This window comes from Diuraphis noxia, unplaced genomic scaffold (genome assembly GCF_037042655.1).
Source record: "Diuraphis noxia isolate RWA-SAM2 unplaced genomic scaffold, SU_Dnox_SAM2 contig0002, whole genome shotgun sequence".
Classification (NCBI taxonomy): Eukaryota; Metazoa; Arthropoda; class Insecta; order Hemiptera; family Aphididae; genus Diuraphis; species Diuraphis noxia.
In genome coordinates, this window is record NW_028301712.1 from 9187437 (window position 1) to 9331615 (window position 144179).

At 31.7% G+C, this 144179-nt stretch overlaps 13 protein-coding genes and 2 pseudogenes across 16 annotated transcripts; 12 read left to right on the forward strand and 3 right to left on the reverse strand.

The window, feature by feature from the left end:
- The first annotated feature begins 3528 nt into the window (after positions 1–3528).
- LOC107169848 (uncharacterized) lies at positions 3529–7842 on the forward strand. The gene has a single exon (XM_015519773.2). The coding sequence runs from the start codon at positions 3529–3531 to the stop codon at positions 7840–7842; it is 4314 nt and encodes a 1437-aa protein (XP_015375259.2).
- An 18602-nt stretch (positions 7843–26444) lies between these two features.
- On the reverse strand, positions 26445–37030 carry LOC149058059 (uncharacterized). Of its 2 annotated transcripts, none has more exons than XM_089220085.1 (2): positions 35807–37030; positions 26445–28836 (listed from the first exon to the last, which is right to left on the reverse strand). In XM_089220085.1, the coding sequence occupies exons 1-2, from the start codon at positions 35815–35817 to the stop codon at positions 27003–27005; spliced, it is 1845 nt and encodes a 614-aa protein (XP_089076211.1). In that variant the 5' UTR covers positions 35818–37030; the 3' UTR covers positions 26445–27002. The 2 variants fall into 2 exon arrangements, with proteins under 2 accessions (XP_089076211.1, XP_089076210.1); XM_089220084.1 differs by having other exon boundaries at positions 26445–29785.
- A 5093-nt stretch (positions 37031–42123) lies between these two features.
- LOC149058060 (uncharacterized) lies at positions 42124–46232 on the reverse strand. 2 transcript variants are annotated; one of them, XM_089219756.1, is made up of 2 exons: positions 43025–46232; positions 42124–42931 (listed from the first exon to the last, which is right to left on the reverse strand). In XM_089219756.1, the coding sequence occupies exon 2, from the start codon at positions 42826–42828 to the stop codon at positions 42397–42399; it is 432 nt and encodes a 143-aa protein (XP_089075882.1). In that variant the 5' UTR covers positions 42829–42931; positions 43025–46232; the 3' UTR covers positions 42124–42396. Both variants share the same exon structure in this region, with proteins under 2 accessions (XP_089075882.1, XP_089075883.1).
- Positions 46233–47909: 1677 nt separating this feature from the next.
- Positions 47910–49901, forward strand: LOC149058061 (uncharacterized). Its single transcript, XM_089218297.1, has 2 exons — positions 47910–48138; positions 48211–49901. The coding sequence occupies exons 1-2, from the start codon at positions 47910–47912 to the stop codon at positions 49899–49901; spliced, it is 1920 nt and encodes a 639-aa protein (XP_089074423.1).
- A 5895-nt stretch (positions 49902–55796) lies between these two features.
- LOC149058062 (uncharacterized) lies at positions 55797–56323 on the forward strand. The gene is made up of 2 exons (XM_089218298.1): positions 55797–55826; positions 56009–56323. The coding sequence occupies exons 1-2, from the start codon at positions 55797–55799 to the stop codon at positions 56321–56323; spliced, it is 345 nt and encodes a 114-aa protein (XP_089074424.1).
- A 430-nt stretch (positions 56324–56753) lies between these two features.
- On the forward strand, positions 56754–57390 carry LOC149058063 (uncharacterized). The gene is made up of 2 exons (XM_089218299.1): positions 56754–56796; positions 56844–57390. Exons 1-2 carry the CDS (start codon positions 56754–56756, stop codon positions 57203–57205), a joined length of 405 nt encoding a protein of 134 aa, XP_089074425.1. The 3' UTR covers positions 57206–57390.
- A 1901-nt stretch (positions 57391–59291) lies between these two features.
- LOC149058064 (uncharacterized) lies at positions 59292–60062 on the forward strand. The gene has a single exon (XM_089220204.1). It carries the CDS (start codon positions 59506–59508, stop codon positions 59875–59877), a length of 372 nt encoding a protein of 123 aa, XP_089076330.1. The 5' UTR covers positions 59292–59505; the 3' UTR covers positions 59878–60062.
- Positions 60063–61964: 1902 nt separating this feature from the next.
- Positions 61965–62735, forward strand: LOC149058065 (uncharacterized). Its single transcript, XM_089220206.1, has one exon. It carries the CDS (start codon positions 62179–62181, stop codon positions 62548–62550), a length of 372 nt encoding a protein of 123 aa, XP_089076332.1. The 5' UTR covers positions 61965–62178; the 3' UTR covers positions 62551–62735.
- A 1902-nt stretch (positions 62736–64637) lies between these two features.
- On the forward strand, positions 64638–65408 carry LOC149058066 (uncharacterized). The gene has a single exon (XM_089220457.1). The coding sequence runs from the start codon at positions 64852–64854 to the stop codon at positions 65221–65223; it is 372 nt and encodes a 123-aa protein (XP_089076583.1). The 5' UTR covers positions 64638–64851; the 3' UTR covers positions 65224–65408.
- A 6663-nt stretch (positions 65409–72071) lies between these two features.
- LOC107169853 (uncharacterized) lies at positions 72072–72899 on the forward strand. The gene is made up of 3 exons (XM_015519777.2): positions 72072–72204; positions 72262–72458; positions 72749–72899. Exons 1-3 carry the CDS (start codon positions 72148–72150, stop codon positions 72897–72899), a joined length of 405 nt encoding a protein of 134 aa, XP_015375263.2. The 5' UTR covers positions 72072–72147.
- Positions 72900–74935: 2036 nt separating this feature from the next.
- Positions 74936–78271, forward strand: LOC149058067 (uncharacterized). 2 transcript variants are annotated; one of them, XM_089221071.1, is made up of 4 exons: positions 74936–75181; positions 75427–75626; positions 75821–76000; positions 76064–78271. In XM_089221071.1, exons 2-4 carry the CDS (start codon positions 75428–75430, stop codon positions 77566–77568), a joined length of 1884 nt encoding a protein of 627 aa, XP_089077197.1. In that variant the 5' UTR covers positions 74936–75181; position 75427; the 3' UTR covers positions 77569–78271. The 2 variants fall into 2 exon arrangements, with proteins under 2 accessions (XP_089077197.1, XP_089077196.1); XM_089221070.1 differs by having other exon boundaries at positions 74936–75626.
- Positions 78272–103317: 25046 nt separating this feature from the next.
- Positions 103318–135700, forward strand: LOC149058068 (zinc finger MYM-type protein 1-like; annotated as a pseudogene).
- Positions 107867–109439, forward strand: LOC149058069 (uncharacterized; annotated as a pseudogene).
- On the reverse strand, positions 109638–111179 carry LOC107170929 (uncharacterized). Its single transcript, XM_089220513.1, has 2 exons — positions 110848–111179; positions 109638–110598 (listed from the first exon to the last, which is right to left on the reverse strand). The coding sequence occupies exons 1-2, from the start codon at positions 111177–111179 to the stop codon at positions 109704–109706; spliced, it is 1227 nt and encodes a 408-aa protein (XP_089076639.1). The 3' UTR covers positions 109638–109703.
- Positions 135701–137686: 1986 nt separating the features above from the next.
- LOC149058070 (E3 SUMO-protein ligase ZBED1-like) lies at positions 137687–138954 on the forward strand. The gene is made up of 3 exons (XM_089220654.1): positions 137687–138161; positions 138232–138486; positions 138593–138954. Exons 1-3 carry the CDS (start codon positions 137687–137689, stop codon positions 138952–138954), a joined length of 1092 nt encoding a protein of 363 aa, XP_089076780.1.
- The last annotated feature ends 5225 nt before the right edge of the window (positions 138955–144179 follow it).

The window sequence follows — 144179 nt, forward strand, 5'->3', positions numbered from 1 at the left end:
TTGTTTAAATTTGAATTATCATAGTGGATCTCAAAATGATGATGATATTAATGTAAAAAAATCGAGACAAGGGAGAAGAAACGATAAGCAACTCATGTTCATGGTGGACTATATGGTACAACACCCCCAAGTTGCAACTGGTAAATTTTGTACCCTAAATGCTAGAGACAACTTAGCTGGGTCATGGGATGATTTGGTATCACCATTGAATGATCTACGTAACCCGGGTGTAAAAGAAAAAAATGTAAAATCATGGAAAGAGGTAAATAGACATACATTTTTTTAAATTATACAAAAATATTATTTATTTACCAACTAAAAGTTTGTACAAATGAGATATCATGCATTATTCAGGTGTGAGTAGGGGTCATATATGACATAATAACTAAATTATTACATACCTACATAGTACATATAGTTAAAACTTAATCAACAATGTAACGATTAATATTATACCTGAATATTGGCAGATATTATAGTTATAGATATTTTAGTTGGTGTTTTAGGTTTAGAGTATTTAAAATGTTTATGTATGGAAAAAGCAATATATTTAAGGGACATGTTTAAATACTTCATTGCTAATTTTATTTGTTTAGTCTTGGAGAGATTTAAAGACAAAAGTCTCTAAAAAGTCATCCAATCTCAGACATGCCAAAAGACAAACAGGAAATAAAACCATCGAGCTTCAAGAATTAAATGAGTTAGATAAGAAAGTCATGGGAATAGTTGGTCATGAGTACATTGAGGGGACAGCATGTCCAGAATCGTTTCCAGATGAAGTGGTTTGTCACTTGATATGTTGTTTTTGAGTGTTTTTCAATCATCTATTATTTCAAAATTATTACATTTTTTTTTCAGCCCGATTCTATTGAAGAGTTGGCTAGAGGTAATACTAGTGTTTTAAGTGGAGTACCTACTCCAATTGTTACAGAAGCATATGGTTAGTAATTGTATACTATATTTATGTACATTCAGTGGCGCAAGTTGGGCAAATTTTAGAGGTTGCAAAAGTTCTCAAAATATCAGATGTTCGCGCAAGTTATGAGTTATGATAAGCGATAACGGGCACCCCCTTGGTTGAGGAATCAAGCGCCGCCGTTCAGCTGGAACGTGCGGCAGTTGCCAAGCCTGCGACGCCGCGAGCTCACCGCTGCGTTATTCGCCACCTTCTTCTCCGTGTATTGTCATTACCGCATTTTTTACTCACGAGTCACGACATCTGTTTTCGGTTTTTGTCTTGGAAATTAAAAACCCGGAAAACCACGTGAGAATACTTTTTTGCCGTTCCTGCAAAGTGCATTTCGTCTGTTGGAAGAGGCGAGGTTCTGTGTTGTCGATAAACCATTGTTGTTGACTTGACATTCGCCAGCTCCGGCTTGATTAGCTCCGATCGCCTGGGATACGACCAGTTCCGGTTCGTTGAACATCCATATTGCCAGCTCCGGTCAACATCCATATTGCCAGCTCCGGTCAATCAGGAAAAAGAAATTTAGTGAGTTCCTAATTCCGCTCCTTAAAGGTACCATTCTTTTTAGTAATATTATTTACAATTATAATTTATAAAGGACAGATGGTTTGTTAGTTATATTGTTAGATACTCGTACGAGTTACTTGTCTTTTTATGAACACGACATATTTTTGTATATTATTATTGAATTGTTGCGTTATTTATTTATATATATACTATTTGTATTCCTCCCCCTTTCCCTATCAGAGCACGAGTCATCGCCGTTCACGAGCCAACTAAGGTAAGTCCGGTGTTGGCGAAACATTTGGTAGCAGAGCGTGGTTTGTATATATTTTTTGTTTTTTTTTGTGTGTTCTATGGGGACTGTGGGTAAGCTGTACCGTGGGTAGCCATTATATTAAGCTGTTATCTTCAGTTTGGTGGGTTATATATTATTTAGGTATTATCAATTGTTATCTTAGTTATTGGTTAGGTTAACATTATTTGATTAGACGCGCAGTTAGCTCCGGTATATAATGCACATGTACAATAATAACCATTTTGTTCGTATGAATTTACGCGTTACACTACGTTGCGCGTAATTATAATTGTGCGCTCAGTACGGTAATACGCATTAGTTCGTACATTGCATTATTTATTATTTTCGTAATTCAACGAAAAGCGCGTATTTTATTTTATTATTTTATTTGATCTATTGTAAATATTTTATATATATATAAGCACAGTAAGTTTATTATATCATTCACATACAAATAGTTAGTTTTATTAATTATACTATGCGCACACACGTAGAGTTGCACTCGTTATTTTATTAGTATTATTATTTGTGTGTCCCGCGACTGGTGGTGCGGTCATTACACGGGTCTAACGTGATATTGTTGACTGCGCCGTTCGTACCTTGTGCTGGTCGTTGCTTATTTCCGGTTATTTTTATTCAACGGTTATTTGTACATATTAATGATCGGCTTATACGTTCGTGATTATTAATAATCTTATTTCGTTCCTTTTGTTGCAAATTATTTAAGGCTGTCGTTTTACTGTAGTTCGGTTGTTTAATTATTTATCATCGTCATTTATACACATTCCGGAGTTTAAGAATTCTGTATTGTATTCTCGGTTGGGTGTTATAATATTCTATTCTTGTTTCTATTTATCTTATTCCTTGTATGATGGATAAAGACCGTGCTACTCGAGCTAAGAAACGGGCGTTAGCTAGACGCGCAGCCGCCGTCGAGCGTATTAAATCCGTCCATGATTTAGGATTGTCCGGTGAATCAGATCCGATCGCCCGACAAAAATTCTTGATTTCGGTCAATGACCTCACAGATTTGTGGGGAAAGTTCGTCATCGAAAATGATGCGGTTTTAGATGCATTAATCGATTTAAACGAAGAGCATGATTTCTCACATGCAGTAGAGGTAGAGACAAACGAAGTTGTCGTTTCGGCTAAAGCTTTAGCAAATCGGTTTTCGTCAGTATTAGATATACCATTAATGACACCCGAGAATCCTAAGGTTAGGATTGAGTCTGATGCGGGTTGTAGTTCAGATGGAATCTCCGGTTCGGATAAAGCTCAATTAGATGTAGCGTCAATAGTTCAGTCGTCGCACTCTATTCGATTACCCAAAGTTCCTCTTCCTCAGTTTTCCGGTGATTTAGCAGATTGGCCAGTCTTTCGAGACCGTTTCGTAGCTTTAGTAGATAGTCGCTCTAATATCTCTAATGTTGAAAAGTTTTATTACCTTTTAAGTTGTCTTGAGTTAGAAGCCTCTGAAACGATAAAGGGTATAACGGTTTCCAATGATACGTATTCGCTCGCTTGGGCAGCTCTTGTGGATCGGTTCGACAAACCACGCAGATTGGCGTCGTTTCTTTAAGACACAATATTATCCGCTCCGATAAGCCAGCAAGAATCCATATCGTCCTTGAACAAGTTTTTAAATACATTCGACGAAAGCATTGGTATTCTTGAGTCTATGAATATTCCAAACTTTGGTGATTTCCTATTATTCTCGATCGCGTTTCGATCTTTACCGGTGTCATCGCGGCGTCTTTTTGAAATGTCCAACTCGGAAGAATATCCGAAGGCACAAGAACTGTTCAAATTCGTCAAGGGTCGTATTCAGGTTCTAGAATTGGCAGGAGGGTCTACATCTGTGTCAAGTGCAAAGGACATACAGCCGAGGCCAGTAAAGTCGAAAGGGAATTGGTCACCGAATCGGAAAAAATCCATTTCATTAACAGCAGCCGATCAGTCCCGTGTTCCGTCGTCCGATAGTGATCAGTGTCCTAGTTGTAACGGCTCTCATCAGTTACGTAATTGCCCAGTATTCAAAGGGCTCACGGTGGATGGCCGATATGATGTGGTATCCAAGCATAGACTTTGCATGGCTTGTTTTAGCAGACATCACTGGTCAAATAAATGTAAGGAAAACTGTTCCATATGCAAGCGTCGTCACCACATGCTCCTTCATCGAGATGTCCAATCAAATCAGGTTCCTGAAGCTCAGCGGCCGCCTGCCGTCATGCTCAGTTCTCAATCGTCTCCATCTGTATTGCTTGGTACAGCGGTAGCACTAGCTCAAGATTTTGGTGGAGATGTTCAACCCGTCAGAGTTCTTATTGATTCGGGATCGCAGATCAGCGTCATCACGAAAGAATGCTCAGATCGGCTGGGTCTTAGGCGGTCAAGATGGACTGCCTCATTGACAGGGCTGTCTGGTCAATGTGTTCCTAAGGTTCTAGGGACAGTACAGTTGAAGGTGAAACCCCGTTGTGATTCAGCCGCGGTCATAACCATCAAGGCATGGGTTCTACCCACCATTACCGTAGACATGCCATGTCAACAGTTATCCGTCGGCGTTAGAGAAAGCTGTTCTCATCTGAAACTTGCAGACCCCTACTTCGATACGCCAGCTCCGGTTGAATTGTTGTTAGGGGCCGACGTCTTCCCACAGGTGTGGATTGGCGAGCAACGTTCACTTGGTCAAGGACTACCCTCCGCGTACAGTTCTGTATTTGGTTGGGTGCTAATAGGTCCAGTCCTGCAAAACGTTAGCTCCAACGCACATTGTATGTTAGCAGCTGTCAATCCATCGATAGAATCGTTGATGGAAAAATTCTGGGGCGTAGAAGAGCCTGAAGAGGCACCTCTACAATTTACTGATGAGGGATGCTGTGAAGCTAAGTTCAAAGCTGAGACCATTATTGATGAATGCGGTCGTTATAGTGTCCCATTGCCCTTTAGACAGGATCAGCTTCATCCCACATTTGAAGGCATGCTTAAGATTGCGACCAAGCGTTTCGAACACCTGGAACGGAAATTGAGACAGGATGAAGAGCTTGGAATAGCATATCGCAAATTCATGGCCGAATACGAGACTCTGGGTCACATGTCCATCGCTCAAAATCCAGGACTGTATATAATCCCGCATCATGCTGTATGGAAGCAAGGAAATGGTCAAAACAAGTTACGTGTTGTGTTCGATGCGTCCGCTTGCAGTGCTTCAGGTCATTCGTTGAACGACGCCTTATATGTAGGCCCGAAACTCCAACGAGACATAGTTGATGTCTTGTTAGGATTTCGATTGTATCGTTTCGCGTTCTCATCCGACATCTGTAAGATGTACAGACAGATCCAGGTTAATCCAGAATACCGTCATTACCAACACATTCTCTGGAGGGCTTCTCCGGTCGAGGCGTTAAAAGAATATACGCTAAATACGGTAACATATGGTGTCAGCAGTGCACCGTTCTTGGCTCTGAGAGTGTTGCACGATATTGCTGATCGTTGCTGTGAACAGTCAACTTCAGTTCAGAAGGCTATCCGACTCCAAACTTATATGGATGATATTTGCACAGGAGCAGAGACACTTGATGAAGCGTATAAGCTACAGCAGAGCCTCATCAAGTCGTTAGCAAACTATGGGTTTGAACTTAAAAAATGGTCTAGTAACTCAAAGGAACTATTAAAGAGAATACCAAAGGAAGATCGAGCATCAGGATCACTTTCGTTCGAGGATGAAAGGTCGATAGTCCAGGTTCTTGGACTAAATTGGGAATCAAAAGAAGACACGTTTAGATATGATTTCAGCTCAATTAAGTTTGTGTTTACGAAACGCGGTGTCCTTTCAGTAATTGCTAGGATTTTCGATCCTTTGGGCTTCCTGTCTCCGGTGGTGTTGTTTGCCAAGCATTTAATGCAGTCGGTTTGGACGTCAGGGATCGCTTGGGATGACAAGTTACCACCTGACATCGCAGACGAATGGTCCCAGTTTGTGACGGAGCTGCCGTCGTTGTCCTTGATCCAAATCCCTCGTTTTGTTGGAACACAGAGTGGATCCACTTATACGCTGTGCGGATTTTGCGATGCTTCAGTCCGTGGATATGCAGCTCTCGTCTATCTGCGCATTGTCCTTCCCAATAATCAGACTTCCATTCGGATCTTGGGTGGCAAGACTAAACTGGCACCACTTCACTCCATGACGGTTCCAAGATTAGAACTATGCGGTGCAGGACTTTTGGCACGCTGGCTAGCACGGATCCAGGAAACGTTATCAGCTCAATTAAAGATTTCCAATGTATATGCGTGGACCGATTCGTCCATTGTTCTTTCGTGGCTTACCACCCCTCACGTTTCGTACAAGATCTTTGTATCCAACAGAATTAGCAAAATTAATCAGTTATTACCAGATTGTAAGTGGTTGCATGTGTCGTCCGAGGAAAATCCAGCAGACTGCGCGTCTCGCGGTTTAAAACCATCAGAATTGGGTCGCCATGCTTTATATTGGAATGGACCTAGTTTCTTGCTGGACTCCCCAGATGAGTGGTCATCAGAGATACCACGGCTTCCTGTAGAAGAAATCCCAGAAGTCAAGTCAGCGTCACTATTGATCAGTTCCGATCAAATCGATTCAGAATGGTTTGATAGATATTCCTCCTATCAACACATGCTACGGGTGCTGGCCTGGGTAAGGCGTTTTGTGTCGAGATGCAGAGGGCAGCCCTCACATTCTGATTCGTTGTCGCGGTGTGAGTTAGATGAGGCTCTAACCGTGGTGGTCAAATGTTCCCAGGGTATTTATTTTCGTTCTCTTTTGCAAGAACTAGCGCGAAATTCTAGAGTCTCCAGCAAGCAGTTGGCACGGTTGTCACCGTATATAGACTCTAAGGGTATAGTTCGGGTAGGAGGTCGTTTAGGTAACTCTCAACTGACAGATCGTCAGAAACATCCGGTGCTATTAGCTAAAGCTTCGCACTTGTCGAAATTGATAGTTCACCATTGGCATATTTTCTCGTGTCATTCTGGCACTCGTTTAATGATTTCTCTCATTTCGAAAAAATTCTGGATTCTATCGATTAGAAGAGTGATAGGAATCGAGATCAAGAGCTGTGTGACTTGTGTTCGGTTATCAGCTGTAAATCCACAGCCAGTCATGGCGGACCTACCACCGTCTCGTGTTGTTCAGTGTCGTCCCTTTTCAAAAGTTGGCATTGACTTTGCTGGCCCTCTTCGAATGAAAGAGCTCAAACTTCGAAAGGCTAGGGAGTACAAGGTATATATTTCCGTTTTTGTGTGCATGACAGTGAAGGCTGTTCACCTTGAAATAGTAACGGATCTCTCTACTCCCGCCTTCTTGGCTGCGTTTGATAGATTCGTTGCTCGGCGTGGCTTACCAACGGATATCTATTCAGACTGTGGCACGAATTTTGTAGGTGCGTCAAAGCAGCTCCGCCAATTCTTTTTAGATTCGACAGTTCAATCCCAAGTTAGTTCACATCTTCCATGCAGCTGGCATTTTAACCCTCCTAGCGCTCCGCATTTTGGAGGTCTTTGGGAAGCAGCAGTGAAATCGATGAGAAAGTTGTTGGTTCGGACAGTAGGAGTCCATACTTTAACCTTCGAGGAACTTGCAACTGTTGCTTGTCGTATTGAATCTGTCTTAAACTCCAGACCAGTGACACCGTTGTCCTCTGAACCCGGAGATTTAGAAAGTCTGACACCTGGTCATTTTCTGACTGGCCAGCCACTCTTGTGTGTTCCGGAATCAGACGCATCGGATGCTCCCAGTCGTTTGGTTTCGAGGTGGAAGCTTCTTCACCAATGCCACCAAGTGTTCTGGAAACGATGGTCCTCTGAGTATCTGAACAATTTGCAAGTACGCTCGAAATGGACATCCAATGATATTTCGCTCAAAGTAGGTGATCTTGTGTGCATCAAGGACAACCTGTCTACGCCGTTATGTTGGCGATTAGGTAGAATAACCGAGTTATTACCCGGTCAGGATGGAGTTGTTCGCGTAGTCAAGCTCTTGACAGGACAAGGTACGCTTGTTAGACCTGTGGTGAAGCTGGTCCGCTTACCCACCGAATAATTAATTTATACATCTAACTACATTTAACGGGTTCCCTTAATGACTTGTAGTTATGAGGGCATCTATGTACAGTTTACACCTTTTGTTCATCCACACCTTAAGTCAGCTCCGACGCGCTCTGTTACCGGTGTATGGGCGCCGGTGATTCGGTCTGGTAAGATGAGGGGATGTTGTATTTATTACTATATTGTAGTTATCTATTATTATCATGTTATCAATTTGTTATATAATATTAGTTGTTTTGTATCTGATATGCCTGTTCTATCGTATTCTCTATTATTTGATATGTTTTTTCATTATATTTAAAAAAAAAAAAATGTAACTAGGGAATCCTTTTTTTATCCATTTCCTTTTCTGGACGCCACCATACCAGCCATCTACACCACAACGAAGAATTACCGGTTGCAGTTTTGTGAGACCACGTCTCCCAAGGGGGGAGTATGTTCGCGCAAGTTATGAGTTATGATAAGCGATAACGGGCACCCCCTTGGTTGAGGAATCAAGCGCCGCCGTTCAGCTGGAACGTGCGGCAGTTGCCAAGCCTGTGACGCCGCGAGCTCACCGCTGCGTTATTCGCCACCTTCTTCTCCGTGTATTGTCATTACCGCATTTTTTACTCACGAGTCACGACATCTGTTTTCGGTTTTTGTCTTGGAAATTAAAAACCCGGAAAACCACGTGAGAATACTTTTTTGCCGTTCCTGCAAAGTGCATTTCGTCTGTTGGAAGAGGCGAGGTTCTGTGTTGTCGATAAACCATTGTTGTTGACTTGACATTCGCCAGCTCCGGCTTGATTAGCTCCGATCGCCTGGGATACGACCAGTTCCGGTTCGTTGAACATCCATATTGCCAGCTCCGGTCAACATCCATATTGCCAGCTCCGGTCAATCAGGAAAAAGAAATTTAGTGAGTTCCTAATTCCGCTCCTTAAAGGTACCATTCTTTTTAGTAATATTATTTACAATTATAATTTATAAAGGACAGATGGTTTGTTAGTTATATTGTTAGATACTCGTACGAGTTACTTGTCTTTTTATGAACACGACATATTTTTGTATATTATTATTGAATTGTTGCGTTATTTATTTATATATATACTATTTGTATTCCTCCCCCTTTCCCTATCAGAGCACGAGTCATCGCCGTTCACGAGCCAACTAAGGTAAGTCCGGTGTTGGCGAAACATCAGATCCATGTCCCCCCAATACCACCAACCCTTTTTTACTGATTTTCATACTATATGTGTACCTACCTATGCAACTATATATTTTAAAATAGCATGTCCTTCGGTAAAAAAAAATATAAATTGTATAGTACCAATATGGCAATATAGTATAATAAATATTAACATTCCAAGATTTGAACGACTATCTCTATTTTAATTACATTGAACTACATTTTTTTTTTTGTTTCGCGTTACACAACTTGTAAGAAAGTTATTCAAAATTTTGATTACGATTTCTAGAGAACACGTTAATAAAACAAATATTTTTTACTGAGGTCAACCATCTCCGTAGTACTTTATAATAGAAACAGTTATTACATTTTCCAAAAATTGAAAATTGAAGATTTTTGTTTTTCGAAAATGTTTAAAAAAAATACTATATTCCCAAACATTGAATTTTGATTTTTTTTTAAATTAAAAATAGACTATGGATGTATTATGATACATAATTTAGTTTCCGATGTCTGTAGCCCTATTTACATATTACCTAACTAAGGGTTACTCAAATGTTGACTATGCAATTTGTATTACTTATAGAATATTGTCAAGATGATGATGAAATATATGACAATATTGAAGTATTAGAAGCTTCCATCATGGACAATTCCAACGGCTTATTACAAATTACACCTATACCAACTGAGGTAGCCTTATGTAGTCAGTCTGAAAACCTTATAGGTATACCTATTACAAATGTAAAAAAAAAAAAAAGTAAGTCATTGAGAATTACTCATATACAATTATTTGTTTAATATTGTATTAATTTAATTTGTTATATTAATAAAGATGTTAAACTTAACAATCAATTCAGTGCAGCACGTGAAGTATTCACAAATTTGGCAACCACGAACAGTCAACAAACAGAGGTTAATATTAAGTATAATAATTTTACTAGATAAACTAATTAATTAATTACCCTGAAATGTTTTAGTTGATAACAAGTACCTTGAGTACCATAGCTGAAAGTAATAAAAGAATGGCAGATGCTATGATCAGAATGGCAGAGAATGATGACAGACGAACCCAAATGGAGGAAAAATTATTAGATTTGTTGTCTATCATTTCTTCCAAATTACATTAACCTATACCTAATTATTTACACCTTATACATTTTATTGTTTTACATGAAGTTATCTATTTTATTTTTTGTTTTATATTTGTAAGGAAATAAAATTACCTATTTGTTATAAGTACTATAGTAATATTTTTAGGGGAAAAAAGTGATCATATTACACCTTATACATTTTATTGTTTTACATGAAGTTATCTATTTTATTTTTTGTTTTATATTTGTAAGGAAATACAATTACCTATTTGTTATAAGTACTATAGTAATATTTTTAGGGGAAAAAAGTGATCATATTACACCTTATACATTTTATTGTTTTACATGAAGTTATCTATTTTATTTTTTGTTTTATATTTGTAAGGAAATACAATTACCTATTTGTTATAAGTACCTAACTATTTGTAACATTCTTTACCAAAAATAAGTGATAATACACACATATTAATAATTTTGTTTTTGTTTTAATAAGCAACATAGTTTATTGTTTGTTTTTTTTTTAACATATTTTGTATAAATAGTTTATATAAGTAAAATATTTGTTTAATTGTCACCATCAATATACCCGGGAAACCAATCTTGCATTAATTGTTTTTGAATACGCATTGCTACAGCTCTAGGGCCTCCTCTCATGGCAACATCATTTTGTGGCAAATTTCTTTCATTATAATTGTTGATATTCCTGTTGTCAATATTTTCTTCTTCTATTGGTATACGGTAATGGATACGCATATTGTGGAGAACTGCACAAGCATTTACAATTTTTCCTGCCATAACGGGTGCATACATTAACACCCGTTGATAGGACAGGCATCTCCATACACTTTTAAACACCCCAAAAAATCGTTCGACAACATTCCTTGCCTTACAATGTTTCAAAGTATATTGTAATTGTCGAGTGCCTTCTCTGTAATGTGGAATTGGAGTCATTAGCCATGGCTCCAATGGATAGCCAGAATCACCTATAGTAAAATAATATAACATAAATTAAGTTACTTTATCAATATTCAATAATTTAGTCTACTTAAAAATGAGAACATTTTTTTGTAAAATTATTACCAATGAGCCAAGTATGGCGTTCACCCTGATTGTAATGATATTCCATTGCACGACGAATGGGCGATGTGCTCCATACATATGAATCATTTCTAGCTCCTGGATATCTTGGATTGATATTTAAAATTTTCAGTTTTGGGCTAACTATCTAATAAATTAATTTGTATGAATCGTAAATTAATTAAAAAATGTCTATACATACTGCTTGAACATTCAACGAGTGATTTCCATGATGGTTCACATAAGCTTTTTCGTGATCTTTAGGTGCAAGGATATTAATGTAGGTACAATCTATGGCACCAATAGCACCTTCAAATGGTTGTGGTGCATTTTTAAATTCTTCACGTGCTTCATTTCTATCTGCATTTGTCATTGGAAAGGTTACCCATTGCCTTAAGAGCCTATCATTTATAACATTAGTCACACTATGGAGACATCTACTGACTGATGGCTGACTAATATTTAAATCAAAATGATCACCAGTAGCACGTTGGTAGCTACCTTTCGCATAAAAATAAACTGCCGCTAATACCTATAATCCAAACAAAATAAACATGAATTTGATTAGCCTTTGTATGTTATTTTATAAAAGGACGTACGAAGGGTACCTTTTTAAATTTTAAACTATCCAAATCTAATAGGTAAGAACTGTAAGAATATTATTAACCTAGGTTTAGTTTTTGTTAAATCAAGAATAATTTTGTAATACTTTAGTCTAGGCATAAAATTCTATTAGGTATTTAAATAAAAAAAAATTACCTGAATTTCTACAGGGATACCCGAGCTTCGCTCTCGTTGAAGGAAAAGTCGAAGAGTATTGGTTAAGTCCATGGATAATTCAGGACTTAGACGAAACACATTCATAAATTCTCTTCTTGGCAGTTCATAAGGATTTTGAGTGTCACGTAAAATCCGTCTTTCCATCCGCCTCTCAACTAGCCTAAGTCTTTCCTCTAATACCTCCAACTCATATCCCAAAAAATACAAAGCCATGTTTTGTTTTACGACTTTTAAATACTCAATGTTTAAAATAATAATTAAGAAGTCTTTCAGTGTATCACATATTAATCTAAATGTTAAACTAGTTGTCAATTGTCAATGTACAATGTAGGTATAACGTTTAACGATTACAATATAACATTCGATAAGGCTTAACAGCCCTCCTATAAGGTCCGATACGGTATCGAATATTTTCGATAATAATTTGACATTTAACGATTAATTTCGTTATCAATTATTTAGAGAATCGCTCATTTCTGCTATTGTCGATAACGCTCACTATCGATGGCTTAACAAACCGAAATTATTCGATAAGGCCTCTTATCGAGTTACAGAATCGAGCTACAGCGACGGTGTTATCGAGTTATCGTATATATTTATTTTTGTCGCGGGATGGCGAGACAATAATAATAATTATGCCGATAAGTCACTGACTGTGATCGAAAAGTCTAGAAGAACCCCACTCCCCCGCCACTGTAAACTAAAACCGGCTTTTCCCGGTCGGCCACCGCGAATATTACATAGGCCTACTAAACTACAGCCGCGGGACGTTTTGATCTATTAATATAATTAGTCGAGTCGAGTAATAGGTATAATATATATTATAATATTATATATTACAATCGTGGACTCCGTGGCGAATTAAGAAATCGGGATTTTCCGGGTAAGTCCTCGTTTGAATTCGATTGTTTGTCCTCTTGGCGTATTAATATATTATCATATTTTATCAGTAATATGTGTTTATTATTATTTTTATTTGTTGAAAGTGGTTTATCAAAATGTGTTTATTAGCTAATAGTGTATAATTTATGAAACATTTTGAATAATGGCAAATGATAAAGTGCGGAAAAACTGTTCACCTCAAAACTGCAAGGTAAGGATAAATTATTTTATATTTTTCACCTAAATAAACCGTTTTAACAATAAGGTACCTAATATGTATTATGATAAAAATAATAATTATTATTATACCGTAAAATTCATACGTTTGTATATCTTGATGACAATATATTATGGATAATATATATATATATATTTATATACAATATACTAATATATATAATATATACAATTACAATATATAATACAACCACAGACGTATACAGTATATATATAATTATAGTATTTTGGTAAATATGTCCTAATCTTGCGATTTGGCGCGCTTCGCGTTTGTCTACTATTGTGCTGGAGTGCGCGCCAGCAGTTTATACAATATTGTGTATTGTGAATACGGGCGACAGGCCACAGATAGAGAATATTAATTATTATGATCTATATCTGTGATTGTGCGTGGTTCGAAGTTGTCCCCACCACTATCGACAACTTTTTCTTTGTCACCAATCGCTGCGATCGGCGACCGTTGAGTATCTTATTTCATATTTGTCTTCTTTTCATTTTAACCGTCTCGCCGTCTCGGCGTCTTCTGGTCTTCACTCTTTTACCATACCTCCGTGTATACCGTTGCCCTTTGGTGGATTTGTTCACGTGTTCATGTTCGTTTATAATCATTAAATTATTAAATTATTTTTTTCATTAGTTAATGTTTTTATTGATACGGCTTTTTAAGCTTTTAACTTTTTTTTAAAAACTTTTTAACGTATCTGGCGTATCCATCGTCGGCCTGATTGGTTTGTCGTTCTATAGTGTACAATCGGGATCACGTGTCGCGCCGTTATATATTTTCGCCATTACTGTAAGTCTGACGTATTAATTTTGAAGCTTTCTGACCAACAGAAAACTACATCTATTTGATTTATTTTAGGTACCTACGTCTAGTTGTGTGATTTTGGAGATCGGTTATCTGCTTCGTGCATAACTCCCGTGGTGTGTGTCTCCAGTCACCAACATCGTCGTACCTATCGTTACACGTGTTTTCTAGAAACTTGACAGTATTGTTACTCGCCGTTACATATTTTCGCCATTACTGTAAGTCTGGCGTATTAATTTTGAAGCTTTCTGACCAACAGAAAACTACATCTATTTGATTTATTTTAGGTACCTACGTCTAGTTGTGTGATTTTGGAGATCGGTAATCTGCTTCGTGCATAACTCCCGTGGTGTGTGTCTCCAGTCACCAACATCGTCGTATCCTATCACTTAGTTTTAGTCTCATCAGTGCGTTATATCCAGCCAACAGATATCTACATCTATTCTAAAGGTATGTGTCCAGGTGTGTGACTTTGGGGATTTGTAGACTGCCTTGTGCATACCTTCCGTGGTGCGTCCCATGTCACTGCCATCATCTTGTTTTCGAGGAGCATTACTCCATCATTTTCAGTATTGTCTACCTATTGCGCTGTTCAACTTACTAGTACGACGGTAATATCAGCCATCAGGCTCCATTTATTTTTTAATTTAAGATTAAAATCTAAGTATTATTTAAGTTAATGATATTAAAAATAAAACGTATTATATTAGGTATTATGTTATAATAGTTTCATAACTACTTTTATATAATATCTACATTTATAATAATATTAATATATTAAGCAGGTATAGGCTAAACATTATATTACTTAAACCACATAAAATGATTTCGAGTGAGCGTACAAAAAAAAGAAAAATTAAAAATGAAATTGATTATACCCTTAATGCAATTTATGGTAACTCCAATGATATTTTCCATGAAGTTTCTCCATCAGTTAATTTGTGTGAAAATAATTATGAATCATTAATTACAGTACCTAATGTATTTTCTCCAAAAGTTTCTTCTTCAATTGTTAAAATCCCAGATACAATATTATCTACTACTTGTACTTCCAATGATTTTCCAGAAGAATTATCTGATAATCTCCGTGATGATGTTGAAGAAAGTTCAATTATTCAATAAGATTTTTCATTAAAAGATTTCTTAGCATCATGTTCTCTTAATTTTAACATTTCTCATATAGCTCTGAACGGATTACTAAAGGGATTAAAAAATCACGAGTGTTTCAAAGATTTACCGGTTGATAGTAGGACTCTTTTATCGACTCCAAAAAATATTTGTCAGAGTATACAAACTGTTATGCCAGGAATATATCGTCGGCTTCGTGGCAAAACCTCCTAAGTCGAAAAAATTGATTTTTTTTTTTTTGTTGGATGCACTGTATTTTTGTGCTCATTTTGATACCGCGAAAACTAATATTTATGATAAATATTTCATATGATAACATACAAAATGTAATGTCTTTGGAAATAGTTATTTCTTCCAGGATATGTTAAATAATAAAGAGTCATTCGTTGTTTTGCATTCATGCGTTCAAGTTGTGTGCTTAATGCTTCTATACAGACATAACAATGGCGACGAGGTAAATTGAAAAAACCACGTGTCGAAATGAAATTTGATTTTAATGTAATTTGTTTTAAGCGCGTAATATTAATTTAAAACGCTTAGTGTTTTAAAATAAAAAGTGTTATGAGTCGTTCAAACAATCAAAGTGCAACTACGCAGGCTTCTAGTGGTAGCGGTAGTGGTAATGGTAACATTAGCAAAGGGCAAATTAATGGCACCATTTCCGAATTTAATTTGAAAGTCGACGACTTCAGTTCGTAGATTGAGCGTTTTGAATTGTATGTATTATTAAATGAAATTAATTCACACAAAAAGAAATTAATGTTCTTAACACTTTTGGGCAATGACGGTTATGTATTAGTCAGAGATCTTTGTACTCCATATAAGCCAGTAGATAAAAGTTACGACACACTAAAAGAAATGCTATCTAATTATATTAATCCTAAACCTAATGTTCTAACTGAACGTTACAAGTTTAAGGAGAGGAAACAAGGTTCAGAAGAAACAATAAGTCAATTTGTGACCGCATTAAAAAAGTGTTCACAGTATTGCGAATTTGGTACTAATTTAGATGATTCATTGAGAGATCAAGTTGTTTACGGTATCAGGGATAACAACATTAAAAAACGTTTAATGTCTGAACCTGAGTTAACGTTTAAAAAAAGTGTTACACTGGTTCGCTGCTTCCATTGACAAACAAAGTGTAACACTTTTTTTAAACGTTAACTCAGGTTCAGACATTAAACGTTTTTTAATGTTGTTATAAGGTATCTAATTAGGTATTTATAATGTTATAAATTAAATACATAGGGTTAGAAACTGAAATTAGTGACAATAACCCTCACCCTGTCAAGGCAAAAAGAAAATTACATTTTCAAACTGGTGATGAATTAGACTGGATGAAAAACAAGAACAAACTTTTAAGAATTAAAGGAAAAGATAATAAGGGATTGAAGAAAAATAAAGATAATAAATTTGTATGTTATATAACAAAAGTATCCAGTGAAAAACGTTTTAGTATTTCACAACGCATTGCTTCAGATAAGCATGTACGTGGTGTTCAACGTTTCAAAAGAAAGGAAGGAAACAAAAAAATACAGCTGCTCGTACCTTCCATATCGAAAAAGAGTGAATATAACTTAGATTTATGTAAAGCGATGCTAGCTGCCAATATCCCTCTTAACAAATTATCCAATCCACAATTTAGAAGTTTTCTTGAAAAGTATACTATGAAGGATACCCCCGTAGAATCAACATTACGATTAGGATATGTTGACAAATGTTACATCGATACGGTTAACGAGATTAAAGAAAAAGTTAACGGTAAAAAAATATGGATATCGATGGATGAGACCACAGATGTTGAGGGCAGGTATATAGTGAGCACAATAATTGGAACACTCTTGCATGATTCTCCTGGTGAAATATTTTTATTAAATATTGATCAACTGGAAAAAGCAAATCATAGTACTATATGTAAAGCATTAGATAAATCACTGTTGTTACTATGGCCCGACGGAATACAGTACGATAATGTCCTGTTATTTGTGACTGACGCCGCACCATATATGACAAAGGCCACTCGTACTTTACAATCTTTTTACACGAAAATGATTCATCTCACTTGTATGGCACATGGTCTACATCGTGTGGCCGAAGAAATTCGTTCACAGTTTGGAAATGTAGACGATTTAGTGGCCAACGTTAAGCAAGTATTTCGAAAATGTCCATATAGAATACAATACTTTAGAAATGAAGCACCTGACTTACCATTACCCCCATCACCTGTTATCACTCGCTGGGGTACATGGTTAACTGCTGCGTCGTACTACTGCACACATTTTGAAACTATAAAACGTATAGTTGAATCATTTGACGAAAGTGATGCTGTGGCTATAAAAAAATCGAAAAATGTTTTCAAACTCCAACAACTACAGGCTAACTTGATTTATATCAAATCAAACTTTGATTGCCTACCAATAGCGATCACGCGTCTACAAGAACAAAGCATTCTATTAAGTGAAGGACTTAAAATAGTCGAAGAAATCCAAGACACATTTACAAAATTAGAAGGACATCACGGAATTGAAATTAAAAAAAAACTAAAATATGTTTTGGACAAAAATATCGGGTACAACATAATTCGTAAAATTTCCAAAGTTTTGAGTGGCGAAGAAGACAATATTGCAAATTTAGATCTACCTGATGATATGACGGCAAACGATTTATTGTACTTCAAATATGCACCCCTTACTTCAGCAGACGTAGAAAGATCTTTTTCTATGCTCAAAAACTTATTGGTAGATAATCGCCGATCTTTTAAGTTGGAAAACATCAAAAAAACGCTAATAATACAGTGTAATTTCTTAAGTAAGTATAATTTTTGTAAATATTATACTAATATATCTCAAAATGAAATACCTAATATTAAATTCCAAATATTTTCATTGTAGGTGCAGAATAATGGTGTTCAAAAATTAGATAACAAAGCCATATTATGAACTTCACAAGTATTCATTTTTTTTTATTTTACTAATTTTGGTTAATAAATGTATAAAAATTAAAATTAATAAAACACTTTTAAATTAATGGATATATTCTTATTATTTTAAAATTTGCCCATGGTTTTTTTACATAATGCATATTTTTAGTGCATAATTTAAAAATTTTAGGGCTTATAAATGCATATTTTCAAACTTTTTAGTGCATATTTTAATGCATATTTTGCTAATTTTTAAGGCATGAATGCATGCTTATTTATGCATTTTTTAGTGCATGAACTTACGAGCCCTGCACGTGCATGCACTTACTTTTGTATGTAAATTCGTTAAATTTGATGGTGTATCCATATTATCTTCAGCTATTTAGTTAAAACTGCAATTGACCTACACTTACAAATATTTTTGGTACCAAAATTATAGTATAAAGATATAAAGATATATATATATATATGAGTACCTACTCGTATATGACGAACAATTAAAATATTAATAATAAAGAGTTGCTAGGCCAGTTAAATAAAATAAATTTGTAATTAATTGTTCATCAATTCATCATATTATTTTGTAAGCAAAGAATATTATAAACTATAATTCACGCCTCACGAATTTTATTAAGATGTGATTAAAATTTAAAACACCATTAGTCAACTACAATAACTACATGTGAATACATTCTGATACCTAGTTGATAAGCTAATCGAAAGGAGAAAAATGGCGGTTTGGTATACCCACCTTTTACAGTGCCTTAGTTTCACGTTTTGCTGTATAAATTTTGGACACTGGTATAACATATGGGTTGATTTACACATCACACATTTTAGTGATTCAGTAGTCGATGAAGTAGCTAGCGATACTTTTGGTTTAAGGTGGATTTTGTGTCCGATATTAGTGCTTGACGTTATATACGAATTTTTGTAACACTTGGCAACGAATCTGTACGAAATCTGCCAACATATCAAACGTAGGTACGTCCGCGGCGCGGTATTCAAATTCAAATGCTTGGCGAGTAACGGGATATAATATACGAGATGCAATATAAAACATAAAAAAACCTAGGAAATCGTCGACTTCGAGTGCTTTTAATGCTGATATATTTTCCTGGAATATATTTAAAAAATGTTTTTAACTCCACGAGGGATTCGGTTTTCATAGGAGAAATTCGAAATAGTGCGTCCATATGTGCACTTAAAAGGACACATTTATTGTCGAAGCGATCGTTCAAACTTTGCCATACAATTGGATAATTGGCGTCGGTTAACGGAACCGATTTAACGGTGGACGCATGTAAAAGCCCGGAAAATAATTGTACGGACCGTAGGATTCCGGAATGTAAATATTCGGACCGTAATATCACGGACCGTAAGAATCCGGAAAGTGGTAAACCGTATATTTCCGGACCGTAAAAATCCGGAAAATAAAAATGTACGGACTGTTTTATCACGGACCGTAAAAATCCGGAAAGTATAAATGTACGAACCGTTATATCACGGACCGTAAAGATCCGGAAAATATAAATACGCCATACGCGGAGTGTAATGCCCCGGACCGTAAGAATCCGGAAAATAAAAAAACGTTACTAGCGCTCTCAAGTGGAGTATAATAAATTGCCTTAACAATAAATAGTAAATATTTAAACTGTTAAAAGCGCGATTATTATTGATCTGTGATTATATTGTTCCGTGCTATAGACGCCGTGCAGGAGTACAGCTAGCGCTCCGGGTTGACTATTTATGAAGTACTTACAGGATATTACTACGCACGTTTCAATGGTATTAAGAAAAAATATTTGTTATTTGATATTCGTATTTGAAATTGTAACACAATTAATGTAATAAGTTCAATCAATATTTTGAAAACAATGCTTAAAGTTGTTATCAGCTATATTGCCTATACAGTATAGGTACTGACGTACTGCATGTCTGCACTCTGCTTCTGCATAATATACTAACTGAAAGTATCAAACAACTAATATTTTTAAATAGTTATTATTTGGTACTTATTAGTGAAAACTGAAATAAACAATGAGTGATTTAATATTACATTATGGTTTTCAAACTATTTTCTCTAATAAAAAATATAATAAAGATAAGTCATTAAATTTACTTAAAAGTGGACATGTCATAAATGTCCAAGAACTCAAAACTGTTATGGGTCCATGTTTTATAAGTGGTCAAGTTATAAGACAAGCTTCTGTTACTTCTCCACCTTACAGAGTAAAGATTGAAGTAAGTTCAACAATAATTGTTTTTTTATTAATAATGTTCTGCGTGTTACTTATGAAATAAGTACCTAATACTATATATTTAAAAAATGTTAGTATATAAATATATTATTAATTTTAAATTTTTTTTACTTTATAATAAACTCATAATATGAAAGATAAACAAAATAAACATACCTACCAATTTTAAATACATTAGTTAAAAATATTCAAAAACGATTTCATTACAATTATAATTAAGACAAATACCTAGGTTGATACTAAATACTAATACTTGTATTTTGAACTGTTGTCAATAAATGTTTACTTTGCCTATTTTATTAGCTTGATGGTTCAAGGGTAATCAAGTCTGCAAACTGTGAATGTGCTGGTGAAAAATGTAAACACATTGGTGCTGTTTACTACTATATTAACAATGAAGAATCGTCATCAAAAACTGATTTACCTCAAACATGGGGTAAGCCGTCTAAAGCTGGTGAAGAAAAATATAAAAAAGGCAAACAAATTGCAGAGTTATTTAATCCAAAAAAACCTCGTTTAGATGTAGCTCCTGTTGATAAAAATTATTTCATCGAAAATTCCAATCTGTTGTCATTGTCTTGTCCATTGAGTTATAATTTAAAAATTGAAACACAAACACAAGTAGAAAGAGTGTGTGAAGATATAATACAATTCATCATTAACCGCATTGAAGAATCAATTAATTTTGATTTTTATAATTCATACTTAAATTTTATCATATGCAAGCAAAAATTATTCCAAAATAATTGTTTTTTAAAACTTAAAGAGTGTAACTTTCCTTTAGACTTCAAATCATCAGAATTTTTTTTTAATTACATTCATGTTTCTGAAGAAGATATAAAATATATTTTTAATAAGACTAGACCAATCTGGTCATGTTTGGTTAGAAAATAGAAAATTTAGGGTTTCAGCAAGTAATAAAGCTCATAAAATCAAGACTTCAAAAACCTCAACAGATGAAAAAAAACTGGCTCTAGCAAAAAGTTTATATAATAACAAACAATTAACAGGAAAGGCTGCAGTAAATGTAACTACAAACTGAAGATATAGCTTTTGAAGTCTATTCCAAGATGGTTAATTTATGTTAATGTTCTTTTCCTATAATTTACTGTACATATCAGTGGACTAGTATGTGAATTATAATATATTGTAATATATTTTTAGTTGTGATGTAGTCCTTTAAGATAAGCCAGAGTCACATGGTACACATGAAACGCAGCGTTATCAAAGGGCTCTTGTTATAATTATTAGACGTAGCGCGGCGGCGGCTGTGTTGTTTTCCTATTTTTGGGTAATACCCTAATTCTCCGTATGCTTGGTTTATAACAACCCGTATATCCATTTATAATATATATATATACAAATACATATATATATATATATTATATACATTATTATCGCGATCATATCATACACAATAATAATTGATCAACAAAATTAATAATGATATTGGTCTGCAATAATATAAATATTAAATAGTATAATATTCATTATGTTTTTATGTCCTGTACTGCTGACTCGACTGTTTGTCTATTGCTGGCTGCTGCTTACGACAATACGCGTTTTACGGCTCTTATGCGCAAAGTTTGAGTGTTCTAGTGTTCTGGTGTTTTAAACATATGCGTAGGGTGGTCAAATATATCTGGGGGGGGGGGGGGCTGCAAAAATAATAATACTTAATAAGAAAAAAAAAACACTAAACTAAATAAAAATAAGACATTTATTTGTTTTCAACTATAATTCCAAGCGTCTATTGGTTTTTGAATAGATATTTAATATATCATTAGAATCAATATTATTTGAAATATCTCTTTCAATATTTAGTATTGCCAGTGAGGAAAAACGGTCTTGAGTCATAGTTGACTTGGTATATATGTATTGATACGTCTCATTGTCGAAAATGACCTCTCACATGATGCTGAAGAAATTGGTAAGGTCAGAGCTAAATTTAAAAGTTTATATACATTAGGAAAAGTTGAAATAGTTATATTTTTTTTGAATAAATTTATTTGATTTTTTTGTTCAGGTCCCGGTTCAGGTTTATTATTATAGTTTTGAATACAGTTTTTGGCAACCATCATTTCAGCTTGAAGTGAATTCAAATCAACTTTCAGTAAATCCTATATTAATTAGAACACATTATTAATACAACTGTATGTTTTTCTTAATAATATTTTTCATATTTTATTTATTAAGTATATAAACGTTCACGTCCACGTTCTATTTGAAAAAAACGAATGACGTTCGCATATCGTTCACTAACTATAAACGTGAACGTGCGTTTATAAACGACGTTCTTTCCAAACACTGCCAAAATGTACCATATTTGTAGTTAGCATCAGCGCAATATTAGTTGTCTTTCTCACTCATGAGCGACTTGGATAAAACGTTCTCACTTACAACCGTTTTTCATGATTTTTGAGTAATTATAAAATAAAATCATCTACTTAAAAAAATGATAGTGGATGGCATTTTCGAGTGTTTCACATATCGGTTTTATATTTTGTTATATTATTTGACTTTGTACTCGACAGTTACCCGACGCGGCATTACATAGCGATTTTCGTAAACACACACTAATTTTCATTTACTACAGCTATAGATATAGCTCAAAAGTTTCTGTTACGTGAATTGCCTAAATATTACTCCTTAACTCTTAAGACATGATGATATTATGCTGGAGCCCCTTATTGTAAATTCAAAAAGTATTATCATCACATGTTGTTAATAAATCATGGAGTTCCGTCGATGATGACAATACAGCGAAATAAAGTTTAAGTAAAGGAAAGCCATTAATAATTGTTCATGCTGGAGGAGAAGAAGGTTTTGTTCCTAATGCTTTACTAACATGGGAAGCTCAAAGCTCTAGTGGTGATTACCACGATAATATGAATAAAGATAATTATTATAAATGGGTCACAGAAAAATTACTACCAAATTTAAGTAAAAATTCTGTTGTGGTATTGGATAATACGACTTATCATTGTCATCAATCTAACCGTGCTCCAAACTCAAATAGCTTAAAAAAAGACATGGTAAATTGGTTGACTGAAAATAATATAAGTTTTAATTCAACTATGTTTAAACCACAACTTCACGATATAATACGTAAACACAAACAAGTGTTTGTTAAATATTCTTTAGATGGTATATTAAGTAAAGAAGGCCATGATATTATTAGACTACCGCCGTCGTATCATCCGGTCACAAGTAAAACAGTACATTGCAAAACAAAATCATAACGGTAGCATAAAAAAATCGCAGAACTGTGTAAACAAAAAATGGAATCTATGTGTGATTCTGGGAGCAGTTTGTGCAAACGTGAAAAAATTAGAAGAAGAAATGTGGAAAAATGAAAGTTTTATGGACATCGAAATGGATAAATTAATAGTAACGTACTGAGAAGATACAACTGACGACAGTGATACAAGTACTGAAGATGAAGACGATGATTTAGGTGTAGCACCACTCAGGCGCGGCTCCAAGGAGGGGGCCACTGGGGCCATGGCCCCTCCCCAGACTTTCCAAACATTTTGATTTCTACATACTATTGCATATTTGTTTTTGTGAAATGCCTGCCTAACAATTATATTTTGTCTAAAAAAACCATATTATGATAATATGATATTAATATGAGGCGTGTATCATATAATATAGGAACGTAGTCAAACTGTACTAATTTGGGGAAACGACTATTATCAGTGAATACTCAATTACAGTCATAACATTTTAACATATTATTATTGTTGACGGACGGTTTATGTACCTATAACCTATATATATTTAAGATAATAGTCCTTAGATACATAATTATACAAAATAATTTATTAAATAAAACCATGTATAATGTGTAAATACAAGACATTATTTATTGACAATCTTACGTTCCAGGTTCGGGTACTCTCTAAGTCCCCTTTGCTATTTAGTGATAGCAAAAAAAAATGGCCCCTCCCCTTGTAAGTCTCTGAAGCCGCGCCTGGCACCACTACAGCCATAACAAACTATTGTTGTATAGTTATGTATGCTATGTATTATTATTATTATTATTATTATATTAATTATATTATTTTACAATTTCTACTTTTTGTATTTTATTTACTTTTTTATATTTGATTTTAAATTAATATCGTAAAATATTTTTTGTAACAATAGTTGGTTTATTGATGTATTTTCGGTAATAATATTGATCTATCTGGCATTTATCTGGCAACGACTGTACCTATCCTTAGTCAGTGACCAATATATATTTTTGTTCCACTTGATGGCGTTAGCGTCGTATGTTATACTTTTCCGGAATTTTACGTTCCGTGAGATTACGGTCCGTGTCATTTAGCTTTCCGTACAATTACAGTCCAGGAGATTAAGGTTTTTGATTTTCCGGGATATTACGGTCCGTGGTATTACGGTTCACTATTTTTTAATTCCGGATAAGTACAGTCCGGACAATTACGGTTCGTAGTAATTTTTTTTTCCGGATTTTTACGGTCCGCGATATTACGGAAAAATTCCGGATTTTTACAGTCCGCCTTATTATTTTCCGGGCATTTACGGCGCCCCTTAACCGCCGAACCAGATACGGCGGACAATAAATAGTGGAATTTTTGAATTGGTGATAATTGACTATTGTCGTGCACTAACGACGTAAATGTATCACGGAAAGATCGCCATTGTATAATTTTTCCATCAAATGACGGCAATTGTATTTTTGGTAGTTGAATATTATGTGTAATAGGGGTTAGAGTAATATTACGATTGTTTATACCAAGTTCAGCACTTATAGCCTTAATAGCGTAATAATGTTCCAACGCGATTTTCCCTATCGGATTGTGTACTGTCGGGAATTCACTATCACGATCGAGTTCGGTAAGCTGGTCTAAAATAGCATCTTGATATAGACGGACATCAGTAAGTTATTAAGATTTCAAGGTAGTCTATTCGCGGTTGTAGTATCGAGATTCCGGACTCGTCGGTTTTAGCACTATTCACAAGACCCATTAAAATTGAAATTTGTTCAACAGCTTGGTCGCGTTTAATAATATTCCGTTTTAGCACGCGTTCGAATCGCTATCGGTCGCCTGCACTCAAAGACATAATGAAAACTCAGTTTTGAATGATTTAATAAAATAAGCACTTGATAACATCTTTATTTGTAATTTTGCATAGATTTGCTAATAGATATTAAATATTAATACTATTTGTTTAGGTATATTATCTTATTTTATTTACGTCATATACCATAACACGAATCGCAAATTGGTTGTCGTAATTGAAGTCTGTGCGGAGATAACTTGCTACAAAATACGCGACTAATTAAATGAAGACCGGTAGCAGTCACAAATGATTAAATATACCTGGACACAGGTGCTAGATAACGGTTAATAGTTCAAAGTCCAATTGTTCGTACGGTGACAGTGGTGATAACCCCACAACGATATTTATATGGACGCGTAATTACATATGAAATATGAATATTTCTTAATTATATTATTGAACGTAATGATAAAATTATAGCATTCAAGAATCGTCGCACAATTGTACTTTACACCTGATGTGAGTGTAGACCCACTATTATTTACTAGACCAAAATATCGTAGCCAGTAAATATGGGGAATTGACCAGGATATACAGAGTGATTACAGTGTTAACGATATTAATTATTAAATAACTATAACAATTTTTTTTTTTTATCACGTTTTAACGGAATAAAACACTAACAAACACGACTAAACCCTTTCATTGCCTGTAAAGGATCACTATCCGGTTCGAAGGACCAAATGATGCGTACCAAGTCTCAACAGATGTGAAATTGTTGGCCACGCGATATAAATTGTACCGGTGTAGTGAACCTTATAGCAAGAAGAATATAGGTACAATAAAACAATGTGTATATAATAAAAGACAGATATTGGCTTAGGTAATAACAATAAATGATATTTTTAAATAATAACGGTTTGATATAACAGGGTAATGGAACTTAAAATGCTAGTGTTAGTACCCCCTCGTCATATAACAAATGACGACGATAATAATAACAAAGAATAACTAAAATGGAATATACAATAATAAACGGTTATGATGTGGCGTAAAGCCGACTCACGTAACCTATATGCAGATGCCTGGGTAGATATGAAGACGGTGTAGTGATCCCTCACTAACGCCTATTATTTGAGTTCAGCGACGTTGGATTGACAATCAGGTTTTTCAAAGGAGACGGGGATAGAGTTACAAGTTACACAACGTTGAAAATATTAAGTATTTTTATTAAAGTAAAATATAAAATTATATAAATTTGAGGACAGAACGTAAAGTATCTGCCCGAGAAATTAGTAATAAAAATTGGAATGAACTTATGTATAGCGGCGATGTTGAGGACAAGCCCAACGACTATACTAAGTTCTACATTGAGTGAGACACAAACTAATTCTAATTCTGCAATGGACCTAATCCTGTATTTATGCAGAATTTTTACACGGTAGAGATTGTAGGGAGTGGATCAAAGGAACCGCAAGGTGGTTGTTATTGCGAGTGTTTGGATTCCCAGTAATTCGGCGAGCCAACGCCCATACATTCGGCAATATTCTAATCTAATTTATTGCTCTGTTTTCGTACTTATTTGTAATCGATACGCGGTTGAATCTGGTATCGATAAAACTGTCATTCTCGAGGTCCAGGAAGATAGTAGTATAATAGTAGTGTGAATTGTAATTATAATATGTTAATGTAATTAAAAAAAATAGTAGAGCGACTCCGTCGGTTTACTACATTCCTCCCCTCGAAGATGGAAGTCCCTGACTTCCTCAATTAAATCCATATGGTTTTAATCTTGTATAGTGGACCTCCGGGCTATTCCGTGGTGTAAGTGGAAATTCAATTATATCTTCACTTTGATGACCCGTTCCTGGTTGGTTAAGTTCTTCATTTTCTTCATGAACGTGTTTTTGACGTTTACTTTTGAATTTTTCTGTTATTTTCTGTTTAATGCTGTGTATCATCATTAATATCATAACTATGACAATACAGCCTATCGTTATGTATAATACATAGTTATACAACTGTTGTATGTCTTGAATCTCTTCGATTTTTCCGTTGATTTTGATTTGAGTGTCCAAATTTTTCTTTGAGTTCGAAACTACGTGTAAGTCGTCCATGTTATTTGTTTTTACGTGATAGTCTTCCATTAAGTTGTTAGTTTCTAATTGTGTTGAAACTTGATTTAGGTCTATTTTTGCCCTTGGATTAAAATCTGTGTATTCAGATTTATAGTCGACTTTTCCTGGCAATAATATGTCTCTAGTCGCGTAGCCTTTGCAAGTTTCATTTAAGTGAATGATTCCTACTCCTTTGAGTATGTGGCTGGTTGATTCTTTGTCTTCATCACAGGTAATGAATAGTACATCATGGTTGGTTACGTATATCCATTCATTTTTGAACCTTTTTTTATGAAAAATAGTCGTACCGATTTGGACATGCATTATTTCACAACTGGGTGGAACTTCGGAAGGATCTTGTAATAGTAGTACTTCACATGTGGGTCGTGTGTTGCGAGGATGTAAAGGATTGCCTTCAGGACATAATAGGAAATCTCTAGCGTGTTTACAATGAGTATAGTAAGATTCATCATAAGTTGCATAATGTTCTTTAGATTTACTTATAGCTAGATACTTATTAATAGGTTTTATATAAACACAATCATTGTCAATACATACTGGTACAGGTATTAAATTATATAAAACAAAATCATTTTGGTATATTAAAGGTAAAGAAATTATAAAAACTAGGTTGTCGTTAGCATAATAAATAGCAATATCTGAGAGTTTCACTAGTTCATAAATGTTAGTTATTTCTAAGTCAGTGGGTAAATCTGTTCCCCCTGGTAGTGATACTTTAATATCTTTAACGTGTTCTAGTAACTCCTGTGGTGTTATTAAACTTGGGTGTATAATTCCTATTTTTGCTTGGTGTATAATTTCTAATAAAGTATTGGTTTCTAATATATGTTTAGTAATTAATAAATTAACCTGTATAAAATGTTTGGTTAAATAATTTTTGACTTGTTGTTCCTTTGTAATATTTGTTAGATCATTTGTATCTAATGACAAATTAAAATATCCGTGTTCTCCTATATCATGGTTCAATGGTACTACTTTAATTCGTTCTTTAATTAATTTAGATTGTGAAGAGTTTTGAGCCAGTTCTATGTTAAAGTTAAATTTTCTTATGCATTCTAAGTTGCATATTCCATAGATTAACCTAGCTGTTTTTGTTGCAAATTTAAGAAGAGCATTACGTTTAACAATTACGTGTCCTATAGAGTTTAATACTTGTTGTTTTTGCTGTTGTAAGTTTTGAATTATATCGTTAGCTACAATAAGTAAATTAGTACAGTCAAAATTATGGTTTACTGGGTGCATGTGTTCAATACATACTGCTTTTGTTTTTTCTATCATAGTATCTATGTAATCAAATTGTTTGTTATATTTGGCTAGACTAATGTACGCAGTAAGGTCCCATTGAGACGTTATAAGTTTCAACGGTCCCCGATTTTCGTAGTAGATACCGGAATGTTGGTTTAAATGTTCGTCGGTGAATCGTAACGTTCCTGACGTAAATGGTATTGTTAGTAGTATAAGTCTGGAAATGTTTTTCAGTTCATTAGTCATACTTAAAATAAAATTATCATTATACCCAAATCCTATATATATATAAAAAAAAAATGATAAAATTAAGTGATTCCCTTTTTCCCAATATTGTGTGTTTTAACACTTAAATCTAATAATACGCATATGTTTTTATATATACTTTATTTTTATTTAATTACTTATTTATTTAATTATTTATTTTAGTTATATACATATGTCTTATTATTTTTTTTATTTTTTTTTTTTATTTTTTTTTTTTTATTTTTTTTATTTATTCGTCTTGTCGCGCCCTATCTATAATTTTTGGGTTTTTGCTGTGTAATTTTGTAAAAAGACAACGTGTCCAAAGGACATCAGTTAGTGGGTTGTGTGGTTCGCTTGAGCCATGTCTACATTTACAAACGAGTTGGTGCGCTTCCTGCAGTTTGAGGGCTCGCCCCTGTTTGTTGAATGATCCTAGCAGCATGGATGTGACGATTTGTTTGGTATTGCATTTAATTAATTGTAAGTAAAATTCCCCGTTCATATTTTCGTCCCAACCCCTTAGCGTGAATGTTGGTTTAATTATTCCAAGTTGCTGTAGGATTTTAACATCCGTACTCCCCTCCCATAATATTATGGTTTCGTAATATTGTAGTAATTTTTGAATTTGTATGGTTGTAAGATTTGGTCGGGTAGTATGGTCGGAGTCGTAGATCTGTGCTAGCACGAGATATAAGGTATTAGGTTTATCTTTAAATATATTAACCAGATGTTGAACCATTCTTTTCCATTCGTCGTTCGACACAGGCCGATCCTGGTTTAGTACCAACGCACGACCTTCTAATTTGGTAAGGCAATTGACTGGGTGTTGGCCCAAAAAAGCTCCCGAAATAAGGATGATGTTATCCCGTCCTAGGTTAGTGAATTCAAAATCCACTATAACATACTTGTGTCGATTTCTAAAATTGTAGATATATGATTAGTAAAATAAAAAAAAATATATATATATATTAGAGAAAGAAAGAAAATACAAAATTAAGAAAGATAAATTGTGTTATGCATGTGCTTTATAAGAAAGTTAATCTCATATAGTCTAGTATGTCCGCTGGTTCTTCGGTAGTGTCAATGAATTCTTTTAAATAGAGACACAAGGGCTTGCGTAGTGGCCTTTGTGCGTTTGTCATGTCATGCGAAAAGTGGTTGATAGCACGCGTAATAGTTACGATTTCCGCTGTGGAATATGGTTGGAGTAAATTTTTATTGGCTGTGTCAATGTGAATTAGTAAGCAATTTGGTATTTCGTCGGAAAATAAGTCAATAATGTTATGTGGTTGTTGTCTCCCTATTATTGTGCTAAGTTCTCTCATGAAAGTTTGCTGTTTCATACTAGAAATAAAGAAAAAGAGAAAAAAAAATTGAATATATATATATATGACTTATATATATATATACTTAAGATATAACGAAATATTGGTAATTCTTTTATTGGCGATCGTTATCATTTTCATGATAGCGCTTAACGTTATTTATGTGAATTCTATATTCGCGGCGACCTTTTTGTATTGTTATATTTTCGTTGTCGTGTACCAAAATTATTTCATATGGTCCTTGCCAATTTAGATCGAGTGGGTTCTTCTTGCTATGCTCTTTAATGAGGACTTTGTCACCTACATGGAGATCGATAGCATTTATAGCAGTATCGTAATAATTTTTATTTTGTTCCTTCTTTTTTATCAAATTGTCCCTAGCGATTTTATGTGTTTCCTGCATAACTCGTCGGAGATCGAAAACGTAATCGTCATAGTTATATTGTGGTTCTGGCTCTTTATTAAGTGCAGAAGGAATATTGGGTTTGGTCCCGAAAACTAACTCATATGGTGTGAAATTTGTAGAGGTATGGGTAGTTGTGTTATAACAAAACATAGCGTAGCATAATAGTTTGTCCCAAGGTTAGGTTAGGTTAGGTTAGGTTAGGTTAGGTTAGGTTATATATAATATTATATACTAATGGTACGTGATACACCCGAATGTCCTCCTAACGGTGAGTTGTGGTTTTCGTATATAACTTGTTGTTTCTCCTCCTCAGTAAGCTGTCCCCCAGTATAAATTTTAACTACGATGTTTGTGGATTTGAATATATATCGGAACATCGTTCGAATTCTAGAATAACTGGTTAATGACGTAGCTCCGTCTAATTTTAGTGTAGAAAAGGATTCGATTTTATTATCAAGGCAATAATTTTTTATGTTTTTAATTGCCTGGTAGATCTCTTCGGCAACAAGTGGTACCGAATGGTATGGTGTAATGTTATAGAAAATTATGAAGTGTGACCCGTTTGCGTGTTTATAAAACCGGTTCTCGTTAGTGAACTCTATTTCATTAATGTTGTTCATGTTTAAGATTGTCACTTGTGTCATTTTCATTTTGTCTTTTCTGGTATCATTTTTATTCATGTGCATGCAACGGTGCGGTCCGCAGCTGCAGCTGTAATCAAATAAATTGTTATCATATTTCCGTGTGCGAACAGCCAGCTGCGTCACCGTTATCAATTTATGTTTTTAAAAGTCATATTCATTCAAAGTTTTTCTCGTCAAGTCATGCTTTCAGTGTCACAAAGTTATTAGTTTTTTCATGTTTAATTGTTTTAGTGTGGTGACACTGAAAGCCCATTCGTACAGTTCTCATTGCATTTTGTATGTCCGTTGATGTAAAACTCGTTCCTTTTTCACACGACCTCCGAGGTGCACGGTTGTTCGGTCAGTCGTCAGTATTTGACTAGTCATTTTTTAAAATACAATACCTAGACATTCAATTTTCATTCTCTGGTCAATACAATAAATTCATCATTCATGTTAATGATTTTGTGTACATCACCTGTGAATTGCCTTCTGTAAGTATCGTTCAGTCATTTGTCTTAGTTCATTCATTAATATCATTCCCCAATTTAGGGCGTTCAAAGAGACCTTACAGAAGCACGTGAATTTTTGCCATTTGTGATTTGCATGTACACTGTGATTTATTCGTCTGAGCTGGTGGCCCGTTAGCCGTACGTTCTCGGGATTGTCACACGTTTAGTTTTATAATATTGTATTTTTTTTTATTGTTCAAACGTGTGCATCCTGAGACGGTAGCGTTGGGTTCGAAGCCGCTAACGGACACCAGTTCTAAAGGTAATCAGCTGACGAGCTGCATATTATTATATTATCATGTGCTAATCAAGCACCTGTTTTATATTATTCATTTAGTCATTTATTATTATATTATTATGTGCTAATCAAGCACTTGTTTTATATTATTCATTTTTATATCATTTTAATTGCATTATTGCATTATTGTATTATTCATTCATATTCCAGTCAGAAACGTTATATTATTATTATTTGCATTATTGCATTATTGTTAAAGGCCAAGAGGCTGCATATTATATTTATATTATATTGAATTATTATAAACCTACCTGGCAATTTATTATTTTATTTATTTAAAAAAAAAAACACATCATTATTATTATTGCTCAATAAAAGGTACAGAACTGCCAACGCATATTATTGTTTTTCATTTTACATTTTATAAATATATATATATATATATGATTCAGTCGTGAAGGCAAAACTTGTTTTATATTAATAAGAGCTGACAGCGGCGACAAATGTTTATGTGTTTAATAATTTCGCGTACGGTCGGGTGTGTTATTACTTTATCTCGCGGTAGTGTAACAACTATGTTCTCTTGGTTAACGACCTTGTGGAGGTCGTCTTCGATTTCTAAAATTTTCGAATTAAAGATCGGTTTATTTTCCGCGTTTTAAAACTCGTTATAGTCCGTGTTCGATTCTGTTGAACTGGTCTGTACTACTCGTATGCGCGATAAACAGTCTGCATTCGAATGTTCCGGACCAGCTCTATAAGTTATAGTATAATCGTAATCGGCTAGTTGCAAACGCCAACGCATTAATTGCGAGGATGCGTCTTTAATACCGAACAAGTAGGTTAGCGGTCGATGATCGGTTACTATATTAAAATGTCGACCATATAAATATGGTCTGAAATATTTCACGGCCCATACGATGGCTAATAATTCTTTTTGAACTACACTATAGTTAGTTTCTGCCTTATTAAGTGTCCTACTCGCGTATGCTATGGGTTGGTCCTTAGGTACATCACCTTGAGATAATACGGCCCCAATTGCATATTGCGAAGCGTCGGTGCACAAATTGAACTTCCCTGCTTCCCAATCTGGATAGACTAGCAGTGGTGGGCTCATTAAAGCTTTTTTTAGTTCCATAAAACTATGTTCGCAATTATCAGTCCATACGAATGGTACGTCTTTTTTAAGTAAGTGAGTTAGTGGTTTTGCTATTTTTGCAAAGTTATCGACAAAACGTCTATAGTAATTTAATAGTCCTAAAAATGATTTAATTTCTTTAGCATTTTTAAGTCTAGGATAATCTCGAATACATTTAAGTTTGTTTGGATCTGGTGATACCCCGTTTTCATTAATTACGTGTCCCAAATAGATAACTTCTTTTCGTAAGAAAGAACACTTTTGAGGCTGTAACTTAAGTTTATGTACACGCAGTCGATTAAAAACGTGTTCGAGTTTTTTCTGATGGTCAACTAAGCTAGACCCGTGTACTACGATATCATCGAGATAGGCGGTACACATTTCTTCGAGACCCATGAGAACAGATTTCATCGCGCGTGTAAATGTAGCTGGTGCTGAACTTAGGCCAAATGGCATACGCAAGTATTCGTAATGCCCTGATTTCGTAGAGAAGGCCGTTTTATGCACGTCGGCTGGATCTATTTTAATTTGGTGGTATCCCGAGGCTAGATCGAGAGTGCTAAAATATTTAGATGTTCCTAACGATTCGAGTATTTCGAGCAAGTTAGGAAGACCATATGCTTCGTTTTCTGTTACTTCGTTAAGTTTTCGAAAGTCTACGCAAATCCGTAATTTAGGTTTCCCTGTCGAGTCTAAGTTTTTCTTCTTTACTACTACTAATGGAAAATTAAAAGGTGATTTAGAATCGCGTATTATATTGTTATGTTTCATTTCTTTAATTTGTTTTTCGATTTCCTCCTGATAAGCCCAAGGTAAACGGTACGGTCGTATATTAATTGGTTTTGTGCGTCGCGGCGTGTTTATCGTATGCGTCACGACATCGGTAGCGCTTAAATAGTCACCCGGTAAGTAAAATAAATCCGCGTAATCACAACAGAGTTGTAAAATATTTTCACGTTCCTCTTTATTTAAATCGTCCGTTTTAATTTCACTTTTTAATTTTGTTATACGATCAGTTTGTTTATCATCTACGAAAGATGCTTTAAGTACTGTCTCGTGGTATGGCTCCCAATCAATATGTTGTGTGGTTAGCTCGTCGATAACGAAAGGTTCTTCAGAAATATTAATAATGTTACTTATTATAGTATTATCATTTACTGGGCTAATGCTATTAGCAATAATAACGTTTTCGTTTACGTCTTGTTTTTTTATAGTTATCGCGTCGTGTTTAATTTTATCATCGTTTTTTATTAATAGTACACAGTTACTACGCGGCGGTATTATAATTTCTTTAAGACTGGTTTGTTCGGGTATCGTTAAAATATTCTGGCTGTAATCCATAATGACCTTATTTTGTTTCAAGAAGTTACGTCCGATTATACCGGATTCGGTTATAGGAAAATCGCCGAATACGACGTCGAATTTTACAAGGACGTCTACATCATTAATCTGCATAGTAGTAACTATAGTTCCTATCGTAAATATAGGTATCTCGTTAATACCTTTGATAGTGCGTTTTTCCTGCTCGTTAACAATAACTTGTCCGTTTAACGCTGTGATTTTTATGAGGTTCATTTCCGCGCCTGATTCGATTAGTAATTTTATATTATACGGATTAAAGTTATGCGAGCTACATACTATGTGCTCCTCCTCAAAGTTAGTGACAATTCTAATGTTGTTTTGGTTTATTTCGTTAACGGTACGGTTTGAGTAACTGGTAGTGGGACTTTCACTTTCGTTCCCCTGACCATTAGTTTTATTTTTTTCGTTGTACATACGTTTCCTACAATCTTTAATATTGTGGTTAGTCTTTTTACAGTACGCGCAGAATCTAACCTGTCCTTGATATTCTTTCTTTATAACAACGGGTTTTTCGTCGCGATAATTTATGGGATTTCTAAAACCTGAACTGACCGATGTGCTTACGTTATTACGGCACTCGTTTGCATAATGTCCCATTTTATTACATTTATTGCATTTAATATTTTTTTTATTCGTGTTATTTTTCCCGTAATTTTTATTGTTATTAAATCTTCGGTTTAATTGTTGTAAATCCTGCTCCTCTTCGATAGCGATTGTAATTGCTTTTTCAAGAGTGTTAACATCTCGAGCTCGTAGTAGTGCCCTAATTTCGGGTTGTGCCCCGTTAATAAATGCAGCTAGTGCCCCCGTTTTATGCGAGTTAGCCACTGCCGTTGCAGCGTTATGATCTAGTCCTATAGTTAACGCGCTTACCAATTCGTGGTAACATTTTTCCGTGCGTCCGGCAAAAGTTCGGACGTCTTCACCGAAACGTTGTTTTATATTGCTTAATTGTGATTGCAAAAAATTAACCGAGTGTGTTGCCCCAAATACTGTGCGGAGGTGGTTTTTAAGCGCTGTCCATTCCGTGAACTCGCGATAGCGTACCGCTTGGTATGCGTCCCCTCCTAATTGTGCTAATATGTTTTCAAATATCATAGGTCTAATGGTTTCGCTAACGTTATTCATTATATAGTTACATTTTGTTATATATGAAGATAAGTCTGCTTCGGAACCCCCGTTAAAAGTCGGAACCATGCGTAAAGCAGATTCAAGTCCTATGTTTACACTCATTATGGTTGTACGTAACGTTTGTGGGTTGTATCTAGTTATTTCCCAACACCTATTCGGACTCTCAGACATATACTAAATAATTGTTCTAACTGACAACTTACAAAATGCTCATGATGCTGTCTGGTCCTAAAAATTGTCCTGCGTGCTGATGACTGCTCTGCTGGCTTGCCGTTGATGCTCCGCTAGGCTCGTCGTTGATGTACTTGCTTTGTCCGTTCCTATTCCTGATGTGTGGATCGATGACGTGGTTGAACTCGAGGTCCGCTGATGTACTTGATTCTGGGTTGGATACCAAAATACTTCTTTCAGGTGACCCCACACCTGACACCAAAAACGTGTAGTGATCCCTCACTAACGCCTATTATTTGAGTTCAGCGACGTTGGATTGACAATCAGGTTTTTCAAAGGAGACGGGGATAGAGTTACAAGTTACACAACGTTGAAAATATTAAGTATTTTTATTAAAGTAAAATATAAAATTATATAAATTTGAGGACAGAACGTAAAGTATCTGCCCGAGAAATTAGTAATAAAAATTGGAATGAACTTATGTATAGCGGCGATGTTGAGGACAAGCCCAACGACTATACTAAGTTCTACATTGAGTGAGACACAAACTAATTCTAATTCTGCAATGGACCTAATCCTGTATTTATGCAGAATTTTTACACGGTAGAGATTGTAGGGAGTGGATCAAAGGAACCGCAAGGTGGTTGTTATTGCGAGTGTTTGGATTCCCAGTAATTCGGCGAGCCAACGCCCATACATTCGGCAATATTCTAATCTAATTTATTGCTCTGTTTTCGTACTTATTTGTAATCGATACGCGGTTGAGGCTACACACGAATTGCGTCCCGAAATAAAAAATTTGATAAGCGGGTACACGAATTGCGTCCGGCATTATCTAATCTACTGCATGAATTGCGTCCGGTTTTGTTTAAACGATTGCTTATAAATTATTATAATTAAATATTTTTTTGGTCTCCCATTTTTAAAACCAGATGAAGTGGAGGATTGTTTTACTGACGATATTGTATCCATTTTACCCGAAAATGAAAAAGTACAGCAATTTTCCGATTATATATTAAATACATACATAAAGCCTGATTGTGATTTCCCGTCTTCTGTATGGGCAATGTACTCATGTTCTATAATTAGTTGTGAAGCCTTCCACTCCAAGTTTAACAGTATGCTTTACTCAGCACACCCGAATACATTTCAATTTATAGATGTTTTAAAAAATGTACAAAAAGAAACTTATATTAAACAACAAAATATTCATGTAATTAAAAACAGACGAATGATGGTATGTGAAAAAGAAAATTCACTAAGACAAAATATGGCAAAATATGAAAGTGGCCAATTAACCCGCCTTGATTATATTAAGAAAGTAACATTCAAGTTTTTACCAATTTTTTAATTTTTTAATTATAATTTATATATATATATATATATTTTTTAAACTATTATATTATTATTATTATATTATTAACCTACACATTTTATTTTACTTACATATAATTGCATAACAATGATAAAAAACAATATTTTTAACCTACCGATAGTCGTAATTTGATATCGACAGTCCTTAGTCTGTATGAAATGAGAAGGAAAATAATTTTTTACGTTGGGACGCAATTCGGGTAGTTGTTAAATATGGTTGGGACGCAATTCGTGTAGTCGTTAAATATCTTTGGGACGCAATTCATGCGGAAAAGGGAATTTGGGACGCAATTCATGTGCAGCGGCGGTTGAATCTGGTATCGATAAAACTGTCATTCTCGAGGTCCAGGAAGATAGTAGTATAATAGTAGTGTGAATTGTAATTATAATATGTTAATGTAATTAAAAAAAATAGTAGAGCGACTCCGTCGGTTTACTACAACGGCGATGAACTTGACGAAGATGGCGATGGTTATATGATGGAAGATGTGGCAGGTGGTGACACAACGGAACGAACGGTATAGGTATAAATAATATATATAACGTAATGTCAACCGATGGAATGCTCATATGCGTATGGTGGCGCGAGCGTATGAGTACGAACGATATTCGTTGATTTGGTATATGAATATTATATGGTATTGTCACAAAATTGCGTGAAGTAAATGCGATCAATGTAACCTTTCATACCGTGTACGTAACGTCGACTGCAGCCGCGACAACGCAATGATAGCTCGGTAGGTCTATTGTTACCGCGACCTTTGTGACAGCAGTGTTTGCTTATATAACAAGTGAAGTGTACGTAACAGTATACGACCACCTCGAGTACGAACTCAAAAGAATAACAGAGAATTTTGTGACGACTCTCGGATCCGTTACAATCGAAATTCAAATTGGAGGCGAAGGAAGGAAGGTTGAATTTCAGGTCGTTAATTTAAATTTCCCAGTACCAAATGAAGGAATTTTAAGCAAACCATTTATTACCGGACAAGAAACGATAATTAACAACTAATCCAAAGAATTAATCCTTTCCCCTCTATCGAACTTAACAATACAACCACGAACAGAAACTCTCGTTGCCATTCCAGCTCTAAATAAAACAGAGGATTCAAACATTCTAATTTCTAGCAAATACATTACAAAGGCCATCACTTGTGGAAATTGTGTTACCACAGTAAGAAATCATCTCATATACGTTCCTTTCATTAATCCAACAGATAATCAAGTTTAATTACGAATCCCTCAATTAGAACAACTTGAACACGAAGATTTCAACGAAGCGAATGTGTACCTATCACAACTCTCAGAAAATCCGGAACCTTGTGCTGACGGGAATACGAGTAGAATGCCCCGCTTACACTCAGCCCTTCAAACAGATCATTTAAACTCAGAGGAAAAAATCCTCATTGCTTACTATTTGCGAGCAATACTCAGACGTGTTTCAATTAGAAGGGGATAAAATCACTGCAACAACCGCCGTGACCCACGAAATCAAAACTTCTGAAGCAGTTTGCCCAATTCACGAAAAACCTTACCACCTACCCCAGCGACAGTATTCTTATTGCGTATTATTCTGTATGCGACTTCTTTGTAATTATATTTATGTTCTTTTCCAAAGCGACCTCGACCCCCCTCGCGTGCCAACGACGCGGCCGAAGACGTGAACGACGCTGTCACCCTATCGTTCTCTTCGCCTAAGACGCCCGAACGAACAGCGTCTCAACCGACCGAGCTCGACGCCTTCGCGACCCGAACGATCACGCGCGTACCGATCGCGAGCTTTTACACTCGCGACGACTCGATCTCGCCAATATTGTATAACGAACTACGACCAATAAAACACTCGACGCAACGCGTCATTACAATATATTGTGTTTACATTTATTTACCTCGAACCTGTGTCCTCGTACGACGACGTATCAACCCTCCTGGTATACGGATTCAGAACGACTTACGAATATACGCGAGTATGGGTGACGTAGTGGTGGTTGAACCTGTTTCCCGACAGTACCGACGACAACCGACACGACCACAGACGACATGCGTCACGCTTACCACAATCCTGTTATTTTGTTTGTGAATCGATTTGATAAGGATGGCTGATAACATGGACGACGAGAGATACGCGAAACTGGCTAGTATTGAAGCTCCGTCATATTTGGAATTGGTGAATCTCGTCGCGCAGCTCAAGCAGCAGAGTGAGCAGTCGTTGATATTGCGAGCGGAAGTAGAATCGCTGCGGAAGACATTATGTCCGAGCCAGTTGTTGCGCCCGCTCCTTTACCAACTCCGACGATGCGTCCGGAGTACAGGGTAGTTCCTTACCTGAGCGGCGCAATGACTACATTCGATGGAGACGAGACTCCACTGCAAGCTGAAGATTGGCTAGAAGAGATAAAAGGGATGACGGCCCTTAATCGACGGCCGTTTGAATATGTGTTGCAATACATCCGTATGCACCTGACCGGCCCAGCCAAAGACTGGTTTGCGGGCCGAGATTTTTCTGATTGGCGAGAATTAGAACGGAAATTCCGACTCGTATTTGTGCGCGACGCGTGTGCGGCCGACCGCAAAGATGAGATGCGTGCGTGGAAGCAAGGGCCTAACGAGACCCTCATATCGTATATGCAGCCCAAGCTCCGCATGTGTCGGGGTATCGGACACAGATTTGAAGTGTCCAAAACTGCGTCTTGCGAGGACTTAGATCAAGGGAAATGGCCCTGTATGCCGTTAGGCGGACACATGTTGACGAAGAGGAGTTGCTGGGTGATCTGCTCAATTGGGAGCGCATGTCGTCGTTGCATGCGCTGGCAGTCACGCCAATGTATGTTGCTCCGCAGCACGCTGAAGAAACGCCTACCCGTCAGCTGCCTAAAAAATGGATAGAAGAGAAAGCGAGCCCCAATGAATGGGAGAATTTCGACAAGACTGTCATGGAGACGAGTGGGTCGAACAGTGAGACGTACTCCGCCAGTTGTTGGGTGTGCAAGAAAATTGGGCATATGTCGCGCGACTGTCCTGATAAAGCTACTCGTAAACCTGTATGTTATGGTTGCGGAGTAGAGCGGAATATTCGACCTAACTGCCCGGAAAAAGATCAGATGAATTGCGCAGAGGTGAGACCTGTAGCGTCGAACCATCCCTATAAGAAAATTGGATTGGTAAATGATAGGGAAGTGGAAGTGTTGCTCGACACTGGTAGTCAACACTCCCTCGTCAAGGCCAGTGTCGCGATACGATGTGACTTACGCGTGAAGCCCTCGGTGCGCTCACTATACGGGATCGGGAATACGATCGTCCCGTCGGTGTGTGCCTTAGGAGAAGTCGAGACCCATGTAATACTTGACGGCGTAAACCCAGGAAAGGTCTTGTTACTCGTGGTGCCCGACGATGTCCAGGCTCCGGACATGATTGTCGGACGATCTTGGTTGGACCACCCGTCCGTGGCCTACCATAAGGCTCACGGGCGCCTGTATATCTATGAAGCGGAGACCTGTGTGGACAGTATGGCGGTTGGAGTTACCAGTCACGCTAAGGAGGATGACTATCTGCACGTCTTGAAGGTTGACCACGAGCCACCGGCTCGACAGATGTTGGACTTAAACGATTTCCAGTTTGTCAGCGCGGAAGCCACTCAGAAGGAACGAAGCGACCTCCTACCCCTTGTTAATGAGTACCGAAGCTGTTTCGCCAAGAACCTGGACGAACTCGGATGTACACGATTGATGCGCGTTGACATACGAGAGGTACCCGGTAGTTTGCCGGTCGTCAGTCGACCATATAAAACGACGCAAGCGTACCGTGAAGAGATACATAGGATAGTCACGGACTGGAAAAGGTGCGGTGTGGTGATTGAGACGACTTCGCCCTATGCCAGTCCCGTGCTGCTGGTCAAGCAACCGGGAAAGAACCGGTTATGCGTTAACTACCGCCGTCTAAATAAACAGACGATACGGCAGCACAACCACATGATGGAGCAGTTGGAGTCATTGGCGGATAGCCGGTTGTTCGCCCAGCTTGATTTGGCGAGCGGATACCTGCAGATCCCATTGACAAAGGAAGCCTCCGAAAAAACGGCTTTTATTACGGCGAACACGACGGGTGAGTTTAATAGAATGCCGTTTGGACTGTCGGGAGCTGTCGCTGAATTTCCCCGACTTATGCAGCGTGTGATGAGTCCGCTCCAGGGACTCCACGGGCGGAATTACCTTGATGATATGGTTGTGGACGGAGATGTTAACCAATTTGCGAGCCGTATTGGAAAAAAATACGTGAGGCACAGCTGACGTTGAAACCGTCAAAGTGTTCATTTGGCACTGTTCGGACCAAGTCCAACTAGAGAGCGCTAGCCATTTCGGATTCTAGTTTTAAACCGGTGACGGTTACGCATGCGCTGAAGATGTCGGCGGGCCATCGTCGAGTTCGCTCACGAACCGTGTTTATCGTTATGACCAGTACGCGTACGGGTGTCGTTACCGATTTTTTTCACGCCACGCTAATGTAACGCACCTTTTTAAACCGTGCATTATTCGGTTGTCACGTGTTTTTTGTGTGTGGTATACGGCCGTAAATATGTGTGTTCCCGAGTGCGCACGGTATGATATACTAATATCTTCGCTGATGTTCACCCGCGAGTTTTTCTCCGGACTTCGTAACCGTTAAGAGGTCGATCATGTGTTATGTTGTCGCCGTTACTGGCTGTGTTTTCGCCGTTACTGGCTGTGTTGTCGCCGTTACTGGCTGTTGCGCACATGGTTTGATTGTTCGCGTTAACTAACTGGTAGTCGTTATACGCGCATTACGTGTCATACGCTTGGTCAACTATTATATTGTTTTGGTTCCTTATGACGTGAATCATAAACCGCCGGATGTATACTTGATTGGAGGACATCGCATTCGTCGACACGTCGTATGGGGAAGCCGATCAGCGACCAGGTCAGACGTATCACTCCGTATTATCATTTTGTACTATATTATCATTAATTGTATCGTATTGTAGCGGTTGTTGATATAAACACCGTGTGCTTACGTTTAATAATATTATTATTATCACGCTCATGTTTGTGATTTGTTGATCAATTATTATTTGTATTATTATTTGGTAGGACTAACATATTATTTAAGGTGTTCTCGTGTACATCATATTTTCCTACTTATATATATGCAATAAATATATACAGTCCACTTATAAAATATCGTTTGTTTAACTTCTATATATTTTATATTACCTTCAGGTATTAATTATTAATTATTTATTAATTACCAGTGAAATAGTTAGGATACAACCATGTTTATTTAAACTGGCTATCCCAGCTAAACAGGCACTAAGCAAATTAACTTCCTTGGATTCATTTTTGAGAATGGCGAAATTCGGCCCGGTACGGAAAAGGTGCGTGCCATTGAAGGATATCCTGTTCCAAAGGACATTCACGAAGTCCGTAGGTTTCTTGGACTTACTGGATTCTTCCGGCGGTTTGTCCACAAGTTTGCGGTTGTTGCGGAACCCTTGACTCGTCTGATGCGTGGTTAACGAGTGGTTCAACTGGACTGAAGAGCAGCAGGTGGCATTCGACTCACTGCGTAAGATTCTGACCAGTGACGTGGTCCAAACCATGTTCAGGAAGGAAGCTGCGTGTACCGAGCTCCATACTGACGCGAGCGCATTGGGTCTTGGGGCCATGCTGTTACGGTCGTCGGTGGAAGGCGACCCTCTCAAGTTAGTTTATTGTGCGAACAGGAAGACGAGTGATGCAGAAACGCGATACCATTCCAGAAAGTTGGAGCTGTTATGTGTGGTATGGGCGGTCAATAAATTGAGACAATTTCTTTTGGGCATAAAGTTTATAGTATACACTGATTGTCAAGCTCTCACTTACCTGAACAGCAGTAAAAGTGTTAATGCCCAAGTTGCACGGTGGTATGACGCCTTACAGGAATATGACTTTGAGGTGAAGTATCGACCTGGAGTGCGTATGGCACATGTAGATGCCTTATCCCGAGCCCCAGTAGGATATGAAGAGTCACTTGACAAAGCACTAGCAGAGCGACAGACTTTTTGTGTGCTGATGACGCTAGAAGAACGTGTCATGATGTGTCAAACCACTGACGGTGATGTGGCTCATATTAAGAGGATGGTCGAAGAAAGTCTCGACGAAGGAATAGGCTTATCTTATGTTATGAAGGATCAGCTGTTGTATCGGAAGTTTCAGGACAAACTTCTATTTGTCATGCCAAAGTCAATGAAAAAAAGTCTAGTAGTAACCACGCATGATTTGATTGGACACTCGGTGGTGGATCGTACAATAGCAAATGTGTTACAGGACTTCTGGTTTCCCAACATAAGAAGATACGTGAAACTGCACATCCGGTCGTGTTTTGAGTGTTTGTTAACCCGTGTGCCCAGAGGTAAACGCCCATGTCTGTTACAGCCAATACCTATTGGGAAACGACCGTTTGAAACGGTTCATGTGGACCACGTTGGACCCTTCATAACGGCTCCAGGTGGACTCAGGTACATTTTGGTCCTGGAGGACAACATGACCAAATATGTTACGTTGTATGCTGTGCCCAACACCAAATCTGAACTACTGATAAAATGTGTAAAACTATTTGTGAAAGAATATGGACTCCCGGAAGGCTGATCACCGACCGTGGAACATGCTATACATCTGGTGCATTTGAGGACTACTGTACTGTCCAGGGGATCAAGTTGGTGTGGACGTCGTCTCGACACCCACAAGCCAATGGTCAGGTGGAAAGGACGCATAGTGTGGTGATGGCCACACTAATGACTATGGGAGGAGCTGGTTACGAGTGGGCCAAGATGTTGCCAGTATTATTTACATTGTCAGTATGCGTTCAACTGTCCATCGCCATACAAATATATATAAAATAATACCGTAATTCTATAGTTAAATAAAATAAATCTTATACAGTCCGCTAATTAAGTTTACGAAGTTAACAGACTCATATTTTTGAACCCATCTTGTTGCGCATTGTCTTTTAAGGGTCCTAGCATTTGAATTAGGTATGGAGTCGCTTTTTTCAATTTCATTGATCAATGCATTTTTCCTTTTAGGTGTGTTAAAAAACACATAAAGTCGCTCAACTATTTCTAAGCAATTTCTAACAGATTGTATGTTACTTGATGTACATACGGCTAAATTAAATGAATGTGCTGCACAATGCACGTAATGTGCTTTTGTATGTGTAGCTCTAATCACAGCTTGGACCCCATTAAATTTCCCTGCCATATTACTGGCTCCATCGTAGCCTTGGCCATACAAGTAGTCACACTCAATACCACAGCTATTTAAACCTTTAAAACAAAAATTAAAGTATATTATCTGTAAATTATTATCTACCTACCATTTATAAAATTTAATTGATATTCACCATTCAATATAGATGAAGCTAAATTTGATCCAGTCAAACTATTGATTTCAAAAAATTGAAGAAAATCTTCGTGCAAAATATCATTATCATCCACATACTGTGCACTTAAAGGTAGTTGTTCATTAGTGGCTACATCTGTAGTTTCGTCAGCCAATATAGAGAAACATTTAGATGAATTTACTCTATCAACTATCTTTTTAAGTATAATTTTATTACAAACCTCAATTATTTGATTTTGGATTATATGATTGATATATTTATTTCTTTTACTATTTATTTGGGCCACTTATCGGAATTGTCAGTGAGCCAGTGAGGGCCCTCCCACCTTAACCTATTATTTATTATTTGAACGGGACGACAACCGTGAGATATTATATCGGCTGGATTATCTTGCGTGTTCACGTGATTCCATTCATTTAAACTGGTAATATCCTGTATTTCACTTACCGAGATATCTAGGTACTTCTAACTCACGCAGATAATTTAATGAATTTAAATAATTGTTCCATTCATTTTTTACTTCAATAGGCACAGGTTTATCCCAATCGCAATTACCATAATGTTTGCATTAATATTTTTGCGCGTATTACTATTGGACCAACGAGACTTAGTGGGTCAAACAACGAAGCGATTTGTGATAATATATTTCTTTTTGTAACTGGTAGATCGTTTAGCTTAATGGTTTCAATTTTGTATTTAAAAACGTCGCGTTCTGGACACCATAATAAACCTAAAATGTTGGTCATTTTATTTTCAAGTTCCATTATGGTCATTGATTTATTTCCTATATCTGGCATGTCGTTAAGTAGTTCGCGGCTATTTGACATCCATTTTCTTAACGGAAAACCACCGCGTACCATAACTTCCATTAAAGAATGACGTAACTTTAACGCATTATCTTTAGTATCCGAACCGCCAAATAATCGTCCATCTAAAAATCAGATTGAATGGCAAAATCTGTATTGGATCTGGATGATACTGATCATAATAACAATGTATCTGGTTTAGCTGGAACAATAAATGATTCTGGAAGATTAACTGTACTTTCAAAATGTTCATCAGCCATTATCAAGTCCCAAAAACTTGAGCGCATTATTTTGACTCAATGAATAAGTCTCAAAAGGTAAATTCCTAATAATTTCAAACAACTTATTTTTATATAATAGGTTTTATAAAGTAGGTAATAAGTAATAAGTGGTTTCTATATTTTAAAGGATGACCTTGATAAACACATAGCAAATGCAATTTATGTCACTGATGCTCCATTAAGTATGTTGGAACATCCACTATGGCAAAAAGTTTTTGCAACTTGTCGTCCAGTATATAAAATACCAACTCGGAGCGCATTGTCATCTACCTTATTAGAAAGTCAATATAGTGAAATGAAAAAAAGGTATCTGAAATTGTTTTGTCTGCCCCATATCTACATCTACAATGTGATGGTTGGACCAATATTAGAAATAATGGAATTATGAATTTTATACTGTCAACACCACGTCCAGTTTTTGTTAAAAGTGTTGCAACTGGTCAAAATCGACATACAGCGGAATACATATCACATGAAATCAATAAAGTATTAATTGAGTTCAATCCCATGAAATTTGTTACTTTAATTGGTGATAATGCTTCAAATATTCAAAAAAGCTTCATGTTACTTAAAAATTTGTATCCTCATTTTGTTCCTCTTAATTGTTTAGCACATTCTATAAACCTACTGTTCAATGATATTGTAAGCCTTGAGTCATTAGTTAAATTAAAATCAGATAGCTTATCAATTGTAAAATCAATTAATCGGTCGCAGATACTCAAAGCTTGCTTAGAGAATATTAATAAAGAACAAAACATTTTATGTTCCCTAAAACTACAATCTCCAACAAGATGGGCTAGTTTTTTTTATTGTCTGGAAAGTTTAAATTCAACTAAATTCAGTTTACAAATTTTAGCTGTCCGTGAACCAACATTACCAGCTTCTATTAAAAAGCTTTTATTGGATGATAGTGGTTATTGGAAAAATGTTGACAAATGTATTATTTTATTAAAACCTATGGTTAAATTTATAACTTTATTAGAGACAGATTCGCCAAATATCCATAAGGTTTACAAATATATTATGGACATTGAAACTTGTTTTAACAAAAGCAATGGTTCTTCGCTTTTGTCACTAACTGATTCCTCAAAGATGTGCATTAATTTCCAAAGAAGAAAAGTAAATATGATAAAACCCATACATTTGGCAGCAACAGTACTCGATCCTTGTGACCAAGGAACTTCACTCACTCCTGAAGAGTATATTGATGCATCTGAATTTATTTATAATATTTCAATGACCAAAGGTTTAAATGCTAATATCATAATGTCCGAGTTGGCTAACTATAAAACAAAATCAACAGGAGTTTGGTTAAAAAGTTATTTATGGTAATCTGCAAATTCAATGGAACCTCTAGTATGGTGGAATGGTTTATGTTCCTTTTCTGTGCTTTCATCAATAGCTACAAGTATTTTAACTGCTCCAACTACATCAGCTGCCACAGAGCGCTCATTCAGTACTTATGGGAACATTCACACAAAAAAAAGAAATAAACTAACATGTGATAGGGCTGGTAAAATAACCTACATCAGCCATAACTGGAAGTTAATCAACAATAATCTAAAACCTAAAGCTTTAAAATTAATTTCTGCATCATCTACATCTACATTGACTACTAAATCACAGGAGTTGAATTATATGTCAATGAACATTGATGAAAATGAGTATGAAACGATTGAAGGTGAAGACAATTCAGATGATGAAAGTTTTGAAATTCCATATGCTGATGATGAAACATCTGAATGTGGGTCAGAAACTGAAGCCGAAGTAGAATATTTAACATATGATGATCTCGAAACTCAAAGTACATAAGTACCTAAATTGAAGAGGTGGGTGCAACAACCAGACATCTCCACTTTTTTTCGAAAATCACTTTTTTGTGTATTCCTATAGAAAAAAAAAATCTCCGTCGATTGGTGCAACAATCAGACATATCCGATCGTTAGATACGGAGATATAATACAAATGGAGATGTCTGTTTTATTTTTTGTTGCAACAACAAGACTTCTCCGGAGAAGTCTTGTTGTTGCGCCAAATATTGGTCATACTGTATTTACTGTTCTTATCACTGATATGAAATCAATGGTATATTGTTATCATAAATTAATTTCTAAATATTGTTCCTTTAGTTTTAGTAGATTTTGTAGATTTATGATTTGTTAAGTATTAACTTTAAACTTATAACAAGTTAGTTGTTGTTAGATTTATACACGTAGTTTAGTTCCTACTCTTTAGTTTAGTACCTACTAACCAGTTAGATGTAAAAGTTTGTGATAAAAATGAGTGTTTCGACTATGTTTTCGAATAGCTTTGATGATTCCGATTATAATCCATTCTCGCCGGTTGAAGTGTCTGATACATCTATCCTATCTGATTTTAATAGCAATCTTGGTAATATTTTGGCTTATGACAGTGACCTAGAAACAATAAGTAACAATAATAATGTCAATGTCGAAGATGACGGTGTTCGTATCATAGAAGATTCCGATGAAGAGAACAGAACTCAAGGTAAAAAAAAACGTAAGAATATTTATAGATAGAAACGAAATGTGAGTAAAAGTTTGAATGCAACTGGTGTAGATCATATAAGTTTACGTGGAAAACATGTAATGCCAAGAGTAACAGGACCTGACTGTAAATGTATCCGCAAATGTTTTACCAAAGTACTGGACAGCGAAAAAAGTAAAATTTTAAATTTATTTAATGAAATAGGACACAAGGAGAAACAAGATACTTTTCTTGGTGGCTTAATAAAAGTGAATAAAATTGTAAGAAAACGTCCCAAGGATTCTAGCAAACCTAAATCATGTGCTTGTATTTATACAATCAGAGTTGATCAAAGTGAAAAAGTAGTGTGCAAGAAAGCATTCTGTTCTCTGTTTGGCATACATAAATCTAGAGTGGAACGGATCATAAAATCAATACAAAATAATATACCAAGTCCAGTAGATAAGCGCGGAAAACATATGAATAGAGGAAATTCTAAAAGTGAGAAAACTATTTTTCAGGTAGACACTCACATTAGAAGTTTTCCTGCTCATGAATCTCATTACAGCCGCAATAAAAATGAATCTGTTCGATACCTATCACCTGATCTTAATATGTATAAAATGTATGAGCTTTACATGTTGAAATATGAAAATGAAAATTGGCAACAAGTACTAGAAAATGAAAATATAAAACCAAATCTTTCCTATGACTTCTATCGAAGATACTTTTTAATTAATTTTAAACTTTCTTTTGGCTATCCACGTTCTGACACCTGTCAGGTGTGTGATAAGCTTCAAAATTTAATTAAAGTGGAAACCAATGAAGAATTAAAAAATAAACTACAGACTGAAAAACAATTGCACCTCTCTAAAGCTGAAGTATTTTATACTGACTTAAAAGAAAAAACTATAAAATCCAAGGATCCAAACAACAAATGTGAAGTTTTATCATTTGATTTTCAACAAAATATGCCACTACCTCAAATACCAAGTGGAGATGTTTATTATAAACGGCAACTATGGGTATACAATTTTTGTATACATTCAGGGAAAACTGGTAAATCTTTTTTTTATATGTATGACGAAGCTACAGGTCGCAAGGGTCAAAATGAAGTTATAAACTTTATAAATCATTTTTTTTCGAATATAATGGATAAAAGTGTCGAGACGGTATATTTGTTTTCTGACAACTGTAGCGCACAAAATAAAAACTTTGGTCTAACACAATACTTTTACACATTAGCATTAACAAAAAGATTTGGTATAAAAACTATAGTACATCGATATCCACAACCTGGACACAGTTTTTTACCTTGTGACAGAGCTTTTGCATTAATCGAAAAAAATAAAAGAAAATTAGAATATGTTTTTTTACCAGCCACTTACCAAAAACTTGTCAAAGATACATGCAAAAGCTTTAATGTTATAGATATAAAACAAGATATACTACTGAATTATGCAGATCATACAAAACCTTTTTTTAAAAAAACAGTAAAACATTTTTCCATTTTGTCATACCGATTTATGGAGTATACTAAAGATGGTTTGTATGCAAGTATATCTGTTCATTCCACTGCCAAAGAACTTTTCAAATTACATAAACCAAATGCACAGTTAAGTCTACCAGGACCTTCAAGTATTCTGTATAATAGTCCTCTTAAAATAAAAGAAGCTAAATTAAAAGATGTAATGGATTTGGCATCTAAGTATGTCCCACCTGACAATCTCTGGTTCTACAATGATCTCGAATCAAACGATTTACCATATTATGAAGATGACTGATGAATAGTAAAACAAAATTACTGTTTTATCTTATTTATTTTATATTGTTTTTTCTCATGTTAACTATTATTATAAATTGTTTTATTTTATTGTTTTTAAATACCTGTTAATAAAATTAAGGTAACAGTTTATTTTAACAAAAAAAGCAAGTACTTACCTACAGTTTTCTGTTATTTATATTTTATATTAGTTTTTTTTCATGATTTATATAAGTAATTTGTTTTATATATCAACAAAAACATGTAAACCTACTACTATTTTCTCTTGTTTATTTTATATTGTTTTTTCTCATGTTAACTATTATTATAAATTGTTTTATTTTATTGTTTTTAAATACCTGTTAATAAAATTAAGATAACAGTATTATTTTAACAAAAAAAGCAAGTACTTACCTACAGTTTTCTGTTATTTATATTTTATATTAGTTTTTTTTTCATGATCAATATAAGTAATTTGTTTTATATATCAACAAAAACATGTATACCTACTACTGTTTTCTCTTATTTATTTTATATTGTTTTTTCTCATGTTAACTATTATTATAAATTGTTTTATTTTAACAAAAAAAGCAAGTACTTACCTACAGTTTTCTGTTATTTATATTTTATATTAGTTTTTTTTTCATGATTTATATAAGTAATTTGTTTTATATATCAACAAAAACATGTAAACCTACTACTATTTTCTCTTGTTTATTTTATATTGTTTTTTCTCATGTTAACTATTATTATAAATTGTTTTATTTTATTGTTTTTAAATACCTGTTAATAAAATTAAGATAACAGTATTATTTTAACAAAAAAAGCAAGTACTTACCTACAGTTGTCTGTTATTTATATTTTATATTGTTTTTTTTTCATGAATACTATTATAACTTGTTTTATAAATACTAATAAAATGAATGAAACATTTTTATTTTAACAAAAAAACCTGTATCTTTTTGTTATTTATTTTTATAGATGTATCAATGTTTAAAACAATGCATTTATTATAATGTATCGTTACCGATAATAACATTTTTAGTGCAACAACCAGACATCTCCAAATTGTTTTTGGTTTTGTGAGTACAGAAATTTTATTTTGACAATTTGGGTGTTGGCATCAATTATAACCCCAAAATTGGATTTCAATTATATTTTTTACAAATTTTTACAATTTTTAGTTATTTTTTAAAACACTATTTTGTCTCTTATGAACATTTTCATAATTTGGAGATGTCTGGTTGTTGCACCCACCTCTTCAATTATTATTTTTTTTTTTTGATAATTTGTATAATTTAATATTTTATAATACAGTAAGTTACCTACTCAATTTCTATTTTGTTTAAACAACATGTTATTACTTATTTTATTATATTTTAAAATACTCGTAACCAAACAATTAATGCAATTTATTATTTTAATTTTGTTGATAATTTGTATAATTTAATATTTATTTGTTTAAATAATATGTTATTACTCATTTTGTTATATTCTAAAATAACCAAACAAGAGCAATTTATTATTTTCATTTTGTTGATAATTTGTATAATTTAATATTTATTTATTTAAATAATATTTTATTACTCATTTTGTTATATTCTAAAATAACCAAACAAGTGCAATTCATTATTTTTATTTTCTAATATTGTTTTTTGAGGTGTATATTAAATCGTTATAATTTTTTGTGATCTAACAAAAGTCAAGACTCAAGACTGACTTAATTTGTTGCTTTTATTGAATTAAATGATATTTTTTGTATTATATCAAAAAATATGTTTTTTTATTTCAAAATTTCTATTTTCAGATAAACTGTTTTTTTAGTTATGTAATTTTGCTTAGCATTATTTTATAAAGTATTATAAAAACCTTTATTAATTATTGGCTATATTTGTATTGAAAATATTTTAATGCTTCATATAACTATATAAGGAGAAATAATAATATTTATACAGATCGTAGCCATTTAGGTATTTTATTGCTTTAATAATAATTAATATATAATTAATATTACTGTAAAAAAGTAATATTATCGATAATTTACTCAAGTAAATTACCTAAAAATAAATTACCGGTTATCTTACACAAAAAATTAAATTTCCCAATATTACCATAATAAAGTAATATTACCGGTAATTTACTCAAGTGAGTTACCTAAAAATAAATTACTGGTAATCTTACATAGATACAGTAGACTCTCCTATTCTAAAAGAATACATTATACTGACCATACTATCACCAGTTGCTAAGTACCTACAACAATGTCATATGTATTAATATATATTAAATACATTATCAGTGTCCGCCTGGCCATGGTTGTTGGCAAGAGGTTGCAGCCTGCCCAGCCTGAGTCCCCGTTATTTTATTTAGGATCTTATAAATTGTTTAACTGGTTGGCTTATTAAATAATGGGCTGTATATAATTTTAGGGCACAATTTGTATTTACAAGTGCCCAAAGCAATAAAGTATTATACTTTGATTGACTTAGACAAATAAATTGATAAAATTGCTAATATAAATTAAACCAATTGTACAAATTGTACAATATCACATTAAAACATTCGTTTATTTAAAATTATAACTTTTAAGGTATTATTTCTGTAATATTATAGTATTAGGTATAAATAATTATTGTAACCATGTAGTACACTTAATTGTTTGTGTATAAAATAACATACATTTAAAAAATTATAATATTATGTTGAAATTACTTATATGCCCTAATTGCCCTTTTTTTTATCATTTTATGGAATTATATTTTAGGGGACACTTCTGAAGAAATCCATCTGGACTCTTTAAGTACCTACCTCAATGTTGCAGATAAGATTTCTTTGGGTGAAAGAATATCAGGTCTGTATGGATTTTCTATTTTAGACATTTCGAAAACATATATTTATAATTTTCATTATAACGTAATGAAAAATAAATACGGGGAAAAAATATCACTGTTATAAACTGACACCGATTCATTAATATATTGTATTGAAACAAATAATTTTTTTAATGATTTAAAATTTGATCTATTGAATTACTTTAATACTTCTAATTTTCCCACTAATCACTTTTGTTATAGTGATAAACATAAGAACACCCCCAGTTTTTTAAAGATGAATTAAAGGGTGAGATAATGGCACAATTTATAACGCTAAGACCTAAATTATATGCTTATACGGTAAGTGGTGTTGAACACAAAAAGACAAAAGGTGTAAAAAAGTATGTAACAGACAAGTATATGACAGTCAGTCATTATTTAGATATTTTAACAAAGTTCCAGATGCAAAATTTTAAACATTTGTATGCACAAAATGTTGAATCTTGTCAAATTAGTGCGTATTGTGATATTAACTCAATACAGTCAACCAAACATAATGTGTATTCAAAAACAGTGAGAAAAATAGTATTGAGCGCAAATGATGATAAACGTGTTATATTAAAAGATGGTATTTGTACACTACCATCATAGGCGGAACTACAGGGTGTGCCGGGTGTGCCAGGGCACACCCTTATGTACAAAAAAAAAATTAATTAATAACATAACACATTAATTGAATTTCAGTTTTTAAATTAAAGTACGAGTGTTCAGATAAGTCTAAAATAAAATAATAACTAAATGTATTTTTTACCAATAGTTATTTTACATTATTAACAAAGTCTGGATGTTTAGATTTTAAATCACTATATTATCGTACTCTTTAAATTAGATTTATTGTTATTGTCGTCGACATCGACATGAAGACTTATAATAGATAACTAATATAACTAATAGACAATAGTGGTTACTGTTAACTGGTGACTATTTTTAGCGCAAAAATATTGCCTTTTTTCGGGTTAATGATGCACCCAATACTTCAATTAATTGTTAAAGTAAGTAAATTGTTGCAAAGTCCTGATATTAATCTAATTAATGCTATGGCCAGCATAAAGTCTCTTCGAGCTTATAATAAGCTTTTATAAATTTAAGAAATGAAACTGAGTTTCTAAAAATTTTTGATGAAGCAAAAAATGTGTGTATAGAACTAGAAATAGATATTCCATTAGTTAAAAAACGGATGGTATCAAGTCGCTTCGATGAATTTGCCAAAACACAACATAATTATGAAAATAAGGAAGAAGAATTACGAAGTTTGTGTTTTTACCAAATGTTAGAGAATATGGTAGCGTCATTAGATTTAAGATTTCAGCAGGAAACAATCAAAATTATAAATGCTGTGGGAAATCTCTTAAATCTAACATTAAATAATGAAGAAGCAGCGGTTTTAAAAGAAAAATTCAAAATTTCTCAAGATGAATTAATGGCAGAAATAAAATTGTTAAAAGCAAATCAGACTGTACCAACTGGAAATTCAGCAACAACATTAAGTGGATGGATCCAGTGGATGCAAGAAAATGAAAAATATAAGATATACACGGCTTTTAATGCAGCAATTCAAACTTTTTCTGTCATCCATGTAACAAGTTGTTCATGCGAAAGGGCGTTTTCTAAACTGACTCACGTGAAAACGAAGTTAAGATCAACTACGAAACAAGATCGGTTGGAATCACTCATGCTATTATATGTCGAACAAGAATTAACTGCCAATGTTGAAGCTTCTGAAGTTATAGAAGAATTTAAAAGTATTGTGCCATTTCAAAGACGATTGTTATTATAAAATAATAAAATAAATTATACTAGTGTGGTTTCAGTTTATTTATTAATAAATATAAAATAATGATGTTTGAACTAATGTATTATAAAATTAAACAATAAATTATTATAATCACTACCTACTAACATACTACATAGTAATATAGTTATCTTACAGGAGGTAGGTAATCAAAACTGTATTTGTTTAAATTTGTAAATTTATAACCATTTCTTTTGATTTCATGAATAATAAAAAAAATAGTATATTATGTATATCGCCAATAGATAGGTACATTGTTTTACATTATACAATAAGTTATAGTATTGGTAAGTAAACAAGTGTCGTATATTTGAAATACTTTATTTTTACATTAATTTATACATATAGATAAAAAAATAACTACAAAAAAAAATCCGGGCACACTCAAATGTAAAACTCTGGTTCCGCCTATGACTACCATACGGTCATTATAAATTAAACTAATTTAATAAATGAAAGAAATAATTAAATATTTAAAAATTATATGTAAATTACAGGACTCACAAGATAAAAATGAACTTCATAATTATTGATTTCGAATTTACTATGATTGAGACAACCACGTTAGTTCTTGTATCAGGTGCAATCACAAATCAACATAAAAAAAATCAACAACTATTAAACTCAAACGTCAACCATTACTATTAAGAAAAGAATCACAATATATTGAATTACCAAGGGAAAATATAAACACAATAATAAGAGCAATCAACATAATATTTGTTTCGCCAACGCCGGACTTACCTTGCTTGGCTCGTGGACGGCGGTGACTCGTGCTCTGAAGGGATGGATAGGGTATACAAAACAATATATATATATATATATATATATATATATATATATATATATATATATATAAATTACACCATATAGATCATAATATACAAGGGTTCATATTCATATTCATATAAAACAAAATAATGAGAACTCATGTGAGTAATAATATAATAAGCAGATCGTCGGTCTTCTAATAACAAATATGAAATAATACTCATTAAATAGATCGTTATAATATAATTTCATTATATTATAATAGCACGGACCATCTGTCCTTTAACACGAATAATGATAGTAATGAAATAATTATATTTATTGTAATAGAAAGGTACCTTAAGGAAAGGGATAAGGAACTCTCTGGACCTCTTCTTACTCGACTGACCGGAACTGGCAATATGAAGCGTCAAACGAACCCAAGCTGGTCGTGTCCAAATCTGGATTGAACTGATCGAAATTGATCGTACTGGAACTGGCGATGCAACAACAAATGATTGCCGACAACACGGTAAAGACTTCCTCGAGCGAATAAAAAACACAACTTGTATGAAAAGCCAACAATAAAAAAATACACGTGTTTTCGTTGGTAACAACACGCAGTTGTTGACAACAACGTGCGATCGGTAATAATTGTTAACAACAACGAACTATGGTGGCGGATAACGCGATGGTGCGCTCGCAACGTCGCAGGCTAGCTGGACGCCCAACATCAACGGGCCTGGTCAATGGAAGAGAAGACTCCTGGGATCTGTAGTCGAGAGCCAGCTGCTCTATGCCGCCCCGGTGTGGGCAACTCCCGTCTGCGGCACTGCTAAATCCATCAGAAATCTTAGGAGACCGCAGAGGGTGGCCGCCCTGAGGGCTATCAGAGCCTACAGGACGGTCTCGGACGAAGCCGCCTTCCTGTTGGCGAACATGCTGCCAGCTGACCTTATCGCTCGGGAGAGGACGAGGATCAGGAGAAGGTTCAACGACGCACCGATCCCAGGAGAGCCACCTGTCTAGGGATGGCAACGATACATCGATTAATCGAAAACATCGATTGTTATATTCGATGTATCGATGTTTTTTACATCGACAGTGTCTTTCGATTTTTATTGGTCCATCGAAAATTACCTTCGATGTTATTTCGATGTGTCAATGTATCGAAGTAGCTACGTAACTAAATTTTTTTTTTATATTTTAAAATTAAAATTTTTTATGATAATATTTGAAGTCCAATTTGTGGTTAGGTTATAAAGTTAATAAATAACAATGGATAAATAATTTGTTCTAATCACTTAGTGTATCGACTATCACTAATCAATTAGTCCGTGGTTCATATCATAATAATTATTATAATTATTATTATTAATAATTATTATCGTATTCCAAAGACCCTATTATGGTTATGGTTTATGTTGGTTTATGTAGGCAGGAATATAAACAATGATCCATGGCCATGATCAAAGCCCAAAGGCCTATAAATTTGACACTGTGTCGGTAACGGACATTCAAATTTGAAGTATTTTGAAGTAATTTGAAGCGCTCACTGGACACGGCTGTTTCCAGTTCTACCTCCATCGCTTCGCCAGGGCCGCAAGCCCAAGGTGTGTCCACTGCCAGTGTCACTCGGATACAGCAGAACACACCTTGTACCACTGCGAGAACTGGAACGGTCTACGAACCGACCTCTCTGAGCGCCTCGAGCATCCACCAACAGCTGATGTGCCCGACATACTCTGTGGACCTCTACTCGAAGACCTGCCAGCAGACGGCCATGAAAGGGCGTTTGTACTCTGCGATGCTGAAGAGACTCTCAGACTCTTCTACAAGATGGTGGAAAACATTCTCACCGTCAAGGAAGAGGAGGAGAGGGCTCGACAAGCCACAGGAGCTGAAAGATGAAGTCAGTACGGGATTCGAAAGCGGTGGGCTAAGCCGGCTTGAGAAGATGTCATCAGAACGAGATGTCTAGGATGGCTAGTCCGGTCTGAGAAGAGGCGCCAGAACGCGATGTCTAGGACGGCGGACGCGGTCGGCCCGAGAAGATATATGAAGGGATAAAAATATTTAAAAAAATATATACTGCTGTGAGGGGATATAGCGGGTTAATCTTGGTTGTCCCTACTTACGATGCATTGTTTTGTAAAGTCATAACAGGATTGGGGCATTCGCATAAATACCAGGTTACTGAGGAATGGGTATCTCAAAACTGTTATGACTACTTCTACTTGTATAAATTTATGACTTTTATAAATAAACGATGCTGCATGGGGGCTAAGCAATGTGAAAACAGTTCGGCCTCCATGCAGTGATTTAAACAGGAAAAAAAGGCTAGCTGGACGCGGTACGTTCCAGCTGAACGTCGGCGCTTGATTTCTCGACCAAAGGGGGTACCCGTTATCATTTATCAACTTGCGCGAACAATATTCAAAAACAAACCAGAGAAAAAAAATGCCCTTTTAAACGAACTAAATGTTAGCTTCTTGACCAAACATAGTAATTTAACAAGATAATTCATATTAAATTATTCCAAATTTCAAAATAAAAAACCCACAATAATCACATGGAATGGAAATACAGACAAAGAAATTTTAAAAAGACTCGGAATAAATATTACAATATTAAACATTAATAGTTATGATTTATATAATGATGGCAATTTTTATTTTTCAAATAATAAATACAGTTAACAATAAAACACTATTACAGAAATATATAGGCAAAATAATAAAAATAGGTAGACTCACCAATTTGGAAGAAACTCATAGTATAATTTGTAAAGAGAACCATAACAAAACATATTTACATGACCCACTTTTAGATGTTAATCTAACAAAATGCATTTTTAATTATCTCAATAATATATCACCAATACTTTCATCCATGATTTCTGGAACCAATTTTACTAACTAAGCCAAATGCCCCAGACATGTTAACGGGTCGTGAGTTAAATGATTTGAAAGGTATTTGTGATCTTTTACATCCTCTAGAAAATTTAACAACAAAAATGTCTGGCGAAAAGTATGCAGTGATTAGCACAGTCATACCATTATTGAATTGTGTAAAAAGTGCTACAGAGAGTATTATTGTAGAATCTGATATTTGCATTGATTTACAAAAAAATATTTTAAGTGAGATACATAGAAGGTTCAAAGACATAGAAAAGTTCAATGACTTTCCACTGGCTACACTTCTGGACCACAGGTTAGTTAATTTAGATTCATCATTATTACGAAATTTATGAAACTTAGGAAAGTTTACTGACCTTACTATAATTATAATTAGGCTACTATCTTGGAGATATATTTGCTACATGTGACCATGCTTATACTTTTTACTATTTTGTTACAGCAATAACTGTGAATAAGAAGCCCACATTGTAACAACTCATGAGTCATGAATATTAACGCCAAGTAATGTATCACATATGCGCGAACCATATAGATTTGATAATTGTACTATTATTTTGAAATATAGGCATTAAGTATAAAATTATTTTAAAAAAGTTAAACAGTTACCTAACAAATTAATATTTTTCAACTTAACCAGTTAGTTATTTTTTTAATTAACTGAGTAAGTAAACATAATATTATTATGTTATAGCTTATAAATTATTTTTATTTTTGTTAACCATGATGTACACAATGATATTAAATAAAAATAAACAAATAAATATTTTTTGATTTAATCACAAATGTGTAATTGTTAATGGGAAATAAAAATTAAGCTATTGTAGATTTCAATATCTACTAAATGCTTAATAAATATTAAAGTTGCTCAATACCCTGCAAGTGTGAATGTGTAATCCATGATTACTACCTTATAAAATGTGAAGTGTACGGTGTGGTGTATGGTATAACCGTATCCTTCATTTTAGAGTGCAAAATTTGCCTTTTTTTTCGATACATCGGTGTTTATTCAGCGATGTATCGATTAATCGTCGTTTTAATCGGTTCGATACATCGACATCGATAAGACGTAATGAAAACATCGATTATTCGATACATCGTGAAGCTGCGATTTTTGCCATCCCTACACCTGTCTCCAGAAATAGGATCAAGAATGAAGAAAGGAAGGCTACCATCGTAGAATGGCAGACGAGGTGGTCCAGTTCAAGCAAGGCCGCCTGGACTCGCCGCCTCATCCCCGATCTGGTTAGGTGGTATAACAGGACGACTCCAGTAGTTCCCTGGTCCTACCACATGACACAGGCGCTCACTGGACACGGCTGTTTCCAGTTCTACCTCCATCGCTTCGCCAGGGCCGCAAGCCCAAGGTGTGTCCACTGCCAGTGTCACTCGGATACAGCAGAACACACCTTGTACCACTGCGAGAACTGGAACGGTCTACGAACCGACCTCTCTGAGCGCCTCGAGCATCCACCAACAGCTGATGTGCCCGACATACTCTGTGGACCTCTACTCGAAGACCTGCCAGCAGACGGCCATGAAAGGGCGTTTGTACTCTGCGATGCTGAAGAGACTCTCAGACTCTTCTACAAGATGGTGGAAAACATTCTCACCGTCAAGGAAGAGGAGGAGAGGGCTCGACAAGCCACAGGAGCTGAAAGATGAAGTCAGTACGGGATTCGAAAGCGGTGGGCTAAGCCGGCTTGAGAAGATGTCATCAGAACGAGATGTCTAGGATGGCTAGTCCGGTCTGAGAAGAGGCGCCAGAACGCGATGTCTAGGACGGCGGACGCGGTCGGCCCGAGAAGATATATGAAGGGATAAAAATATTTAAAAAAATATATACTGCTGTGAGGGGATATAGCGGGTTAATCTTGGTTGTCCCTACTTACGATGCATTGTTTTGTAAAGTCATAACAGGATTGGGGCATTCGCATAAATACCAGGTTACTGAGGAATGGGTATCTCAAAACTGTTATGACTACTTCTACTTGTATAAATTTATGACTTTTATAAATAAACGATGCTGCATGGGGGCTAAGCAATGTGAAAACAGTTCGGCCTCCATGCAGTGATTTAAACAGGAAAAAAAAGGCTAGCTGGACGCGGTACGTTCCAGCTGAACGTCGGCGCTTGATTTCTCGACCAAAGGGGGTACCCGTTATCATTTATCAACTTGCGCGAACAATATTCAAAAACAAACCAGAGAAAAAAAATGCCCTTTTAAACGAACTAAATGTTAGCTTCTTGACCAAACATAGTAATTTAACAAGATAATTCATATTAAATTATTCCAAATTTCAAAATAAAAAACCCACAATAATCACATGGAATGGAAATACAGACAAAGAAATTTTAAAAAGACTCGGAATAAATATTACAATATTAAACATTAATAGTTATGATTTATATAATGATGGCAATTTTTATTTTTCAAATAATAAATACAGTTAACAATAAAACACTATTACAGAAATATATAGGCAAAATAATAAAAATAGGTAGACTCACCAATTTGGAAGAAACTCATAGTATAATTTGTAAAGAGAACCATAACAAAACATATTTACATGACCCACTTTTAGATGTTAATCTAACAAAATGCATTTTTAATTATCTCAATAATATATCACCAATACTTTCATCCATGATTTCTGGAACCAATTTTACTAACTAAGCCAAATGCCCCAGACATGTTAACGGGTCGTGAGTTAAATGATTTGAAAGGTATTTGTGATCTTTTACATCCTCTAGAAAATTTAACAACAAAAATGTCTGGCGAAAAGTATGCAGTGATTAGCACAGTCATACCATTATTGAATTGTGTAAAAAGTGCTACAGAGAGTATTATTGTAGAATCTGATATTTGCATTGATTTACAAAAAAATATTTTAAGTGAGATACATAGAAGGTTCAAAGACATAGAAAAGTTCAATGACTTTCCACTGGCTACACTTCTGGACCACAGGTTAGTTAATTTAGATTCATCATTATTACGAAATTTATGAAACTTAGGAAAGTTTACTGACCTTACTATAATTATAATTAGGCTACTATCTTGGAGATATATTTGCTACATGTGACCATGCTTATACTTTTTACTATTTTGTTACAGCAATAACTGTGAATAAGAAGCCCACATTGTAACAACTCATGAGTCATGAATATTAACGCCAAGTAATGTATCACATATGCGCGAACCATATAGATTTGATAATTGTACTATTATTTTGAAATATAGGCATTAAGTATAAAATTATTTTAAAAAAGTTAAACAGTTACCTAACAAATTAATATTTTTCAACTTAACCAGTTAGTTATTTTTTTAATTAACTGAGTAAGTAAACATAATATTATTATGTTATAGCTTATAAATTATTTTTATTTTTGTTAACCATGATGTACACAATGATATTAAATAAAAATAAACAAATAAATATTTTTTGATTTAATCACAAATGTGTAATTGTTAATGGGAAATAAAAATTAAGCTATTGTAGATTTCAATATCTACTAAATGCTTAATAAATATTAAAGTTGCTCAATACCCTGCAAGTGTGAATGTGTAATCCATGATTACTACCTTATAAAATGTGAAGTGTACGGTGTGGTGTATGGTATAACCGTATCCTTCATTTTAGAGTGCAAAATTTGCCTTTTTTTTCGATACATCGGTGTTTATTCAGCGATGTATCGATTAATCGTCGTTTTAATCGGTTCGATACATCGACATCGATAAGACGTAATGAAAACATCGATTATTCGATACATCGTGAAGCTGCGATTTTTGCCATCCCTACACCTGTCTCCAGAAATAGGATCAAGAATGAAGAAAGGAAGGCTACCATCGTAGAATGGCAGACGAGGTGGTCCAGTTCAAGCAAGGCCGCCTGGACTCGCCGCCTCATCCCCGATCTGGTTAGGTGGTATAACAGGACGACTCCAGTAGTTCCCTGGTCCTACCACATGACACAGGCGCTCACTGGACACGGCTGTTTCCAGTTCTACCTCCATCGCTTCGCCAGGGCCGCAAGCCCAAGGTGTGTCCACTGCCAGTGTCACTCGGATACAGCAGAACACACCTTGTACCACTGCGAGAACTGGAACGGTCTACGAACCGACCTCTCTGAGCGCCTCGAGCATCCACCAACAGCTGATGTGCCCGACATACTCTGTGGACCTCTACTCGAAGACCTGCCAGCAGACGGCCATGAAAGGGCGTTTGTACTCTGCGATGCTGAAGAGACTCTCAGACTCTTCTACAAGATGGTGGAAAACATTCTCACCGTCAAGGAAGAGGAGGAGAGGGCTCGACAAGCCACAGGAGCTGAAAGATGAAGTCAGTACGGGATTCGAAAGCGGTGGGCTAAGCCGGCTTGAGAAGATGTCATCAGAACGAGATGTCTAGGATGGCTAGTCCGGTCTGAGAAGAGGCGCCAGAACGCGATGTCTAGGACGGCGGACGCGGTCGGCCCGAGAAGATATATGAAGGGATAAAAATATTTAAAAAAATATATACTGCTGTGAGGGGATATAGCGGGTTAATCTTGGTTGTCCCTACTTACGATGCATTGTTTTGTAAAGTCATAACAGGATTGGGGCATTCGCATAAATACCAGGTTACTGAGGAATGGGTATCTCAAAACTGTTATGACTACTTCTACTTGTATAAATTTATGACTTTTATAAATAAACGATGCTGCATGGGGGCTAAGCAATGTGAAAACAGTTCGGCCTCCATGCAGTGATTTAAACAGGAAAAAAAAGGCTAGCTGGACGCGGTACGTTCCAGCTGAACGTCGGCGCTTGATTTCTCGACCAAAGGGGGTACCCGTTATCATTTATCAACTTGCGCGAACAATATTCAAAAACAAACCAGAGAAAAAAAATGCCCTTTTAAACGAACTAAATGTTAGCTTCTTGACCAAACATAGTAATTTAACAAGATAATTCATATTAAATTATTCCAAATTTCAAAATAAAAAACCCACAATAATCACATGGAATGGAAATACAGACAAAGAAATTTTAAAAAGACTCGGAATAAATATTACAATATTAAACATTAATAGTTATGATTTATATAATGATGGCAATTTTTATTTTTCAAATAATAAATACAGTTAACAATAAAACACTATTACAGAAATATATAGGCAAAATAATAAAAATAGGTAGACTCACCAATTTGGAAGAAACTCATAGTATAATTTGTAAAGAGAACCATAACAAAACATATTTACATGACCCACTTTTAGATGTTAATCTAACAAAATGCATTTTTAATTATCTCAATAATATATCACCAATACTTTCATCCATGATTTCTGGAACCAATTTTACTAACTAAGCCAAATGCCCCAGACATGTTAACGGGTCGTGAGTTAAATGATTTGAAAGGTATTTGTGATCTTTTACATCCTCTAGAAAATTTAACAACAAAAATGTCTGGCGAAAAGTATGCAGTGATTAGCACAGTCATACCATTATTGAATTGTGTAAAAAGTGCTACAGAGAGTATTATTGTAGAATCTGATATTTGCATTGATTTACAAAAAAATATTTTAAGTGAGATACATAGAAGGTTCAAAGACATAGAAAAGTTCAATGACTTTCCACTGGCTACACTTCTGGACCACAGGTTAGTTAATTTAGATTCATCATTATTACGAAATTTATGAAACTTAGGAAAGTTTACTGACCTTACTATAATTATAATTAGGCTACTATCTTGGAGATATATTTGCTACATGTGACCATGCTTATACTTTTTACTATTTTGTTACAGCAATAACTGTGAATAAGAAGCCCACATTGTAACAACTCATGAGTCATGAATATTAACGCCAAGTAATGTATCACATATGCGCGAACCATATAGATTTGATAATTGTACTATTATTTTGAAATATAGGCATTAAGTATAAAATTATTTTAAAAAAGTTAAACAGTTACCTAACAAATTAATATTTTTCAACTTAACCAGTTAGTTATTTTTTTAATTAACTGAGTAAGTAAACATAATATTATTATGTTATAGCTTATAAATTATTTTTATTTTTGTTAACCATGATGTACACAATGATATTAAATAAAAATAAACAAATAAATATTTTTTGATTTAATCACAAATGTGTAATTGTTAATGGGAAATAAAAATTAAGCTATTGTAGATTTCAATATCTACTAAATGCTTAATAAATATTAAAGTTGCTCAATACCCTGCAAGTGTGAATGTGTAATCCATGATTACTACCTTATAAAATGTGAAGTGTACGGTGTGGTGTATGGTATAACCGTATCCTTCATTTTAGAGTGCAAAATTTGCCTTTTTTTTCGATACATCGGTGTTTATTCAGCGATGTATCGATTAATCGTCGTTTTAATCGGTTCGATACATCGACATCGATAAGACGTAATGAAAACATCGATTATTCGATACATCGTGAAGCTGCGATTTTTGCCATCCCTACACCTGTCTCCAGAAATAGGATCAAGAATGAAGAAAGGAAGGCTACCATCGTAGAATGGCAGACGAGGTGGTCCAGTTCAAGCAAGGCCGCCTGGACTCGCCGCCTCATCCCCGATCTGGTTAGGTGGTATAACAGGACGACTCCAGTAGTTCCCTGGTCCTACCACATGACACAGGCGCTCACTGGACACGGCTGTTTCCAGTTCTACCTCCATCGCTTCGCCAGGGCCGCAAGCCCAAGGTGTGTCCACTGCCAGTGTCACTCGGATACAGCAGAACACACCTTGTACCACTGCGAGAACTGGAACGGTCTACGAACCGACCTCTCTGAGCGCCTCGAGCATCCACCAACAGCTGATGTGCCCGACATACTCTGTGGACCTCTACTCGAAGACCTGCCAGCAGACGGCCATGAAAGGGCGTTTGTACTCTGCGATGCTGAAGAGACTCTCAGACTCTTCTACAAGATGGTGGAAAACATTCTCACCGTCAAGGAAGAGGAGGAGAGGGCTCGACAAGCCACAGGAGCTGAAAGATGAAGTCAGTACGGGATTCGAAAGCGGTGGGCTAAGCCGGCTTGAGAAGATGTCATCAGAACGAGATGTCTAGGATGGCTAGTCCGGTCTGAGAAGAGGCGCCAGAACGCGATGTCTAGGACGGCGGACGCGGTCGGCCCGAGAAGATATATGAAGGGATAAAAATATTTAAAAAAATATATACTGCTGTGAGGGGATATAGCGGGTTAATCTTGGTTGTCCCTACTTACGATGCATTGTTTTGTAAAGTCATAACAGGATTGGGGCATTCGCATAAATACCAGGTTACTGAGGAATGGGTATCTCAAAACTGTTATGACTACTTCTACTTGTATAAATTTATGACTTTTATAAATAAACGATGCTGCATGGGGGCTAAGCAATGTGAAAACAGTTCGGCCTCCATGCAGTGATTTAAACAGGAAAAAAAAGGCTAGCTGGACGCGGTACGTTCCAGCTGAACGTCGGCGCTTGATTTCTCGACCAAAGGGGGTACCCGTTATCATTTATCAACTTGCGCGAACAATATTCAAAAACAAACCAGAGAAAAAAAATGCCCTTTTAAACGAACTAAATGTTAGCTTCTTGACCAAACATAGTAATTTAACAAGATAATTCATATTAAATTATTCCAAATTTCAAAATAAAAAACCCACAATAATCACATGGAATGGAAATACAGACAAAGAAATTTTAAAAAGACTCGGAATAAATATTACAATATTAAACATTAATAGTTATGATTTATATAATGATGGCAATTTTTATTTTTCAAATAATAAATACAGTTAACAATAAAACACTATTACAGAAATATATAGGCAAAATAATAAAAATAGGTAGACTCACCAATTTGGAAGAAACTCATAGTATAATTTGTAAAGAGAACCATAACAAAACATATTTACATGACCCACTTTTAGATGTTAATCTAACAAAATGCATTTTTAATTATCTCAATAATATATCACCAATACAAAATCTAATTTAAAAAAAAATTATTATAAAGTGAAATTAATTACGTGAGCTATTGAAACCTAATCATATAATTATCATTCAATTATAATATATCAATAAAAATAAATTAATGATAATCATTATTTAAAAATTTAGTACCTATTTCTAAACGCAACATAATATTTTATTGTTTGAATTAATCTGTAGTTGATAAGTTAAGTATCAAACATTTTATAAATTGTAAAAATTGAAAAAAATATTTGATGATTTGGTTACAAACCTTTTGTAAAATTATGTTTATATTTTAAAACCTTGTCATTAACATCACCATTTATGTATGATTTTTTTTTATATATTACATCTAATTTTACGATAAATTGTAAATATTATGATATGCAATATTGTAATATTGACTAGTTATTTTAAAATTGAATTATAACAGTTTCAATAACCTAATGATGTGTAACAGTGTGTAATGTTTATAATTTGATTTTTTATTGTTGATTTTACATACAAACCCATTTATGTTTTTATACAACAATAATATATTGAATATTGGTGTATTTTAAAGTTTATCATTTTAATTTGAAATTGTGTGTTATAAAATTATTTTTATTTATTGTACATAATTATTTGTATTTCAAGTATTTAGTTTTATAAACCTAATCGGTGATTATCTTATGTTAGTACATTTTCCATGTTTACAGTACATTGATTTACTCTGGGGTAATAACACAATGATTAAGATGGAGTGACACGTGCACCTATTTATTTAACACACAAAAATACTTAGTGTATATACACCAAATTTTTACACTATAGTCAAAATTATTTTTCATCAAATCTTACTATATAAAACTGAAATAATATTTCATGAAAATATTATACACTAATAATTAATGATTTTTTTTTATTGTTAAAAAATTAGGTCTGAATTATAATTACACAAGTTTTCTTACTTCTCTAGTATAAGTTACATATTCTACAATACGATCATGAATTAATAAACAATAAGCAGTTACACCTGTAAGCAATTAAGATGCTTCAATTTCTAATTGAATATCTACTGCTGAGGCTGAGGCTGAATCGTTCTGCTTCGAAGTACGAGTATCAACGACTATAATTGGAGCATTTGCAAGAAAAGTAGATGGGCTCAATATAGAGTTCCGTATACTTTTTTCATAATACGATTCTTGAAACGATGTATACATATCATATAATAAGGTAAAATTATTTTTTAAAAAATCTAAATTCAAATTATCATACGGATATGCTATAAAATTAAGATATACTCTAACGTTTGTTAAATTACAATGGTCAAATATACTACAATCTTTTGTAATCGTATTTTTACGTCCTTTTTGTAATCCGATTATTATAAATCGCGGTTTTTCTAATTTCGAGGCATTTTTCAAATTCCCCACAACTTTTTTAGCGGTTCCTAATTCAGGATATTCAAAAGTTTCAAAAGATCTAAAAGGAATAAACAGAAATTTTTCTTTTTCTACAAGTTTCAATAATTTCAACCTTTCTCCACCGTCAACAGTGGTATGCGGAACCTTCCATACTATTTTGTTTAAATTAACTTTGGCTGTAGAAGAAGCAGTTTATACCACATTTAAACTTAATGCATTTAAATCGCTATGACTTCGCGTTAATATTAATTCCAATCTAGAATTCACCAATATTTTTTTATAGTCTTCAAACAAACCTAACCAATATTTCAATGGAATGCAAGCACTAAATTTGCTTTTGTCATTTTCCGATTGCGTTGCGTTTTTAAAATTCCAGCCAGCATTTTCATAGCAATTGTAGTTGTCTGGCGTACTGGATAGGTAACCTTTCAACGAGCTAGTGATTCCAAGAACACGTGTGCTATCTACTTCTATCCCATTGATTTCCAAACGTATTTGCCCAAAGAGGTAAGAGTAACCGTTATTAGTAAGTTTCACTTTGGTAGCATCATCAATTAGCCCTTCCAAAAAAATAAAGTAGTTATATAAGGGTATTATAAGGTATAAAGTATAATTTAGTATAGTTGCATGCAGCCACTAATATGTATTTTTTTTTACTACTAATGGTTAAAGCACCTAAATAGTCAAATGTTAACCTATTTAATAGTCTATTTGATAATTGTATAGCTTGTAATTAACCAATTGGTCTGCCTTCTGAATTTTTATTTATTTGGCATTTATGGCATGTTTTTTATAAATTCAGTAGTATCTTTAACCAAAATTCCCCAATAATATTTATTTTGTATTTTACGAATTGTTCTTATTATACCAGTATGACCTCCTAGGTGATTCGTGATATGATTTTGATATACTATTAATTTAAGATTTTGGAATTACTAAAATTGGTATGAACTTTTTAGGAGGGGTAAATTTTTTGTAATATAAAATCGTATTTAATATTATAAATCTTCGTGTTTTTCTTTTTATATTTTTAGGAATATTTTTATTGTTTGGTTCTATTATAGCTTGAATTATATCAGAGCAAAATTTGTCTTTAGTTTGTTCATTTTTTATATTGTCTAAATCTAAATTTATTTGTGTATGTTCATCTTCAACTATTACATTAATTTTATTAATTACATTCCTAGATAAGGCATCTGTTATTACATTTTCTTTAACTTGTTTGTAAACTATATCAAAATTGGTATCTAATAATTTAAGTATTAATCTAGCTATTCGAGCAGAAGGAATTTTTAAATTTTTGTAGTATTGAAGATTTATATTGTTGCAAAAAACGATAAAATGTCTTTCCCATAAATATTCGCGAAAGTAAGTTATTCCAAAACATAAACCTAAAAGTTCTAAGGTTATTTTTTTTTCATTGTCCAATAATTTACGCGACTCATAGCCTGTCGGATGCAGTAGATTATAAATTATTATCATCTGGTTGCTCAATATAGGCTCCCAATCCCATTATTGAAGCATCTGTTGTTAGAAAAAAAGATTTATCGTCATTAAAGTGTTTCAAAAGTGGTTCAGAGATTAAATAATTTTTAATTTTTGAAAAGATTCTTCATGTTCAATTTTCCAATCAATTTTTTTTTTATCTCCTTTTATAAGTTCAGTGAGGGGGTGGACTATTTTTGCGAAGTCTTTTACGTGTTTTCTGTAATAAGAATATTAAGAATACATTCCTATAAATGATCTAAAATAGAAAATCCAACGTATATTGCTTTATCAAATTTAATCTTTTCTTTTTGAAAATGTAAAGACATTAGCTCATTGGAATATATAGTCCTATCTAAGAAAATAGGTTTTCTCATTAATCTATGAGCTTTTCGATCATCGCTTACTAACTTTATATCCAATCTTTTACGCGGATTTTCCATACATTTTCAATAAACACTATTCACGAGTAATTTCCAAAATTAATATTCAAACTAACTTGTTTTTTGCCAAGACCCTCATACTGGTACATTTATTAATATATGGGGCTAACCATTTTGATTGATTGAACTTAATTATTTTATGAACTTTTACGACTTTTAAACCATTATAAATCGCCTGCTTTAATAATTTATAGTGAACGACATAATTTGTCTTATTATTTAAAGTTGTCAGCAGTTTATTAATCTTAGAATTTGGTGGGCAACTACTATTGCGGGGTAAAAAAGGTAAATCCCTATGCTTGGTATGCAATTGTTCGGGGTAAACAACATCCACATCCAGTATATATCCAATAGATGCATCATCGTCTATTGTAGTAATGTCTAATGTCAAATCATTATACCACTCAAAATTTTTGTATGGTCAACTTGCAAGCATTGATTTGCCATAAAGATTAACACAATCGAAATACGCTAAATAAACATGTGGTTTTTTTCGTTGTAATTAATTCCATCAACATCGGGTAGATTAGCTCTGGCATAACGTCTTACAGATTGACATACCCCCCTCTAATTCCATTCTCTATCTTTAGAAGCATTGAAAAATCTTTTAATCTTTCAAGTTTTACACCAGTATAATATAACATTGCGTCAAATGCAAAACCAGGTGCTGTCAAATAATAAGAGGCGTCTAAATTAAAAGTTTTCAAAAAATATCTCTACAATATTCAAATACATCAGCCAGAATCAATATGTCAGTTAATAAATATAAATCACTATACTCCCCTAGTGTTTTTATATTAAACTTCTCCCAAACATTGCATGCATGCATATAATCTTTTTTAGAAATATGGTCTAACGTACTTTTAATACGGTTTCATTTCAATTTCGAACAAAGTGCTGAAAGTGATGAATTAATATATTGATTTTTTTCCTTTTTTGATAAGTTATTCATTGATTTATTAGTATTATAAAGATAATAAATTTTAGTAGTAATATCAATTATTGTTGACATAAAATGCTTTGATGGATTTTTACCTTTATAAATTATCGGATTTCTAGGAATTTTAAATTTTTTTACTAATTCTTCCGGGACGATACTGTAATCGATTTTAATGTTATACGACCCATAACTCGTAGGTTTATGATAATGTGTAATCGTAATGATCTGACTTTTCGTTATTATTTATATGAAGTGGGTAAATTTGGCATTTATCATTACAGCTATAAACATTAACAGATATGTTATTAATTTTCATTTCAATTCAAATTTTTTTAGTTGATTGATTGGTGTAGGGTAATCTATACAATTAAAATTAAGTCTACTTTTTTTTTCTAAAAAGTTAAAATATTTAATACTAAAATTATTATTTTTTTTTTTTTCATTAAATTTTGATAAAAACGCATATTTAAAACATTTATTATCATAAATCACAACATTTATTATTGCCTTTTTGTCATAAATTGATTTTGGAAATTTTATAAATGATGAACCACCCAATAAATTCACTTTATTTATTCTTAATTGGAGACCATCTAAGCTAATTTGTCTCCAAGAAGAACCCTTCAGCAAAAATGATTCCTGTTCGTTTAATAATTTATCAAACATGTTTTTAAAAAGGGTGGAAAAATTTGAAGTAAAACACAACATAAAACATTTTTTTGTTTTAAAAGCAAAACCCCGTACTTCCCCCCGAAATCAAATTTTCATATACTAAGTCCACAAATAAATTAAATGTATAGGTAGATGAGGAACATAGATCTTTTAGTTTAGATTTTAATGAAGAAGAAGTAGAATTTAATAAGTCAATAAGGTTTTCGTTATTTTTAAAATAAAAAGTTTTTGATCGATTATTTTTAAATTTCTCAACTTCTACTAAATTCACTCCAGCTGTGTTTAATCGGTTAATTTTTTTAATACGATTATATTTTAACATTCTTAACAATTAATATAAATCTATACTAAAATAAAATATATTAAATTACTTATGTATGTACTGTTGATTGAAGTAGATCGTCGGTGAAATTGGTTATTGAGAACACTTGTATTACATAATCCTCATCGGGTTCAGCATATAAATTACGGTTGTCACAAACAGTGGTGTATTTTTGACATACTATGCACCTACGTCTTTGGCAATATGTTGTAACACATTTATATCCTTGAACATAATAAGGATTGCATCGAAATGTAAATTTATAAGATCTGAACTAAAATATATTCGATTGAAATGATTAGCACATTCAAACGAATAAAATATATCACCGATATTATAATCAAATGAATATCGAACTTCCCTCACGACAAAAGCTGAATGCCACTGACGAAAATATTCATAAACTTCGCGTTCACTATGAGCAAATGGATATTTTGCGATGTGCCGTATTGTGGTCGGTGGTATATGGCTTATTACATTACAAGGGTTGACATCAGGTATCATCTCAGTTAAAAATGAATACAATGATTATAATTTTTAAAATTAAAATTTAATAAATTAATTAACACCCAATGAAATATTCATAACACGAATATACTGCTCACTATATACATCGATCTTGCTTACCAACTTGCTGAGTATAACCTGCATAACTGATCCAATATGAACACACTATTGAACTATTAAAGTAACATGGAAAGCAACCAATTTATAACAGATATACCTATAGCTAAACCAAAAAAACAGAAAGTAAAACATTGAACTTTTTAATAAAATATTTATCAAATAATATTTTTTTTAGTTTAGTTTCAGACACATTTATTAAAACTGGAACAAGAGTATAATGGTATATCAACCGTGCCCAATGATACCTGTATACGCATAAAAAAATCAGATAGTGGAAATTTTTGCATCAAAATACCCCTCAAAAAAACAAGAAGTGATTATTTGGTTGTTCAAAAATACAAAACTTCGGACATGGAAAAAGTAGAGACAAAAGAGAGGTAACTTTTATTACTTTGTATAAACAAAATATATTAGTATTTGCTGTGGGGTATCATTTAAATGAATATAAGGAAAAATTAAGTACATAGTACTATGTTAACGCTTATAACCAAACAATTTCGTGAACATATATAATGATGTTTCGTTGTTGATACTAATATTCCCCCAGTATGTAAAATATTTAACTGCTCAACAATTGTGTCATTTAGTAGTATATTTGATAAAATACCTATGTATGCTAATATGAAAATATATGCATTTATAACATGTAACCATTAATTTGTTTTAGATGGAAAACCACAACGTTTAACGCAAAAACTGCTCTGAATGAAAAAAATAAAGCAGACAATACAATAATGGCAGCATTTAATAATTTGCAGAATTTATTAATGAATAAGTTTATGAGTAACAGCGAAAAACAAATTGAATCTTATAAATAATAGCAATAATATGTTTATATTATTTTAGTTTTTACTAGATGGAACACACTAACATTTATTTTATACATTTTTATTTATTACCTAACCTATTTGTCTTCAGTATGTTTTAAGTACCTTAAATATTACAAAAAAATTCTTAAACTATACAATAGATAATGCTCTGTCACCCACAACTTCAAAAATTGACCAGCGTGGCAGGCATTCACCGAAACATAAAAAATCATATGATATTATGAAAAGTATCGATGATTTTATACAAAAACTTCCTGCGGTTAAGTCACATTATTGCCGTGCATCATCCAACAAAAAGTACTTACCAGCTGAAATGGGAAATTTATCAAGACTATATCAAGTTTACAAGTGTCATTGTGCTCAAAATAAAATAGAAATCGTTAAAAATAGTTTATTTCGGAAAATCTTTAAAAAAAAATACAATATTGGTTTTCATTATCCCAAAAAAGATAAATGCCGATTTTGTTCAAAGTACGAGAATATTGAAAGTACACGAGAATTAACTGAAGACGAATGTAAATTTAAAAAAAACCACGAAGAAGAAAAAAATGAAGTTAAAGATATGTTTCTATTTGAACAAGAATTATCAAGAGCTAATGGGAACTTCATTTGTGTAAGTTTTGACCTTCAAAAAGTGTTGAGTACTCCACAAGGGCAAAATATGAACTTATATTACAGCCGGAAGTATTCTACGTTTAATCTAACCATCTATGAATCTGGCTCACAGAACGCATTGGCATATTTATGGGGTGAGACTACCGGAGCACGCGGTTGCAATGAAATTGTTACTTGTGTGTATAAATATCTATTGGACTTAGATGAAAAACATATTTATAAATCAGTTTCTTTTTTTTGCGACTCGTGTAGTGGACAAAATAAAAACCGTGGTATGTTAGCCATGATACATTCTACACATTTTGAATACATTGAAGAAGTTAAAATTACTTTTCTCTTACCCGGTCATACCTATATGCCAGTGGACTCAATTCACGCTACCATTGAGCGTTTTGTCAAAAATAAAACCATTAGGGCACCAAGTGAGTGGTCCACTTTAATTACCAATGCAAGAATTAAGCCATTGCCAATTGTTGTTAAAAATCTACAATATTCGGATTTTATTGATTGGAAAAAAATAGCATCTCAATTTTTTACTCAGGTATTGAAAACCACAGACGAAGAAGTAGTCAACATTACTAAAGTCAAGTCTTTCCTTTTCATAAAGCCTTTAGATGGACTCCATAAAATTCATGTTTATTTTACATATAAATCCGAAGAAAATCCTAAAATTTTGAAGCTAAAGAAAAATAAAAAAAATATTGCAGAATTAATATCACAGTGCTATGAGACAAGTTTGAATATATCTAATGAAAAGAGAGTGGACCTCGTTAAGCTTTGCAATGATGGCATAATACCACAGAAGTATCATGATGAATATCTACAAATGCAATCAGATCTTACCATAAATGATGCATTGCCAGAGACTGATGATGAGGACGTCAGGTCATCAAAATCGGAATCAGACTAAAATTCTTTTAATTTTATCATGTTTTATAATTGTACTTTATAGTGCATACCTAGTCTAAAGTAAGCTAAAAGAGATAGCTTTTTTGATTTTTGTTATAATTTTATTTATATGTTTTATAATATTAGATTGTTTTTATCATAATACATAAGTTACTTGACAAGTAGTTATAATTTAATATTTTACCAAACGTTAAATTAATTTTATTTCTATCCATCTATACCTACTCTATAGTAAGCTAAAAGAGATAGCTTTTTTAATTTTTGTTATTATTCTATTTTTTTTATATTATGTTTTATATTAGATTGTTTTCATTATATTATTTCATAAGTGACTTGACAAGTTCCTATAAATTAACAATTTACTTATCAGTAGTAATTTAATATTTTACCAACCTTTAAATATATTTTATTACTATCCATTGATTGTTATCAATATATTATGTATAAGTTTAAATTTTTAAAATACATCGTTTTTTTAACACAATACGTAATTGTAGGGGAAGACGGGGTATTACCGTATGCGGGGCAAAATCGTATAATCGGAATGTTATCAATAATTGTTATCATGGAGGTAAAATGAATACACTGATTTGAAACGTTTTGTTTGTTTATTTATTGAATATGATAGTGCACGTGTTTTGATATCACGTTTTCGAAATAAATACGTTTTATGTTATTACATTCAATTATTAATATATTATCAACATTTCAAATAGTGAATTTTTATATGTGAAAAAACTGTACAGGTACGTCTTATATATCATTCAATAGCTAATTAAGTGTAATATAAATTTGTAGTTTGAATACATTCATTAATTAATTTAATGTTTAATATGAAGCTCAATAACTTGTAATAGTCTTATGGGGCAAAATCGTATGGGGCAAAATCGTACGGTTATACACTGTACGGTTTTACTACATTGATAATTTGATAATTGCTATGGTTGAATTTAAACAATTTAATAGTATTGAAATGTTTTATTTTTATTAGAATGGTTCGTAATTACACAAGAAAAACAAACCGACAGTCTTGGTCTGAAGATAATATGAAACTCGCTATATTGGCTGTGTTAGAAGGTACAACCTATGATGCAGCGTCTGTTCGTCATGAAGTTCCTCGTTCAACACTACAGGACCGAGTAAATAAAGTAAAAGAAGGAAAATTAAATGTTCAACAGTGTGGATTAAAAGGTAAATTTCATAATTACACAATATTATGGTAATTAGATTGATAGTTTGATTATAAGAGATAAATTCTTATTAAGAAAACCATTTTTTTTTTTTCTAATATCAGATTATATTTGGTTATAATAGGGCGATTATTGAAAAATTGTCAATCATGTGTTGAAATAATTGTTTCTAATTAAAAATGCGATTTGTTATAGGTTTGGGACATTATCAAAAAGTATTTTCAATCGAACAAGAAAATGTTCTTGTACAATATTTAAAAGACATGGAAAGTCGTTTGTTCGGTTTAACACAAAATCATTTTAGAAAACTGGCCTTTGAACTTGCCGAAAGAAACAATATTGCTCATAATTTTAATAAAACAAATGGTTTAGCAGGTAAATTTAGCAATGATTATTTTAAAGTTTATTGTTATTTTATCTTTTAATTTTTTTATGCAGGTCAAGATTGGTTAAAAGGCTTTTTATTAAGACATCCAGAGTTGTCAGTACGAATCCCAGAACCAACTTCGGCTGTGAGAGCTATGGGGTTCAATCGACCAGTGGTGAATAGCTTTTATGATTTGTTAAAAAAAAGTTATGAGACTCATCACTTTAAGCCAGAACATATTTTTAATGTTGATGAAAGTGGATTGTCAAATGTAGCCAAAAGTAGAGCCAAAATAATTGCCCAAAAGGGACGAAGACAAGTTGGCAAACTGTCATCTGCTGAAAGAGGTCAAAATGTTACAGTGACCATTTGTTTTTCAGCATCGGGTTCTTATATTCCCCCATTATTAATATTTCCTAGAGTCAGATTAAATCCAGATTTTGAAGAAGAAGCACCACCTGGGTCATTGGTTGTTTGTCATCCATCAGGGTGGATGCAATCCGAAATATTTGTGCAGTGGCTTCATCATTTTATTAAGCATACACATCCCACTAAAGAAAATCCTATTTTATTGCTTTTAGATGGGCATGTCACTCATGTTAAAAACCTTGAAGTAATAGATGTAGCCCGCGAAAATAATATAGTAATTATTTGTTTTCCTCCCCATACAACTCACAAATTACAACCGTTAGATGTAAGCTTTATGGGTCCACTCAGTACATACTATAGCCAAGAGTTGGATTTGTGGTTGCTTAACCATCCAGGCCAAGTTGTTGGTCTTCGCCACATTTCTAAAATTTTTTGTGAAGCATATCTGAAAGCAGCAACTCCTAAAAATGCAATTTCTGGTTTTAGAAAAACTGGTATAGCTCCATTTAATTCAGACATATTTGATAATTCTGACTTTGCTCCAGCTGAAACTACTAATAATGTTGAAATGTCATTAGATACCCAAACACAACCTTGTTGTTCAGCTGATAATAATAGTGCTCTTGCATTACATTCTACTTCTCAACCTAGTTTCTCTGATAATACAATGAATACTGAGCACCCAGCAGATAATATTCAAAATGCATCTGTTTCAACTTTATTGACTCAAAATTTGGTAATGGAAACACCACATGCCACTTTTTCTTCAAATGAAAAACAGATTTTTACTGTATCTCCAGAAATTATTTTGCCAATACCAAAAGCTCAAAAAATTAACAGATCATCAAGAAGAAGAGGAAAGACAGCAATTATCACTGAAAGTCCATATAAAAAAGAACTCCAAGAAGCTAAAGCAAACGGAAAACCACTACCAAAAAAAAAACAAAAGAAAAATAATATTAAAAAAAGATTATTCACTTCTACAGATGAAGAAGAAATTCACCCCAAAAAGCTATGCGTTTCAACTGATGATGATGACAGTGCCGACGAAGAATGTATATACTGCAGTATGCCATACAAAGAAGACTCAAAGGGAGAGAAATGGGTTAAATGTATTAATTGCAGTAGATGGTGTCATGAACTTTGTGGAGGAGTCGATAACTGGAAGACCTACATTTGTGATCTTTGCATAAAAAAAAATAAATAAAACATTATTGTTTGAGGTAATTTTTATTTCTTATGAGAAAAAAGTTGTTGTTTTATTTTAATAATTACATATTGTTTAAAATATTTATGTGCTAAGCAGGCATAACGTTAAGTTTTGTTATTATTTTTTTTGAAACAGTTATATAAAAGTTATTTTGGTATAGTAATTTATATTTTTTATAAAAAAATAAGGTTTTGTTTTATTTTAATGATTATATTATGCTGTTTACTATGTTTATATTCTAGCTAGAACTGCCAAAAAACTTTATTGTTTTAAGTTTTGTTATTATTTTTTTTTGAAACAGTTATATAAAAGTTATTTTGGTATAGTAATTTATATTTTAAATTTTTTATAAAAAAACAAGGTTTTATTTTATTTTAATGATTATATTATACTATTTACTATGTTTATGTTCTAACTAGAACTGCCAAACAATTTTTTTGTATTAAGTTTTTTTGTTATTTTTATTAAAAAGTAATTTTTTTTGGCCATTTTTATTTCTTTTATTAAAAGAAGATTTTGTTTTATTTCAATAAATGTATAGGTACTTGGGTAAGTTGTATTTGTTGTACTACTGCCAACAGGAGTAGGTTTTATCATATATTATATTGTGTTGTTATTGTTTTTAATTTGTTAACACTTTGAAGAATTAAAAACAATGTTTAGGTACATTTTTGACTAATAAAGATGAAAATATACATGATTTACTACCTACTGCTTAATATTAGTTAAACTTTACAAGTTAATCAAATAAAAGTTCAATACCAATTAATAATTTAGGTACCTACCAATGAATATACCTAATGTACTAAGTTTTTGTATATTAATTATCTTCATACGATTTTGCCCCACAGTACATACGGTTTTACCCCGCACCTGGGGTAAATCCGTATTTTTCCAAAAAAAAGTAAAAGACAAATTAAGCACATTTTTTTTAAAAAAATTTAAAAAAGTTTCAAATAAAAATTATAGGCCATAAGTTTATCTATATTAACCAATTTAAAAAATTTAATTTCGTTAACAATTGCATGATTTACAAGCCATGAAAGCTTAACCGTACGGTACTGCCCCGCCTTCCCCTACATATTTTATATTTTACAAACCTACTTGTTATATTGATTTTATACCTATAGGAAATGTATCTAATACAGTTGCATTTATTATTTTAAATTATGTAATGAATACGAATAAAATTAGAACGGGCTAAGTGACAAAAATATTTATCAACAATTAACAATTGGGGTACAAGCGACAAAAATTTAAATTATTTTATAAAAATTGTTCCTCATACTTAAATAATTAATATAACTAATTAAAAATTACACGACCATATAAACAACAAAAATACTATTAAAAATGTACTTATAAAAAAATCTGAAAACTCAATGAAAAAAAAGTTATTAGGGCTTGAAATCAAAAACAACATAAAAATCGTTTTTTTGCTCTCCTGAAAACCTTGATATATGTCGCTTATCCCCTTTTGTCGTGCAACCATCGATATGTTCCAATTTTAATTAAATTATTATTACTTTGTTGAGGGGACAAATAAATAAAATACAACATAGTTAACACTACTACACTGTAAAAACATTACTAAAATCATATTTAGAAAAATTCAAATATATACACCACACTGTGCAAACAGAGTATCGAAAAACAGTTTCATCACATTATGAAAGTTAAAAGTGATTATTCAATTAATGATTTTTGTTTATTAATCAATATTTTTTTCAAATCAGAAAACAAATAATTGGTAACAATGCACGAACATATTGTATCAGGTCCACAATCACAATTTTGCAGGGATGGAAAACGTTTTTGAAAACGTTATTAAACGGAAAAAAATGAAAAACGAAAACAATTAATAAAACGAAAACGAAAAAAAACAAAAAACGAAAACAATTAATGAAACGAAAACGAAACAAAACAAAAAATGAAAACAATTAATAAAACGAAAACGAAACAAAACAAAAAACGAATACAAAAACGTAAAACGGAAATAAATTATAGTATTAATAGTACTATACATTATTTAATTATTTATATCACGAAAAAAAAAATCTGTTATCGAAAACGGAAAAACCCGAAAAACTGATAATTCTGATAATATTGTTGACATTAAAATATATAAATAGCATAGAAATATAGAACGATTATTATTGTAGGCCACACACACACACGCACTGCGTAGCGGTAAAATTCTATTATCTTATTTATCTGTCATCAAGATGGTCATGGTTCATAGAGTAATCTATAACAGGGTTTCAATAATTATTATATTATACTATTATCTTTTGGAGGTTGATTAATCATGTTATTGCTTTTGTCTAATTAAACCTAACCTAACTTATAAGTTATAAGATCATAGAGAATTTGAGTATAAGTAATAAGGTCTATGCTTATAAGCAAATACTATCGTATATATTATATTTTGTTGATTGTTATAACTTAATAATTAATATATTAGGTGTTGTTATTGTTAAATAGTTTAATATGCATTGTGATTACTGATTTGTGATAAATTATAACTGTATTCACTATTCTCAATTCTGTAAGGGTAAGTTATATATTATTATTTAATTTACTTGTAATTTGTCTTTGACTATTATCTAGTATTATAATTTATAATCAACATAATAATGAATAATGAATTATGAATTATAATTTATCTTGACTTATAATGTGAATTTTAACTTTTTAGATATTAGCCAAGTAAATTATTAATATGGGTAGAACACAGACTAACCCAGTGGACGCATATTTTTCAAAAGATAAAATTACTAAAAAATCCAAGTGTTTGGTTGACAATTGTAAAACTACATTAAGTGGATTACACTCCGGTAATATGGAGACTCATTTAAGGACTAATCATAAAAAAGAATACAAAGAGTTACAGGGGAAAAAAAGCAAAGGAGATAAAGATAAACGAATGTCATCAGAAATGAATTGTATAGATCAAAGAAAAAGAAAAGTATGCTACATTCCTATAATAAACTTGATTTAAATTTAAACTGTGTATAAAAATTAAAATTAAATTTATATGTTATATAATAATTCAGGTTATTGTACAGACAGATTTAAATGTAGTGTTTACTATAACTAAGGAATCAGTATTAGTTAAACTTGATTTTAATACTTTATTAAACGCATGTATAGAACTAACCACAGTAAATGGTAGACCATTTTCAATGTTAGAAGATTCTGGATTTCAGACTATTTTAAATCCTATTCTGAAAGCTTTAGGAGGAAATCAAAGTATTAATCGCCATAATATAATACAACATATTTCTGAAGCTGCCAATTCTATAAGAAATGAAATAATTTGCCTAACCAAAAATAAACTTATTAGTTTGAAAATTGATGGTGTAACTAGAAAAGAACGATCAATTCTAGGGATTAATGTTCAACTTATGGTAGATGATAAACTTGTGGTGAAAACTCTAGCGATGGTTGAATTGTTTGAAAAACATACTGCTGAAAATCTTAAAAATGTGGTAGCTATACATTTATAATTATTATTTATTATTATAATAATACATTTATATTTTATAATATTGAATTTAAAATTAAAAATCTTGTTTATTTAATTTAAAATTAGTCAAATTAATAAATTAGGTAATTATGTTCTAAATACTTAAAAAATTAATTTAATTTTTTAATTTTTTTCAATGTTTTTTCAGGTTTTTAAAGTCATTAATAAATTTAATATAAAAAAACATCAAATACTTTCAATTACTTCAGACAATGCTAGGAATATGGTGAAAATGGTTGAATTAATATCTTCTTCAGATAATAATGATAATATAGATTATGATGAATTTGGCTTAAATGAAGATGATTTATTAGTTGAAGATGCAGTTGAAAATGAATCATTTGAATTACTTTTAGAGACAGCTATTCAACCATCAATTTTAACCAGAATGATACGCTGTTCAGCTCATACTCTGCAACTATGTGTTATAGATGGTCTTAAATCTACTAACATTCAAAATGTAATTTGGAAAGCTAGAAAAGTAATATATTTCACATTTAGTAATTTAGATAATTTTATAAAACTCTTATAATATTATTTTACTATTATAGGTTATAAAACATCTCCGTACACCAAATATAGCAACATTAATTAAAATTCTTAAATTAAAAAAGGCTATTCTTGATATAGAACCTAGATGGGATATTACCTACCTAATGTTAGAACGTTTGTTGGAGTTAATGCCATTTTGTATAGACCATGCAAATACAAATGCATTGTTAAAACTAAGTGTAAATGAATGGACATCAATTGAAAATTTAGTAAACAACTTAATATTTTTTTTAAATAAAAAATAACCAATTAATTAATTTTTAATTTCTTGTAGGTAAAGTCACTTACACCAGTTAGAGAAGCTTCATTGTCACTACAAAGACAAGATATCACATTGGGTGATTTTTACTGTACTTGGTTACAAACTCAAAATAAACTTAAAAATATTGATTCTACTGTTTCTAATTCTATTTATCAAATAATGATGGTTAGACAAAAACTGTTGCTAAAAAATGAATTATTCTCTGCTGGTAACTATAAAGATCTTAGAGTATACTATATTATATTATATTATATTATATTATAATATTATAATTATATTATTATCCTAATATTTCAAATCATATATTTATTGTGTTTAATTTTCATTATTACTATAGCTATTTATTTAGATCCGAGATTTCAAGTTCTTTTGGATTATTCTGATAAAAATATAGCAAAAGAGCATTTAACAAAAATATATGATTTAATGATTTCAATGAATACTGCCAACGATGATAACCTAACCTTACAAGGTTTAAATAATTCTGAAGCAGAAGAATTGAATAATTCTGCAGGAAATGATGAACCTGTAATAGAAGATGACTTTGAATCATTCATTCTCAATAATAATGAAACAGCAGTGCCCTTAGGATCAAACAGTTTCCCTACTCCAGCACCAATTCAACTTTTATTAGAAGCGTTTGACAATATATCTAGGGAACATTATAAAACAAATATTGTTGAGTACTGGAAACAACAACAAAAATCTATGCCTGAACTATACAGATTAGCCCAAGTTCTATTAGCTGTTCCAGCAACACAAGTAATTAGTTTAAAACTTTAAAATAATTTATAACTATAATTTTTTAAATAATAATTCAATAATTTTAATATTCTTCAGGTCAGTGTAGAAAGAAGCTTTTCCTCATTAAAATTAATTTTGTCTGATTTACGTATAAATATGACCGAAACTATTTTAGAAGATATAATGATTATAAGAGGCAATAAGCAATTTAAAAAATGATTTTTTTTTAATATATTATTTAATAATTATATATAGGTACTATATGATTATTATAATTTATATCAACTATTGAGTACTTAACTTTTGTAGTTTTGTAATATTAACTAACATTGTTCCTTTAATGTTGTTCCTAAATGTTTGTTATAAACTGAATAAAAAACAAAATGTAATTTGTTATGTTTACAAAATGTATGATGGACATTATGAAGGATTTATTAAATATTATTTAATTAAATAGAATATTATATTTAAAAGAAACAGTCATTCTTAGTTATAACTTATAAGTTAATAATTAATATTTATTAAATAAAAAACAGCTTGTTTTATTTTATTTTTATCAGTGTTTATCTTTATTTTGTACTTAGTAGGTACTTACTATTTACTAGTATTTAGTATTTATTATTTTTGCTCAATGTGTAAGTGCAAATTTTTTATTTTTATTCTTAGATGTATTTAATATTTTTATTTAATTTAATATTTTACAATTATCAATATTATGTTCATTTTCTGAGTTCTGGATTATTTTTATTATTTAGTATTTAGTATTTAGTAATTTTCTAAATTTTATATAAATTATAATTTTGATTTAAAATTTAAATATTAAAGATATTTGATTTGAATTTTTAACTTTTAAGTGCATTTCTATATTGCGAGTTACTATTATAACTTAAAAGTTAAAAGTTACGAGTTATAAGCTATAAGAATATATTATATTATATATATATAAAAAAAAAAATTACCAAAAACGTTATTTAGAAACAATAAGAAAATAACGTTTTTAAAAACGTTAATCAAAAACGCTATGGAAAAATAACGTTTTTAAAAACGTTAATCAAAAACGATATTGAAAAATAACGTTTTTAAAAACGTTAATCAAAAACGTAATAACCAAAAACGTTAAACAAAAACGAAAACGAAAAAATTAAAAACGTTTTCCATCCCTGCAATTTTGATTTGACCACGCGCATACAGTAAAATTATTATTGTTTTTTTCGGTTCCACATTTATTAGCATAATTTTTTAATTTTGATAATAATGTATAAAATTCAGCTAACTCTTTGAAACAAAAATGTGAAGGATGAATTATTCCCAATTCTGAAATGTCTCTTACAATTTCTTTTAATAAGACCATTATTGTGAACAACAACACACAATTCAACTGATACTAATAAACTGATATATGGGCATAATATAAAATAATATTTGAAGGGCAATATGGGTTTAGAAGGAACTTAGGAACAGAGGACGCATTAATAGATTTAACAATTTTTTTACATAATGCTAGCTCCACACTCTCGCCGAGGCGAAGCGAGGCAGCGCGAGCACGAGAGTGTAGTCGGTTCACTCGTGTCGTCTCGTCTCGTCTCGCCTCGCCTCGTGCGCGCTCCACTCCGAGTCGGTATTTTGGTCGCGAGACAAAAGACCACGAGACACGAGGCGAGGCGTACCTACTTCACTCTCGCTTGAGCTCGCGTGTCCTCAGTTAAAAAACAAAAATAAATCAAAACGTTTTGTGCAAAAATGGCTGATTGGACGAACGAAATGTCGATTAAATTTGTGGAGTTATACCAAACAGAAGAGATTTTATGGAATGCAAAACATCGTAATCAACAAAGATAAGGCAAAAATGAATGACGCATGGTGCAGAATTAGCAAGATTTTGAATATACCCATAGAAGATTTGAAAAGTAAAAAAATTCAATTATGGCTACATTTCGGGGCCATTTGAGAAAGAAAAAAGCGTCCATTAAATCAGGAGCCGGCCAGAACGATATTTATCGACCAATATGGTTTTTATATGATCAAATGGAAAGTTTTCTTGGAAAACTAAACGATTGCAACGTGACATTAAATACTGAAGAGGTAAATATAATTACTTCATAATTGCTAGTTTATGTTTATTTATTGAAAGGTATTAATTATTATTATAAAAGTATGACGTAAATTGTTCTCTTTGTATTGCATTTTCTGGTGATCTGCGTGGTACTTGATCGATAGGCCTAATAGCACAATTTTCGCCGATTTCTCTTCTCCATGAACCCGGTTGAATTATCACTCCAGTATTATCACAAATGTCTATTGTACCGGGAGGAGTATAAATTGATGCAGCCGTTTCATTTCTCCTTAAAAAATTATGCAATAGCACACATGTCATTGTTATGATGGAAACTTTTTCTAATTCTATTGAAATTGGTTTTTTGAAAATTCGGAATTTAGCAGCCATTATTCCAAATACATTTTCAATCACAACACGGGAGCTTGATAATTTTTGATTAAAAATGCGTTTTGGAGAGCCAATCTCATGGTTTCCGGGAAATGGTTTCATCAAGTTGGTATGAAGAGAAAATGCTCCATCGCCTAGGAAAACATATGGTAAATCAACATTTGAGCCATGAAGGGGAGAAGGAGCAGGAATGTTAAGGCGGTTTGAGCAAATTTTTTTCCACAGCAAAGAATTTTTAAACACACCACCGTCGCTAATTTTACCTTGACTCCCTATATCAGCAAATAGAAAACGATAGTCACTACTAACTAATCCCATTAACACAATACTAAACGAGTTTTTATAATTGTAGTATTCTGAACCAGTGTTAATTGGGCATTGCAAAACTATGTGTTTTCCATCAATTGCTCCGATACAATATGGAAACTTTTCTCCAAACCCTTTTTCTATTTCTAACCAATCACTTGAAGTTGATGGTAGCTGAAATATAAATTAAAATAAATAATTAATATTTATAGGCATTGTATTGTATAATGTAATTACTAGACAACAGATTTAAATGCTCTTTTTTAATATTTTAGGGAAACATTTCGCAAATAACTGACCAGGAAACATTAGACAATGATAACGGTGATAATGACGACGGCAATGAATTTAATTCTCCTAACAATATAACTACTCAACCAACACAAGAAAATATCCAGATACGACGACCAACATCTCGCCGGCGAGGAAATCCTGAAGTTGAAGAGGCTGGGAGACAAATGAAGAGGGCGTTTAATACCTTAGAAAGTGCTTTAAATAAAAAAGACGAAGAGGATGAGTGTGATTTATATGGAAGGATACTTGCAAACAAATTACGTAAGTTATCGGAAAATGAACGACAACTTTTTATGTACGATATAATTATTCTCCTTAATTTTTCTTATTACGCCATTAAGGTCAATACTTAATATCAAACTAACTTACTTTGTTCTGTTTCTGTGTATTGTTGTTGTCCACCATCTCCTCTTATTGGGTTGTTTAATTTTTTTTGAGTGGCTTAAATTTAGAAAATTATGATAACTGTATGCACACAATGCAGCAGCAGCTGTTATTTCAACCACGTCCATTTTGAACAACCGCTAAAAACAACTGAGTGAGTCACGAGACTACACGAGAGTGTAGGCTATGCATTCGTGTGCTGCCTCGCCTCGCGTTAACTCGACTAGACTCTCGACGAGGCGACCTCGCGAGAGTGTGGAGCTAGCATAACAAGAGGGACAATAAAAAGAAAATACTAATTTCGTTTCTATACTTGGAAAAAGCTTTCGATTCAATTAGAAGACAATTATTACTACATAAGTTAAAAGAATTAGGTTTCGATACTATTACACTAATTGGTTTTCTAGTTATCTGAGTAATAGACAGCAATTAACCACTATTGGATCCTATTATAGTGACTATTGTTATGTCCAAGATTATGGAGAAACACAAGGAACGTCATTAGGCCCATTATTATTTTTAATCTATATTAACTCTATACCAGCTTCATCATTAAAAGGTTAATTATTCATGTTTGCCGATGATATAGCTCTTGTTAATACCAAAGAAAACTGGTCAAAATTAATAGAAATTGTCGAAATTGACTTACAACTTGTATATAACTGGATGGAAAAAAACTTATTATCACTTAATGTAAATAAATCAGTATGCATGCCGATAGTCACAAACCGATCACAGCTTCCAGTTGGAGTGAACTTCATATTACATCAATGTTCCGCAAATAAATCAATCTGTAATTGTAAACCACTTAAAATGGTACAACAATTTAAATATTTAGGAGTCATAATGGATCAGGAGCTGAAATGGTCTGAGCATACAAAATTTATCAAAAATAAAATCCGGAGATTAATTTCCTTATTTTATAAAATTTGCTTTCTTAAGAAATCAGTGGTACGGCAAATTTATATGGCATTATCTAATTCACTCTTATTATATGGTATAACATAAAAAAAACATACAAAAAACAAGAAAAAAATTGGACAACTGAGCGATACACGTTGGAGCGTGCATCCGAATTGCATGCCAAAAAAAAAAACATAAATTGGGATGTCCGAATTGCATGCCATCTCTTGAAAGGTTCTGTCCGAATTGCATGCCACCTCATCGAGGGATTTGTCCGAATTGCATGCCATCAGATTATCAGGTTAATGGATTATTATTTATTATACACTTATCATATTAGGTATAACTTAAACTTTTTTTAAAACTTTTCTAATTTAACTTACTTTTCCACTGAAAGAACGGGCTTTTATTATATTTAGTTTAGTATAATAAAGTGAATGTATTTTACATTTATGCATGGTATATTTTAAATAAATAATTACAATGATGATATAAAATTTGGTAATTGAAATAAAAATAATATTACATTATTTGGTCCAGTTTTTAAAATAAATAATTAAAATAATAATACATTATTTAGTCTTTTTTTTAAATAAATAATAAAAATAATATACATTATTTGGTCCATTTTTTTTAAATCAATAATAAAAATAATAATACATTATTTAGTCTTGTTTTTTAAATAAATAATAAAAATAATATACATTATTTGGTCCATTTTTTTTAAATAAATAATTATAATTTATAATAATAATTTAAAATTTATTTGGAGGTCGGCAACACAATATTTGCTAATTTTTCAACAAATAAAATTCTATTGATTTCATTATTCTGAAATTTCGTCATCATTAAACTTATAAATGTTTCTTTTTCTAGTATCTCTCGACGTCTATTGTTTATATTAGAACTACGCATTTTTATGTATACGTCACATTGCACTTGTGTTAAAACATCGACGAAATTAACCAGTTGTAACAACCATATCACAGAGCGTTTCTATACATGCGGTTTTTTTTTAAATTAGAAAAGTTCAAAAAAAAGTTTAAGTTATACCTAATAGAATAAGTGTATAATAAACTATTGCTGATACACGGCATGCAATTCGGACAGACCCCTTTAAGAAATCGCATGCAATTCGGACATTTTTTTTTTTTGGCATGCAATTCGGATGCAGCCACGTTGGATATGTCGTTTAAAGAGTTGTGAAGCCCTTTAAAAAAACTTTAAAGCCATAGTATGTGTTCTAACTGAGGAAATAGAAGCTCAAGAATCTAAAAATATGGCACAAATTATTAGTATAATTTATACTTGAATATTTCAATATTAGTTTTAATCGTTTTACTTTATTTTTAATTAACATGTTTTAGGTGTTCTTGCAACCATTAAAAATGATAAGTTTGTTGAACACTTATTTATTCTACAAGAAATATTAAAAATTAGTAAATATATTGAACGTTCAGCTTAAGGCCAAATCAGCTACATTGGGCAAATCTGCTAGTTTAGTAAAAAAGTCATAATAAGCACTTTAGAAAATAATTGTTCGTCTGACCACTTTAGTGAGCTTTGTGATAATATTGCACAATTTTGCAATGAGAATAATATTTGTACAAATACTTCCACTACTAGTAAAAATACATAAAAAAAATACTTAAGACTATATTCTGTATATTTTTCAAAATTTTTAAAATAATTAAAGGGAAGTAGACAAGAGCCTACATATCTCCTAAATTTCGATGTGATGACAGTAACAGGATCCAATGATGTCCTTATTAGAACAAAGGATGTAAAGTCATATTGGAAAATAAATGCTTTTTACCCATAATTGGATGTAATTATTATTAATATGAAAAAAAGATTTTCAGCTGAAAGTTTTGAATATTTTAAAGAACGCTTAACACAACAATTTTTTCCAAATTTAAACTTGTTCAAGTAGCAATCACATTACCAGTCAGTTCATCCACTTGTTAGAGATCATTTTCGGCAATGTGAAGGATTAATACATATTTAACGTCTACTATGTCTCAAAACCAGTTCAATGAATTAGACATACTTAATAATATAGAAAAAGATATTGTTGTAAAAAGATATTTTAGATGTGAAAAAGATATTTTAAACAAATTTTATAAAACAAAAAGAAGAAGAAAACTAATGTAATTTACTTTTTAATAATTTGTTGTGATTAAAACATACATATTTAAGTATTGTAAATTGATGATTTTGATTGGTACATTTAATCTGAGCGTAGCAAAGAAAATTGTAATATAAGAGTCAGTAAAGTGTTCAAAATAAACTTGAGTTTCAGCCTCCCCCCCCCCCCCAAAAAAAAAAAAAAAAAAAATCTCAAACACTATTTGTGCCTATGCCTATGACATATTTTAATATTTTTAGTGCATATAAGTCCGTGCTCTACATATAAGTATTTTTATATTTTTATTGATACTATTTATTGCATTTCTAATAAAAATAATAATTTTATGTAATATATGTATTTTATGAAAGTTAAAATGTATTTAATAGTCTTGGGAATCATTTTTTTTTTAATTACATTTTGTTAAACACAATATTTTTATCATAGTGGTTATGTTAGGTTTTATGCTTTAATCATAAATTATAATCATAAAATCTCATAGATTACTTCAATGATAACTTGATTTAAATTAATAGTTGTGGTTATTATTAATTAATGTAATCAGAAGGTACTGTATATTGAAAATGTATATTAAATTCATAAAGTATTTCAGTACTAATTACAAATACTGAATACAGTTTAAGATAAATAAATTACTTAATCCTAATTTTAAAATCATATTCAATTTAACTATATCTGCATATTATTAACTAATTATAACACCCAAAAGATTTGTAAAATATTAGATGGATATAAGTTAGATAAAGCGTATGTAATATTTAATCTTCAAGATATAATTCTTCTCAAGATTCAAATTTTATCTTGACAATTAACATTGTAAAACTAAGTAATGGGTTATACAAAAAGTTGTGTGCCATATCACTTCAATTCCTGGTTGGTCACCCAACCAAGAACAAGCAACAGCAAAGGATCAAATTAACAACAGTACCACATTGAATAAACACAGGCACTTTGATTTAACAATAGTAACGCCAGCATCCACGATAATTATTCCAAGACAAAGGATGAAATCTTAAGATATTTGAACTTACAGAACGTTATGCCATGCCAGAGGTTCAAATCTCATATCAATCATCACAATATTACTGGATTTATCAAATTGAATAAATACATGTTTGTATTTTTCACTTTGTCTAAATACATTACAATTAGTTGAGTGTTACAAATTACAACTAATCATATACAATACTGTTAAAATAAAATATATTAGCATATTAGGTATGTTAAGAAACAATCCAATAAAAAAAGTTAACATGGATAATTTGTTTTTACAGTTTATGATCAACAATTTATTATGACAATTAAAAAATAGAATAGTAGACTCCCAGCTCTACTAAAATTTTAAATTCAAATGATAAAACCGACAATTAACCTAACATAACCAATTCTGAGTTATTATATTTTAATTTTAATACATTCGGTAATTATAGGTAAGGTTTACAATAATAGGTATAAAATAGGAAGTAATAATAATAATTTTTTATTCAAATTTAACGTAGAATTTTTAGAGCTCATAAATATTTGTATTTTATCATTCATTTATAGTTAACTACATCAGAATGTCTGAATCAAATTAACATTTTTTTTTTCATTTTAATGTAAAATACATTTTAGTACCAAAAAAATATTTTATACTAAGAGTAACAACTACATAATATTATATTATACTAACAAATCGATAATTTAAAATTATTGTGGGTTCAACACTTTCTTAGTATCAGTTATAATAAATTTATGCTTGTTTTAAATTCTTGGAAATAAATCCCATAACGGTATTTAACAATTTCACATCCCTTATTTTAGTAAATTATGGAGCAGCAAAACATCACAACTACCACAAATAATAAATTATATTGCACACCTTTGCCAAAAAATCTATAGTCGGTGACATAAAAACTACCAGGGGCAGCTATTGTACCCCAGATTCACCCAGTCAGAAGCCAGTGGTTCTTATTTTACTACAACCACCTTAACCTAACCTTAAAATCACATTTCATATCATTCTTTATACAAATTATAACATGATAATAATTTATATTGTAATATGTGGAGAATGCCGCGAATGGTGATATATTGATATTATTTTAGTTACAAACATACAAAACAACTTTAAAGCGACACTCAAATACTCAATAACTTGTGGCTCTAAAGAATCCAAAAATATTAAAAGTGTGCAATGCCCTGGTTTGTCATGTAATTAATCGTTTACAAACAAAAAAATTTTTTAGATTTCAAAGAATGGAAATTAAAACAGAAGGAGATAATTTATGTTTTTATGAGTTAAAAGCTCGTAAGATTGTCGGACAAAATAAAAACATAACATATCTGAATTTTCATCAAACTGGAAATTTCCAAAGTTGATCAACAGGTGTCCGTAAAATAAAAAGTCAAAATTGGATCATTTGGATCTACATGTCCACGGTGTCAATGGTATGAATTTAAAATTTCTTAATTAAGACGTTTCGTTCTTTTTAATTCAACATTTTTTTTAAATACTCAGATATAGATGATATACTAGTAACAAAATACGAATCTGTCTGTGTAGAGTTTTATAGTACTCATTTTGGTCATAGTATGAATCTTGGTCATGTAATTTAACATTTGAAAGAGCCATGATTGCAGGTAATCTTAATTTACACCATATATTATTGTAAAAGTGAATAAAGGATAAGTGTTACCGAGGTCCTGTGCTATTGAAAACCTGTTTGCTTTTTAAGTAATAAAGGTTTGGATTCATCAATTAACTGCTCTGCCCTGGAACAACGAAAAAAAGAAAATATTAAGTTATACAATATATTATACATTAAATATTTGTTTGTGTCCATAATGGGCATCATTAATTGGTCGTAATGACTTGGTGAATTGTGATGTCCAGTTTCAAAGAGTCTGTTCTGCACATTTTGATGCTACACGCTTTACATCGTCATCAGTGGGGCGACAGAAAGTGCGTCTTATCAGTGGGGCTATGCCCACAAAGAAGAAGGAAGACGATGCAGAGCTTGATACTGTCACTTTCAATGATGAAACCGCAACTTCTGAGGGACAAGTATCTATGTGCACTGTAACAGATGTTTGTGACGAAGAATGTTTTAATAATGTTGAGATTCCAACTGATGTATCACAAATGGTTATTGAAAGTTGTTCAACTCCATTGTCACTTAAGTACCAAAGTAATTTAAGTAGTTCAAATTTGTCTTTAGCATCAACAAGTAGCTCTTATTCAATGACTTCGACACAAACATCTTTACAGTTATCATCAGATACTCCCCGTAAACGTAAACTTAGGAAAAGTATGAAATATAAAGATGATCAATATAAAGACTTACTTAGGAAATTCACTAAATTACAGAAATCTGTAGATAAAGCAAAACATCCCACAATTCAAGATTTCCATGAGTTATGTGATAAATTTTTAAGGCCTGGCATCGCTAAGTTTGTTAAATCACAACCTTCCTTAAATATCAAATCAACGAAAGGTTTCCGATATTCTAATTCAGTGAAACAATTTGCACTTAAAATTCATTTTCTTGGGCCTAAAGTATATCGTTTGATTAAAACATCTTTTAATTTGCCAAGTATAAGAACTTTACAAAGAGTCACTGAACGTTGGGAAATAAATCCTGGTTTTAGTGACTTGGTGTTCAAAGTATTAACTTTAAAAGGTAGTCCCATGTCTGCAAAGAGTAAAGAATGTGTATTATGTGTAGACGAGATGTCTATTAAAGCTTTTCTTTATTATAACACTGTTAAAGATCAAATTATTGGATATCATAACACTGGCTCCATCACAACACATGAGCTAGCTAAATCAGTAATGGTAATTATGATTCGTGGTTTGCATGATACTTGGAAGCAGCCTCTATGTTACTTTTTTGTTGCGTCTAATTGTTCTGGTTATGATTTGCAAAGTATAATTTTTAACTGTATTTCAAAATTATCCAGTATATCTTTTAATGTTAAAGTAATGATTTCTGATTTGGGGTCTAATTTAAAAAAATTTGCTGATCAACAAGGTATTACACCAGAAACCCCTTATTTTAATGTATCTGGAAAAGAAATTGTTTTTATGTTCGATCCTCCTCATTTACTTAAAGCAACAAGGAATAACTTTTTCAACTATAAATTTGAATGAAATAATAATAAATTACAAATATTATCCAATCTGTAAATTTTATTGAGGGATTAATACTGTTATTTTTTGCCTTTAACTAACACACGTGTGACATAGAGTTTTGGACGTGTGCTTTGTCAAACATTCCAATCGATCTAATGAAGTAATAAGAATTCTAAAATCAGATTTCAAATATGTTAGAAAGTCGATTTCAAGTAGACTTGACGACTAATTAAAATCTGTTTTCATAATTCTTATCGCTTCATTAGATCAATTGGTATGTTTGGCAAAAAACATATACAAAATCCTATTTCATGTGTGTGTTAGACAAAGGCAGAACATTACGGTATTATCGAATCCCCTTAACTAATTATTTGGTGTTATGATGGTGCTACATGTTTTAAAAATTCTAACGTTTAAATATTGATCATTTTTATTATTATCCATGAATGTATAAAATTGCTATTATGTGCTTCATAATAAAAAATACAACCATATACTTACTCATATGAATCTTTTTATTTCACTAACCTTTGTAAATTATGTATATTTATAAGTTAAAGACATTACTATGTTGGATCAATTTATTATTTACTCTCTCAAGCCACGTTAACAAGAATGTCTTCTGTCAATTGTTATTTAAACTAATTCTATTAATGTGTGATTATGTAACACCATTACTATAATATTATATTATTATAAAACATTGCACACAGGCACAAAAATGAAAAAAAACATGTTTGACGATATAATATAATTTATTAAAGCATAATAATAAATAATAAATTATGGAATTAATAAAATTTCTGTGTTATCATAATGGTATCAAGTATCAACTATCAATTATTGAAATATCTGATATGAGCCGTCAGCTGATTCTCATAACTAACAAAATGGCAGTGCCCATGAGCTCAAGGCCATGTCCCCACTTTTTTCAATTAACATTGGGATTTGGGAGTGTCGTAGGCCTGCTAATAACTTACTGTGGTCTGTGCTCATGACTGGTGAGAATATGAGATTAATAACCACATTGACATTAATGTAAAATTGTGTTTAAAACGTCTTCCACGCTAAATGATTCAACATTTTATCGACTTTCCACGATTTCCTATTGTATTGTTTTTATTTCGTGCATAGTGCATATTGCATTACTGGATACTGGATAAAACAAATTTAACATGGTACAAAAATGTTTTGTTTGCAAATCGCAGCGATCAAGTGAGAATAATATCACATTACATAGGTATTTATCCAAATTATAGATTTCTATTTTGTTACATTTAAAATACACGATTAGATCCCATACACATTAGATCATTTAAAATGTATATGTTATGTACATGTCAAATAAAATTTGTTATGGTTTTTTAATTGTAATGATCAAGTGTGTATGTTGTTACTTGTTATAAATTATGATTTATTTTATTCATGTTGTTCATTTAGTTTTCCAAAAGATACTGTAGTTCTTGAAAAATGGATTTTGAAACTTAATATGGATTATATCATTACACCAACTAGTCATACAAGAATTTGTAGTAATCACTTTAATGATAATGATTTTATTAAGACTGACCAAGTAAGGCGTCTTAAACTAAATTCTATACCGACAAAAATGATGGGTGTTCGTCGTTCGTTATTACCAAGTAATGCATAGTTGACCTGTATCTGTTTGTCCTTATTTAATACATGTATTGATATATTAGTTCTTATTCTGTGTTATAGATTTCCAAAGTTTTTCAGGTGAAAATGTGTTTTCAAAAGAAAATAATATTATTGGTAAACAATAATTAATTTTTTAGTTATAATTAAAATTGAAAATACTATTATATAATTTTCTAGATGATACATTGTCAGAATTATCAAATGTTCCTCAATTGTTAGAAAGAGAGTTATCACTGTTATCAGATACGTCCGATGATGTTTGTGATAATACTTCATTCGATAAAACTAATATAACTGTTGACAAAAATAAAACTCCTACCAAGTAATAATTTATATGAAATAAAACTATAAATTATTGATGTATTATCCATTTTATTATTATTTTAAAGACAAAAAACTATTTTGGAACACACATACTAAAGATTTAAATGAGAAAAAACAGAAAATTAGACTTCTTGAACAAAAAAATCGAAGATTGGAATCAAAAATAAATAATTTGAATACATTAATTGATGAACTTCGGAAAGAATGCCAATTAAATGCAAGTTATTCACATATTTTAAAGGTGATTAAAAATTAATTTATAATTATATGATATAATTTATATCTAATAAAATAGCAAGAAGTAAAAAATTCATAAAAAAAAATCAATTTTTCAGAAAAAACTGCACATTTAGTATTATGACCATATTACTATGTGCATCTTATCATGGATATCATCATAGAATAAATAAAATAATTTTATATTTTTTACTGTTGATACATATCACATCAATAAAATAACATGTGGTTAGCAGTGGCGCTGAACACGTATATTTATGGGGCGATTCGCCCCAGTATTTTAATAGGTGGGTGGTGGGTGTCGGGTGATTGGGTCTTGTGTGAACGGGTGTCGGGGTGTGTATACATTTACATTTTACAGTATTGATACTCTAGTTTGTAAATCTTAAAGATATACTAATTACGGGACAACCATATCCAATCAGTAGACAATAGGATTTTATGATGCGAATATGCGAAAGAGGGATAGAGAGATACGTTGACATTTTCTGTCCTCATAAATGCACATAATTTATACTATCTATCAATCTATTTGGTAGGTATTAAAAACATCTGAATCTGAAGCTAAATATTTTTCAGTGTTTAAAAGTGATTTTATTATATATAATATGCAAATCACATCTTATACAAATATTAAAATAATTAAATTATCAATGAGCCCACGCAGCCTTTTAGAAACATCTTTTTTATTTATGTTTTAATATTAATTATTAGAGATATATCATATATTTACATAATACCTATTTATATACCGCTATTAAGTAGGTAAGCAAGATGTAATAATTAATGCTTAATTATAATTTTCGGTATGTATGATTTATTGATTTATCATTTATCATTTATGAGACATATTATAAAGACATTTCGAACATATTATAACTATTAATCTGTGATATTTCAATGTTTAAACAATAAATATAATCTTATTCTAAAATAGCATTCAATAGATACTTGACAGGGCGGGTCGTAGTACGCCGTACGGCCTCTGGCTGATGGTCTTCGCGCGTCGGGGTCTTCAGTAAATAAAATAATAAATGCTATTAATATACCATACACGGACTCTCGGACGTATTTTACACAAAATCGAATAACAGAATAACTATCAGATAAGAAGACTGTTATTCGGAGACTCAGACCACAATAATACATAATGACATAATGTGTGTCGTGTGTGTGGCTATATTATTATTATATTATTATTGTTTAGTGCAATAGTGCATTAGCCATTAGTGCGTTGTTCGTCGTTCGTCTAATCGTCTTGTCTGTACTATTCGATCGTTAAATTTTCGTATAATATTTTATCATCGTAATTTTCATTTATACGTTGTATAATGGACTCCCACGTTTGTTGTTTTTGTTCAAAAGAGAGAGGAACATTAAACCAAACAAATTGGCATCGACACGTACAAGCGTGTAAAAACAAAAAAATTAAAGTTAACAGTAGTTGTAACATAAAACATTTTTTTACATCAACATGTACAAAAGGTATGTACCTATTATTATATATTTATATTTTATTGTATCTATTCTCTTTATAAATTATAATATTTTAATTGTTTATATAGGTAATATTATTATTAATAAACATTTTAAACTGTAATAGGTGGAGAGGTAGTTAGTTAGTTCTTAGTTAATATTTTTATTTTGTTTTTAACTTTTTAAGGTTTTGTTGGGAGCGTACGTAAATTAGAGTATTATTATTATTATTATCGGCTTAACGAATGTTCGCGAACCGTCGTGCGGTGGCGTGCCGGGTCGCGAACATTCTAGAACCTGTTTCGTTTTTAATAAATATAGGCGACATAGACGACCCCTAGTCAGTCATCAGCCATCCTAGTACGCGAGCGATTTGTAAGTAATGTTTGAATAGAAATAAACTATTGTAGTAAGAATTCGTCGATCTTTTTGTTTGTGTGTCTGTACGATCGCCGTACACACACACCAGCTCAGGTGTGGGGTACGTTTTAATGAAATTCATTAATTTACGCACCTCCGTAGTCCGTACGATACCGCAGTCAACCGTAAGTTTTTAGTCTGTGTCAAACAGTAAGCGTCGTTTGACACATGACCAACGAAAGTCAGGGCGTAGTTACGAGATCACGTACGTTAGCAGCAAGTCGTTCAGTAAGCGGTCAACAAGTAGAAAGTATGAGTTCGTCAGGAAAGGGTGAAGAACCGATTTCGACACCGGCGACCGGAAGTACGTCGTCGAATGACACTGGTGCAAATGGAGCGGCTGCACCTCAGAATGTTGAACCTACGGTAGACACGAAGCAAATGTTGGAGACATTGATGGTTCAAAACCGTATGTTAATGGAGCTGTTGAATATGCAACAGACAAAGTCGACAAACGAAATAACGTTCGCACCGGATTTTCATAAGTCTATACCTGTATTTGACGGACTAAATCCTGGATTTCAAGCTCTTGATTGGCTGAATACCGTCAACAGTGTAGCTAATTTAAATCAATGGCCCGACAACTTTAAGTTGCAGTCGGTGCGCACGAATCTGGAAGGACCTGCCAAGCATTGGTTTTCGTCACGAAAAATCGTAAGTTGGATCGAGTTTGAAACGCAGTTTAAACGGACTTTTGTTGGAAAAGTTTCAATCGGAGACAGATGGAAAGAAATGGTACGTCGTGTCCAACGCAAAAGTGAAAATGTGCTCGAATATTTTCACGAAAAGGTTCATTTGTGTTCGTTACTTGAATTAAGTTTTCAAGAGACGAAAATGCAAGTGCTCGAAGGTCTGTATTCAAAAGAGTTAAGCGTGCATTTGTTAAGCCGCGACCACGCAGATGTCGACGAATTGTTAAATGATGTTGTTAGTTTCGAACGTTTGGACGCGTCACGCGCGTTACGCATAAGACAACTTACGTCAACGCCGAAAGAACAACAAATCCCTAGGACGCCCACGTTTACGCGTACTTCAGGATCTCGACAGACCACTGCTCCGAGCTCAAATGCTGGCGGACCTGTTAAAATTTGTTTTAATTGTGGCTCAAAGTCACACATTGCATCGTCGTGTACGAAACCACGTATTGAGAAAGGCGCTTGTTATCAGTGCGGGTCAACCACGCACCAACGTTCGAAGTGCCCGAGTCTGACGCGCACAACGTCGACGAAACGCGAAGATGCATTGAAAGGTGGTACAACAACAGAAGGAGATTCCGGAGTGATGAATGTGAATCAAGAACGACCGAAACCAGAACAGGATCACCCGAAGCCGTATGAAGTTGTTTGCGAGTGCAGTTTTCCCGTGGACCAAGACACGTCGTGTGGAATTACGTTCGCTGCGATCATTGATACCGGAAGCCCGATTAGTCTACTAAAACGTGAGTTGTTACCTTATAATTATGATGTTATTAAACCGTTGGAAAATGATTGTAATTTTTCTGGTATAAACGGTACAAAGTTAGAATTGTTAGGTATTTTTGAAACCGAAATTGTTATTAATGATAATAGATTTAAGTTACGTTTTATATTGTACCTGAAAACACTATGGTAATGAATGCTATATTAGGTAGAGATTTTATTACTAAACCAGGTGTAAGTTTGTGTTTCCAAAATGGTGTTGTAAGATTGAATTTAATCAATGACGTTAATCAAGCAAAAGTGACAGACGGTTTATACCAAATTTTGTGTGTGGATTATGAGCACGAGTTTGAGAGTGTGAAAGAAAAATTGAATGTGAACCCGAAAATGGAATTTACGTATGTAAGTGAATTGGTAGAGTTATACAAAAGTGAGTATGTTTTAGGTAAACGATGTGTACAGGATAGTACTGACCCGAATTTAGAGATGAAATTAGTACTTAAACACGATCAACCTATTTCCTACAGAGCGCGACGCATATCATATAGTGATAGAGAAAAATTAAAAGCTATAATAAGTGATTTGTTGAAAGAGGGTGTGATTAGGCCAAGTAGAAGTCCATACAGCAGTCCAATTGTACTCGTACGAAAGAAAACAGGTGATATTAGGTTATGCGTAGACTATCGTGAGTTAAATAAAATCACCGTCAAAGACAATTTTCCTGCACCTCTTATTGACGACCAAATCGATAAATTGAAAAATAAAAAATATTTTTCGCACATAGATTTAAAAAATGGGTTCCATCATGTTAGGATGAATGAGAAGTCCGTCCCGTTTACCTCTTTCGTAACGCCGTTAGGGCAGTTCGAATATTTAAAAATGCCGTTTGGATTGGCAAATGCACCTAAAGTTTTTTCGAGATTTACACAACAGATTTTTGCCGATTTAATTGATAAAGAAGAGATAATACTGTATATGGACGACATATTAATCGCGACGGAAACTGTTCTAGATCATTTCATTATTTTAAAAAAAGTGTTTAACCTCGCAGCCAAGTTCGATTTGAAGTTTCGGTTAGATAAATGTTCATTTTTGTATGATAGTATAGAGTACTTAGGATATGTGATAAATGAATCAGGTGTACGTCCTAGTCCTAGAAATATAGATTCCGTTACAAATTATCCTGTCCCCAAGAATCAAAAACAGGTACGACAGTTTATCGGATTAGCCAGTTATTTCCGACGATTCATATCCAATTTTTCGTTAGTTGCTAAACCGTTACACAATTTACTGAAGAAAGACACTCAATTTGTTTTCGGTGAAGCTGAACAATGTTCGTTCGATACGTTAAAGAAAAAATTGTCCGAAACGCCCATACTTAGTATATATTCCCCGTCAGCTGAAACAGAATTACACTGTGACGCTAGTTCGTATGGTTATGGCTCAGTACTGTTACAAAGGCAGTCGACCGGGAAACTCCACCCAGTGTTTTACTTTAGTCAACGTACGACAGAGGCCGAATCTCGTTATCATAGCTTTGAATTAGAATGTTTAGCAGTAGTGTATTCAATTAAACGATTTCATGTTTACTTAGCTGGAATACATTTTAAAATTGTGACAGATTGTAATAGCTTAAGGTTAACATTGGACAAGCAGACTATTAATCCCAGAATATCCAGATGGGCTCTTTTATTGCAAAATTATGATTTTGAAATTATTCATCGACCTGGAACGGGAATGGGACACGTTGACGCGTTGAGTAGGTGCCATAATATTTTAATTTTGGAAGCCAATACTTTTGAACAAATATTGGCGATAAAACAAGGAATAGACGAAAATATTGTAAAAATTCGAAATAATTTACAGGTTAGAAGTGATAAAAAATTTGAATTGCGAGAAGGTCTAGTTTATCGCAAAGAGAAAGATAAGTTGTTGTTTTACGTACCACAAACTATGGAAAATAATGTAATTCGGAGTTGCCACGATGACATGGCACACGTAGGAGTAGAAAAAGTGATTGAAAATGTTAGGCGAATATATTGGTTTCCCGAAATGAAATTAAAAGTTCGTAATTATGTACGTAATTGTTTGAAGTGCATAGAATATTCACCGATAGCAGGCAAACGCGAGGGGTATTTACATAGCATTCCGAAAGGTGACCGCCCGTTCTTAACTATTCATGTTGATCACTTAGGACCGTTAGAAAAAACTAAAAATAATAATAAATTTATTTTGGTCGTTATTGATAGTTTTTCTAAGTTCGTACGATGTTATCCGAGTAAGACGACAAAAACTGAAGAAGTGGTATCACATTTAAAAGGATATTTTTGTTCCTATTCAAAACCAAAACGTCTTATTTCCGACAGAGGTACTGCCTTCACGTCAAATGACTTTAAAACATTTTTGGTGTCGGAATCCATTGAACATGTGTTGATAGCAACCGGGACACCTAGAGCAAATGGTCAGGTTGAGGTCGTCAACCGTTCAATAGTGCCAATGTTAGCAAAAATCGCAGAACCGAATGACGAGTGGGACAGAGTTATATATAAAGTTGAGTTTGCAATAAATAACACCGTACATAGATCGACCGGACAAACACCTAGTAGATTGTTGTTTGGTATTAATCAAGTAGGAGATGTGAATGATGAACTGAGACATGTGTTAGAGGAAATAAATGAAAATAAATTTGATTTGCTGGAGATCCGAGGAAAAGCGTCCGAACAAATTGTTAAGACACAAACGAAAAGCGAAGAATATTATAATGATAGTCATAAGGAGCCTATAAAATATAATGTTGGTGATTATGTCATGATAAAGAATGTTGATGTGACTCTTGGCGTGAATAAAAAACTCATACCTAAATTTAAAGGACCATATGTCGTGAGAAAAGTACTAGATCATGATAGATATGTTGTCGGAGATATTGAAGGTAACCAAGTTACTCAAAGGCCGTATGAAGGTATAATTGGTCCTGACCAAATGAAAAGTTGGGTAAAAATGGCAAACATACCATAGCGTATCAGTTTTTTTTTCTCTTTCTTTCCTTACGCAGTACTTATGTTGATTATGTAAACGTGTAATATAATATGTATTGTATTTATTTTTTTTTTTTTTATATTTATTGTGTAAGATATGTAGGCATAATGATTTTATATATATATTTTGTGTCAGATATATTGGTGTAATGATTTTGTATTTTTATATGATTTTGTATTTTTACATTTATTTTGTATTTGTATGTTTATTTTGTATAAGATTTAACAGTTTACTGTATAGTTCCATGTTCGGGACGAACAAAAGTCAGGAAGGCCGAGCTGTTGGGAGCGTACGTAAATTAGAGTATTATTATTATTATTATCGGCTTAACGAATGTTCGCGAACCGTCGTGCGGTGGCGTGCCGGGTCGCGAACATTCTAGAACCTGTTTCGTTTTTAATAAATATAGGCGACATAGACGACCCCTAGTCAGTCATCAGCCATCCTAGTACGCGAGCGATTTGTAAGTAATGTTTGAATAGAAATAAACTATTGTAGTAAGAATTCGTCGATCTTTTTGTTTGTGTGTCTGTACGATCGCCGTACACACACACCAGTTTATTGTTATATTTTCATAAAAATTTGAGTATAAAGTCCCTTAAAATTTAATTTTAAAAAACTAGGTTTCACAGACTCCATATTATTACCATATCGTTACCTATCCCGTTTGTCTTTAGCTGGCAATTTACAAAATGTTAAATAAGTAAATTAATAATATAAATTTCAAGTATACCTACCTACCTAAATATCTGTATTTAATTTCAATGATCTATCTAGTAAATGAATAAATAATGCTGTTATTTATTTTTGAATTGTTTTAGTACAATAATGCATAATACTATATAGTTACCTACCCATATTAATCAACCTCTATATTTTAATTATTAACAGAAAAAGATAAAACTCAAGATGTAATCATTGAACAATCTGTTGACAGTGAAATAACTAATGTAGTTCCAATATCTCATTCAGTTCCATGTTTAAGTTTCAGTATAGGTACTAATTGAATTATCATTTATTAAAAATATGTACAAATTTATAATTAATTAATGAATAATAATAATTTTTAATAGGAATTGGAAAAACTGCGAAAACTATGTGTAATAAAGATACAGATGACTATTTATCAAGTGCTGATATAGTACCACATTTAACTGTTACTGCAGGTATATTAATTAAACTAGTATTATTTAGTATTTATTAATATGAATAATAATAATAATTTTTTTACTATAGAAGCTGTTGATAATTCAAAGTCCAACAAAAGCACATCAAAAGTTGTTTTAATGCCATCTTTAACTGTTAAAGGTCCATTATTTGAATCATTATTATTAATACTCATTTACCCAATAAATTATAAATATTAAATAATAAATATTTTCAATTTTTAATAGAAATAGGAAATGGAAATACAGTGAAAACGATCTGCAATATAGAAACAGATGACTGTTTATCACAAGTTGATATATTACCACCTTTAATTGTTACTGGTATGTATGATTATTATTAATATTAATATTGGTAAGTCGTAAGTAATTGTAAATGTAATTACTTCACAATGTTTTTTCATAGAAAACACTGTAGAAACTGTAGAAGATACCAAGTCCAACGAAAGCACATCAGAAGTTGATTTAATCCCATCTTTAACTGTTGAAGGTATAGCAATAAATTTAATTAAGATTATCATAAAAAGGTTATTTAAAATATAAATATTTCAGAATTTACATTTATATTTATCATATTATAAAAGTGGATTGATTAATTTTTAACTGAACCGAGTTAACCAAAAATTAAACTATCTTTTAACTTTTTGTTATTAATGCATATTACATTAACTTCTATTAAATAACTATATAAAATAAAACTATAAAATAAATGATATAAAGAATAAAATTAATTATCTACAGTGTGTTCACGCTAAGAGGTACCACTAAATATTTCAGTTTGATGATCTTGTATTAAAATGGGGTTTTCGCTGAATGACAGATAGTACTTAAATACACATTTTTAGATAAATTTCAAATTTTTAACATTTACGTTACGCGCATGCGCAATACAACTTACTTTTTTTTAAATGGTAACACCAATTTTTTTTTTCATATTCGGATAGAGTATTTTTTTCTAAACAATTTATGTATAAAAAATTTTTTTCTAATTACAAAATTGGCATATGAAATTCAACGATGAAATTTAATATTTACAAGTAATTTGTTTTTGACGAAATTTAAAACTAAATTCTAGTTATTGTTAGAATAAGATCCACTTTTTCACTGTTATTCATTTTAATAAATTTCTTTTTTTATGTAAGACAGTGTATTAAAGTAGTTTATTAGTAAGTTATTTAGTAAGTTGTATTGCGCATGCGTATCGTAAGAGATAAAAATTTGAAATTTATCTAAAAATGTGTATTTAAGTACTATCTGTCATTCAGCGAAAGCCCCATTTTAATACAAGATCATCGAACTGAAATATTTAGTGGTACCTCTTAGCGTGAACACACTGTATAACTATATTAAATCAACAAATTATATTTATCTGAGTTAAAAAAAAAATCTTTAACTTGTCCAGCTTTGAATAATAATTATGTAAGCATATAACTTAAATAACTTTGTAATATACTTTTAGAAACCGAAAAATCTGAAGATTTTGGCAAAAATTTAGAATTTCAAAATATAAATTATCCGGATATATCTTCTATGAATTTTTGTCAAAATGATCCTGTCCGACTGATACATTTAAAGAACATTTCACCTCAACTAATGGATGCCATTTTGAAATGGGGACCATGTCAACCACAACCAGAAGATCTTCCAATGGGTAAATTTCCAGAGGATAAAATAAAACGTTGTTTTCTCCCAAAGTGGTATAAGAAAACTCTACATGATGGAACATTAGGAATAAGAGATTGGCTTTCTTACTCGCCACATCTTGATAAAGTATTTTGTTTATATTGTATGTTATTTTCAAACAATAATTCTTCAAAAACATGGACAAAAATTGGCTTTTCCAGATGGAAAGACGCTGTTCAAAATTTTATCATTCATGAAACATCATCCCTTCATATTGATGCTACTCTTAAATTTAAAATTCGAAAAAATTCTTTACCTTTGTTGCCCTCATTAACAGAAGAAAGAAAGTCACAAATATCAATTAATCGTGAATTAGTAAAACAGCTTATTGATGTTATTTTGTATTTAGGTCGACACAGTTTGGCTTTACGTGGCCACAGAGAAAAATTTTCAAACAGTCTTCGAGGAAATTATAAGGACCTTCTAATACTTTTATCTTCTCACTCGCCTATAATTGCTTCTTATTTAACAAAACTTCAAACTGGTAAAAGTACATTATCGTTCATTTCTTGGGAACGTCAAAATCAAATGATTGATGCTATTTCATCACATATTGCTAAAAAAATTACAACTGATATCTCGAAGTCTGTAGTATTTAGTATTTCTTTGGATACTTCTTTTGATATTTCCCGTAAAAATCAACTATCATTTGTGATACGATATGCGACAGAAACTACAGGTTCTGTGCAAGAAAGATTTCTTGCTATGAGAAGCACTCATTCTACCACTGGGGAAAGTTTAATGTCTGTATTTGAAGAAATTTGCCAAACTAATAACTTATTGTGGAAAGAAAATTTAATAGGTCAATCGTATGATGGGGCATCAAACATGAGAGGCCAATACAATGGTCTACAGGCATTTATTTTGGATATTAACCCACATGCCACATTTGTGTGGTGCTGGGCACATAGATTGAATTTAATTGTCACTGATTCAGTCAGTTGCTGTCTCAATGCAATGGATCTTTTCGGAACATTAGAGAAACTGTATGACTTTGTCAGCTCAAGTAAAAATAGAGTTTGGCTGTTTGAAAAATTTCAAAGGCAGAGATATCCAAAAAATCAAATAAAACGTTTGAAAAGGGTCGACACTACCAGGTGGAATTCCCAGTCTTCAGCATTGATTACTGTACATGACACTTTTTTAGCTATTTTAGATACATTAGATGCAATAAGACAGGGTGAAGGAACTGCGGATCGTAAAGCTGGATTTGAAGCAGGAAATCTAAGGTCATACATGACAACTGAAAGGTTCATTTTTACAAGTTATATTTTTAAAAAATTATTTTTTTCACTTCAGCCACTTTCCAAAATGCTCCAAAGCCAAGATTTGGACTTATTTGCTGCTGCAGAAATGGTAAATAGAACAAAAATTCAAATTGTTGCTATTAGAAATGATGAAAGTTTTCAAGAAATACTTACTCAGGCAAAAGAATTTGTAAATAATCTTAAGAATAATCTAGACAAGGATAATGATGAAGATATTGAGTTAATTCCATTACCCATTATTCGCTCGCGTAAAAAGAAAATGCCTGGTGAACTGGCAAATGATCAAGTAGAATCAGATCCTCTTGTATATTTCAAGATTAACACTTACTATAAAGTGATTGATAATACTTATGGACAAATAGATTGTAGATTTAATGAACTGAATCAAGATTTATTCAAAGATTTATCACTTTTAACTCATCGTAGAATTCTTGAAATTAGACATAAGGCAAGTGATCTACCAAAAGATGCATTTGATTCGTTTGGAAATATTTATAAAAAGTTTATCGATAAAGATACATTGGTCAGTGAATATTGTCATTTCGTGAATTATTATGAAGAGCTGTTGAAATCTAATTATTTGCCCAAACGTATCCATAAAAGTAATCAATCAGCTAATAATAATTTTAACGATTCAGAATATTCAGATAGTGACAGTGATGTAGTACATGAAAAGCTAGAACAACCACATAATGCTGCTAGTATGGTATCATTATTTACACTGTTTTGTAATGCAAACCTAAAATCAGTTTTCCCTAACCTGTTTATGGCTCTTAAAATTGCTGTGACATTGCCTGTTAGTAGTACAACAACTGAACGCTCTTTTTCTAAAATGAAATTAATTAAGACTCGACTACGTTCAACTATGGGAAATAATCGACTGGAAGGACTCATGAGAATGTCTTGTGAATTTGATATAGATATTGATTATGATGAAGTCATTGATACATTTTCTTCCTTTAGTTCCAAACTACAGAATGCACTTCATCTTTAATTATAATAATGTATATATTTATATAATATTAAATTACATTTAGTTTGATAGTATATATCTAGTAAAATATTAAGCAATAAAGCATTGAAAATAATATATATAATATTATGTGATTATGATTGTTTGTCTTATTCTTTATTAGTTGTTTTTTTTTTTTAGATACTAATAATAACAGGTTGCTTTTCTGAATACACTGAACTTTGGATGAAAAACAGTTACTGACAAAAATAAAGAAAAAAAAAAACAAAAATTAAGTGTTAAAAATATTTGTAGGCTGTAGTGTAGATATTTAAATGGTTGCTTGAGATTTTATAATATGTACCACAGTACAAGTGACAAGGGTCGAGATATGATAAAATTATAAGTACAGTTACTTGGGTACGGATACAAAATTAATTTACCGATGTCTAGGTATATAATAATATGTATTATGTACATTAGTAACTGATTGTTCAGTGTAAGTATCAATAACTAATCAGAACGTAATAAGTTAAATAGCGAGTGAAGCTAGTGGCTTTATGATAGTTGAATTTACAATATAATCATTTAGCTGCTCATTATTTTGCTCTAACTTAGTGGGTGGTGGTGGTGGTAACAAATTTTTAAACTTTGCCCCATCAAATGAAATACAAGTCGGCGCCACTGGTGGTTAGGTCATAAACATTAAAAAATAAAAAAATTATTTTATTTATTCTACTACAACGGAGTTATGGTAATTTAAAAATTACATTGTTAACCCTTTAAGGTACGGTTTCCTAGACGCGACCGGTCGCGGCGACAGGTCGCCGCGACGGTCTCTCTCCCACTGTTTATATGTATTTTATATTGACTGGTTTCCCAAACGCGACCGTCGCGCTGCGACCAACTTTTTTCGGCGCGACCAGCGACAGCACCGGCCTGAAAGCAGTGTATCGCGACCGTCGCCTGCGACAATATGGCAAAATTAACTTTTTCTGCCGAAGAAGAAGAAAAATTAATTGAAGTGATTCAAAAAAATTCTGTTATTTACGATCTTGCGCATCCAAAATATAAAAACACAATTTACAAGGATGAAATTTCGATTGATATCGCCAACACAATAGGAAAATCTGGTAAGTATAAAATAAAATATTGTTGAAATAATTAAATAATTTAGCACATTAGACAAACAATTTTAGATATATGTTCTTGTAGCAAATTTGTTGGGGAGTAACTCTACCATTGATTAAATATACATATATTACGTATATTTAATCAATGACTAAACTACAAACATTATGATTATTCATTATAATTTCCAATATATTTAAAAAAAACGTGTGGACAATATTGTATTATTTTATAATCATATATTACACAATTCTTTGATTGGTTTATTTTTGATATTGTCAGATAAAAATAATAATAATATCTATTAATACACATTAAATTTGACGTATTATTATACATTGTATTGGGAATAACACAAAAATATTTGCACAGACCTAATAATATATTATATAATATTATTATTATATTATTAGGTCTATGAATATTTAACAAAAGCTATACAACTAAGTGTCACAAAAGTACAGATACTGAGTGTTTTAAATTCTATTTTATAAATACACGATACATGTATTATTTTTCAGTCGAAGATTGTAAAAAAAAGTGGAAATACATACGGGATACCCACAATCGCTGTAAAAGAAAATTATGTACTGGATCTGCAAGCTCAGCAAAAAAAACATTGGCCTTTGGCAGACCGTGTGTCATTTTTAAACTCTGTCGAAAATGAACGAAGGTACCTATATAAAAATAAATTATTTGTTTGAAAATTAAATATTTATAAATAATTTGTTTATAGTTCTGAGAGCAACATGGGATCACATAGTGAAGAAGGAACTATTGACACTTTGAATATTGGCAGAGATTCGGTCATTTCACCAGTCCAAGATGAAGAATTGTCTGGGCCTTCATTTACAGAGGAACAAGTGGACCACCCTCTCCAAGATCGAAATTCTCCAGAACGTCTTTTTAAAAAAAAGCAAGCTCGTTTTAAAACAAGCAAACTACCAATGTTGTTATCAAAAAAGGCAGAAGAAAGAAATAAGACCATTAAAAAAATTGAAGAGCAGAACCAGCTTCTTTTAGATGCTAAAAATAAAAGAAATGAAGATGACGAAATTGATTTGTTTTTTAAAAGTGTAGCTTTAAGTGTTAAAAAATTACCCAGAATAGCTATAAAAGAAGCTAAATTCAGAGCATTAAATATGGTAAATGAACTTGAAGACAAATATGGTGATCATTCACATCAAACAATACCAGCTTTCTACCCAATTCAACCAAATTATAACCTTGAGTTTTCTAATTCTGGTACGCCGTCACCTGCAATATCATACTCGATGACAGATACTCAAAGTACACCGTCGCCAGTATCATACAATATAATGCCACATACTCAAGTCACGCCCTCCGCTTCACCTGACTTATTTCAAACATCAATTGCAAATACTTCTACATTGTCATTAGCACCTTTCGACAACTAGATATAAGGTAAAAATAAGATACAAATAGTTTTAATTTAAACTATGTATTTAAAAAGCACATAAGCATAATACTTTTTTTTATTTAATGAATTTAGTTCTTACAAAAAATATGTCGAGTAGACTATAACAATTTTAAAAAATACATGTTAAAGTAATTAATACATTTTTCATGTAATATTTATTTGATACCTAGTAAAATACAAAGGACAATTTTTTTATCAAACAGTATTTAAATATTATTTTTCACTAAAAATATGTAAACATCTACCAGTTTAATGCACCTTCGTTGTTGAAAAAATGTTTAAATTGATCTCTCACCTTGAATCCTTCCATGTTAAAAAATCCACCTCCTGCACTGATTTCCAACATATTGTTGGTTGGTGCAGTTTGTTCACAGTCGTATTCATAAAATGGTTTATTATTTTTTTCCAAGTATCCGTCTCTCAGCATATTATGTAAACAACATGACACCCATATTAAATTAACACATGTTGTAGTTTGAACATTTATAGGCTGATAAAAAACTCGAAACACTTGACTTAACAACCCAAACGCATTTTCGGTGACACGCCTTGCTCGGCTTAGTCTATAATTAAATGTTTTTTTTGATACATCTTCTCTACTTGATTTTTTAGAATATGGTTTCATTATATGAGTGTGTAAACGAAACGCTTCGTCACCTACAATTACGTGTGGAACTACAATATTAGAACCGGGGAGAAAGCTTTCTTCTGGAAATCCAAATGATCCGTTTAAAATTCGCTGCCCTATGTCAGATTTAAGGAAAATACTACTGTCTCCTTCCTTTCCGTAGGAACCGATATCAACAATCACAAATTTATAATTGGCATCAACCATCGCCAAAAGTACAATAGAAAAAAAATCTTTGTAATTGTAGTATAAAGATCCCGAATTCTGTGGACACCGTATACGTATATGTTTACCATCAATACCAAGTATACAGTTAGGAAAGTTCCATTTATAACAAAATTCTTCAGCCTTTTTTTTAAAATCAATTTGGCGTGGGTCTGGCAAAAAAATTGGAACTAGTTTATGTTTTAAAACTGTTAAAGTTTGCTTTACTATTATGCTAATATAGTCGTGACATATTCGAAAACCAAATGACAGCGATCGAAATGATTCTCCAGTAGCCATATACCTATAAAAAGTGAATGATATTGATACATATATTTATTTTAAATTATTTTATTACGGTATTTAGTAAAACCATTACAATTTACAACAAACAATGAGCACGTCTTTATCAAATATTTATATACGGTAAAATTGTATAACCACAAAAACTTAATGTCTAATATATAACATTATGTATAACTTTATAAGTTAGGTAACTAATGATGATTGATACAAATACGTATGACAAGTTTATATTATACTAGTAGCTCACCTTAAAGTAACTGCCAATTTTTCTGAAGCTGTAATTGGTTCTTTCACTCGATTGTATGGTTCTTTCGATAATTCTACCTCAACAAGTGATAACAAGTAATCGAATTGTATTTTGTTAACACGGAAAAACTCGCGAAATTTCGTTTCGTCATTCGACAAATGTCTATTTATTAAAATTTCAAAGAATCCCTCTGTTTTTCTATTGATAAATAAGTCATTCACTTTTTGTCTCTTTTTATAACGTGTAATTAATAATTCATCATCTTCTTCTTCTTCTTCAAGTAAGAGTAATATAATTTTATTATTATTAGTTATTATATTAGTGATACTCATATTGCAACTAAAAAATAATAAAACACAAAATACGTCTTCACGGCGAGAACACTGAGACGATACAAAATATAATGTAGACTAATTGTTGGTCTCGGCGACCAGTCGCGCCTGGGAAACCAGCACGCACCAACGACAGGTCGTAGCGACCGATCACGGCGACCTGTCGCCGAGACCGGTCGCGTCTAGGAAACCGTACCTTTAGCGATTAGTGGTAACCATATTTACCACTTAGTTTTTTTCAATAAATGTGCGATATGACATTCATTATTGATGTTAAGTGTCCAATTATGGTGTCAATGTATTCTTAGAATGTTTATCATAAACAAATTATAAGTTTAGTTTACCAGTGTTGCCATACCGACGATAGTTTTATTTTCGGAAACCACGGGAAAATTTTACATGATATGAAGTTATCAACTATTTTTCGCTCCTTTTCGAAAAGATAATATCCAAATTCAAATATGATAGGGTCGTGAAAATAAACTGATTACATTCGATTACGTCCAGTGTTGCCGATTTGGTTTTTTTATGACTAGATCTAGTTTTTTTTAGTGTTTCATTGTTTGGTATATTTTCAATCTGGTAGATGGTTTTTTTTCTGGTTGTTTTCCGGTATTTAAATTTAATTGGCAACAATTATTGGATAATAAAAAACCACCGACTAAAAAAAAAAAATGTATCTGAATGGCTGAATGTGATAATAATTATTTATTATCATTCCAATGGGCAATGATACTACAAACCACGATTAAAGATATTATCTTATTACGCGATGTATAGAAGAGTCTTATTATCATATCGTGTCTTATTATTTTGTCTCACTATCTAAATTATTATCAATAGTTGATAGCACGGTTTAATATCCAGGGGCGGGAACCGTAATTGAACCGGTTTTTGGAAACCGGTTTTACACGAAAAAAAATTGAAAACCGAAACCGTTACTGAACCTAAACCGAAAAGTTAAAAAACCGTAATTAAAACCGAAACCGAAATAATATTATCAAAAAAAAATTAAAATATTAAAAATCAAAATCAAAATGTTTAAAATCACAACTGCCAACTTAGTAAAGTAAAAATCCCAGCAATCTATCCAGCAGTGTGACCGAAACCTATAAACTAAAAATGTCCCGATAAATTCCGAGATTATGTGTCGCACGGTGGGTTTATAAAGGGGAAGGCATAGAAATGAGAAATCTGAAATCAGAAATAGCTCTGCTAATAACTATTATGAAGAATTAAAAAATGTTATTTTAGTAGATTTTGACGAACGTCTGGATAGTCAAAGTTTATTTTTCATATTTTCGTTTAAAAGTTCCATTTTATTTTCAATATGGGTCGTAAAATTACTAACCCGGTGGAAAAAATGTTTTTTTTGTACAATATATCGACAAATTCTTGTATATGCCAAGTAAATAAGTGTGTGACGTCCATAAAAGGTCGACATAGCGCTACACTTGAAAGGCATGTACAAAGATTACACCCAGAACAATACTTAGAACTTCAAGGTAAGTAAATTAAAATGTAACTAGGTATTTATTATTTTTATAATTTATAGAAAGGAAAAATATGTCAAGTGAGGTGGAAACTCACAAAAATGAAGACCCTACTTCTTCCTCCACAGTTACAAAAAAAGTGAGATATTTTAAAATAAATAATAGGTAATTCTTCACAAAAGCAAAATTCAAACTAATTATTAAAAACATTTAAAATTGTAAAATTGTTGTAGTATAATAAATATAAATATTTAACATATTTATATAGGTACCTGGTACCTATTACAATAATTATGAGTTAAGCCTTAGAACTAAAAATTAATTTCTATACCTAAATCATTTCCATATTTGCAATGTTTGCGTATTATTTGTTAATAAGTTTTAATTTGAAATTATAGAAACAGGCTTCAATCAATAAAATGAAAAACTTCAATTTAACAACAGTAAAAAAGACGATAAGAGTTAACATGGAGTACCAAGATTTGTTGGACGGGTGCACTGAGATGGTTACTAATAATGGCAGACCATTTTGTGCAGTTGATGATTCAGGTTTTAGAAAAATTATCAATCCTCTGTTAGTACAATTTGGCCCTGGTAAGTTTACTTGTACTTTTTATGACTTCTTCTTCATACCAAATACCTACCAAAATTAAATTTTAATAAATCTTTTATATTTAAGAATACACTATTAACGTGAAAAATGTAAAGGAGAATATTATAACAAAAGGGAACCTAATTATAAAAAATATAAGCGAGGATGTAAAGGGAAAACTTCTCAGCTTAAAATTAGATTGTGTAACTCGGCAAAACCGTTCGATACTAGGGATAAATGTCCAGTACATGGACAATAATGATGAGGTGGTTCTGAAGACTTTGGCTATGACACAAATCGACGTTAAGCATACTTCGGAAAATTTAAAACATGCGGTATTTAATTATTATTAACTGCAATTACTTATTTGCTAATTATTTCATTATAAAACTAATATTTTTAGGTCTGTGAAGTTTTAAAAAAATTTGATATTTCCAAAAATCAAATTTTTTCAATTACATGCGACAACGCAAATAATTTGATTAAACTAACTAGAATTTTGAGAGAACCTGATGCTACTGATTTTACATACAGCGAATCTGATGATAGTGAATCTGATATAGACAATGTTAATGTTGATGCCAACGATGTTACAGACGGTAATTACATGGTTTTGTATTTTTAATTCACTTTTCTTTAATATTACTTAAGTATAATATTTAAATAATAGGTGAACCAGATAGCTCACAGGAAATGGAAACTTCTATTTTGGAAGATGTCCTGTTGGAAACTTTCGCACCCGACCCTGAGCCACTAACCAAGTGCATTCGCTGTAGTGCACACACAGTTCAATGCTGTGTTATTGATGCGTTGAAGTTAGAGTCAGTACAAGAAGTACTGAAAAAAGTTAAAAGTGTAAGTTAAAAATTAAATATTTATGCTTATTTAATTTTGTTTTTAATTAATATAAAATATTTTAAAATAAACAGATTGTTAAAAAGTTAAGAACCAGAACCTTTATGGTGAAACTAAAGAAAAAAGGACTAAAAATGCCAAAAATCGATATTGAGCCAAGATGGAATACCTCGTATGACATGCTGGATCGATTCTTGGAGCATAAAACTTTTTGTAAAAACAGAGAAGATAAATATCCTGAACTTAAGTTGGATGAATGTGATTGGATTGCAGTCTCGGGCATTGTGAGTTAAACAGTTAATTGTATTTATATATATTCTATTATAGTGTTATTGTACAAATTAATTAATTTTCTAGGTCAAAGCATTAAAACCAGTGAAAATAGCTACAATGGAGTTACAGGGACGATCAGTGAATCTGAGGACTTTTTACTCGGTTTGGTGTAAGCTTAGGGAGTCACTGATCATAGTTACATCGGATTTAGCAATGAGTGTGTTAGATGAGATGAATAAGAGACACAGTAAGCTGTTTGACAATATTTTAATATACTGTGGTATGTATAATATATTAGTATATACTGATTTAAATTTGAATGATAATTAGATACATACCTAACTCAAATTGTATTTTTACTATTGAAGCTATGTATCTGGATCCAAGCTACCAAGGTATTTTGACAGAGGATGCCAAACAGCAGGCCAAACTGCATTTGGCAAAAACTTGGAAATTATTAGGCCATTTGAACCATGTTATACCAGCTAATGTTGAAACTGAGACAATAAACAATCCAAATCTGTCCGATGATGATATGGATGTAACAGATAGGTTTGAATCGTTTTTGAGGAGTCACTCATCTACACCGACTGCAACTACAAGTATTCCTTCTGTTCCATCCATTGAAACATTACTAGAACAATATGACCGGGTTCCGTACCAATCTTACAAATTAGATATTATGGAGTATTGGACCACTAAGAAACATATTATGCCAGAGCTATATGAGCTTTCAAAAGTTTTAATGGCTATTCCTGCTACTCAGGTATAATATTAATATTGATTAATTGTATATAACCTATAGAAAAGATTTCTCTCCAGATTTTCCTGCTCATGCTATTTTTATAATTGTATATTCATTATTCTTTTTACCTCATCAAATGTAAAGTAGATAGTAACTACTTTTATATTCCAGGTGTCTGTGGAAAGGTGTTTTTCGGGGTTGAAGTTTATTCTGTCTGACCTCCGTTCTACTATGTCAAATGACTTGGTTGAACATATCATGGTAATACGAGGCAACAATAAATTATAGTATAAGCAACTATAAAATCAACAACAAAGTATAATTAAAAGGTTACTTTAATATAAATAATTAATATAATAAAAATATAGTCTTACTTATTTTTATGCTATTTGTTCATTATCCTTCTCTTGTGTCTGGTGGTAAATTTAATAAAGGCCATACAGCCACAAAGGTACATCATAAAGTGATAACTATGGCTATTTAATATTTTTTTTTTTACTTAAGTGTAAGTATAAAATGCACTAAGACTAAGACACTAGTATATCACTGGTAATCACTGAATATTTTTAAATACAATATGTTATATAAGTATGTATATTTTGATGTTAGATATTAGAATACTCCTGACTCGAGTCTTGACTCCATAGAGACATAGACTATAGAGTAATACAACTCTAACTTGATGACAAGTCTTGAGTAGGTGAGTAATATATTGTCATATTAAAATTTTTTATATTTATATTTATATAACATCTTAATTAAGATCATAATATACAATGGATGGCACCAAAGCCTATCTCGCAATCTCGCAATTTAATCAAATTTAGTACAAATTACTACTTAGTACTTAGCGACAAGTCTCTCTTAAATGAGTTATCTGCACATGCGTAAGTATACTCATTAGTCGTTACACATTTATCACTCGTTATCACTAGCGGTATTATCACTATTATTATCATTCTGTGGTAACTGGTAGTATAGAACTACCAGTTACCACAGAATGATAATAATATATATATATAATAATATAGTTACTATAGAAGTCTGTGACTGCATAATGCTGCCATCACAGATAACAGAATACCAACCTTAATGAGATTACAAATTAATAATTTAAAATTTTTAAAATTTTTTTTTTTACTAAACCGAAACCGAAATTTCTAAAACCGGTAACCTTTACATAAACCGAAATTTTAAAAACCGCTAACCGTTACATAAACCGAAAACCGTAAAACCAAAACCGAAACCGTAACCGTTAACTGAACCGATAAAAATTGATACGGTTCCTGCCCCTGTTAATATCACAGATAAGCTATGTTTGTGGCCGGTTAAATATCTGTTATCAGCCGATTAAGCGATTAATCGTGATTAACTGTGTTGGTGAAATCGGCATAAAACTTATGATTTATTATAATATGTTTTAATTTAACATATTATAATTTATTATCTATAAACAGACAAAAGTGATTAAAAAGAGTAAAACCATAGATAATGCGACTAATGCAGTAATGCCTGCTGCAGCTGAATTCCGAATATAATATAGTAATATTATAGTGATATAATAATATATGGTTGACATTTTAAAGATATTGCATATTATTTGCATGTCTGCATATAACTAATAACAGTATTTAATTAACGTTTCCGTGGACTGTGGTTTTAAAATGGGCAAGCCTCAATATACACAAAAGTTCAGACCAGAATGGCTTAAGCAAAAAGAATTTTATGACTGGCTAAAAGATGTTGCTGGTGATCCACCTAAAGGATATTGTAAATATTGTTACTGCACTGTTCGTGCCAGACGAGCAGATCTTTTGTCTCGCATTGAAACAAAAAAACACAAATCGGCAGCTGGTTCAGTAAGGATACATTCTCATGAAAAAAGTAAAATTAACTTTGGTCCTCCATGTCATAAAACCGCCCATGCCGAAGCATCATTAGCACTGTTCATTAGTGCACATTGCTCAATCTTGCCAATTGATCATTTAACAGAAATATGTAAATTACAATTTCCTGGAAAACCTGCAGATAGCTTGCAATTGCATCGTACTAAATGTACAGCAATTGTGAACAATGTTTTAGCCCCTTTTTTCTTAAATGATCTAAAAAATGATATTGGTGATAGTAAATTTAGTCTTTTAATCGACGAGTCCACGGATATTTCAGTTACCAAATACTTAGGCATTGCCATTATTTATTATAGTTCCTCTTTAAAACGTATAGTTACTACTTTTTTTAGTCTTGAAAAATTAACAGAATGTAATGCAGAAAGTATTGTAGAGTCTGTTAAACTATCATTAAATAAATATAATTTGAATATTAAAAACTTAATTGGATTGGGAACTTATAACGCAAGTGTGATGGTGGGAGTAAATAAAGGTGTTCATGAACTACTTAAACGTCTTAACCCATATATAATTTTGGTACGATGTGTGTGTCATTCGATTCAACTGGCTACTTCTCATGCGTGTTCAGAAACATTACCTCGACATCTAGATTTTCTAGTCAGTGAAACATATAATTGGTTTTCCAAGTCTACATTGAGACAACAATCTTACCAAAATCTTTTTAAAGTTTTAAATGACAATCAAACACCTCTTAAAATCGTTAGAGCATGTAATACACGATGGCTCTCTATAGAAACTGCTGTTTCTCGTATTATTGATCAATGGAGTGAATTAAAATTACATTTTGATATGGCCAGGTCCAAAGAAAAATGTTATACAGCTGAAATGCTCTATAACATGTATAACGACGAACAAAATTTGGCATTTTTTCTTTTTCTTAGACCAATTTTATGTGATCTTCAACGAATAAATAAGCTATTTGAGAGTAATAATATTGATCAAACTAAATTAGGTAATGAAGTATGCACATTGATTCAATTTATAGCAAAGTTTATAGTTGTTCCATCTTTTAGTTTTAATCCTATAACAAGATCAGATTTTGCAAACCATCTTCACCCAAAACCTCACTTGAGATACTCTATTGAAAATAAAGTATCTCAATTAATAAATTCCAATAAATTATCAAAAGATAATGAAAAAGTTCTTAGGGATAGATGTATCAAATTTAATATACTTTTAATAAAAGAATTACAGCAAAGATTACCAGATAATATAGAAATTTTTAAAAAAATTGAAATTTTATCACCTTCTAACACATTAAAACAGCATAAAGAAGAAATCAGTCCTTTGTGTAAATTATTAGGCTATCCGGACAATAAAATTGAAAAAATTGATTCACAATGGAAAAAAATCAGTATAATAACTTGGAATGATTCTAATACCAGTGCCACTTCTTTTTGGGCAGAAGTTAATAACTTTAAGGATGCCTCTAATACTAATCCCTTTAAGGAGCTCTATAATTTTGCTCTAACTGTTTTAAGTTGCCCTTGGTCCAATGCTGAAATGGAGAGGGTGTTCAGTTCAATGAACATCATAAAAAGTAAAGCTAGAAACAAGATGGGTACTTTGTTATTAACTTCATTATTACAAATAAGGTCAGGATTGAAAAGACACAATAAATGGTGTCATAATTTTAAATTACCGTCTGAAGTTGTAAAACATATTGGTACGAACAGTATTTATAAAAACTCTCAGGATAACCAGGATAACATAAACACTGATAATGATAGTTTGACTGACTCATATACAGATGTATTTGACGAATTCTATTCTATTTAATTATTTTATTTATTCTATGTTTTTATATATTATTATTTATGTTCAATAACTTTTTTAAAAATTTTTAATTTGTTAAAGTTACAAAATAAAGTATAAAAATTTAATTTTATGAAGTTTTATTATTCTAAAATATTGTGTTATATTCATTATAATTAATAATAATGTTATTTTGTTTGTTATTTTGTTTACTCTGTTATAATATAAAGGATATAATTATTATTTATGTTCAATAACTATTTTCAATGTTACCAAAAAACGCACTAAAGTGCTCACAAGAGTCTTGCCAGTCTCAAATAAACCCCCGTCCATTCACACCCGACGCAAAGGAGAACCTAAGACTTACGCAGAAGCAACTGTGGGCAATTCAAATAATCTAAACTCTGAACCTATTTCCAATATTATATCCCAATTTATTACGCAACTTAATTCCCTCTTTACTCCATTGATTTCTCTTTTATCCTCTCTATTAAACACATTACTTTCTAAGAATACCTTATCTCCTTAATTGCAGTCCTCACGAAATCATAAATATCTAAACTGTTGTTATTAAATATTCTGTGATTATGTTATTTTAATCTTAATTGGATACGATATCATTTTCTACCGTCTATCATTATTTGTATTAATCAGATTTATTATTATCATGTTTAATATTATTAATTTAATTGTATACTTGTAATTGTCGAACTATAATAGCTGTAGCTGAAAGTTCTAAATAAAAAAAAAAAAAAAACTATTTTCAATTTTTTTAATTTGTTTAAGTTACAAAAAAAAGTACAACAATTTAATTTTATGAAGTTTTTTTATTTTAAAATATTTTATTATATTCATTATAATTAATAATAATGTTATAAACGATATATCTGATTTTTATTTTGTTTTTAAATACTATAATTTTTTTTTACATAATAAAGAATGAAAATAAGGATAAAAGCATTTTTTTTTTTTTTAAGAAATGTGGTTTTTGGTTTTTTCTGGTTATTTTCTTATTGGCCTTAGGTTTTTTTTCATCTAGCATATCTGGCAACACTGCTCGTCTACATTTATACCTTAGATCAGGGGTTTTAAACCTGTGCGTCGCGGCTCCCAGGGGCGTCGCCGGTTATTATCAAGGGAGCCGCGTTCGCAATAGAAACTAAAAATAAAATTTCGGCGCACCAATACATATTACATGTTGCATGTGTGAGATAACCGTCGATAACCGTGTTTGCGATATCGAGTAATAGCATATTTCGATTACTATTTACAATTAGGTAGGTACTTAATGATTTGCCTCTAATATAATCTATCAGTTGTAAAACGCACACCGCTGTCGCCTGTCTGTTTTGTATTCAGTGTGTTATATGCGCTACGGCTACGTATATCGACCGATATTTATTACGATCGAACGAAGTTAGATTAAAATTATTATAAGTAATGTAAATTTGTTTATTTTAAATGTTCGTATGGGAGCCGTATATTTTATTTCAAAATCAAAAGGAGCCGTGGACCCAAAAAGGTTGACAACCACTGCCTTAGATCATATACTATGGATAGAGCTACTGGCTAAATATTTGAAGCCAACATAACTATGGTGAATTGTGGCAAATACGCATGCGGGCAATATACATCTTGCGCAGTCGCGACGGCGCATAGTTTACCCGTCGGCCGTAATCACCGCTGATTTTGACAGTGATAACAAAGAAACAAAATTCCTGTTGTTTTTTTTTATTTAAATTTTAAGTTTAAACCTGACTTTAAACTAAATTATTATTTATTTTAAAATGAGTAATAAAAACAAAAATGCTTGCAGGTTTTGCCTTAAAACTCCAGCTATGCATCCAGGCATCTCTTTACACTCGTAAGTATTTAAATAATAATCAAATCAACAATAAGTACCTACCTAAGTAAATTATTTTGAAAAAGTTCTTACACTTGCACAATATTTTTAATATATGTCACTGTTTTATATTTATTAGATTTCCTAGTGACACTAAAATTCGAAAATTGTGGCTCACAGCTTGTGGAATTCGAGAAGAGGATTTCAAACATAACTTAAAACTTTGTTCACTTCACTTTGAAGAAAATTGTTTTAAATATAATGCTGTAAGAAGATCCTTGAAACCTGGTTCAATACCAACTAAGCTTTCAAGTAGAACAAAAAGTTTTTTTGTATCTGGGTATATATCATTAGTTTTTATTTAAAATTAAAAATTACATAATAAGTAAAACACATTTTTTATTCAGATCATTTTGTAACTTGTCAAGTGCCAATTCAATGGAAGTAAAACTTGATGATCAAGACGCTTCAACTTCAACTAATATCGAAGTTTCCAGTACTGAAGTGTGGAATGCTCAAGTATCCAGTTGTGAAGCGTTCAATACAGAAATGACTGAAGATTCTTATACAATTACTCCCAAAAGAAAACGAAGGACGTATTATATTGGTGATATAAAATCTCCTGACTTATGTACTCCCCGCAGAGCTAAAGTTCATTTTAACAATGCTAAGTTAAAAATTCTTAAAAGTCGCAAAAGAATTAAAGTTTTGAACCAAAAAGTTAATCGACTAAAAAAGAAACTCTCATCAATGGCTGATTTATTTGCACATTTGAAAAGTAAAAATCTGATAACAGAAGAAGCACACGATACAATTTTGGTAAACACTAAACATATTTTTAGTCGGTGTATTGTTGTGTTTAGTTTATTTTTATTATTATTTAATTCATCACAATTTACAATATACAATTGTGTATAATGTTCACAAAAAAAAATTTAAGAATTTTAAACTAATAATTCTAAGAATAACAATTATATACAATATATATATTTAATATTCCATTTGTATTTTGTTATGGTAAATGTTAATTAGATGTATGTCGTTGTAGTTTTCTTAACTGTATTAGAATAACAATTATTATTTATTTATTTCCATTAGAATGTAATGTTATGGTAAATGTTAATTAGATGTGTTTTTAACTTTTCCTCCTAATAAATGTATTATTTATATGTGAAAACTCTAAAAAACTTAGTTTAATTTATACTTAACCCACCTCTTCATAATCCTGGCTATCCTACTGTAAACATATTTATTTTTATAGGTAATGGCTATTGTATGAAATATTATGTAAAATGTCAATAAGTGATATATTATTATTTATTACTGTTTTTAAATGTGTAATATTTTTAACTAAATGTTTCATACATATAATATATTATATTCGATTTTGGGTTTTAGAATACAACAAATGAATCAATAAAGGAAACACTGGGTAGAAGTTTAAAATCTAAAAACGCCAAATACTCGCCAGTAATGCGTAGTTTTGAATTGACATTACAATTTTATTCATCAAAGGCTTACACATATGTTCGTAAAATGTTTAACAATTTATTACCACACCCTGCAACACTAAGAAAATGGTATACAGTCGTCAATGGCAACCCTGGTTTTACTAGCGAAGCTTTCAAAGCAATTGAATTACGTGTAAAGGATAGTAAACAACCAGTGGTATGCAACATTTGTATTGATGAGATGGCAATACGAAGACAATTGTCATATTTTAATGGTAAATTGTATGGTTGTGTTGACTTAGGAACTGGCAATATAGAAAATGACCAGGATAATGTACAAGAAGCTACTAATGCTCTAGTCTTTAAGGCAGTATGTTTAAATGGTCATTGGAAGGTCCCAATAGGGTATTTTTTGATTCATAGTTTTTCTGGTAGCGAGAGAGCCAATTTATTAAAACATTGTTTAGAGTTATTCGCTAATACTGGAGCAAAATGTCATTCCATAACATTCGATGGTGCTCCATGCAACTTATCCATGTGTACATCATTGGGAGCAAATTTTAACTATTATTCACCAGATTTTAAACCATGGATAACTGTAAACAATGAAATAATTTATATTTTTTGGGATGCAGCTCACATGCTTAAGTTGGTAAGGAATACCTTAGGCGACAAAAAGATTCTTATCAATGACAAAAATGAAGAGATACAATGGAGCCATATAGTACAATTACTGGAAGTTCAAGAATCCAAAGGTCTGCACGCTGCAAATAAATTTAAAAAAAATCATATTAGATATTACGAGAACAAGATGAATGTCCGTTTAGCCGCGCAAACTTTGAGCTCAAGTGTCAGTTCAAGTTTAAAGTTTTGCGAACAACTAAACGTTTTAAAGGGAACAAAGGCTACATCTGAGTTTTGTGAAATTTTTAATGATGCCTTTGATATTACAAATTGTCGAAACAAATTAGCAAAAGGGAATTACTACATTGCAATCAACGATAATACTTTACCCAGAATAGAATCGTTTTTGGAAAAATTCAAATTGTATGTTGAACAACTGAGGTATGAGAGAAAAATCCATGAACTTGAAGGTGAAAGTGTGTTAAAAAGTCAAAGAAAAACCGGATTTTTAGGCTTTATTATATGTATTTCTAATCTTATTAATTTGTTTCATTTGGTTAAACGTTATGGTATGACTTACTTACTAAGTTATAAATTAAGTCAGGATCACGTAGAAGCATTTTTTAGCGCTATGAGAAGCCGTGGAGGATATAATAACAATCCCAATGCGATTCAATTTCGCACAGCATACAAACGTCTACTTGTACGGCATGAAATAAAAGGATCGGAGTTTGGCAATTGTTCTCCACTTGAATGTGCCAGCATCTTATTTGTTGGCACTAGTTCTCGAAAAGACGCAGATGCAATTTGTGACATACATTGTGACGAAAATGAAGAGGTCTGTTTATTTAATGAATTTGACCATGATTATTATGAAAGATTACCGATTCTAGAAGAATATGTAGTTGATATAGTAAAATATACTTCTGGCTTTATTGTGAAAAAAATCAAGAGTAAAAAAAATCTTTGTGACATATGTGATTCACATTTAACATCAAATGAAGATGTAGATACATCAGTATTATTAGAAATTAAAACAAAAGGAAAGCTAATGAAAGCATCAGCTGATGTTCACAAAATATGTCTAACAGCAGAATATATATTTAGACTTCACACAAACATTTTGCTGAAAGACAAAAACGTAAAACAAAAACTTTGTATTAAAACAATGAACGAAATAGGTATGGATTCATCCATTTTCAACACTCAAATAATGCTTAACCATATAATGACCCAGAATATATTTGACAATCATCGGACTCAACTAATTAAGCTTATTATAGAGCATTACATTACTTTAAGGATGCATCACTATGTTAAACAGCACAGCCAGGCAACAACTGGGAAAAATATTAGAAGAAAATATACTAAATTAATTTTATTTAAAAACCAATAGCCATTAGCCACTATGGTCTGTGACCACTATTCCATGTTTAAATTTATTATGGTGAATAAGATGAATATAGAAATGTTTTTAATTACTTTATTGTATAGAATTTATTGTACTTATTAATATTTATGCATACCTATTATATTTTAATTTTTAATATTTAATTTCAACCGTGGACAAATTCACGTAAACAGTAAAATATACGTCATGTCATAATCACTAATCACGTATCATATTTTTATTATAACGATTACGCATGCGCAGTAGGTGGCGCATGCGCAATAGATTTCGGTCACCTTAATAATGTTGTCTTCAACTCGTTGTACACGTTTATATTGCAGTGGCTCTATCCATAGTATATGATCTAAGATTTATACAATCGATTAATATCAGTATTTCTGAAAAAAAATAACCCAAAAAGTTCTAAATTTATAAATAAAATCACATTTCGCTATCACATTGCGTCGCTTATACTGCAACAGGGCGTATCTCAAAATTTGACAAAATGAGATTTTTATCGATATTGATAAAACAGGGCGTGTATAAAATATTTTGTTCTATAATTTTTTTTGTTAGACTCCTGGTTAAACTGTTAATCAGGAAAATGATAACACAGCGTATATCAAAACCTTGTATCAACATAACGTATCTCAGCTAATAACATAGCATGGCAGTAGCATTTTGAAAACTCGAAAGTAAAGTAAGTTTATTTTATAAATTAAGTAAATATATTCTTTAGATAGTGGTTAATTTTATTAAGAGGAATATTTGATGTGAAATACTGAAAGAATTATTGTAATTAAACATACACAAAAATATATATTCACTTCTGAAAATGTACTATTTAATCTTTTGAGATAAGTCTAGTTAGTCCACTATATAAAATGAGATAAGTGTTGTTGTTTTAAAGTAATTATTACATTATAATATACTTATATTAATATTTAGTAGTTTTATAGTAAGTTGTTAAATTTGAATATTTTTAGGTGAACAGAACCTTAATGACTACATTAAACATGATGTCTGACATTGAGTTTGAAAGTGATAATGATGATCCAAATTGTCTATCTGTTGATGAGTTAATGAATGCAGTTGACAATAATTCTCAATTTAAAACAACCAAAAGTGATAATGTTAATCATATACAACAGCAAGAATTATTGCCTTTAAATGCATTAAATTCAACTGCTACATCTACAGAATTGGCTAGGGGTTGTGTTGAGAATATCAGACCTTTTGAAAATAGCAATAATTATGAAATAGACATAAATAATATTGAACACTTTGAATTTGAAAATGTTATCAATACATTGGGACATTATTATACAGATTCTCAAAACAGTGAAGTTATTGAGAATGAAGACATAAGTGAGGAAACATTAGGCATACCAACAATTTATCCAATAAATGATGCTGTGAGTCAAAATATTGAAGTTCTAGAACATGAAGGAAACACTAATAATAATGCACACAATGATGGTAAGAAACGCAGTAAGATTTCAAATCCAAATTCATGGAGCAGAAATACAAACAAAAGTAAAAGATTGAAAGGAGAACCATACATAGGATATAGGAGGAAAGAAAAAGATAGTACCCTAATTATTTTACATGACACTCCAAGAGAAGGGCGAAGTATTGGACCACCGTGCCAATCTGAAGTATGTAAAAAATGGAAAACAAGATTATGCTTGAGTATAAAACCTGAAGATCGTTTAAATATTTTCAATAATTTCTGGTCAATGACATCTTGGAAAGAAAAGCAAATATTTATTTTATCATTGATAGAAAAAGTTATTCCCAAGCAACGAACTATTGGAAGTTTAACATCTCGAAGAAATAGTTCATATTTTTATTTTTTAAAAATTGGAAATGATAAATTAGGGGTTTGCAAGAATATGTTCTTAAGTACTTTTGGTATTAAAGAACCAACACTGAGATATTGGTTAGAAAATAAAACTCAGTATGGATCAAACTTGCCAGAAAATACACAGGAATTGGAAATTGAAGATGAAGATAGTGAACTTTTAGTAAATTATAGAAATGGACACATAAAAGGAAATTCTAGACGAGCAATAAAACATAAAAATATTTACTTAAATACATTTTTTAATAAACTTCCCAAATTACCATCACATTACTGCAGAAAGTCTTCAAAAAAATTATACCTACAGACAGAAATAAATTCAATATCACAACTTTACAAGATTTATTGTGATAATTGTATGACTGATAAAGAAGAACCATTATGTAGAAAATCATTTGACAATAATTTTTCCCTAAAAAATCTTTCCATATTTTCTCCAAAAAAAGACCAATGTGACAAATGCTGTCAATACAATACTAAAAACTTGCCTGAAGAAGAGTATCAAAGACATCTATTAAAAAAAATCAAGCAAGAGATGAAAAATCTAATGACAAAATTTCTGCAAAAGCTGGTGAATGTCACTTATTCACTTGTGATTTAATGGCAGTACAATTGCTTCCATATTCACAAGCAAGTTCTATTTATTTTAAAATGAAGCTTGCCGTTCATAACTATACTGTGTACAATTTAAGTACCCATGAAAGCACCTGTTACTGGTTTGATGAAAGTCAAACTGAACTTGTGGCATCAACATTTGCTTCATGTTTGATTGATATCATTGAAGAAACTTTAAACAAATGCTTAAAGCCAGTTATTATTTATTCTGATGGTTGCACAGCACAGAATCGCAATTGTGTTATGTCAAATGCTTTACTGCATCTCAGCATAAAATATAATATTAGTATAACACAAAAATTCTTAGAGAAGGGTCACACTCAAATGGAGTGTGACAGTGTACATAGTGTGATTGAAAGGAAACTAAAGAAGACTGATTATTATTTACCAAGTCAGCTATCTCAGCTCACCAAAGAAGCCAGAAGTCATCCATTTCCATACATCTCAAAATTGTTACAATTTGATTTTTTTTCAGATTACAGCAATAAAAAGCTCATGTTCTATGAATCCATAAGGCCAGGAAATATAGCTTCTGATCCAGTTGTTACAGAACTGAGAGTTATACAATACTGTCCAAGTGGTATAATTTTGTATAAAATCAACTACAATGATTCTTTTAAAGAGTTGCCAAGGAGGCCAAAAAAAATTGATCCAGAACATATTTTAAAGTTTCCTAAACTTCACCAATCTCCCAAAAAAATTAGTTTGGATAAATGGAATGATCTGCAAAGTTTAAGGTCCATAATGCCTTATGATTGTCATAGTTTTTATGATGCGCTACCCCATATGGATAATAGTGTACGTAAAAATAAAAAAAGTAAAGGAAAGGACTGAATTTAACTTAAAGACTGAATATTGTTTTATTTGCTAGATTTTATGTTTTATTATAGTTTTAAGTATTATTTTGTTTTAATTAATATTTTATAAGTTGAGTAACAAAATAAAATATTATGTTATTGTTTTTATATTATACAAGTTGATTTATAATTATGTTCTATCTTTTTTTAATATTTATATATTTTTACTAATAATGTTATCAAAGTCTTAAATATTATTTTGTTTTTATTGATATTTTATAAGTTGAGTAACAAAAGAAATGTTATTGTTTTTATATTATACAAGTTGATTTATAATTATGTTCTACCTTCTTTTATATTTGTATATATTTTTAAATCTAATAATGTTATCAAAGTCTTAAATATTATTTTGTTTTTATTGATATTTTACCAGTTGAGTAACAAAAGAAATGTTATTGTTTTTATATTATACAAGTTGATTTATAATTATGTTCTATCCTTTTTTAAACCTATTAAAAAGAACTGTCAAGGTAACTATATAATATCCATAATATGGATATTATATAGTTTTATATTGTTATATTATATTATTATTATATTATATTATTTATATTATTATTATATAGTTTTATATTATTTTGTTTTGTATATTATACAAAACAAAATAATATGTTTTACAAAAAATTTTAAAAACCATACACGGCAATTCATTAAAACTGCGTATCTCAATATAATTATTTTATAATTCCACATATCTCATACACATCAATTTTAGAAAACCACCTATCTCATTATTATTGCTTTTTAACAACACGTATCTCATTTAAAACCAGTTTTTTAAACAAAATATAACATTTATCTATTAAAAACTATTTATTATCAAAAACTATATTAATTAAACATCACATGTACTAAACTTAGTCAGATTAAATCATTTAAATTATATTTTTTGATGATTGTGGAAAACATCAAAAACTGAGATACGCACTGTTGCAGTATAAGCGACGAATTTGGTTCTTGGAAATACAAGAAAGACAAATAAAGGAATTCCCAAAATAGATACCATTGAATGTTGATGTATATACGATTATTACTATATTATATTATTAACCAATAACCATTAATATTTAATACTATTAATACTTCCCATGACGACAGTCCATAATTACCCGAAGTCAATAGTCGTTCTAGAGTAATACCTACATAGAACATAGTACATTAGTACATAGCGTATACACTATACAGTATAGTATACCGTGACTCTCGACGTAACGTGTCTAACGTGAATTTCTCAATTTTCTGTTACCTTTTAAAATTGTTAAAGTATGAGTGACTTTGGAGATGGTAATTGGGATAGAACGCCCGAGAAAATCAAACGCTCGCGAAATAAAGGTTCAAAATCTCACAAACAAACACACAAAAAACAGAAATTTCGTACGGAATGGATGGATCAAGAAGATTTTAAACTTTGGCTCGCTCCAGTTATAGGTGAACCACTAAAAGCTAAATGCAAAATATGTATAGTTTATTTAACAGCAGAATTAACTGTTATAAAAAAACATCAAACCTCTCAAAAACATAAATCATCTCTCCGTTCAATTTCAACCAAAAATATTATACATCCAATAAACACTTATTTTATTGATGATTCAAAAAGCAAACTTCAAGATCAAATAAAAAATGCAGAAATGTTATTATGTGGATTTATTTCAGAACATAATTTGTCATTTAATACTATAGACCATTTAAGTAAATTATGTCAAGAAGCATTTTCATATTCAAATATAGCAAAAGGTGTAAGTATTGGTCGTACCAAAGCAACAGCAATCACGAACAATGTTATTGGGAAATGTCATCATGAAGATTTAGCAAATAAATTAATGAAGTACAAATTTAGTGTAATTATTGATGAAAGTACAGATGTAGGAACGGTTAAGAATATGGCAATTTGTGTTAAGTACTATGATTTGGAATTAAATAAATTGGAAACAAAATTTTGGGAACTAGTACAATTATTCACGGACCCAGCGAGTGCAAAGGCAGGTGCTAATGCTGAAAAATTATTCAATACTTTGATAAATTCATTTGTTGAAAATAAAATTTCATTGGACAATATCATTGGTAAGTACCTATTAATTTCAAAACAATAATATTTTTATTACTATATATTTTGTTATAAAAAATATCAGAGGTAGGTAGGCAAGTCACTAGTAGTATCATCACTATTTAGTGATAGATGTGCAAATTTAACAAAAATTATTTAAAATAATAACTGAATATTTTGTCAAAAATACATCTTACATCTCTTATATTAGACAATATCTATATAGAAACATAATTTTAAATTCAAATTTAATGCATTATTTTTCAAATCAACTGGCATATAATATATATTTGTTTTTTAAATAACTAGCTACCTATAATATGTATAATTTTATTTAGGTTTTGCATCTGATGGATGCAACACCATGTTTGGAGAGCACAATTCAGTTTCTGCAAAATTAAAAGAACAATTTCCCGGTAATTTAAAAAAGCACCTATAAATATATACTTTAATATATTTTTATCACAAATTGTATGTAATAATTTTTGTATTTTCATAGGTATCCTTCTACAAAAATGTATTTGCCACAGTCTACATCTTGTTGCTAGTGCAGCCTGTAAAACACTTCCAAGAGACTGTGAAGACCTGGTCCGTGACGTATTCAATTATTTTAAAGCAAGCTGCAAAAGAATATCTCAGTTTAAGGAATTTCAAGATTTCTGTGAGTTAGAACCCCATAAAATGTTACGTCCAGCTCAGACCAGATGGTTATCCCTTACTATGGCAGTATCTCGTATACTTGAACAATGGGAGGCTTTAAAAAAATATTTCGCTGCAAATTATAAAGGTGATAGGCTAAAAGTTGCAGAAAACATTTATTATCGCTTACATGACCCTTCAATTTTTATGTACTATACATTTTTAAACTATATTCTTCCAAAAATTACATCTCTAAATAAATTATTTCAAAGCGACAAAACAGTTATTGATTCTGTACATACAAAAATGTCTGAATTGTATAAAGATATACTTTTTTCATTTGTCAAGAACGTTCGAAATCCATTTACAATTGATCCTAAAGACGAATCACAATATTTACCACTCAAAAATATTTATTTAGGTGCATCAATGTTTTTATTAACACAAGACAAGAATATTAATGAACAAATGCTTTTAGATGTAGACTTTTTTTAATAGAACTTTGCATTGAAATTAAATTGCGGTTTGATTTTAGTGATCAAATCTTATCTTCTATAATTTATACTTCGCCTAAACATATATTTAGTCAACAGGATTCTAATACTCTCTTAAATTTTATTATTTTATTCCCAAGAATATGTAATGATAAAAATCGTATGCAATTGATTGATGATGAATGGCGAAAACTAAATTCTTACTTTGATTCAGACATGATTAATATACTTAAAAATAAAAATGTTGATGTGTTTTGGTTAGATCTTTATTTATATGAATAAAATGGGGAAAAGCTGTTTTCTAATCTTTCAGAGTTTGTTCTGAATATTTTGTCCTTACCACAGTCAAATTGTGTTTGCGAACGACTGTTTTCTAAAGTTAACTTAATAAAAACCAAATTAAGAAATAAGTTAATGACTAAACAAATAAATGGATTAATAAACACTAGTGAATGTGTGAAAGTTAGTACATGTGTTAAATTTAAACCAACTAAAAACATGTATGCTTGTATGAATAATGCGATGTATGATTTTTCAAAAGATGAATTAAATAGTGAAATATTTATTGATGAAATTGATTGTAATAATTTGTTATAATTATATTATGTAAAATAATATTATGTAAGCTATATTTAAAATATTTCATTATTATGTATTATGTTTTATTTGTTATAAAATTGTTATTGTATATAATAAAGTAGGAAAATAGTTATCAGCCTATTACTTGAGATTTTCATTACAATGTTATGTTTTTATTGTTTTATTAAATTGTATCTTTATATAATATGAAATAAAGTAGCAAGAACAGTATTTACTTAATTAAGTTTTAAATGTCATCATTTTCTACAGCGAGATGATTCATAACCCAACGAAGTGAATGCAAAAAACGTAATCGATTTAACCAAAACAAAGTGAACTGATGTAGTGTTTTACATAGATCTATTTCCACTGCTAAGTCCAAAAACCGTGTACAACTTTATTACATATTACAATGTACAGGCTCAATTTATTTTATTAACACTGGAAAATATTATTACGTAGGTACATATTCGATTTCAAAGCACGGTGCACTGCTGCACTAGTGACTACTAACTAGTGTCTGTGGAATTTCAGTAGTGATGGGCGGGTAACGAATAAAACTATCGGGTATTTTTTATTCAAATAATTTATAGGTATTCCAAAATGTAGTGTATGTGATGTTGGCGCCACTGGCACATACAATCTAATTGCATTATCAGTAAAAAAAAGTGTTTTGTGAAATAATACATTTTTGTTATAATAAAATAATCATTTAATTCTTTTTGTAAATTATGCCTGGATATTACACAAAATATGAAAAAACCTCATAACCTCATAATTTTAGATAGTTGAATAATTGATACTATTGATACTGTGGCGAACCGACGCCACATGGCCTCCCTGCGTCGTCGATATTGTTAAACGGTTGGTCACATTGTTTTCGCGCCGAGAGCCGGCCTCCACGCCGCGGCGGCGGCCGGCGCTCGGCCTGTTTTTTCGTAACCGTCAACCGACATATACCTCGCCGATTTCGGGCTCCGACGCCATCACGCCATCTTGTTCTCTTGCCGTTTGCAACGCAAACCCTCGCACCGCGAAAACCTTGTGACCCACCGTTCACCTGAACTTTTGTATTTACTGTACATTATTTTTGTTGTTCTCTCGTCGCGCCCGTGTCAAGTGGCCGACTCGAACAAACCAAGTTGTTGTAAACTGTCCATACGACCATACCTATCACTCGAATTTGTAATAAACGTACCTTGTACACCGAACAATCGTTTCTTTGTTTTATAGCTCCGCTCGAGTAAGAACTTACTCGCGCGAGCGTTGGAGGACGCCTTCGATAGCGGCGTAACCTCCACAATACTATAGATAATGAATACTGTTATCACTTATCATGATAAAATTTTATCAAGACTATTATGAATTATGATGCAAATCAAAAGCATTCCGACTTCGTGATCGAGAGATTCTGCGATTTCTACGTGACTGCTGCTGCAATTAATATTTTGAATTTCGATTATATTTTTGATTATTTCATTATGTCGTGGATAAAAAAAAATAGCTCCATTGTATGGAAGTATTTTGAAAAAAATATTAATTCTCCAAATGAGGCTCTATGTACGATTTGTAATGAATCATACCAAAGAGCAACTGGTACATCGAATTTATTAGAACATCTTAAAAGAAAGCAAATGACCAGGTTAGAACGGGACAAAATTATGAATAGAAATGATGAACTCGATGATACCAATTTACCAGGTTATTATTATGTTATTTGAACTTGTCAGAATGTTTTAATGGATATCCATATTGTATACTATAATAATGATTATTTTTAATTATTACTGAACATATTAGGTAATAAATATAAATAAAATATTTATATAGGAACATCTGAATCATCCCAACACCGCCAACAGCCAAGTTCTTCCAATTTTTTTTCTAGGTCAGACCCTCCTACTCAAACTCAAACTAGTGCTGTCAGTACTGATACTTCTACCTCTAGCGAACCGCCAGTAAAACGTCAAAAACAACTTCTTTTATCAAATATGTAAATAATAATTTATATTAAAATATGTAATGATATTGAAATAAATTAATAAAGTATAAACTTTGATTTAAACGATAAAGTAAATTTCCAAGAATTATGTGTAAACAATACAAGTCAACTGTAGACTAAACACATCCAGTGGCGCCGAGTACGCACTTAAGGTGGTGCATTTGAACCACCTAAAATTATGGGTGGGTGGGTGGGTGGGTGGGTTGTGTGGGTCTTGGGTAGGTAAGTAAAAATATTGAACCAAGATAGTTAATTCTTTTACTATACTAAGTATAAAGTATTTAAGTAGGTACTAGGCACTTAACTACTTAAGCGTTAAGCAGTTACCAGTTACAACATATTACCTGTTTACCTGTAACCTAGGTAGGTATAAGGTATTGCATTATTATATTATTATTATAACACTTACGTTAGCGTATGGATAGTTATGGATAAAATATTAAAGTATGTGGCCAAAATATTGACTCATGATTCATGGACTCTATTAGTCTATATAGTCTGATAATTCAATACTGAATACTTCATAGTTTGATTGAACATTATGTAGGTATTGTGGGATTATTTATTGACTATCGTTGGTCAAAAATCGAAATCGGGCAAAAATCTTAAATTATCTTTAAATCCAATAACACCGTCCAGTCAGGTTAGGTTAGGTTAGGTTAGGTTAGGTAACCTTGGAAATTGCTGCTTGTTGGTCAATCATATGATGGAGCCAGCAATATGCGGGGTGAATATGAAGGACTACAAGCTTTAATCAGAGAAATAAACCCAGCAGCGATTTATACATGGTGCTATGCACATAGACTTAGTTTGGTTGTTGTTCAAATGTCAAGCTGTTCAGCTAATGCAGTTGATACATTTGGGAATCTGGAGCAGTTGTATGCACTGATTTCAACAAGTAAAAAGCGGGTAGCGATATATGAAAATATGCAAAAAGAAAAAAATCCTAAAGCAAGAGTGCATAGACTTAAAAGAGTAGAAACCACTCGTTGGATGTCATACTCATCAGCACTGAATACAGTATTATTAACATACGACATAGTTATTAATACATTAGAACAGATCAAAATAACTGAAAATGCAGACTTCAAAGCCAGATCTAAAGCTACGGGTTTAATAGATTTTTTTTTATCAGAAAGATTTGTTTTGACAGCAATCTGTTATAAAAATCTATTCAATATTTTAGACCCAGTAACAAAAATTTTTCAAAGTCAAGATATTGATTTGCTAGGTGCAGTAAATAGTCTTCAAGCAGTCTCGAGCAGCATCAAACGCTTGAGATCTGATGATGCATATAACGACTTGTGCAATGAAGCAACACAATTTATGAATACATCGGAATTTACATTTACTTCATTACCAATACAGCGTAGTAGAAAGAAAAAGTTATTGTCTGGTGAAACAACTGAAGACCATACATTTATTGATCCTAAATTCCACTATAAAGTTAAAACATACTTAATTGCAATAGATTCAGCAATTACTTGTATTGAAGAACGCTTTCATTCAAAATCTCAAGAATTATTGAAAGATATTTCTTTATTTTCTGTTTCAGTTCTGAAAAAAACAAAATCTGACCCTAACACATTACCAGATGATGCATTTAATAAATTTTGTAATTTGTACAGCAAATTTATTAATCATACCGAGTTAAAAAAAGAATACTTAGAATTTTCAAAATTATTTTCTTATTTTGAATCTGCTATGATAGGTTCTCAATGTTTACATCCTAGTTCTGCAACTAGTGATAATAAAGAAAGTTCTTCAGATTTAGAAGGCAGCGATGAAGAAGAAGAAAAAGAAGATACCGTTGGTCTAAAAAAAAACAGTAGCCAAAATTTGGGAACACTTCTTCACGTATTTAAGGTTGTTACTAATTTATTTATTTACATTCCCTATTTAGACCTAAATATTTTTGCTGGATAAGAGCAAAAAATAAATTATATAATATAGTAACTCTAAATTATTGTAATTTATAGGTATGTCATACTTCCGGATTACAGAGCATTTTCCCGACCTTATACATGGCTCTTCAAATCGCATGTACACTACCAGTGTCTAGCACAACACCAGAGCGGACGTTCTCTAAATTAAAAATCGTTAAAAACCGATTGAGGACAACAATTAGTCAGGACCGCTTGGAGCAGTTAATGATTATTTCTTGCGAATCTGATATTGATATAGATCATAATCAAGTTGTAGATGAGTTTGCCAGTACTACATCTGTATTATCAAAACATCTAACCTAATGTTTGGTATTATGGTACCTACCGGTATATTTTTTATTTTTTATTTTATGAATAAAAATCTCTAAATGTTTTCATATTTATGTACCTATTAAGGTTTATACTTATATAATAAATAATAGATTGATAAGAATTAAGAGGTAAAATATATTTATCATCCTATAAATGTATGCTAATAATATGGTATCAAAATGTTTGTAAATACTAAACAGTAAGGTTTATTGAATTAGATAAATTCATTTAATTTCATAAATACAGTTGTTTGATAAGTAAAGTGTATGTGATTCGCGAGCGAAGCGAGCGGTTTTGTGTGGTTTAGTTTTGTGGGTGGGTGGGTGGTCTTTGGGGAGAGTTGAACCACCTTTTTTTAATGAACTCGGCGCCACTGAACACATCCTTCCTTGACCCTTGTTCACATTTTCTACTTATTTTCTATTTTATATAACAGATTATCAATTTTTAAGAAATATCTAATTAACTAGTTGTATGTATACCTCAACAATTTTAATATATATATAAGTTAAGAATTCATAATCTATACTTGACATACTTTATGTTTAACATGTCTACCATAAAAAGTAAATAAATAAGTTTTAATAACTAATTGATTATAATTTTATTTTTATTTACAGATTTTATCAATATCCAACTGGTTTGGAAAATTAATTAATCTCTGGAAGGTTATCAAACATTTTTGGCTTTGAGTAAAAGCAAAAGCTTTAGACTTGATCTGAGGCTAGGTTTAAGTATTTTATGCTAACATTGTATTTCTTATATAATTGATGTTTTTAATTATTAACACCCACAAGCTGAATGCTGATTATCTACTTCATTGATATATTGTTTTCAGAAAAAGCCAAATGGTTTTAAATTGAAATTAAAAATGTTTATTGTCTGATCAAAGGAGATAAATCAATTTGATTATAATAGTTATCTAAGCCATTAGTTCTCAACCAGGGTGACACGAAAAATCAACGATAAAAAGAAAAAAATCATATTTTTATATTCATATTAATATCAATGTTTTGAACGTTTTTTTCTGTGTACTGTATTTTTTTTTTTTTAATAGAATAATTTTTAAATATAAAACTAAGATTTATATTATTTTGATGTTAGGGTGATGCAGCGTTTGATTCAGGTGGTTAAAGGTGACACAAATCAAAAAACGTTGAGAACTACTGATCTAAGCCATCTAATTTGAATTTATAAAATTAAAAAGTTTACTTATATTATTTACATTTATGATTTATTTATGATTAATTCTATTGACTGTCAACACAATAATTTATTAGCTTTTTTTTTCAAATTTGACATCAAAAATAATTGTTTTAAAATGTAAGTATGATCTTGTTATTAAATGCGCATTGTTTTAGATTTGGAGCACCATCTGAATTGCAAATTAAACATTTTCATGAGGCAATTGTAAAAATGATAGCTGAGGATTTGCAACCGTTGTCAATTGTGGAGAATTCTGGTTTCCAAAATATGATAAAGCTATTGGATTCAAGGTACGGATAAAAGTTTTTTTGTTAAAATGCTTTTATGGTTTTAGAAAATCAATTAAATTAATTTTCTTTTTTCAATAAATATTTTTTATATTAAAATCATTTTAATATTAATAAAATGCAATATTATTTTTCAAAACTCACTAAACAAATATAAGATTAATGAATAGGTACAACTTTTTATTATTTTATAACCAAAAATATACATCAACAATAATATAATATATAATAAACACAACTCTCAATTAAAAGAACAACAAATTTTTTGACATTGACAATTATTTATATTAATAATCTAACTATAGTTAAAAAATTAAAAATATAATAGAAAAACATCCCAATACATTATATTTACCATTTAATCAAACAAATTTTGTAGGTACCAAATACCAAGTAGGAGATCACTGAGCAGAACCATTATTCCTCAAATATATGAATATGTAAAAAATCAAGTTCAGTCATTATTAAATAAAACCAATTATGTGGCTATTACTACGGATGTCTGGACTTCGATGAATACTGATTCTTTCATAACGATGACTGCTCATTTTTTTCCAAAAGACCAAACTCAGCTTAAAACCATTGTTTTATGAACAAAAAAATTGGAATCAAATCATACTGGTGCATATTTAGCTGAAATGATGACTAGTGAATTTAATATCTGGGATATCTACCCAAAAGTGATTACAATTGTGACTGATGGTGGTGCTAATATTAAGTCTGCAGTTAGACTTATGGGCATTCAACATATACCATGTATAGCTCACAAACTGAATTTAGTTGTTCAACATGCTCTGTATCTAACAGATGACGCTGAAGCAGGAGACAATGCATATTATGCAGAACAACTGAAAAACATTTTTTTTAAATGTCGGGGTATTGTTGGTTATTTTAAACGTAGTGAGGTCGGTAACAGGTTTTTAATGGAAAAGCAAAAACAACTAGGTCATGGACAAATTTTAAAACTAAAGCAGGATGTGCGTACAAGGTGGAATAGTTCCCTATTTATGATGGAGAGACTAGTGAAATTAAAAGAGCCTCTTACAATAGTAATGATTTCACTAAATGATGCTCCTAGTAATCTAAATTCTGAGGAATGGAACTATATTGAAGACATTGTACCTCTTTTAAAACCTTTTGATAGTCTAACTACAGAACTATCAGCAGAGCAATATCCAACGATATCTAAAGTTATACCATTAATACGAGGTAGTTTTTTTAATATATTTACAATTATTTTTAAATAACAAATAATAATTTAAATTACAATCATTTATAGGATTGCAAACTTCATTAAATGGAAAAAATCCCAAAACATGCCTTGGACAATTTGTTAAACAAAATTTATTGTCTAACATATCCAGAAGATTCGAATCAATTGAGAAGCAAACAGTGGTACCATATTTTTCCCGGGCAACTTTGTTGGATCCAAGGTGCAAAAAAGTAGCATTTGGAGTTGAAAGTAATGCTACTGAAGCTGAAAACAGCATCATTTCAGAAATTACCAGTTTAATGCATAATACTGCTGAAACTGGTAAATACTAAATATATTAAATCTTATGTTATAAAATAAAACTCACGACATAATATTTATGAAATATATCCTCTTCATAAATCATAATTAATATTTTATTTTATAGAATCTGAAATGCCTACTGGACATGACAAAGACAACTCTGATAATTTGTGGAATTTTTTGATAAATAGAGTTAGTAGCGTTCAGTCGACTAGTACAAGCAGCAGTAGTGCTATTGTTTTGATGAAGCAATACATGAATATGCCATATCAACATCTGAACTGCAACATCGTGGAATATTGGAGAGATCATAAATCATTGCTTCGTCCTTTAAGTGAAATAGCCTTAAAATATATTATGATTCCTGCAACATCTGTACCTTCTGAAAGGATATTTTCAAAAACAGGTCAAATTATGAGTGCTAGGCGTAACAGGCTGTTGCCTGATAATTTAGACACTCTTGTTTTTTTAAATAAAAATATGTAACTTTCAATAATATTTAATTATAACTTAAAAGTTCTAAGTTATAATATACTATTAAAATATTTTTAAGTGCCTGATGCTTTTTTTTTTTTACAGTTACTCAATATCCAACTGGTTTTGAAAGTCTTCAAAGTATTTAATCTTTCTTCCTTTAAATTCAATTAGGTTCAAGAAGAGTCTAAAATTAACAGCAATTACAACTACCAATCAATAAACAAATTGTATTAATTACCTAAATTATTATTCGTTATTAAAAGTACTTATATACTTCATGAATTATGAATTTTAATACCTTTTTTCATTTTTATGTGTCTTAGAAAAGAGTTGAATGTGTTATTACTGACCTATGGTCTGAATTGAATAATATTGAACTATTCAAAAAGAACAATATTGGGTTGAGATATTGAATTTATTTAATTACTTAAACATAAATGATTGGAGCTACTTACTTTTCAAATTTGTATTTAAGTTAGACTTTGAACATGGCTTAGAAGTAATTAATTTAATATTTTCATTTTTAATAATACTTTGAACTAAATGAGCTATATATATATATTGGTAAACCGATTCTCAAAATAACGGTTTTTTAATCACTTTCTAGCTCTCTCCTTGGACACCCAAGTTCATACGATTAATATATAAAGGTTTTCCATACTCATTATTGTCAGTGCGAGTACTCCCTGCCTAGTCCCTCTTGAATTCGGAGCGAGTATACACTGGAAAATGTTGTAGGTCCTATGAGAGTGTCTACATCAATCACAACCAGTGTTGCCAGGTCTCCGGGAAATTCCCGCGGCGCGGGGAAATTCTGTAGGGAAATCATAAAAAGGGAATGCGGGGAATCTAGAGTATACATACCATAGAGTAAATTAATATAGAGGTGGCGTTCCCTATGACGACTGTTAACCGAATTGAAGCCAATACTAAATAAAATGTGTCTAGTAACTCGATATTTTCTCACTAGGTTGCGCTGAAAACTACATCAAAAAGTGATAACCATTAGCTGTTATGTTGATAGTGAATATAATAAAATTCGAATTTCGTATTGTTAAATTGTTATTAATGTTATTACTTATTTCATATTTGTGATTTGTGACTTATTTGATATTTATACATATTTGTATTTATTTTTCAATTAATTATGTTTTTATTTATTTATTTATTTTTTTTTTTTGTTATGATGTTACCAAGATGGTTTTTTTCAGTATTATAAATTTATAACAATGTATTATTATTTTTTTCAGACTTTCAGTATTATAACCATGTTGTATTTGAAAAAACCAGACAATTTTTTTTTATATTTTACTACATTAATGTTATGATGGGTACGTATCAGCTATTCTTAATACAATTTATTGTAAATATATAATATATAATCTTCTATATACATAAAGGAGACCGCCCCGATTCACTCATCAACGCCCAGACCAAACCGCTGGGTATAGAGACTTCAAATTTTGTACAGAGGTCCTTTAAACAATGCAGAGGCGCACTAAGAAAGGATTTTTCAAAATTTGCATTTTAAAAGGTTGCTCAAACGAGGATTTTGTGATTTACAATGCAATTTTTGTTTATAAATGGTTGCTATAACAACCTGATTTATGTGTTACATTTATCACTTTATTATTATTGTTAAAATAAAATTACATATTATTCGGTTTGTTATTTTCGTGAGGTAAACCGCGTGAGTTGATATAAATTGGCATAAACTGAATTTATTAAAAACTTTTAATATGACATTAGAGTTTTTAAATGTGAGCGGTGAAATGGTACCTCACATTGTTGTACATATTAAAAGAGATGGTGCATGTTTATTTAATTTGCTGTCCTATCTTATGTGCGGTCAGCTAGTATATAATATAATATAATATATAAAGAAATAAGTAATGTCATTATGAGAAAACAGATTTTTGAATTATGGCGATAATTATTCTGGTTCAGTAAGTAAATTATAATTGAATAGATTGCCTATACTGTTTGAATCTGTACAATATTATAGTCCGTATGAAATGGTTATACTGTAATTTGAGTCAACGTTTTTGGATACACTTTTTAGAATAAACGCCACCTCTATATTACTCTATGATACATACATCAAATAAAGGGAAATATACACTTATCATAAATTACATTTTAAAATATAATTATACCATTTTTTTTTACTGTTACCACGATTTAAGATAGTACTATACTATCTTTAATCGTGCTGTTACCATTGAACTATATGATAACAAAACAATAAAATAATAATAAAACAATCCAATAATCAGTTGATAATAATTATTGTCTATTGATAATAAATAAATATTTAATATATTTCAAGACCATGGTATAAGATAAGCACCCACAACAATTAAATAATCAGTTGATAATTATTGATGATAATTAATAAATAAATACATTTCTTAGCTGTGGGCAGTGAGTACTGGGAACGGATTAATATTAATATTACTAATATTAGGAATTGGAATCCGTAACCGTGTGTATAAGATAAATAGGTACTCACCAATACAGCCAAATGAGTGATTCAGATGGAGGACCATCGACACCAAAAAAAACTCGCGCTATTCGAAATGAGTTGTCGACAATTGAAAAACAAAGGACAAACAGAAAACTATTTCGTCAAGAATGGTTGACGAAGGATGAGTTCAAGCATTGGTTGGAAGAAGTACCAAAAGATCCTTTAAAGGCGAAGTGTGTTGTATGCAATGTTATTTTGACAAGTGGCAAAAGTGAGTTGGATAAACATAGAAATGGAAAGAAACACATCATCAACTGCAAAGGACTCAAAGGTACTTCTAAAATATTTACAATGTACAATGATATACAAGAACCAAAAATTAAAAATAACGAAGTTAAAATGGCTGAAATAAAAATTGCTGCTTTCTTTGCCGAACACAATTTAGCATTTCATTTGATTGATCATTTAACAACTCCACTCCTAAAAGAGATATTTCCTGATTCTAAGATTTGTTCTAAGTTAGAATTACATCGCACTAAATGTACCAGTATTATAAACAAAATAATAGCACCGGTTGAAACATCTGATATTACGGATATTATATTAAAGAACCCGTTCTCAGTACTTGTAGACGAGAGCACTGATATTTCAAGTCAAAAGTTTTTATGTTTGCTAGTAAGATTTGTACATCCAAATGATGGTACTATACATACTAAATTACTTGAACTTGTTAGTATTGTTATCATTTATTATCATTATTATCATTTTTATTATTTATGTAGTAACAAAATAATAAATATAGTATCAGTAGTCTTGCGACCGGCGCCTCGGACACTATCGCGAGTGTGTTTTGTAATAATAAAAGTCAATTATACTTAAACAAAGGAGCTTGTGTTTGTTAATTGTTAGTACTGTAGTGAATTGGTTAAATATATTATAACAGTATAGATGCTAGAGATTGTTCAGCTAAGAGCATTTATAGTGAATTTAAAGAAGTATTGATAAAAAAGCATATTCCTTTGGACAATATCATTGGGGTTGCACGGAGCAAGTGTAATGGTTGGAAAACATAACTCATTCATGACACATATTACTGAAGATTCGCCTAATGTCATTACTATGCGTTGTATATGTCATTCCTCAGCTATTATAGCCAGCAAAGCTACAGCACAATTACCACGGTCTGCTGAACAACTAATAAGATCAGTAGCTACTTATGTTTCTGGTAGTGCAAAACGATGTGCACAATTAAATGAAGTTCAAGATTATTTTGATGGACAAAGAAAAAAAATGTTAAAGCTAGCTGATACTCGATGGCTAGCAATGCATCAATGTGTCGTTAGGTTGTTAGAGTGTTGGGATAGTCTTACACAGTATTTTAGAATTGCTATTTATGAAGACAAATTAAAATCTGCTGAATATATTTATACAGAACTACAAAATCCTTTTACCAAGTGTTACTTACTGTTTTTAAAGTTTTCATTAGATTACTTTAATACTTTCAACGCATTATTTCAAAGTCGCAAAGTAATAATTCATCAACTATTCGATTTATCATTAAATTTATTAAAATCTATTTGTCAAAACTTTATTAAACCTAAATTCATTACAGAAAATATTTTTATGATTGATTTTAAAAATAAAGAAAATATAATTCCATTATCTGAAGTTTTTGTAGGAACAGAATGCGAATCACTACTGTTAGAGCAAAATGAAGATCAAATTATTATATTCAAAGAGAAATGTTTAAATTTTTTTGTAACTGCATCTGAAGAAATGGTAAAACGACTACCTTTCGATAATCCAATGTACAAAGAAATAAAGTTTATAGCTCCTAATATCGCTTTAGACTTGGAAACTCGGCAACAATTTAAGGATCTTCCTGCTTTAAAATTGAAATTCAAAAAATATATTGATACAAATAAAATTACTGAAGAATGGCGACAACTTCCTTGTCAATTTAATGCACAAGAAATTGAACGTCTAAAAAGTTTAAGTATTCCAGAAATGTGGCATGAATTATCAATGATTAAAAACTTTACCAGTGAAACACCAATATTTACTAACATAAGCAAACTTGCTAAATTAGTTCTAGCTTTACCACATTCGAACGCAGAAGCTGAGAGAGTGTTCTCTATTATAAACCATGTTAAAACAAAGAGTAGAAATAGAATTGGAGACAAATCTTTGAACTCTGTTTCAGTGATAGAACCTCATTTAACGATAAAAATCAAACCTGTATGACTTTTAAAGTTGAAGATAAACATATTCAACTTCATAATTATCAAAATTTGTATAATTTAATTAATTAAATTTTTAAAATGATAATCAAAGTCTGATTCGTTGATTTGCAAATCTTTATTTAATTATAATTTGTTATTAATTTTCTTTATTATTATTATTATTATATTGTAATAATATGTGGTTTATATTCCTAATTTAAATTTTAAAAATGTAAATCAAAGTCTGATTCATTGATTTGTAAATCTTTATTTAATTATAATTTGTTATTAATGTTCTTTATTATTATTATATAAGGTTTATATTGCTAATTTAAATTTTTAAAATGATAATCAAAGTCTAATTCGTTGATTTGCAAATCTTTATTTAATTATAATTTGTTATTAATTTTCTTTATTATTAATATTATTATATTGTAATAATATGTGGTTTATATTCCTAATTTAAACTTTAAAAATGTAAACCAAAGTCTGATTTGTATAATATATTAATTAAAAGATAATTCATTATTAATTTTCTTTATTAT

What these genes read in the sequence shown, in the direction of transcription:
- LOC107169848 (XM_015519773.2), top strand. Translation starts at nt 3,529, where the DNA reads ATGTCCAACTCGGAAGAATATCCGAAGGCACAAGAACTGTTCAAATTC.
- LOC149058059 (XM_089220084.1), bottom strand. Translation starts at nt 28,865, where the DNA reads ATGACTAATGAACTGAAAAACATTTCCAGACTTATACTACTAACAATA.
- LOC149058060 (XM_089219756.1), bottom strand. Translation starts at nt 42,828, where the DNA reads ATGGCCCCAAGACCCAATGCGCTCGCGTCAGTATGGAGCTCGGTACAC.
- LOC149058061 (XM_089218297.1), top strand. Translation starts at nt 47,910, where the DNA reads ATGAGTGTTTCGACTATGTTTTCGAATAGCTTTGATGATTCCGATTAT. An exon ending in TGAAGAGAACAGAACTCAAG is followed by an intron (nt 48,139 to 48,210) that starts GTAAAAAAAAAC and finishes CAACTGGTGTAG; the next exon opens with ATCATATAAGTTTACGTGGA.
- LOC149058062 (XM_089218298.1), top strand. Translation starts at nt 55,797, where the DNA reads ATGCAACAACAAATGATTGCCGACAACACG. An exon ending in AAATGATTGCCGACAACACG is followed by an intron (nt 55,827 to 56,008) that starts GTAAAGACTTCC and finishes GCAACGTCGCAG; the next exon opens with GCTAGCTGGACGCCCAACAT.
- LOC149058063 (XM_089218299.1), top strand. Translation starts at nt 56,754, where the DNA reads ATGGCCATGATCAAAGCCCAAAGGCCTATAAATTTGACACTGT. An exon ending in GCCTATAAATTTGACACTGT is followed by an intron (nt 56,797 to 56,843) that starts GTCGGTAACGGA and finishes AGTAATTTGAAG; the next exon opens with CGCTCACTGGACACGGCTGT.
- LOC149058064 (XM_089220204.1), top strand. Translation starts at nt 59,506, where the DNA reads ATGACACAGGCGCTCACTGGACACGGCTGTTTCCAGTTCTACCTCCAT.
- LOC149058065 (XM_089220206.1), top strand. Translation starts at nt 62,179, where the DNA reads ATGACACAGGCGCTCACTGGACACGGCTGTTTCCAGTTCTACCTCCAT.
- LOC149058066 (XM_089220457.1), top strand. Translation starts at nt 64,852, where the DNA reads ATGACACAGGCGCTCACTGGACACGGCTGTTTCCAGTTCTACCTCCAT.
- LOC107169853 (XM_015519777.2), top strand. Translation starts at nt 72,148, where the DNA reads ATGGAAAGCAACCAATTTATAACAGATATACCTATAGCTAAACCAAAA. An exon ending in CTAAACCAAAAAAACAGAAA is followed by an intron (nt 72,205 to 72,261) that starts GTAAAACATTGA and finishes TTTTTAGTTTAG; the next exon opens with TTTCAGACACATTTATTAAA. An exon ending in AAAGTAGAGACAAAAGAGAG is followed by an intron (nt 72,459 to 72,748) that starts GTAACTTTTATT and finishes AATTTGTTTTAG; the next exon opens with ATGGAAAACCACAACGTTTA.
- LOC149058067 (XM_089221070.1), top strand. Translation starts at nt 75,428, where the DNA reads ATGGTTCGTAATTACACAAGAAAAACAAACCGACAGTCTTGGTCTGAA. An exon ending in TCAACAGTGTGGATTAAAAG is followed by an intron (nt 75,627 to 75,820) that starts GTAAATTTCATA and finishes GATTTGTTATAG; the next exon opens with GTTTGGGACATTATCAAAAA. An exon ending in TAAAACAAATGGTTTAGCAG is followed by an intron (nt 76,001 to 76,063) that starts GTAAATTTAGCA and finishes TTTTTTATGCAG; the next exon opens with GTCAAGATTGGTTAAAAGGC.
- LOC107170929 (XM_089220513.1), bottom strand. Translation starts at nt 111,179, where the DNA reads ATGAGTATCACTAATATAATAACTAATAATAATAAAATTATATTACTC. An exon ending in AAATTGGCAGTTACTTTAAG is followed by an intron (nt 110,599 to 110,847) that starts GTGAGCTACTAG and finishes CACTTTTTATAG; the next exon opens with GTATATGGCTACTGGAGAAT.
- LOC149058070 (XM_089220654.1), top strand. Translation starts at nt 137,687, where the DNA reads ATGGGCATTCAACATATACCATGTATAGCTCACAAACTGAATTTAGTT. An exon ending in AGTTATACCATTAATACGAG is followed by an intron (nt 138,162 to 138,231) that starts GTAGTTTTTTTA and finishes AATCATTTATAG; the next exon opens with GATTGCAAACTTCATTAAAT. An exon ending in GCATAATACTGCTGAAACTG is followed by an intron (nt 138,487 to 138,592) that starts GTAAATACTAAA and finishes TTTATTTTATAG; the next exon opens with AATCTGAAATGCCTACTGGA.